The following is a 135,667-nucleotide window of genomic DNA, read 5'->3' as shown; positions in this document are numbered from 1 at the left end:
GCTGAAATCTAAATGTGACTGCAGTATTCTGTGGAACAGAGAAGGCACAGTTGTACCTCTGACAAGTTTTTAGTCTGTTGGAGATTATGAGGAACTAATGAGCCTCAAATGTGGATCAAATTAGAGAATAAAAGCTGAGAACAGAGCTGGTGATGGTGAGGTGGTCATACAGTGGATACCTGATGCACCTTAGGAAGGTTAATTTGTTTGGGGGGTTTTTGTATCTTTTGAGGGTTTTTTCTCTAGCTTTCTGGCTCCTTTGAGTATCACAAACAAGACTCTTGCTGTAGGGGTAATCTCACAGCACAGTTTACTGGTGACAGCAAGAAACCAAGCATGGACATGGTGGTGGCCTGGCCAAAACAAGAAGGGTCAGTCCTCAATGGCAGCAGCAAAGAGGAAAGGTAGGAACAATTATGGAAGGCCTTGCATGACAATCTTTGTGCTGTGGTGAATCTGGAAGCCAGTAAATGGTCTGAAGGAAGGAGAGGGTGCTGGGATGAGAAGAAGGAACAGAAGTGTCAAACCATCTCCAGGTGAAATCCTGTGCCCTCCCCTGGGGAGGCAGTTTGCACAGCTGTCAGTGGCCACTGGCTGCAATGGTGGCTTAAGATCATGAACAGCATCTTCTGCTGGGTGTTCATAGTTTTTTGCAGCTGAGAGGGACCCTCTTTCCAACAAAAACTGACATGGTACAAAGTGAAATGCTCAAAAATTACTTTTCAGCACAAGAGAATTTTGCTTTCTGGTATCTGTTGGCTTTGATGTTCCAAGAAAACAGCTTTTTTCTGACAACAGTTCTCTCTACATGAGTATTAGCACCTGCTTTCAGTCCAAGTAGGGGATTTTAAATAGCTCAACAGCCATCCCAGTGATCTCCTCAAATCATACTTTGTGTCAGTCTTCAGAAAACTTTTTATAAATAACTAATGACATAATTGAAAATAAAGCAATTAAGAACAACATTCAGGTTGTATTTAGTGGAACAAATGCTTGAAATAGTGAAACATTGATGAGATACTTTTCTTGCTTCTGTAAAAGGATTATCAGAAATATTAAACACTTTCCTTGCATTTTTCTTTGCAAACTTAATGTTTTATGCTGAAAGCAGCAGGGTTTGTGTGTCTAACTAGCTGCCTTGCAGACAGATGGTCTTCAGGCTCTGGATGCACATGCTTCACATCCTACTGATGTTCACAGTTAATGCCAGTTGAGGATCCCCCAGCAGTTCATTCTCAGCCATGACAATAACTTGGTATTATCCAACTTTAGCACCAGTCTGCTTCCCTCCTTCCCAGGTTGTTTGAGTACAGAGAACAGCATCAGTCCTGGTGTGGGCTGGTATGAAGTGCCCTTTGAAATAATAATTACACTGTATCAATATAACCTTTCAGGTTTTGACAAGCTTATTTGGTTTTTATTAAGAAGGAAGGTCCTATTTTCTGTAATGCCACGCTGATTGACATCCATTTTGTATTCTGTTTGAATCTTCACTGCTGATAGGTTTTCCAGTCTTGTAGGACTTATATGCCAGAGCACCAGAGCTCTGAGTGGAAGCTCAGAGCTTCTTAATCCAGTCTTGTAGATTTTGTACAGCAGTTAAATGTTTGTAGAGACTTAGTCTGGTTCTGTGATCTCCCACCAACATTACTGTTCAAATAGAAATAATTTGTCTCTAAAAATATTTTTTCCAAGTAGAGAATATTTACTGAATATTTCTGGTTCTATTTGACCTGCAGACCTAAGTTTTAAAACAAGAAGAGCACAACAGCAAAAACTTGTAAGAACATATGTAGAAATTTTAAAATGCTGCTTTTCCTGCCTTTAACTGGTATTTTTGACATGAAGAGAGCTCCTCTGGAAACAACACATCTTCAGAGTTCTTTGGCAATAATACTGGGCTGCACTTTGTGCATTTGAAGCCAGCACACTGAACCTTCTTTGGCAGACCAGGATTAATCTTTGTTTTCCTTTTTATATATTCCAAAATGTTCCTTTGTTCACAGGGTGCACATTATGGTTCTCACTGTGATACCAAAAGGCTACTTGGTGAAGATAAGAAACTAGAGCTCCAATAAGCTATTTTGCATTTCAGCACAGCAGAGATTAACGTAACATCAGTTTCTTGCTTTCCTGCTCTTCAGTCCAAATGCTGATTACTGACTGAAAGGGCAAATGGTTCCAAAATCCATGTAAGCATTAAATTGACCCTCTGCAACTGACATTTCCATGCACATTTGTTACACATTTGAAACTGCTGAGGCTTTAATGAAATCATCTAGGATGTACCAATGCGTAGCATCATTCCTATGAAAGAAACAATGTTTTATAGATGCTCTGGGTCTGCTGAATAGTAAGGTGAAAATTCTGTTCAGCTTTTAAAAGCAATTGAAATTGAAGGAAATGCCTTCCCGAATCAGATCAGGGTCTGTCTAGCCCAATATTCTGTCTTCAGAAGTAGCAACAGGGGATGCAGCTCAGAGAAACACAAGCCTAACTACTTCTGATTGCCCTTTCCCCCCTCTTAGGTCCTGCTGTGCATACTGCCTTGATGAGGGGTGTTAAAGGACACACCTTGAGCAACTCCTCTTCCTAAAAAGTTGTTTAATCCTTTTTGAACCTACAATTGCTGTCTGCTTCCACAGTCATGTAGCAGCAAGTTTCTGAAATTCACTATCTAAAGAAAGTTCCTCTTCTGTTTTAAGTTGATTTAGCTTTACTGAGTGCTCCCCAGGTTTTACCATTTTTAGGATTTGGTGAGTAATGACCTGATCTACTAACTTTGATATAGATATATATTTTTAATTATTATTTTTTATAAAAAGCTCATTTAAAAATGGAAGAGTTCTGGACTTTTAAGACTCATATGATAGTGGCACTGTTCAAACATCTTAATATGATCTAAGCTAACTGAATTGATAGACACAACACTTCATAAGCAGCAGCAGGCAGTGCATCCTAGATAATCTTCTACTGTCATACAAATTATAGAAAGTTCATGAAGCTGCACTTCTAAAGAAAAGAAAAATCACATGTTTGAACAAGGTCTGTCACATCTGAAATTTAGCAAAATACTGGATTCCCTGTTTTAATGAAAAGCCCTTGTCACTGCCTGTCTGTAATCATGGGCCCTGTTTGTGGTGTGGTGCTTATGACTTCTGGTAGTACTTGAAAATGAATGTAAGTTTTGCAGTTCCACAGCTGTTGTTCATGAGTGATACCACCACAAAAAAACCCCTCCTATCTGTGCTCCAGACTTCAGCATCCTCTGGAGTTTGAGTGGCTTCCATGAGGTCTAGCTGAAGTCAGTGCTCAGCTGGCCCAGGTTCTGGGAGCTGGGCTCTCATGCTGGGAAGCTGGACTGGCTGTTGGGACTGAGGGTTTGTGGGTCAGAGCAGCATCTGTAAGGACTTTGGCACCTGGTTCTATTCCTCTGGGAGCTCAAGCATTTCAAGGGTTACAGGCAATGGTCTTAGCATCCTATGTTAGGGTTCTTCCTCAGTAGACACCTGCCATCTTTTAGTGTGCAACCCATTTTAATTCTTTCTATTATTTTGCCTAGAATAGCGTTTTTGTTTCTTTCATTGACTGTCTGGCCTTATTCTCTTATCTCTAGGTTTTTTATGAGCTGTTTATCTTTTTCTTCCCTCCCCCCCCCCCCCCCCCCCCCCCCCCCAACAAGTGTTCAATAGCCCTGAGGGAACCAGAAAAAAAAAGCTTGTGTTTCCACTCAATGCCAGCAGAAAAACAACACAGGCTGTTGAAGGCACCATTTTCTCCATCTTACAAAATTTTTTAGCTTTCAGGCACTGGGTAGCAGTTTGTGGAGGATCTGTATGATGCAGAACAGTGCTCTGAAAACTATTTTGTGTTGTTCATTGCAGTAGTTACACACAGAATAACTTAGGGGGGAGAGGGTTGGGGTTTGTTTGTTTGTGGTTTTGTTTTCTTTTTCTTCAGTGCTGCAAAAGCATTTCTTCAGCTTGACAAAGGCAGCTTTCCCTGGGTGGCCACGAGCACCATAAGCACAGCAGCTGCAACCACAGCGTGGCTCCTAAATGGGGCTGGTTCTCACACACTCTTTTGGAGTCCTCACGTTGTTCTGTGTTTACCAGCTATGCTGAAGCTTGGGATACTTACTACAAGCTAATCCAAGCTTTGGGTGACTTTTTTTTTTACAAATGTTGCTGGGATTCTAGCATCAGTTCTATGTATAACTGATGGGTAATAAAAGCCTTGTCAGTGTAGTGTTAGTGTATCATTATTTCTCTGTGGCTCTGTACACATTTCTCCTGTAGTGTTTGTGGCTTCAGTGGCTTAGAGTGGGCTTTTCCAGGCCTTGTCAGCTCAACCTTGCTAAGACAAACGAGATGAGCAAAGGAGAAGGAGATTTAAGTAGGAACATAATCTTCAACATGTGACAGTTTCCACACTTGTGTATCATTTTCTGTCAGATTTCTTGGTCTGTTCCCTCTACTGTCCTATGATTGCAGTTCTCCAACCCTGTTCCTTGACTTTTAAAGAATCCCCAGTACTGTCATAGACTTGAGGAGGTGACCAGCTGCTCTCAGCTCCTGCTGCCCCAAGTGCTGCACTTGAGTACCTGGAGCTATGGAAGTGACTTTGGGTGCTGCTGTGCCTGGGCTCATGGACACATGGAGAAAGGTCTGCCCATGGTGTCTCTGGTGCTTCCCAGGGTGGCTCCCTGCCTGGAAGCCTCTTCACATAGAGCCAGCACACGTGCACTGTCCCACTGCTCCTGTGGGGAGCAACTGGCAGGATGCGTGTGCTCGATGCAGGAACACGGGCTGGGAGTCTGGCCTCAGCCTGCTCTGCTGCCCCAGCCTGGGCACAGGGACTGAACAGAGTCCCCACAACGTGATCCCCCTCTAGGATCTTATTTCTTCCACCAGGTGCAGATTCAGAGGAGTGAAAAACAGTGTGGAAGGAGCCTGTTAATCCTCTTTTGCCATGAGATTAATTGTTGTCATGTGCTATTGTAATTTTAATGCCATAATTCCTGCCTCCTTAGAAAACAGATGTCCCTCAGCCTGACTGGCTCTGCTCCAGGACTGTCTTGCCCCATTAACCATGGCACTGCTAGAACCTGTGCCTCCTTCCTCTGTAAGAACTGGGAATTGCTGACTGGAGGCACTCTTGTCCTTTCCTGATGTTGCTTCTTTCCTGGGGAATCTGAGATTACATGCTCTCTATTTGATACTGAGAAACTTTAGTAGGCTTTGTGCTAGAAAATCATGAATCCTGAAGTGGAGTTAACAGGGGTCATTAAGGGCTTGTGTCTAGAGGCATCTTTTTGTGAAGTACCAACTTGTTTTCACTCTACTCTGTGTAACAGAATGCCTTGCTGCTTGATTTGGAGACTTCAGGAGATTGTGTGCAAAAGCAATCAGATTATCCTGATTTCATGCTAGGATGTGCTGCTGCTGCATCCCCAGCAGATCCTTCTTCCATCTGTAATTTTTTTTACTTTTTGCTTTATCCTGCCAGCCTGTATGAAGCATAATGGAACAAATGAGTCAATTCCTGAGTTCCAGCTTTGAGAAACTAAGAGCACTGTGAAGAAAATAAACTCACTGTCTGTACAAAACACAGACAAAAATAATAATTGGTGAAGTTTTTCCTTTGTTTTCTGCATTTTATTTCCACAGAGAACTAACTTTCCAATTTCATGAGTTTCTTAGCTCCAAGCTCCTTGAGTTGAAATTAGCGCAGTCATGAATTCTCTGGCAGCTTTTCTAAAGTTAGAACCTGCACTACTAAATTATTACTCTTGCTTCTAAAACCAGACATTGTGGTTAAATGTTGTTGACCGTTCATGGAATTCAAATTCTTGAAGCGTGTGTGGAGGCAAAGAGGAGAGAATAAGTGGGGTTGTGCTGGAACAATCCTTTGCATCCGTGCTGGGCCAGTTCTGCTGTGCTGCCTTCGTACCTGAGGATTCACCTGTCAGGGTCTGTTTGAATAGACCTTGAGAGGAGATTAACCCTTTCATTTGATAGGAAAGGAAAAGAATTGGGAGGTTGTTGGGGAAGGGTTTGACTTTTTTTCAAGACACAGAGGAAAAGAAGCATATTTTGTTATTTTGTTGTCTTTAGTACTTTGTGTCCTGGTAGATGTGGGTGTTTTAATTTTTGTTTGCTTTTCAAAAGAAATACTAAGTCTACACTGGCTTGTCCGTGAAGTGGGAGCTTGGGAATAACTTGGTGATTTTGGTTTCTCAGTCCTTTGTTGAATTGATTTGGTGCCATGCGTTCTGAATCCATTTAAAACTGTTTTTTTCTCCAGTCATATTGGCCTCTATCTGTAGAACTTTCTAGGATGAGACTTATATTTCTCATGGCTTAAAAAAATAAAAAAGACTCCCCAAACAACACAACAAGACAAGACCATATTTTTCTTTCAGATTACCTCAGTAGTGTTACTTATTTTTGTAAAACGATCCTGGCTTTTGTCTGCCTTCAGTTTGACAGCAGCTGTTGGGGAATGTGGGAATGGTTATGCACAATGTTCCTTTGCCTTCAGGTAGGTGAATGGTCTGGGATTGACCTGATCCTGTCTAATCTCTGCCTCTGAAATTTTATTGAGTACAAATGATTTTGCAGGAAAATCCACACTAGACAGTTTGACTCCAATAAAGAAAATTCTCATGGGATCACTCTTCTAAAGATGGAGTTTGCTTGCATTTTTATTCCTATTTCATGAGATGAATAATTCAAAGTGGTTATTGATTTTAAAATTATTTTTTTCCTCCTCTCCATTTGTTTTTCATCTCTGGTTTCATCTGAGCTGCTTCCTTGCAAGAAGACATGTGCTGCAGTGCTGATCTCATCCTACAGGAGGGAATAGTGCCTAAAATGGACATCCTATTTGATCCATGTCTAAAGAACATTTGCTTATTTTGCATCTTTTTTCCTGTTTCTTGACTAGTAGGCCTTATAAGCAGCAAATGGCTGAGAACTGTAATATCCCAAACATACACACTATTTACTAACACTAGTTAAGAAGGACTAATATTTCATTTCTTGACATTTAAAATATGCCTGGGACAAACAGTTCCTCTTCTGTAGTCAACATCTGGTTATTTCTTGTGGTATCTTTGCTTGCAGTAGCAACTAGATCCTGTGGCTGTTAGTTTTTCTTGGAATTTTTTCTTGTCTTCAGACTTGGATTCATTGTGAGAAGTCTCCATACACTGCCAGATTAATCGGCATGAACCTGACAGGCTATGGGCCCCACAGCTTCAAGAAATGTGGCAGAGCTGTTTTGCCTTGCTAACAGACAAACGCCTGCATTTCAACATCTGTTTCCAACTTTAAATATCACACTGAGGAGAAAACTGAAGCAAGACTGGTGAGGGTTAATAAAAAGGCACCTTTTTGAAGCAACTCTTCTACAGTTTTTGACAGTCACATGAACATGGCAGTATATCCAGGGTAATGTCAACTTTTCCAAAAGTATTTTGTCTTGGAAAGTTTACCTGGTTCACTGCCAGTTCTAAATCCTACCCCACCCTCTCCCTAGCCTTCCCCTCGGTTTGTCTGCCAGCCTTAGCTCCCTGCCTTCACTTGCATCATCTGCACTGTTGCTGCTGATGCTGCCTGTCTCCTAGGATCCTGTGGTCATTTGGTCAGAACTGTTCTGCAGGTGTCCTTCCTGTGCAGCATCAGGGCACCTGTAACCTGCAAAACTGAATGGGTACCTGGGGAACTGGTGCCTCTGGACAGTCACTCTTTCATAAGGATGTGAGCAGACTTTTTGTCTCTGTTCAGGCCTTGGAGATTGAGTTAAAACAGCAAATTCAGAGGAATCTGACTCTTCTCAGGGCAGCTGGTGTCTTTTACAAGAGATAACTGGATGGTTCTGAAAAGAATGTGATCTGAGACAATCAAACACGTCTAGAAGAAAAAGATACCATCAGCAGGAAGAAGAATCTCGCACCGTATTTTGGCTCTTGTAGCTTCTCTCACACTGTCTTTGTGTTTCTTTCTTTCAGTGCTAGAAATAGCTTGTACCTTCTCCTTTGCTCTGTATGTCTGTTGAGGAACCAAGGCTGTGCCTCTGCTTGGGGCAGTCCTGTGGCTGCTAATCAGGTTCTAGTGCTGGCAAAGGCTGCTGCTTCCAACTCCAACGTGGAGTAGGCTTGGGTTCTTCTTTGGGTAGATGTGTGCTGCTTATTGGAAGCACTCTTGGAGAAGTCTTTCCTTGAACTCAGTGTTACTAGGAAAACATGAGGGTTTGATGCCAGTGTCACTAAGACATCACTAGGATTTGATCCTAGTCCCCCCTTCCTCTCTGCCACAGTAAGACACCCTTTGGGGACCCTGCAGGGGACACACAGCTGTTCTGATTGGGCCCCAGTATTTGCCTCAATCCTTCTTTTCATATTCCTTCTGGTCTCTCTTAGTGCTGCTCATGTTTGCTCCAGTTTCGCAGCCTTAATTTATAAACCTCTTTATCCTTTCCACTGAGAGTTCTAGACAGGTCATCTGTCGTTTTCCCAAAAGCTTTTGAGTTGCTGAGTTAAATTAGGATCACCATTTTTAAAACCTTATTTTCTGGGGCAAGAGAGACCAGAATGTTGCCACAGAAAACTCACAGGGTTCGTGAATTTGTTTAAAATGCAAATTGGAAGAGAGGCTGGTAACAGGTGCTGACAGAGTCTCGGGTCCTGTGCTGGGGATGCTGTTAACACAAAAGTAAAACCTTACTTGGTGAAGAAAATGATGAAGAAATTAATGGAATGGATGACTTGGGTAACCACTTCTACCCTTGTCAAATACCACAGCAAGTTTAGAGAAGCTAATTCTCAATAGCTCAGTTAATCACTCCTTATGTCCTGAAGTATCAGAAAGATGAAAAGATTGTTCTTAAGGAAGAGAAGCCTAAATGTGTAACTGTATTGGATGTGCAAAGAATAAAGTACTTAAGGGATCAAAGGTTCCTTGAAATACAAATATACAGGCAACTAATTAGGTGTTGCTTTGTTTCAGAAATGGTTATTAAGAAATATAAGGAAACTTTATTAAAGGGGGAAACAAAACTTCAGTCAGAATGTATCTACCATACAGAACAAAAGGTACAAATAATCTGTAAATAAGAAAGGAGACATGAAGTAGGGAAGACTAGTTAAATAGCTGCACAGAAAGATACAGAAGTATTCAGCAAAAACAAGTGTCCTTTAAAAACACCCTAGTAAAGTCTGCAGAAGAGAGTAAAAATTGCTGCATCTCAGCAGAAATGAGGATAGAGAAGAGAATGTTAGAGGTGATTTGCTAAAGACTTAAACAAGCAATGGGTTCATTGATGGACTGACAGCAGGATAGCCTGTGAGTCAGCAACTGGACAGTCAAGGAAAAGCAAAACCTTCCAAGATGATGGATGTGAACAAATCCTTGGCACTTCTCTGCAGTCTCCTCTGCATGGCATGCTGAGGTGATAGGCTCAGCTCTTGGAATTACTTGGGCAATCTTGTGTAATGAGCCTGGGATGCAGTGGCAGAGGGCTAGAGTTCTGTGCAGTGGGAGCTGCATGCTTTTCATGCAGAGGTAGGGAGAAAAAAAATCCTTCCTAATAAAAGCATAAAATTCAAATTAATATCAGGGCTCAGGCTGGGTAAGGCCATGGTTATTCTCTGTCCCAACACTTTTCAGAAGCTAGTATACTGTTCATTAGAATCTCGGTTCTCACTAAAGCCTTTGGCCTGTACTGGTGAAGGAATCAGTTCTTAACATCACCCACTTAAGTATAAGTTGGACATTAAGAAGCCTAGTTCATCTGCAGCAGTAGTGGCAAATCCATCCTGTTGCTTTGTCCTCAGCACTGCTGCAAAGCAGCACCTTACAGATGATACCTTTTGCTCATTTTGTGCATCTTTACGCTGAAAAGGGGTCCTGCATGGTTGTTTTGCAGTCATTCTGTAACTGCACCTGTTTACTGTCTTCTTTACTTCTGACTCCTTATTCACCTTGACTGTGCAAACCTCTCTGGCTCATGCTGCAGTAGGATGAGAAGCATAATAGGTGGTTGTAACCATCTCCCCTAAGAGTGCCTGTTGTGGTGCACAGGGGATGAGAAAATGAGCCTGAAGGGATGATCAGCAGAGGACGCTGAGAGCATAGACAGCGAGTGTAGTATGTTCATGTTTGGGGGATAGGAGGGAACTAAATGTAGCCTGTAGACATAAGCACAAAGAAAACCCACGACCTTAAAAAGCACCCTCAGGGTGGAGCCAGCCCACTGCTGTCTTGTGCAGGGGCAGTAGTGTACTGGGAGTGCACTGCAACAGATCCTCTTCTAGGATTTCATGGAAATAAGTAAGCTTTTGCTCACTGGTAGCTAAAACATTTTCTAAAGCTAGAATGAATGTGCTATTCTCTAGTTATTATATAAAGAATCAATATAAATGTCTTCAGGATACCAAAATAAAAAACCTGGAACATGGGACACTTTTTAAAAGGTGTTGGAAGGACCTGGGGATGACTAATATTAGTGTTATACTGGTGTTCTCAGTGAATAGATGGATACTGGCAGATGTCATCCTGGTACTGCTCTTTATCATAATGAGGGAGGCTCTTTCCAGCCTCACTGTCACAAGGAACATGCCCTAGCTCTGTGCTGTTCAACATATTCATAAATGGTTTGGAGTGTAGTGTCAATGCTGAAAGAACTCAGCTGGCTGCTGACTTGAAGTTGCTGGTGGTCACTGCATGGAGGGCTTGCTCTGAAGAGCGGCAGCGATCTCAAAGCTTTGCTGTAGCCACATGATGGACTGTCTGGTGGGAAGCTGAGCCTTTCTGCAGCCAAAGGTGGGATGCTCCCACTCCCATCTATGCAGTGATTTGCTTTTCCACAACTCTCTGATCATTTATTTCACAGTCTTGGCTACTGTCAGAATCCGTGAATTCCATGATGACAAGACTTGAAGTCACATGTAGTGCTCAACCTTTCACTTTCCAGCAAAACAGCAAAAAGATCAGCTCTACTCAGTTAGTTCAGCTCTCTGTTCTCTTTAAAAGAAGACAGCAGGGACTTATACTCCTTTATAGAACTCAGGCTTTTTCACCCAAAAAAACTGGCTTCAGACTGAACCCTCATTTTCTTTCCAAAGATGAATCCTTTAAGTATCTCAGTTGAGAACTGTGCTTGAAAGTGTTGACTATTACCTGTGTTTGTTTGTATTGGTGACTAGATCCTCACTGCAGGGAAGTGATCGAGTGCTTCTGTTTAATAGATGCCTTTGGATTGTTAAACCCTGGGACAGTGTGCCTTGCTGCAGGTCTTTTAGAACAACTTTGTCCCTCCTGTGGCTGGGAGGTTATGCTGTCCTGATGCTTCTGGTGGCTGGAAGGGAGCTGTGTCCCTTGGCATCTGTCAGTCTGATTGGACTGTCAGGTGAGTGCTTGGGTGCAGATCTGCTCCCTGCAGTGTCTCTTGTGTTGGAGGTGACAGCAGAGGCCAGAAGGCTCTGTTCTGTTCTCTCCCAGTGCTCTCCGCAGGGGCTCCAGCCACTGGGAGTGGTTCCCAGCCATCGCAGCAGACTAGGGCATTTCCTGCTTGTGTTTGGAACTGCTGAGCAGAAGACTGGGGTACGATGGGTGTAACGGAGCAGTTCAGCAGCTCCCTTAGCATGCAACTTTTTTTTTTTTTTCAATGCTTAGCACTTCAGAATTTTAAAATGTTTGGCCTTTTTAAAAAGGGTGTTAAAATGAGGATGTTACCTGTTCAAAACATACAGAAATCAAAGATGTTTGACTCTGGTGTGCTTATTTTTCCTAAGGTTCACAGATATTTGCTGTTCATTGGCATTATGTGAAAGCTACAGAAGATAAGGTTCTAATTTTTTTAAAAACTCATCAAAATTCGGTGATATTTTTATTCTTGAGCATTTGTTTGTCTCTAACTGCCCTTGGAAGAGCACTGAGAGGGAGACTTGTAGGGCAGGCAGGACATCTCCAGCTTTCACAGTTAATTCTGGAACCTAAAAGTAAGCTGGGATCTTGGGTAAGGCAAGAAGGGCATCAGTAGTGGTTTCAGTGCTTTATATGAAAACAGGTCACGATTGACAACTAGGATGTTATGGAGTAATCTGTATATTCCAGCATTGATGGGCCTAAGCCTAGCAAAGCAGGAACAAGGAAGCATAGTGCTCTGTCCAGTGTCTTGGAGATTAAATGAGCCAGACATTGATACTGGTCATGAGATGAGTTGCAAGGGTCTTAGAAAACGATTTAAACATTTATCTGAAACAGTGCTGGGAACAGGTCTTCAGAGGTCAGGTTGCTGGTGTTCTTGCATCGCTCTCAGGTCCTGTTTGGTGGGATGTCAGGTCCCCTTTGACACGTCCCTGCTCGCTGGCAGGCGGGCACGGGCTGTGCTGCTGAGGCACCGCTGTCCCCAGGAGGCTCCGGGTGCTGTGCCTGGTGTCTCATCTTGCATCGCTTCAGTCGGAGGAGCTGCTCTGCACTCGGAGCCAGGCATGAGTTCCAGTTTAGAAGCAAGTTAAACCAAAGCCCCGCGCAGATGATATGGGAGTGCCCCTCGGGCAGAGGAGCAGCCAGTGTGCGGTGTTGGGGTGCGGGGGCTGTTCTGGCAGTACGGGAGCCCCTACGTTTGCAGGAGTCTGCCCGGTTTCCCGTGTTGTGGAGCCGCCCTGAGTCCTGCCGTTCGCAGTCGCCCGGACGCTGCGTCTAAACCAGCCTTCCCGCCGCGGGCCCCGCAGCCCCGCAGCCCGGGCGCTCCGCAGCCCGCAGAGGGTTAAGGCGCGGCCCCGCGCACGGGGGCGGCGGCTCCTCCCCCGCCGCTGCAGCCCGGGCGGTGCCTGCGCACCGGGCCCGCCGCGGCCGCTGCTCCGCCGGCGCTGCCGCCTGCCATGGTAGGTGCACGGGCCGGGGGCGCGGGGGGCGGCAGCCTCGGGCACCACGAGCCGCTCGTACCGCGCGGGGCGGGGGATGCGGGACTGCGCCAGCGCTGGCTTTGTTCTTGCGGTGATGCTCGTTGGTGCTCTGAGAAACGCCGGGCGGCCGCGGGAGGACGCGCTGTTCTGGGGAGGTGACCGTGCCCCGCGGTACCTGCGAGCGCGCGTTGCCCCGGCCGGGCTCTCTCGCTGTCCTCTTGCCTCGCCTCGAGGGGGGAGTTGCTGGGTCGGCTCTGCCCTTGCAGAGGAGCAGGTGAGGAAATCTGTGCGGAGCAGCCTATAGCAGATGCGTTTTTCTTTTCTTGGAATTTGATTCTGTTGGAGCTGGGGGGGTGACTGGAGCTTGAGGGGGAAAGGACCAGTGACAAGGGGAAGGGTGGCTGCAAATGGAGCGTAGTTTTTTTATGCTCTGAGGACCTCGCCCCTTCTCAGCTGCTCATGTCCTGAGTGTGGGAACAGAAACGAATTCCCTGGCTGCTCAGCTGTTTACAGCACTTGTGTCATTAGCTCAAACACAGAAGGATGTGTGAAGATGGGTGTAGAGAAGAATCTGGAGAAGATACTCTGCATGTCAGGGACTTTGGGGTCCTGCAGCATGATGTTTTATCCCAGTATAGTCTTTCCTGAAGATGGTGTGCTGCTGGAGCAGGGCGGAGGTGGCACAGGGCCTCACAGACCCTCCCTTTGGGCAAGGCTTGGTGAAAGCCAGTATTAATGTCTGTATCACTGTGCAGCTCAGTGCTGATGCTGGAATAAGGCTAATGCCAGTCAGGAGGGGGAGGGTTGTTAAGGTGGACTGCCATCCTGTTGATGAGATGGAAGAGAGATAGAGGTCCCTTTTTGTGATTTCTTTCCCCTGGTTCTGCGCACCCACACATGAGTAGTCTTGAAGTAGCTGAAGTCTGGCTTTGAGCTGCTCAGCACAACATTCTTCCACTACAGGAAGCCAAAATCCAAATGTGTCCAGTTAGTGGGGGAGGAAACAGGGAAGGTTCTCTTACAATGTGAGTGATTCAGCCTTTCTAGGGCAGCAGAGGAGACATGGCCAGGCTTGAAGCTGATTTTCATCATAGTAGGCTCTAGGGAGGGGTTTTGTGCTTTAGAAATGAGAATAGCAAAGTGTTTTTATTTTTCCTAGCAGTGATCCTTGGTCATCCCTCACCCTGCTGTATTCCCCAGGTAGCACAGATGTATAAGGGCTAGCTTCTCCCTTTGATTTGCTCTTCTGCATCACCAGTGGTATAGCGTGATGATGACACCTTAGTAGTTCACAGACACATGGTGTCCTATTTTAATAGGGTATCTTTGGCCTCCTTTATTCTTGCCACCAGCAAACATGTTGTTAAAAGTGTTAAATCATCTGTATGCTAATGCTAAAATGTGTTGAAGTATTTCAGAATAGGGCCTTTTATCTCCAGGGTTCAGAGCTAGAGGAGCTAGAGCAGGGTTTGGCATGTGGCACAGACCAGGGGATGTGACCATGAATATCTGTCAGGCTCTGCTGTTTTGGGCAAGAGGGAGGAGAGGCAAATCTCACTGAGCAGGGAGGGAGCAGAGAAAAGCAGTCAGCAGTGAGGCCAACAAAAGCTCTCTTAATAGAGAAGAGAGGCGGCTGAGAGCATTCATACTGGGACTGTCAGTGATGTAGGGAAGGGAAAAAGGAGGGAGCTGGACACATTTATCACAGTGAGCTGGGAGGGGAGGAGCGTGGCTGCTGCACACTCGCACACGCAGGAACACACGCGCACACACACACTGCGGCAAATTCTGCAGCTGGTGCCTGCTGGCTTATGACTGCAGAAAAACAGGCTCCGGTTTAAACTCTCTGATCTCAGAGACGAGGCTGTTTCTATTCCAAGTAGCTCTGGTTCCACTGTGAAAGCCCTGCAGGCTGGGCACTGTTCCAGAATGACAGGGATTCCTCTTTCTCCTGATGGAGCAGCGGGCCCTTTGCTGGATAAGGTCAGTACCCTCCCTGTCTTCCCGATGGCTCCGTCCTGGTTTCCTGCATCCAGATTGCATGTCTGTCCTTGCACTTTTCTCCAGCAAGTGGCTCTCGTACTCAGGCCAGCACCCTTTTTTCCTGCCCTCCTTTCCTTTCTCTGTGGTCTGACCAGGCCAGGCTGTCAGATCCTCTGTCTTGCTCACATTCTGCAGAGAGATGTCTAGCTTTGCAGTAGTTTCTCTCCTAGCAAAACAATCTGTCCTGTTAGGTTTTTTTGCCACTCTTCCTCATGTGTGTGTTGTTGGCATCCCTGAGTCATCCTCAGCAGACATGCAGGTGAATGGGTGGTGGACTGGAGCACTGGAGTATGGTGAGCAGTAGGCAGCACAGACTGCCTTTGGTTTAAGCAAGGAAGCTGTTTGCACATGAGCAAGAGTTGCAGCGTGTCTCGTTCAAAGGAGTATGGGTGTACTCCAGAGCAAGGGTGGAAGAGGGGTTCCTCAGCATGAGCTTCTATGGTACGTGGCCTGGTGCTCTTTGTACGTGTTCATACAGACCAGCCTGGATAACTCCTGGAATGGCTGCATCTCACAAAAGAGGAAACTGGGAGCCTATTAAGGATCCAGCAATATATCTTTGTGATCAGTGTCTGTAGAGATCCTGGTGGGGGCTACTTCTGGCCACTTGGCCAGCACAGTCAAGTGTGCTGTGTTCTTTTCACAGGCTTTTACTACTAACTGGTTGGTAGAAGGGAGACGCTTCTAGGCCCTTGAAAGGGAATGCTATGGGAGGCTGAAGTAGTTGAGATTGGTTAGCATACAGAGACCTGGCCTTAGTAGCTCGCTCAAAATGCAGGGTGTATCTGCTGGCCTGTGAAGGTTCATTAGGCAAAAGTACCTGGGGAAGAAAGGGAAGTTCTGATGGGAGATTACCCATCAGCCCAGTAACTATGGGAGGAAAGAGAGTAAATTACAGGTAAATGAATGCTTAGAAATTATTCTGGGGGGAATTTATCAAGGTGGAAAAAGAGGATTTATTTTTCTCTTCACTCAAAAATCCTGGATTAGCTACAGCACTATGTCTTTCTGAACTCCAGCACAAGCCTTGTTGCTGTTGACAAGAAAGACTAGAGAAAGTATTGAGCTACTTTGTTTCTAACTTCTCACTTTGTACTAGTTTTTTTTCTCCATCCTGTTAGAGGTGCTTGGTTGAGCAGTACGAATTCCTCTTACAAACACAAATGCTTTGTGTTTGTCTGGAGTCAATACTTCTCCTTCTGCTAAAGCATGTGAAGTAATAGGTTTCTACCTGTTCTGTGCAAATGGGTGGGGCAGTAGAGGAGGGTCATCCAGATGGGTGTCCTCACTAGGACAGCACACACAGTTTGGTCTGGGCAGCTCCAGCCCTGACCCTGCCCTCCTGCCCCTCCAGCAGTAGTTGTGAGCCATGAGAGCAGTGGAGGGACTACAGGGAAGATGGAGGGAGCTGGGATTATTGCAGTGGGGCAGTGCAGGGTGGACACACAAAAAGCCTTCACTAATTCCGTGCCTTGCTGGGCCTCAGCTGTGTGGCTTATTTCTGCCTTTGCTTCACACTAAAGAAATGGAAATATGTTTCTACATGTGCTGACTGGTGACTACAGATCCGTTCTCCTCTTGCACTCTCCTGTCCAGGATCTCAGAAGTTAGTACTAATGGGACAGTTAGTGGTGTATCCAGCTCTTCAGGAAATCTATGCCGTTCTGAGGCTTTTTTCACAGATGAACTTGAGCACTGGTGTCCTTGGACAGGTTCTTAGTTCTTTTGAGATACATCTTTAAGTCTTACTGGACTCATGTCTCAGATATATAAAATAGTACTGGCTTGTGGTTTTTGTTTTGTTTTTATGAGGAATGCAATTTTGGTTCACTTCTACCTTTCTGAAAAGCATCATCCAATTTGTGTTTTGGAAGAAATGAGTGAGCCCTTTCTTTGCTTTTGAAAACAAAGGCTGGGATATTTCCTCTAAGAGAAAGAAGGTTGAGAATCCCAAATGGAAGGAAGCATGTAAGCCACAGGGTAGGAATTAATATGCATGTCTGTCATCAGTATTTCCTACTGAACAACGTGTGTGTCTCTCTGCACACATGATTGTTGTTCATGAGTCTTCCTATGAAGCACCACAGTCTCTGGCAATTTAATAGAACCTACCTCAGAGCCCTGGGTTCACAGTTCTACCAGGTGTGTAAGGTTCCTTGTGTCCCTGGCATTCTGCAAAACAAGAAATCTTTTGTAAATTTGTACTAACTTTTGGGATCCTGGAGAAGAAGGCACAACAAGAGGAGAACTCATCTATAGTCACCAGTCAGGCCCATGAAAACTTACATCCTTGTCTTTAGAATGAAGCAAAGGTGGAAACAAATCACAGGGCTTAGGCTCAGCAAGACAGTTTCAGACCCCTCCTACGTGAAAAGCTGAGCCTCTTCTGACTCCCCTGGGAGGCAGCTAAATGCCTTAAGCTTAATAAACTGTTGTTATTAAGTATGTTCACAAATAGATTGTGCTAAAAAAGCATGGCAGCATAACGGGCAAGTCTGGATTGTTGTTTTCTCTATTGACTTTCAAGTTAAGAGATTAAGTTAATTGCTTTTCTGCTTGCTATAGCTAACCTTGATTTCACTAGGATCCAAACATCTCACCTGTGCCACTGACTATTAAGTTCCAGTGCCAAATTCTTAAATAATTAAGGAGAAAACTGGAAGGAGAAGGCCATTAGTATCTCTCTCTTGAATGCTGCCTGAGGAATGTCAGTCTGTCATCAGGCACTCAAGGAGAAGTGGGCAAGAAGCCAGCTATTTACTTTCTGGTTGACTAGATTTATGTTCCAAAAGGCTTTCTGAGATGGTTTAAGAGGGGTAAATTGCAGTACTTGGACACAAATACCAATATTGCTCAGGCCATTTAAAAAGTAAATGGCTTCAAACAAATATGACTCCTTTCCATGGTAGAAAAACATTGGATAGGGTGATTCTCTGTGGCTTTGATCTGTGTGGCATCTTTTTTAAGAACCAGCTTGCAGGCTGGTAGGTATGAGCACAACATGTGTTTTGGCCTAGTTCCTGGTTGCTAGATTTGTATGGAAGTTTTAATTGTTGTGGGGTTTCTTTCTTGCTGTTGGTCCGTAAGACAAAGACAGTTGTCAAGGAAGAGGGAGGCATGGGAGTGTGGAAGGGTTCTGTGCCTGCATGGCTCTGAGGGAGCTGAACAGGTGAGAAGCCCTGAAGCAAAAGTGCTCATGATAGTGGAGGCCTTTTTTAGTCCTATTTCTCTGAAGTCAGTAAGTTCAGTCCCTGATTTTACTGTGTCATCTGCAAGTGGAGAGAGACCTGGCCAGACTAGGTAGCATTCAGAAGTAGAGGCTGCTGTGATGATGTGAGACCTCAGTGAGCTCCGTGCACGGCTGGCAGATGAGTGGTGGTCGTCCAGTTGACTTGTCACCAGTAGTGAGAAAGGATGTCCCTACTCTGCTGGAAACCTCCTTGGCTTCTCCCAAATGCCTCTCTCTTCAACACTGAACAGACAAGGCCTGTATTTGCTAGCAGAAGGGACAGGAGGCCTGGAAGCTCTGCGGTTTGAAATAACTTTCTATATCCCATTCATTGGGATATGTTGTAAATCAAATCCCAGGAATCCAGACCATGGAGAGAATCTATCAAGTGGCAGCTAGATCTGAGAGTGCAAAGTCAAAATACAGCAAGGAAAGGTGTTGGCAGAGAACAGCTGCTTTTCCCCAAGGGCTGGCAGACTACAGTGCTTTACCACCCTAACCACATGGAGTCCACAGCTGGTTTAATATCTGTATCTTAAACAGAGATGACATTCAGCAGGTCATATTCAAAACAAGCAAGTGAGAGGGAAGAAAAGCTGCTTGGAATGAGACTGTTAACAGCAGAGAACAGGAAAGAGGCTTAAGTAGTCTAAACAGATTCTAGAAATCAGAGGCAAGAGCCTCTTGACAGAAGTTTGGCATCTCAACAGGCAAACAGGAGAAATTCTCAGAATTACTTACTTGTTTGTAGCAGCCATCCCCTCCTTGATACAACTGAGTTCTTTCCGCCTCAGGCAGCTTGCTTACATATTTCATATTGATCAGTTCTCAAAAAAAAAAAAAAAAAGGAGGAAAAATAGGACAGATGACAAGCTGTGCCTCTAAGTCAGTCAAATCAGCATAACGCAGATACTTCAAAACTAGGAGAAATGTGCAGTTTTCTTGAATCTGTTCTGTGTTCTGGTTGGAAGAACATGTATCCTGTGGTGCATATTCTTACTAAGATTAAGAAATCAAACTGCCCAGCTCTGCAACTTGCAGGAGTCTTCAGCCCTGGAATCTGGAGCAGGACATCTTGCCTCTATGCCAACAGGAACAGGTTTGTGGGAGCCTCTGTTCAGGGACTGGCAGCAAAGCACAGCTGGAGTCCCACTGACAAGGAAAACATGAAACATTAATCTGGTTTCCAAAGGGATCATCTCCAAGTCTGTCAGAAGCTGGCAGAATGGGGGCACCAGATAAGTCTATTTGTTTCCTTTTGTGGGTTTAAGAAGTCACAGCTTCACCTCCTCCCAGCTGCAAGTGCCCAGTGCAGAGCTGTGCTCCTGGCTCACCTGGATGCCCTGCCCATGCAAGGCTGGCTCGAGTCAGCAGAGCTGCTGAGGGAACAGAGTCTCTGTGACTGATTCTGCACCTGGCAAACCAGACAGAAGTGCTCATCTTAGCGACTGGTGTAGCTCAGTGGTGGCTCAACTTACAGTTGAGGGGCATCTAATGAGCAGTTAGGAACAGTAACTTCTGGAAATAGATACAGCTGTTTCCAAAGTGAACATCTGTGTCTTCAATTAGTGGTTTTAAAATGGCTGAGCTATCCAATTGCTCTTTAGCATAAAAGTGAGACAGTATGTGCAATTAGGAGGCAATGAGATGGTTGCTATGGTTGGCACAGTATAGAAATAGAAGTTGCCTGGGAGAGGAGCTGTAGATGGCATGATAATATCACAGGGAGGAGGGAAGATAGGAAGACACAGGCAAATGGTTAGGAGGAGTATCTCCTGGGATGTGTTATTTGCCCACAATTTCCCATACCTTAAAGAATATTTCTTCTCCTCCTCTTGCCCTCCTGCTCCTTCAGCTTTGTAGTAAATTCCCACAAGGCTGTCCTCACCCATGGAAACAAAACAAAGACTTGGATATGCCCAGAATTGCTGGGGTTGGTGCATCTGTCCAGGCACCTGAATCCAACAGTCAGGCACCAGTCTGTGCTGCAGCCTTCCACCTAGCACTCAGAATATCTCAGCCATTTCTGGGCAGTTTACAGCAAGCTCCTGCTGTAGTTCTCACCTGGTGTTTCTTCACTTATGTTGCCCAAAAGTCTCATCTGACACATACTACCAGCAGAATGGAAAATGTCCTGTTGTTCTGGTAAACACATCTGAGTGCGTCCACTGAGTGTTAGAGATTGTGTTTGAACTGCTGAGCTGGAGCCAACACTCCGATCTAGGCCTGCAAAGATGCCTCCCTCATCACAGGGCCCTGCCAGTCTGAGGCGTTCCTCCTGTCCCCTGTTGAGATAGCTGTGGCTTGGATAATGAATTGATTATTCCCTGGAGTTGGTGGGGGAGGGAGCAGAGACAGGCACTCCACAGTCTGGTGTTTGGGTCGCAGATGTGTCAAAATCCCATTCACATCTCTCTGCTCGTGGGTGACAAGAGTCAAGCTGTGATGGGTTGGAGCAATCCTGCTCTGTCCTGGCAGGCAGGGAGTCAAGTCACCCGTGTCCTCAGAGAGCGTGCCAGTGAGCAGGACTCTGTGCGCTGTTCTTGCAGGTTCCGTGTCGTCCTCTGACCGGAGCAGGCCTCCCGCCTTCCACCCAGGGTCTCTGCTCTTTGGAGCTCAGAAGTGAGCGGTGCCACCCACCGTGTTGGGGCCTGGGTTTTGTTTCTTGGTGGTTTCTCTGCCCCTGTGGCTGCTCAGCTGGTGTGGTGCCTCTGGTGTGCCCAGCAGGGCTGGTGGCCCCGGCTCGGGGCCTCGGGGCCCGGTGGGCAGCGGCTCGGGGGCCGCGGGCTGTGCACAGCGCCTGCTGCTCGGGGCGCTGGCACCAGCTGGAAGGTGTTTCACACAGACACGGCGAATGAAAAGTGGCTGTGGCAAGAAAGAACAAAGATTTAAACTGGGGAAGTGCAGTGACAGAACACGTTGAAACCAACGCAGCTGCTGTTGTCTGAAAAAAACAAAAACAAAACAAAGAGCTGGGAGCCTGGGATTCTGTGTATGTAAATAAATAAGTACCCTGACAAGAATTCTCTCTGAGTTTGTAGGGAAAAGAAAGAGAAGTGAAAATAACTGATGGATCACTGCAAGTTTAAGAAAAAAATCTTTAATTGCTTTTGTCAATAATTTCAGCTGTTATTTCACTCTAACAAAGATGTTCTGTTATAATCTAAAAACTTTAATATTTTGCTTTGAAATAGAAAGAAATGTTTTTCAAGGACAGTTCAAGAGTAAAACAATTTACTGTGGCAGACAACACAATCTTTGGACTCTGATTTGCAGCTGCGGAAACTCGTGGAGCGGTGGCCCTGCCAGGCTGTGGTGGCAGCTCCATGGAGCGCAGGCAGCCTGCTGCCCCCGCCGGGGCTGAGGCTCATCCTGGCCCGTTCTAGACTCCCATCCGTCCCCTAAGGCTTGAGCCAGAGCCAGACGTGGCTGTTTGTTCGTGGCAGCAGCAGCTCCTGCGGTTTGCTCCGGCCGGCCCGGGTGGCTGCTCTGCCAGAGGCACCTGCCTCCCCCTGCCAAGAGCGGGAAGCAACAGTTTTCTTTGACTGCCCAGAATCTTTTGTTTCTAGAACCCACCACAAATGCCCATACACTGTTCAGAACCTCTTCAGCCCACCCTTCTGGAGGTGTTTCTTTTTAAATACGTTGCAGACTCTGCTGCTGAGGGGTTTGAGCACAAGGCTCCGTACGAGCTTTGCTCTGGCTGCTCTGCAGGACGTTCTGGTGCACGCTGCGGGCGCGTGGTTGCTCAGACTGCCCACACCTGCCCACGGCTGTGAGGTGGCTGAAGCGTCTCGAGGGCTGGTGCCTCCCTGTGACCCTGTCACAGGCCAGGGCTGTTCTGTGGGACTGCACGGGTGCCCTCGCACAGAGAGGTGCCCAGATGCACAAGTCTGTAGGGAAGGAGGAGCTGAATGGTGAACTGGCAGTTGCTGGCCTGTGCAATGGCTGCCAAAGCAATCTTTGTGTTTATTTTTTAATTCCTGAGCCCATCTGACTAGCTGGCAGAGCTTCCAAATCTCCACCTGCCAGAGCTGGTCCCACCAGCTGTGTGCTGTTGGATTTGCATGCTGGAGGAAGGAGCTCAGCAGCTGCGTGCCCTTCAGGTGCTGGGAGGAGGACACTGGTACCAGCAAGAGTACAGTCACCCCTCTCCCTTGCTGCTAAACCACACGGGGCTTCCTTGGTCTTGAGGAAGGTTGGGGCTGTGCTGCAGTAGGAGGTAGAAGATGTATTTATACAGATAGGATAACAGGCAGGACCCTGCTCAGAATTCTGTGTAGGACCTTTCCTCCCTTTTGTCTGGTGTTTATAATCTGTCTCCCAAGGAACGGTTGCTTGCTGTACTCAGTACCATCCTGGAGTGTTTGTGAATAAATGTGTTGTTTCCTTTTCTCTGAATGGACACCATTTGGGGCTGGATCCTTTTTCTCCCATTGGCACTGAAGAATCTGCAGTTAGAGAATTCACAGCCACAGAATGAAAGGGGCAGTTACTATCTCAGCTTCATGATGTCATTTCAGAATGAAGGAAATGGTAGGCTTTCAGTTTGCACTAGCTCATGTTAATTATGCAAGTATATGCGCTCTGAGAACCCTCATGCATGGTTTTACTATCTTCAGAAGTTGACTTTTTTTCAATAGAGCATCAGGAAGACCATATAATACAGGTCTCAGCTCGTTGCTGAAGTGTAGCAAAATGTACTGAACCATAGTGGTTATCTAGGGTATTTTTGTTCATGATTTTTTTCTCCCTCAAAAGATGACTCTATTGCTGTGGCCTAGGTGGTCATTTCACAAAGATGAGCACCTGAGTCCCACTGCCCTGACACCTGGTCTCTGATTTCAGCACAGTGAGTTGTAACTGTAGTTCTTCCAGTTCTGTTCAACGGAGTAATAAGACTTCTGAGGTTTGTTGGTCTGAAAGATTAAAACAAGTGACAAGCAGCAGCTCTTGCAGCTCTACCCTTGCCAGCCCTTCAGAAAATCCCAGAATTTATTATCCAGCTACAGGGTTTTTGGGTGCTTTTGGTTAGAGCAGCAAAACATGCTGTGTCCAAGGAGCTGTGCTGGCAGTGACCTCCCTTTCTGCCTCCACCTGTCAGCTTCTGGGATCATCCTCATTTGGGCATCCTGTCTGTCACAGTTACCCTAGAGTACTGTCCTTTGGTTTGGCCTGCACTGACCTCCCCACATTGTCCTCTTTGCTTGACTGCTGATCACTGAAACCAGTGTCTGGCCCTTTGTTCTCGTGCTCTCTATCTCTTGGCACATGTAGACAGCTCTGGGGGGTTAATTCACATCCACTCCAAAATCTGTGTGGTTTTGCTCATCACTTGCTGTCCTCCACCATAACCAAATTAATTCTATGCTCACTGGGCCACATAATCATAGAGTATCTCAAGTTGGAAGAGACCCACAAGGGTCATCGAGTCCAACTCCCTGCTCCTCACAGGACTACCTAAAACTAAACCCATGACTAAGAGCGCGTCATCCAGATGCTTCTTGAACTCTGACAGGCTTGGTGCCATGACCGCTTCGCTACGGACCCTGTTCCAGTGACCAACCAACTTCTCAGTGAAGAACCTTTTCCTAACATCCAACCTGAACTTCCCCTGACACAATTTCATTCCATTTCCTTGTGTCCTGTCACTGGTCACCAGAGAGAGGAGGTCAGCACCTCCCCTCTGCTTCCTCCCTTGAGGAAGCTGCAGGCTGTGCTGAGGGCACCCCTCAGCCTTTCTAGTCTGTAAGCAGACATACTCTTAACAAAAATAGTAAATTAAGAGTCCCCAAACCAGAATTTTCCTCCCTCCCCACTAATGATCTGTGTGTGCAGCCTGCACATCCTTGAATGCCTGGGAATTCCTCTAGTATTGCTTAGAGAAGCACAGGACATTTTAATGTAATGCCTCCATGGTCAATTCCTGCTGCTCCTGCTGCCTGACATCCTGGAGGTGGCTGCCCTGTAGACAGAGAGCTCCATGTGTGCCCTCTGTGGACCTTCAGGATGAAGGTGACACTGCTTGTGCACAGCAGTGGATAATGTGATCTGTGTGGAGAAGGAGAATGCCCCTGTCTGGCTTGTGAAATCTCAGTGAGGTAATGAATTAAGTGCATTTGTGTATTAAATCTTCACATATGCTAGCAGCAAACACTTTGTGTGGGTAAAAAGCAGCTGATGCCATGAGTCAAAACTACCTGAGACAGAAAACAAAGTAGAAAACAAATATATGGTCAAGTTTTGCAGCATCCAGAGGTAAAATACAAGGGCTTCATGATTTCCTATGAAAAAAAAAAAATCAATATAGTAATTATGAGAAAAGGGATTGGAATGAACATGGAGGTGGCTAAATTCATAGATGAGTCAGTTACTCATAGCTATAAAAGACTGTGAGGAACTTCTGCAACTAAATTGAACAGTCATCATGATGTCCCATTAAATTAATTGAAAAAAAACCCAAACACACAAAATTAAGCACACTAGGAAAATTAAACCTTCCAGATACCTTGAAAGGGCTCAATTAATAGTGTCATGGCAGGGTAAAATTTGGATGTCACTGTGTACCCCTAACTGAATATCCTTATTTGGTGCAAAGCAGTGTCAAGTTATGTTATGATGCATAAAAATAGGATGGGGAATAATACAGAAAATACGATAATGGCACCTTGCGGATCTTCTGTGTTCCTTGTCATCTTGTCTACTTCTGGTCTTAACCTAGTGGCCACAGCAGAGCTAGAAGGGTGTCAGGGACAGATGACAGTGGTTATGAGGGACTAGAGAAACTCTTCTCAAGGAACAGATGGTAAATGCTGGGACCTGCCTTGGTGGGACATGGTGGATGGAAACGTTCTCTGGAAGCGCACGTGCATGGGGAGGGCTGCAGTTATCAGAAAGTGGGGATTTGAATGGGCTGAGAAATTCCATGCTAATGTAGCTTACTTCTGCAGTTTCTGGGGCAGAGGAGATTTCATTTAATGTGGCAGCTTGTGAGCATAGTTTGAGAGGGCTGAGCAGGATCAGGGATCTGTGTCCAGAATGCACCTGGAAATCTGTGGTCAGAGAGCTGTGTCCAGATCTTTATCCAGGTAGGCTGGAGACAGAAGCCTTCAGGAGCCTGAGAAGGATATTCCTCCTACTGGTAAATGTAATTAAGGGATGTTTCCATTTGCAGTGGTGTTTCCAGGCATAGCGTTTCCCTGTGGTAGGGCTCTAGTAAGGACAAATATCTGGCATTGACCTGAGCAGTGTGCATCCAATCACCGTGTCTGCAGAGTCGGTCGTGCCGCTGCTCATTTCTGTTGCACGTAATTTTTGTTAGTGAGAAGGACACCCCAGTGAGTGTGTTTAAATCCTTTTGTCTGTGCAGCTGCTTTGCAGGCCTGCACAGAGGAAGCAGCCAGCCAAGGCTCCTTGGCCCGATGAGCACTTAGATTCAAAGGGAGGTGGTGATGACGGGTGTCCCCTCAGCTGGGCACAGCCCCCGTTGGCTCTGTCACGTACGGGGCAGCAGCCCGGGCACACACAGAGTGGGGCCCTGGGTCCCCATGCTGCTGTCTCACTTGCAGGTTGCAGGCCAGCCTGGAGTTCGTGTGCTGTTCTGCTCCAACTCTGAATTAGGTTGAAGAGCAGTTTGGGGTTTTGGTGTGCACGTGTGTGTGCAGTGCCTCGGTGCCTCTGCAAGCGGCCAGTCCTATGGCTGCGCTCCTGTATCCTTCTGAGAACCAAGTGCTGCAGCTGATAAAAGGGCCTCTGCCCAGCAGCAACCTAGGAACAAAGCTCTGGAGAACCTCACTGCTCTACAGAGTCACTGAATTGTAGGGAATATCTTGATATTGTCTAGTCCTGTCCCACCTGCTCAAGAAGGGTCAGCCAGAGCAGGTTTCCCAGGACTGTGTCCAGCTGGTTCTGAGTGTCTCTGAGGATGGACATTCCACAGCCTTTCTGCACAGCCTATTCCAGTGCTTGACCACCCTCACTGAAAAAAAACAAAAAGTGTCTTCTTGTGGATGGATGGAACTCTATGTGTTTTAATTTGTGCTTCTTGCCTCTTGTCCTGTCACTGGTCTCTTAGTAAAGAAGAGTCTGACTTCTCTTCTTCATTCCCTCCCATCAGGTATTTATACATATGGATAAGGTCCCTCCCCCACCCCAAGCCTCCTTTGTCTTTTCCAGCCTAAACAGTCTGCACGCTCTGTCTTGCCTCATATGAAAGTGCTTCAGTCCCTTTATCATCTTCACAGCTCTTGACAAGACTCAGTGCTTTGCCATTCCTACCTGCCATCTGCCAGCAGCTGCTGGCCCTGCAGCTTGAGCCCTTTCTTTCAAGCAGGAAGGGGACAGCCCCCCGGGGGCTGTGAGCTGAATGCTAACTAGCCTGGCTTTGTGTGCCAGTGACAGCTCAGCTGCTGGGCCCCAACCCCAGAGATGGCAAAAGAGCAGCAGGAGTTTCATGCCTGTTGGTGCTGCAGACAGGCCCCTCTCCCTGTCAGCTGGCATTGCCCCCCAAGCCCTGCCCAGCAGCCACCGGGCTGGCACTGTGTCCTGGTGGGACACGGATGTCCACCTGCTGGGCAGCAGGGACCACCTTGCTTCACCAGCAGACTGCTGGTGTTGGTTCTGGACACCAGGCTGTGTTCTCCAAGTGATGTGGGTAACAGTTCCAAAAAAAGTCTTGTCTGGGATGGATAGGCAGCAAGGTGGCAGAAGCTGGAGCCTGGGCAATGGCACGGGTTTCACTTTGTCCCAGACCTACTGTTGAAAAACGAGAGCAGCTTTCTTCTGTTCTGGATGCTCTGAGCAGTGTGTGAGTGGAGGTCCTGGTGTGGGGTGAGCTGTGTGAAAGCTGCACAAGGCAACCAGAGAGGAAAGGAGGTACTTGTGTTCGCTGCTGGGATCCAGGGAATGCCGAGGAGTCAGCAATGCCTGGTCTGTTCCTGCCACCCTCCCGCCCGCGCCCCGGCCTCTCCCACCCAGACTCCACATCCCATGTCAAGTGGCAGAAATTCCACTGGATTCAGAGCAAACACTTCCTTTGCACAGTGATGGCTTTGTTTTAGTCTGGAGGGGCCATTTTTAGACAAATGGAAAGAACACAAGTTCAGAAGGCAGCTAAAGATGCAGAGTATTAAATAGTTCTGCTGAGAGTTTAAAGCCACTCTCATTTTGGACTGAAAGTTGCCTTCTGGGCATATCTGTCTGGTTTATCGTGAATTGCTGGCAGCCAGAGTAAAACATCCCATTAAACTAAGTTTTATTAAAGTTATATTGAATATTGGCCTTTCCCCAATTTATTTCTCTTTGTGTCCTCTTGGTGTCTTTCTTTGAAATACCAGTTTGATCAAGCTGGTTTAGAAACATTGAGATCTGCCTAGAAAGAAAGCTGATAGAAGGATGTGGAATAGAGAGGGTGGAAAGAACAACATTGTCAGAGAGCAACCATTGTTTGGAGTATAAAAATAGAAACAGATGTCCAATTTCAGTGAAGATCTATGGCCCTCCAGTCTATATCAGGAGTTAAAGCCTATGAAAGATTTAAACCCTATAAATTATACATTCCAACAGTTAAGTTCTAAGTGCCTGGCATGTAGAGTGGATGTAATGTCCAGAGGGAGTTATTTGCAAAGACCAGAATCCAAAGCACTGTGTGCTGCCTGCAATGCCAAGGGAAGGGCTGCAGGAAGGTCCCCACAAGGTCCAGTGTCCCAGAGCTGCTGGGGCTGCAGCCCTCAGGCACCACCACAGATCTGTCTAGTGAAGCAGGAGGGCCTGGGCATTGTGTCAGTATTTTACCAGATATTGTGTCATGCTCATGACAAGCTGAGCACACAAACTGCTTTTTTTGCACTACGAGGTTCTTGGTTCCTCTTCTTTGGCTCTTCCTTTTTTTCCTAAATGTGTGTATAGAGCAGAGTCCCATCTGGGTGCCTGTGTGTGATTCCCACAGGAGGGAGACAGGAGAACAGGCATTCTTATCGTCTCAGTGGTTCCCATAGCAGCAGTTTACCTTCAGGAGTGCACATTTGGATTAAAGTAAAACACTTTGTAAGAGAACAAAATGAAGAATTATGAGAGATTCATTACTAGTGCTGCAGCACTCTGCTGAAGGGTATGTTGGCACACACGGGCTGGCTCACAAAGCCCTGTGGTGACTCAGGGCTGGACAACATCCAGAGGTACCTCTCCATGGTAGCTGAAAGGAGGCAAGACACTTCTGTCAGGAGGGTATAATTTGTGTGTGCTGGTGTTGATGGGGCACAGCTGCCTGGCACAACTGGGCAGTGTGATATGCCTGGCACTGTGGACTTCGGAACGCGTTGGACTTGAGTTGCAAATTGTACTGATTCAGAACTAGGATTTTGTCCTTGTTACTGAAGAGAGTTTGCCTTGTTCTGTGAGACCCAGGTATTAAATTGGGTCTAGAATGCAACTTGAAGCCTTGCAATCAAGCCCATGCTGAAGGCAGACACTGTCTGATCAGCTTCTCCCACCCTGTCTGATCCCTTCCCTGTCCCCAGGCCAAAGAACCCTCCATCACCGGAGTGATACCCTGGAGACAGTGATCCTGGTGAATCCCAATGTGGACAGCATCGTGGCTGAGGTAAGGACCAGATGCCAGCAGGTTTTCTTCACGTCAGCTCTCCCGCCCTTTCTTGACATAGAGGTCATGATCACCACCCTTTGCACCTTCTGGAGCATTTGAAAATGCTGCCAGTCTCTGCAGGGTGTGAAGTGCCATGGGGTTCTGGTCTTGCCAGCCAGATAGTTGGAGTAACCAGGACTCTCTGGCAGAATTTATTGCTAGATAAAGAAGTATGGTGTCTTATATGCTTGTCCTTTAGGAATGAGCTGCTTCCTGGAAGAGTTAGTGCCTTAGAATTGCCTGATTTTTAGGGAGGGCTTCTGAACCTTCCACATTCTGGTTTAATGGGAATCTAAACGTGCTGACCTCTCACATGGCAGTGTAACACCAGACATTCTCTTACCATTGGCCAACTTCCTCTATGTGGATGATGTTGTGACATGGAGCTGTGCCTGGCAGGCAGTAGCAGTGTCTTCCCTCTTCAGTAACCCACTTGTATGTGGAAAACTTATGTTTTGGCTGTTTGTGAATAATGCATAAGTATCACCTGTCCCTGTGGTTGGGTTTCTGGGTGCTGGTGAGGGGTACAGATGACTGTGTGACTGCAGCACTCTGTCTTGTGGTGACAGGTCCGCTCACTGGTGTGTGATTCTTCAGCCCACAAACTACTGATCTTCTGTGGTCGGAGCTCAGACCAGGAAGGAGACTTGATCCTGCAGACGGGGACCTTCACTTACCAGAAGTTTGCTGAGATACTGTCTGACCCAGAGGTGGGTGTGAGCAGCCAGGCAGTGTTTGCCCTCCTGCGCTGCTCCTTTGGGTGTCAGAGCTGCAGGGGGACAGACCTGAGATACAGCAACAACGGCATCTTTTAATAAGGGATGCTGTAGTCTTGGGCATTTTACTTTACCTCCCTGGCTCAAGCTTTCCAAGATGGCAGGCATGGGTGATTCCGCTCTCAAGTGCTCAGCTTAAAATAACCTTCCAGACTGGCTCTGCAGTGGGCAGACACAGTTTCTTAAAGCAGGTTTTAAAGTATCTGTGGGGAGCTTATAAAAAACAGAGGCTGTCAAAACCCTGGTGAATATGGTTATTTCTCTTCATCTCACAGTCAGTCCTGCAAGCATAAGTTGTCCACAGGGTTCAGTGTTCAATAGGGGTGTGTAAAGATGAGGGGATGACTGAAATGCTGGCTAAGTAACTACATGATGATAAAATAACTACAGATGTCATTATTTAATTGTAGAATTGCAGAACCGTTCGGATTGGGAGGGCACTTGAGAGGTCTGTAGCCCAACCTCCTGCACAGAGCAGGGTTATCACTGAATTTAGACTGCTTCTTTTGAGCCCAAGTCAGGGACTAATATGCCAGGCTAAATAGGAATAAGTAAGGGAAGAGGACAAGGTGGTTCCTGCTTTTGTTTTCTTTCCTGAGCTCTCCTCACTGTGCACTCCCAGCAGCCAGGAAGCAAAACAGCCCATCAGCATTAAGAATTTCAAAGAGAGCAGAACATGGCCCCACACATCTATTTGCAACAGGCTTTTGGACTATTTAATCTATCCCCAGTGTCTCCTGTCAGTAAAGTGCTCATGGCATCTTCAGTATTTCTGCATTAACTGACTTTTTTATTTAAGTGCTGCATTCATCTCAGAACTCTTTAGGACCTTTATTTGTCTGTGCTTGTCTCATTAGGTCACCCAGATTCTTAGCAACGCTGATTCAGATACCAAGGCCTCCCTAACTGTGTCGTGCTTGGGAGAAGGAGACTGGAGCAACCTTGGGCATCCTCGATTTCAGGAAATTATTAATCTGAAACTGAATCCTGATCCAGTTCTGCCAGAAATGGATGGGGTGTCTGAGTTTGCAGAATATGTCTCTGAGACAGTTGATGTGCCATCTCCATTTGACCTCCTAGAGCCACCCACCTCAGGGGGCTTTCTGAAACTTTCTAAACCTTGCTGCTACATATTCCCTGGAGGAAGAGGTGATTCTGCTCTCTTTGCTGTCAATGGGTTTAACATCCTTGTGGATGGTGGCTCGGACAGGAAATCTTGCTTCTGGAAGCTGGTGAGACACCTGGATAGGATTGACTCAATCCTGCTCACCCACATTGGTGCAGACAACCTGCCTGGCATCAATGGGCTGCTGCAGAGGAAAGTTGCTGAGCAAGAGGAGGAACAATCCCAGGGCTCTACCAACTACAGTGACTGGATGAAGAACCTGATTTCCCCTGAGCTAGGGGTGGTTTTTTTTAATGTTCCTGAAAAACTGAAGATGCCTGAATCATCCATGAAAGTGAAGCGGAGCATCGAGGAAGCTTGTCTGACACTGCAGTATCTCAACAGACTGGGCATCAGAGCAGAGCCTCTCTACAGGGTGGTCAGCAGCACCATTGAGCCTATCACACTCTTCCACAAAATGGGAGTGGGTAAGCTGGACATGTATATACTGAATCCTGTCAAGGACAGTAAAGAAATGCAGTTTCTCATGCAGAAATGGGCTGGTAATAGTAAAGCAAAGACTGGCATCATTCTTGCAAATGGGAAAGAAGGTGAAATTTCTGTTCCCTATCTCACATCCATCACAGCCCTAGTGGTGTGGCTGCCAGCTAGCCCAACAGAGAAAATTGTAAGGGTTTTGTTTCCTGGAAATGCTCCTCAAAATAAGATACTGGAAGGTCTTGAGAAACTCAAGCACCTGGATTTTCTGAGGTACCCAGTGGCTACTCAGAAGGATATCACTTCTGGAATAGCTCCACCTGTGCTGAAGCAGACCAAAATTAAACAAAGAACTGACAGTAAAGAGAGTCTTAAGTCTTCCCCCAAGCCATCTGTGACAAAGCAAGCAAAGAAAGAAGAGGCAGTTGAGGAGGGGGTTAAGGAGGTAAAACCGGAAGTCATAAAGGATGCTAAAATTGAAAAAAAAGTTAAAGAACATTCAGAGAAAATTCCTGAGAAACCAGTTAAACATGAAAAGATAAAGACAGAAACAAGTGATACTCTCAAAGCTGAGAAAAGAAAATTGGCAAAAGACAAGGCTGGAAAAAAGCATCTCAAAGAGAAAGTATCCAAACTGGAAGAGAAGAAAGACAAAGAAAAGAAGGAGATTAAGAAGGAGAAAAAGGACCTTAAAAAAGATGATGGAAAGAAAGAGGAAAAAAAAGATTCAAAGAAAGAGGATAAAAAGAAAGAAACCAAACCAGAGCCCAAAAAAATTTCTAAACCAGACTTAAAACCATTTACCCCAGAAGTAAGAAAAACATTATACAAGGCAAAAGTTCCAGGCAGACTCAAAACCGAGAAGATCAAAGTCAAACCTGAAAAGGAAGTTCCTGCTGACCTGAAGGCATCCCCAGTGGAGAAGGCACCTGTACATGTGGAGCCAGGAGAGACTTCCATAACTGAGCAGAGGTTAGTCCTGTCTTCACCAGAAGACCTTACAAAGGACTTTGAGGAACTGAAGCACGAGGAGAAAGAGGCCTTGCAGGTGACTCAAGAAATATCTGATTTTGATGTTAGTGATAAGATTATGGGGGTACCTGAAACAGAGATAAAAGACTCTGCTGACACGATTCCTCAGAGTTGCCTTGAAATGGACCTGATTTTGAAAACAAACATTCCTGATCAGGGAATAACTACTATTGATATGGAAAAAGAACCCCCAGCAAAGGAAAAGGCAGTCCACCAGTTAGAACTGAGAGCAGGTCATGCTGAAAAAATAGAAGATGAAAAAAGAACAATAGATGAAAAGGGTGACATGGGATATTGTGAGGGAAAAGCTGAGCAGGAGAAGGAAGTTCAGCTGTTTCCAGACAAAGAACGGGTCCCATCACAGACAAGCCTCTTAGCAAAGGGTGCTGGGTCATCAGCATTTGGAGAGGAAGAAAAGGAGGAAGAGGAGAAAATCTCTTTGGACAGAAAACAGAGGGAAGCAGAAACAAAGACTTGTGAAAAGTACCTTGAGGGGACAGAAGCACAGGAAGAGGGTGAGAAGGAAAAGAGGGAAGATGTGATAGAAAAGGCAGAACTGGAAGAAAAGGAGGAACAGCACATGAAGGCAGAGCAAAAGGTGGACAAGAATAGAGACATCTATGAGCTGAATCAGGATGAGAGGAAGGAGAAAATATTTACCACTACAGAAAAGGAAAAAGAAGTTAGTGACATGGGTGAGAAAAACAAATTACTTGGAAAGGATGTAACAAAGGAGGAGTCGTATCTGAGCAGTCTGCCAGTCCCACCAGGAGCAGCAGCAGAACATGTTTCATATATCCAAGATGAAACTATCCCAGGCTACTCAGAAACAGAGCAGACCATTTCTGATGAAGAAATACATGATGAGCAGGAAGAGAGGATCCCACACCTGAAGTACGATGTCAATGCCTATGCCATCTCTGTTCCTGACCAGCCAGGCTCTTTTGAAGCAGTACATGGAATACAGGCTGTGCCTAGTGCTGACCTTTCAGCCAAGGGCTACGCTGCCCAGGAGGCTGAAATCCTGGCATATCCTACAAACATTGTGGCAGCACCTCTGGCTGAGGAGGAACATATATCCTCTGCTACCTCCATTACAGAATGTGATAAGCTTTCATCTTTTGCAACTTCAGTAGCAGAGGATCAGTCTGTTGCATCTCTAACAGCACCTCAGACAGAAGAGACTGGGAAGAGCTCTCTGCTCCTCGACACAGCGAACAGCATGCCCTCCTCTCGGACTGAGGCAACGCAAGGTCTTGACTATGTCCCCTCTGCTGGCACAATCTCTCCCACATCATCCTTGGAGGAAGACAAATGTTTTAAATCTCCACCCCCTGAAGATTTCCATGCATTAGCAGAAGGAGAGAGAAAACTCGAAGCTCAAAAAAAGGATCTTCATGAAGAGGAAGAAGATGAAGAGGAAGAAGAAGATGGGACTCCGAATATTGAAATGCCTCAGAAACTCAGAGGTCATTACAGTGCCCCCATGTTTACTCATCAAGGGTGTCCTGGTAATGTGTTAATCAGTGTTTCCACAGAAGTGATTCCAACTTCTGGCCTGCCTTTGTCCACTGAAGAACCACCATTCTCCCAGGCTGACTCTGCAGAGGCTGAGGAGCGATGCACGAGTCCTGATGACAGCACGGTCAAAATGGCCTCTCCCACCCCATCTGGCCCCACTAGTGCAGGACACACACCTTTCCACCAGTCTCCAGTGGAGGAAAAACTAGAAACAGTAGACTCAGAGCTATTTGAAAAACAAACAGATGCTGCTGCCAAGAAACTGGAAGTTCAAACTTCTGCTGTGGTGAAGGCAGCCAAGGGTGAACCTCTCCGTGAAGGCACGTCTGCAGCTAAATACAGACATGAAAAAGAAGTGCCTGGATCTGTGCAGCACAAACTGGACTTGAGCAGTGATGTTCCAGTGTCTCCTGAGGAAGAGGTGCAGGCAGAACCAGTGAGGAAGGAGGAGCTGCCCTGGCTCTCCTACCACAAGCAGGACACAGTGGTGATAGGGGAGGAGGAGGAGCAGCCCGTGCTGCCCCATCCCAGCATGGATGTGTTTCTGAAGCCAGAAAAAGATCAAGGAACTAAAACCATGTCAGAAAGTTTAATGGGATTTTCCAAACACTTGTCCTTTGAGCCATTCTCTGCCACAGAAACATCTCTAGGAGATGTGCATCCTGCACAGTTCAGAAGCCAAAGCAAATCTGAAAGTGACAAATCTTCAAAATTGTCACCAGCTGACACCAAATCACTTTCTTTTACAGAGGAAAGTATTGGTAAAGAAAAATCCTCAGATGTTTCTGTTAAGGGAGTGACTGCTGAAGAAGGAAAACTGCCGTATTTAACAGGGGACACCTTAGAAGAAGAAAAGTCTTTGCATGTTTCAATTAAAGACATTTCTCCAGAAGAGAGCAAATCCATTTCTCTCACTGAGAGTCCCAGCAAGGAAACATCTTCAGACATTTTTGTTAAAGGAATTTCTCCAGAAGACATCAAATCTCTTAGTTTCACAGAAGAGATATCTGCAAAAGAAAAAACTGTGTCTGACTTCACTGACAAACTCCCTTCAGAAGCTGTGAAATCCATAGGTTTCACAGAGCACAGCCCAGTGACATATGAAAAATCACTGAAAATTTCTGCCAAAGAACTGACTAAAGAAGTGTCAAAATCTTTTCCTTGCCCAGAAAGTAGCTCAGTTAAAGACATGCCACCCAGAGATACTTCAACTGAAGAAATGTCTCCAGATGACAGTTTATTTTCAGCAGCAGAAAAGGGCCCATTCAGGGGAAGAACTGCAGGCTTGGACTCTCAGGAAGTATCTCCAGATGCAGAGAGCTTACGCTCTACAGAATCCAGCCCAACTGAGGACAAAACATCTTCACACATTTCTGGTGAAGGTGTAAAATCTTGCAGATTCATGGAAGCTCAAGAAGAAAAATCACCAGAAATGGAAGACTTTTACATGAAGGATTTAAGTTATGAGAAGAAAGTGTGGTTTCCAGAAGAGGTGGAGGAGATCCCTCTTCAGGGAAGGCGGCAGAGATATGATAAAGAGCGAGAGAGCACATTCTTGGACGAGGCACCTGAATATGAATCAAAATCCCTTTCTAAAATGGGAGAGGAGGAGATCCTGTCTCCTGCAGTGCCCAGCAGTCACACATGGAGAAAAGCAGAAGATGAAACATGGGGCTCCGCATATGGGCATCTTCAGGAAGGGCGAGAGACTGGAAGAGGAGGGCAGTTCCCCACTGAGGAGGATGAGAATCTCCATCATGCGGAAGACAAACTTGTGCTACTGCAACCAGAAGCAGAATTTTCAAAGATGGAAGTGTATGAGTCCAAAGAAGACACACAGAAGAGTGCCAAACCTACATCAGAAACAAAGAGAGTGGAAGTAGTTCCTGCTGACATTAATTTCCCAGAAAGAACACAAATGAAAAGTTCTCTTCTGTCTTCTCAGTATGCCTCTGGAGAGGAAATCCAGGCCAAAGCATTAACTGGAAACAAAGAAAGGCAAGAATTGTTGGCATCTAAACAAGATTACTCCTACTTAGATGATGAGGAGAAAGCTGTCCTAGATATCTATGCAAAGTCACTAGACCAAGCACTGACAGCATCCTCCCTCTCTGGAACAGCTGCCACTCTGGAGAAGGAGGCTGACACCACACCAGAAGCAGACAGGCCTCACCAGTTAGACCAGTACAAACCACCTCTAGGGGTAGAAATGCCCTTGAAGGACACAGAGCAGAAGTCAGACATGAGTGGTTTGTATCAGGAAATGGACTGTAAATACAAGTCAGATAGAAAGCAAGAGGATGACTACAAATCCACTGAGCTTCTTTATGATTCTACAGGAAGAGAAGAGCAGAGAGGAGCAGCATCTGCTCTGTTGCAGGCTGCAAGACCAGCAGAATACGAGTACATGGCAGCCTCCCCAGGGGAAAGAGCCGCAGCGTCAGGGCAGCCCCCCTGTGGACAGGGCCCGTGTCAGGAGAGCAGCACTGCCCTGGGCCAGGCTGAGCCCACGGGTTCTGACAGCCCCGTGGCTTATCCTCCAGAGGCCTATTCCAGGAGCTCCCCTGAGCCTTATGCCTGTGAGGAAGGGATCTGCAGACCCAGAGGTGATGACAGTTCTACAAGACAAGAGCAAGAAGAAAGGGAACCAACTCCCTACCCTGATGAAAGAAGCTTTAAGTATGCTGACATCTATGAGAAGATAATTGTGTCTGGGGTTGGACCCTCCCTCTTCACACCCAAGGGTGCAGACAGCCCAGGTCACCCTGACAAGGGGCCAGCAACAGCATTCATCTCCCAAAAAGGTCAAAGTTTTCATATTTCTGCAAAGGAAGAAGAGTCCTGCCTTTATACCTCTGCTGAGAAGGAGCTGTCATCTCCAGTATCCCCTAGAGACAGAGCAGATTCAGCATTTGACTATGCAGACATCCATGAAAGATACTTGCCCTTGTCTGAAAGAGATAAGCCCAGGATGTCTGGAGGACAGGAAGAACGGCAGGTGTCTTCTGCTTTGCTGGGAGGGCTGGACTCTGACCTGCACCCGTCACCCGCAGGCGCCACCGACACCTTCTGTCGAGGCAAATCCACTGCCTACATTGATGCTGCTCATCCAGATGAGAACATCATTTTGTCTAGCCAGGAGCAGACACCTTTGTCCCTGAAATCTGGAAGCCCAAATCTCAAAGATACATATTATGAGAAAGCAGGACGAGGGGAAGAAATCACCAGTGACTCAGAGTTAGAAAAAGGCGCCAAGGAGAAATCTGAGAAGGAGTCTAAACTGTACAGCCCTGAGGAAGCTGCAGGCTCAGTCTATGCACACATCTCAGCAATGGGCAAGCTTCAGGTGTCAGAACCCCTTCTGCAAAGCAAGTGTCTGGAGTCCACGTCACCCAGTTCTACTGCCTCTTCACCCTCTGATCCAGGGTGGAGAGAGGAATACGGAGGTGGGAAAACTGCATCAGCCACTGCTGTGGGGGCACGTGTTGCTGGTTACAGTGACCTGCCAGACACAGGCAGAGATGAGCAGGCTTCAGAAATATGCCATTTAAGGCAAGATTCCTCACAGAAGAGAGAGGTTGCTGAGAAGTCCGCAAAGGAATCCCATTTCTGTGTAACAGATTATCCAAGTGCAGTGCTGGCCTCAGAGAGCCAAGAGCAAGGCACATACCTGACATCTGCCCCGGGAGGACAAGAGCAGGCACACAGACAGGGCAGGGGGATGGACAGCCCAGCTAGACTTGAGTGTTCCCTGCTAGGGAAGAGTGAAACATCCACTGTGTTCAGACATGAGCAAACCTCAGTGAGCCATTTAGGGGATATCTCTCTTCCATTGAAGGTTCCTTGTGCTTTGATCTCAGACCAGGGGAAGAAAGATGAGTACTTGGAGGTTTCTGAGAAAATCACCAGCCTTGACTCATCTTTTACTAAATTCTCATCTCTGAGTCCGTATGAAGAAGATAAATTGTTCTCCAAAGCTGTGGAAAGAGAGTCTGTGTCCCAACAGCAGCTGAAGGATGACTCTTCCAGTTTGTCAGAAGAACCTTCCTCTGAAGCTACCACTCCTGTGATACCCACTACAGCAGAAAGTTTCTACTCCCATATGCTTTCCACATACACGGGTGCAGGAGCAGAACCAGGTACCAGGAGTCTTTGGGATGTGTCTCCACAGGTTCCAGATAACGCTGTGAAAACACATGCAGCTGAAACCAAGGGCTTTGTGTTTGCTGAAGAACGTGTCTCTCCATTCACAAGTGGCATGGGGGACAGCATTTTGCCATGCAAGGAGGAGTGCCAGAGTTCACAGCCCATGTCATTCTCTGCAGAGAAGCACCCACCACCCTGTGTGAGCAGTCTGGAGCAGAAGGCACCATTTGCAGAGCAGCTGATGACACTGACATCTCTCCCTGATGTGTTGGCATCATTTCCTCATCATCAGCACGAAGATGAAACCACTGCCAATGGTCCAACAGAGGTGAGCACCAGTCTGCAAGCTTTCCAAAGTACGTACCATGCAGCAGAGGCAAAAGATGAAAAGACATGTCCTGATTCTGACAGCAGTTTTTCTCCATGCGCAGGCAAAGAGGACACAGAGAGGCAGAGCCGTCCTTCCTCTCTAATGTCCCCTGAACACAGTTTCCAGCCCTTTTTCCCAGATACACAAAGGCATGGAAAAAGAGAGGACCATGGAGATGCTTCCCATGAGATGGAGCCACGTGTAGGAGGCAGTTTTGATAGTGGACAGAAATTCTCCTCGTATGAGTACAAGCACAGGAAGGGAGAGCTCTCTCCCTCATTCATCAACCCAAGCCCTCATGAGCTCTCTGAAGACAGTGACCTCTCCCAGGAGGACGGTCATCCCTCAGTGCAAGGAAGACCACCCCACACTGGTAGTAGCCCCATGCAAAGTGCCACAGTGGAGGAAACCCCTCCAACATCAGTGAGTGACTCTGGAACCTCACAGTCAGACTCGGATGTCCCACCTGAGACAGAAGAATGTCCATCCATCACAGCAGATGCCAACATGGACTCAGATGAAGATGCTGATTTCCTCCCAGTGGACAAAGCTGTTGGGAATGCTCATCATGCCAGTTCTAGGTCCAGTCATGATCCTCAGCCTGTTCCAATGGTAGATCCCCATCCCCATCCTCCTCACCCTGATGTCTGCATGGTAGACCCTGATATGCTGGTAAATGAGCAAAGCATGAGCAGAACTGATAAAATTTCCAAGAAAGACATAAAAGAAAAGAACAAAGGTGTGAGGAAGCCTTTGAGCAAACCCAAATCTTCCTCACCTGCCCGGAAATTGGATGTGAAAGGGAAACGATCACCCACTCCTGTCAAACAGCCATCGGACAAATCTCCAAAGTCTGCCACTGCCAAAAAAGAAAGAGATGGAGGAGAGAAGCCCAAACCTCGAAGTGCTCTGACGCAGCCTCCTCACACAGAGGAAGAGTTATCCCGGGGTAGCCACAGCAACCCTGGCAAGAGCCTTGTGAATGGCCTCAAAACAAACCCTGGTAAGAGGCTCTTCCCTAAACCTTCATTTTCTCTTTAGGTCCAACAGGGAGAAAAAGTGCTGGGTTAGAAGTAGCAGTATAGAGAACAGGACTGGCCAGTCAGGCACTTTGTAGGCACAGAGCAAACGCTGATCCTGTGCTCCAGATCCCAGATGCTGAGTGTCAGGCAGGAGCAGGGGGAGGAGACTGAAGCTGGAGCGCAGGGGATGCGCTTGGGTCTGCAGAGGCCTGGAAAAGAGAGCGTGTGGGAGAAGAAATGGGGGAGGATTTGCAGGGGGCTACAGTGAGCTCCTGAGCCTGAGCAGCTTGAGGGGAAGACCTGAAAAGACCCCCAGTGTGTGCGGGGGGGGGGCTGAGCTGCGGCGGGCAGGCGGGTACAGCCGGGAGAGCCTCCTCCAGGATCAGCAGGTCTGTGTGTTCAGCCAGGAGGCCTGCACAGGAAGGACTGGCAGGATGCAGGGCCTGAATATGTGAGTCTGAAGGGAGGGGTGAGACTAAGACATGGGTGTAGAGGCTGTGCATGGAGCAGAGCTGTGAGCTGGGATGAGGACTGGAGTGGCTGAGACAGGCAGAGAATTTCTGTTTGTGTAGCAGCCAGGCAGCACGAGTTGTCTGTGCCAGTAGTTGGTGGCTTTTTGGTTACAGAAGAGACCACCCAGAGATAGTATATGAAGGGAAAAAGGGGACAGAATCCTCAGTGATTCACACAGAGAGCAGGACAGGATGGAGAGAAGGGACCGTCATTCTGTGGACTGTGCCGAGTATAACAACTCTTGCTTGACCATCTCTCATTTTGTAAATGTAAGCAGCAGCAAATGAAGGAGGTACAAAAGGTTGATAGGAAAGAGCAATAGAGTCATTGGAATAGCAGCAAGTCACAGGGATGGCAGAAAGCCAGGATGGATCTCCCAGAAAGACTACAACAATACCCTGGGGTAGCACATAAAGGCCATTAGAACAGGTTTCTTTAGCAAATACAGGTTGTTTAACAACAAAAATCAAGACTAAATACTGACTGGGATGACAACTCTGCAAAAGCTAATAATGGAGACTTTTTATGCCCTTCCCCAGGAAAGGCCTGTGAGCCTAAAGCCTTCCAGTCCCTCCCTAAAGAACACCAAAACTCCCTTTCCCTCCCAAGAGCTGTGACAGCACAGGCCCAGAAATGCACCCAAGTCACCTCTGAGCAGCAGGGCCTGGATAAATCTTAACTTTGTTGCTGCAGCTGCAGGGAAAAACCTTTCTGGAATTCAAGTTCTTCAGTGTTAATTTGAGTGTTGGTCTTTCCAGAAGGGTTTTAATGGCCTCTGTTTTCTTTTTTCCTAAGCTTCCAATAGTCCTAAGAGCAGTTTGCCTGTGCCCATGGGTCCACCTGTCTATGTGGACTTGGCATACATCCCCAACCATTGCAGTGGAAAGAACACGGATCCAGAGTTCTTCAAGCGGGTTCGGGCATCATATTACGTTGTGAGTGGGAATGATGCAGCCAATGGAGAACCAAGCCGTGCAGTGTTGGATGCTCTTCTGGAAGGGAAGTCTCACTGGGGGGAGAACCTGCAGGTAGGTCATGGAAATGCCAAGGAGTGTGTCTGGTGCTCCTTGTGTCACAAGTGCTGGGGAGAAGGTGTGTGTCACAAACACACCCAGAGGGTGTATGCTAAGAGGAAGCAAAGGGTGCTGGGCATGTCCTGCTCTGCAGTCTTAGAAGAGTAACTGTTTGTACCCAAGAGGAGAAGGAGGAGGGCACCCACAAAGTGGTGTGAGTGGTAGCAGGTATGTCCTCCTTTCCACACCCTTCTGAGGGGAGGAAGCTTTCAGAAATCATTCACTCCTCCCTGTCTGCTGCAGGACTGCCCTCTTGGCGCAAGGAAACAAGCAGTGAGTTTTCATCCCTTCTGTCCCACACCCAGTGGATTTGTTGTTAGTCTAGCTTGCTGAAGATCTCTCTGATGGCAGCGTTTTATTAGTGCTTTTAAACCAGAGTGTTCTTACAGATAGTTCTTGCTTAGTTGGGTTTTCAGGACAGCCTAGCCAGAGGTGGGCATGCTTTCAGAAGACTGGTAGAAGAAAGTGTGTCTGTTTCAGATAAAGCAGCCTCAGATTTCAAGGTCTCTGAGTTGCACACTGGGTCAATAGACACAGTCTAAAATCAGGCCCTTAACAGTGACACTGTCAGCATTGTTCCTTCTCACACTGAGGGATCTTTTTAAGGCTGTTTCTGGAGCTTTACAGAGAGCTGCTCTCCCCTGCACTGCAGCCGTTTTCATCTCTGTGGTGTTAGTGCTGCCAGTGTGCAGCCAGCTCAGAGCTCTATTGTGCTGGTACTGCATAAAATAAAGCACCAGCTCTGCCTTAGAGAACCTGACATCTGAAAGACATTAAGTAGAACAAGCAGTACCAAGGGTACAGTGTGCCAAAAATAATGGGAAATTTTAGCCTCTGCTCCTGTGGGCTTTGTTTGTCACTGTGGTTGTTCTCAGACAATCATCCCTGCTGCTTTCTTTTCCCAGGTGACATTGATCCCAACGCATGATACTGAGGTGACACGAGAATGGTACCAACAGACCCATGAGAAACAGCAGGAGCTAAACATCATGGTACTGGCGAGCAGCAGCACTGTAGTGATGCAGGATGAATCTTTTCCAGCCTGTAAGATTGAATTCTAAGCTTCCCACACTTTGTGTTCATCCATTGACTCTCCAATCACCGATGCAGCATCAGAGACACCATCTAATCACAGCCCAGTTCTTCTCTGGTTTAGTCCTCTACATGGTTCCCATTTGTCAGGCAATCAGGTATCCATCCAGCTCAGCACTGGATGCCATGAGAATGAAGTGCAGTGCTCTGTAATATTCTGGACTGAGCTAAGAGTTTGTGCAAGAGCAGTTGCAGGCCAGGGGCACTTTTACTTTCCCTGCTTTATTCTGCTGCCTGTACAGTTTCTGTAGACTATCTTTGCTGCCTTGCTGCTGTGAGAGCTTCTTCTACTCTCTTCCTGGCTGCCTTGCCGTTTAACTTGTAGCACCATGAACCTCATCTTTCTGGTGAGGGCTGAAGTGCTGCTGCTGCATGTAGACAGCGCAAGGGGGGGCAGAGGAGAAAACGAATTTACAAAGAAAATGCGCCTGGGAGATGAGGGAAGGCAAAAACCTCCAGCTGTAACATGACAGTGAAGGTCATTCTTCCATCTCCCATCCTGAACATACAGGTGGTGTTCTGAGTAAGGGGACCTGCACTCCATTTAGGCAGGACCACCGTTTGCCAGCTCTGCAGGTTTCTGTCCCAGGTGTTTGGTTGTGCCATCCTGCAACTCCTGCTCACCGTGCTTAAGGAGCTGGGATGAAGGACACGATTGTGTGGGGGCAGCGGTGGGAGGGGAGGGTTCAGCCTGTTCTGTGCTGCAAAGAGCACACTGCCTAACCTGCTAACTTGAGCTTTGCACACACAGAGCGGCCAGCTTGCTCCTGCACATCAGCAGTGTGGCAGCAGGTGGCAGAGGGGCTGCTGCCTGAACAGTCACACAAAGAGTATCCAAACGCACAACTACAGCCCCCTCTGGAGCAGAAGGGCTGAAACAACCCCGGCCGCTGTCGGCCTAAGACGTACGAGAAACCTCCCTCTCCTTGCAAACCAAAGGCTTTTTGAGGAGTGTGGTGAGGCAGCCGAGCAGCCCCCGCGGCGAGGGGCAGGGTCTGGCCGGGGCAGCCGATGCGTGCCCGCTCTGCCGGCAGCAGCAGCTCCCCCTGTGCCAGCTGCACGGGCCTCTGAGCTCTAGTCAAGCTTTTTGCTGTCCCCGAGTGTCCAGGATGTGGGGAATAGAACCTGTGGTGTGAGGAAGGAGAACCTCCTTCCAAACACGCTTGGGGAAAAGTAGTTTAGTCAGTGTGGTTGCTCTTGGTTCCTCCCCAGGCGCGGCAGGACACGCAGCCCCGCGTTGGCAGCGCCTGCCGCGCTGAGCACACCCCGCGCTCCGGCCGCGCAGCAGCAGCGTGCCTGTGTGCCCAGGGCATGGCTGCTGCTGGGCAGCCTCCCAGAGCCCCCCAGAAGGCCAGCCCTTCCCGGGGGGCTCCCAGCCCTTCCCGGGGGGCTCCCAGCCCCTGCAGGAGAGCAGCTCCGGGTGCCCTGAGCCTGCAGCCCCCACGAGCCTCTGCCACAGCCGGAGCGCTGCAGGAGGGTCTTCTCACAAAGATGGCTTTTATCTGTCTGTGGAACAAAGAGTGGCAGGAAGGTGTTCTCTGGGGAAGGAGAGATGAGACAGAAAGCAATGCTGCAAGGCTTGACTGCAACTCAGAGGTATTTCCATCTGCTGTCACCCCTGTACCCGGCCCTGTGCCGAGCTCTGACTCCATAATCAGCATCCTAGGGCCCCGTGTTGTGCAGTCTCAGTGCTAGTTTTCTGGCAGCTGACATAAAGAAAATGCTGCTTAGAAACCTGCTCCTAGGAGTAAAATGGAGTTTCTAGGGAAATGGTTTATTTTGCATTTAATTTATATATTTATTTTTTTGATGTTAAGTTGCATTTTGTGTGGATTTAATATTTTAATTTATACTTGTTAACATGACACCGTGTGCTCTTAGCGTCAGTTCAGAGGTTTCTCAGACAAATACTTAGATGCTGCAATTTAAACAACATTTTGACCACAGAGAACTGGCTGGCAGCAAAAGGGATCTTGCAGCCTGCAGGGCTGGCTCTCAGGGCCGGGACGAGGCCCGTGGCCCCCGGGAGCCCCCAGCCCGCTTGATGCCCTGGTGAGGAGCACGAGCGCGGGCTCGGGGGTCTGCAGATCCCTGCGCTGTGTTCATTTTAACCATGGAACTGCGGTGTCTGCCAGAAGAATAAATGTCATTCTCTGTAACCTGGTGGGGTCAGCGTCCGTGAGTGTTGGTTCCAAGCAGTTGCTGGCGGAGCAGCCGTGCCCTGCCCGGCTCCCTCAGCCTGGCCAGGGGTACAAGCTAATGCACTAACTTTAGATAGACCCACACGTGAATGTTTTCTCAATTTTAAACTTGAAGCAATTCTGACTGAGCAGCAGTAATAGTGAGGCTTTGCAAGGTGCCTGCATCCTCCAGGCAGGTGCGTGGCCGCTGGACGTGTTGGGTGCCAGCCCTGCCCTGCCTGCTGTGCTCTGCACTCCAAGCTGTGCTGCTTGGACAGCTTTCTCCTACACCACTTTGCTTCCCTGTCCTCAAGGCTCCACACTTCATTTCTTTTTTTCTTTTTAGTTTTTATGTGGCAGTCTCTTCTGTCTTCCTCCCCTCATCCTCCCTTCCCCTCCCTCTCCTTAACCTCCCAAGTCTTAAAAAACTATGGGGAAAAAGACTTGTAAAAAAATACAAATTTGTAAAGAGTCTGACCCTGCTTACCCTGCAGGAGCCAGCAGAACCCATCCAGAGCCAGAGGTAAGACAACACTATAGAGAGAAACAGTTAAACTCTGCTTTTGCTTGTTTCTGCATGTGGGCAACAACGCATAATCTTCCTGTATGTAATAGGTAAAAAATACTATTTTAAACCGATAATTAAAAAAGTGAACGTCTTAACTGTATTGAAATGGCAACTTGTGCTCCTAGCTTCTTCTGTGCTAAATGTTTTAAGAACAGAGCCCTGATTCTTTTCTTCAGCATCATGTTTGTTTCAATTTAGTTCCTTGAGTTCTGTCCTTTTCCCCATTTCCATGTGAAACACTCTGTAACTGCTGTCAAGAGAGGAGCCCAACACATCAGTAATAAAGCCACATTAATTGCGAACAAGAACACTCCCAGCTGTTTCAAACTGTTCTTTGGGTGAGGCTGTGGGCAGCAGGCACAGAGACTCTGCCAGACCTGCCCTCCAGCCACCGCATCCAGGCGAGCTCCAGCTTCTCCACTCACACCAAACCTGCACTCGGAGCTGCTCCATGTCCCGTGGCCCCTGGGCAGCGACACGTGCGTGAGGGGCCCGGAGCCTGCCCGGGACACCCGCTCCCCGCAGCCTGAGCCCCTGGAGGGTCTTCAGGCCCTTGCAGGGCCCAGGCAGGGACACAGCCCCGGGCAGGGCCTGTCCTGCCGCTGCTGCGGCTCCTCACGGCCCCTGGCGCCTGCTCTCCACCGTGGCCCTCTGCCTCGCCCCGCGCTTCTTGGGCTCGGCAGCTCTGGCCAGCACGGCTGGCAGTCCTTGAGCTGGCAGGTGTGGCCCGGGGGGCGGCAGAGCCCTGCAGCGCTCGGCCAGCGCCGCTGCCGAGGGACGCGCCGGGGCCCGGGCCTGCCTGTCCCTGTTGTGCCCCTGCACAACTCCAGCCCACCCTGACGGGGAAGTCAGTTTGTTTCAGCTGCTCAGCAGCAAACAACAGGGACGGGCCTGGGCCAGGGGAGCAAGTGGGAGCTGGCGGTCGTGGGCAGGGTGGCTGCAGGCCCGCAGCCTCGGCCTGCAGGCTGCCCGGGCGGCCAGGAAAGCAGGGAACAGCTGGCACGGGAGGCAGGTCCCTGTCCCAGACCCTGGCACACGTCCCCATCCCAGCTCGCTGGCACAGCCCCGTGGGACACGGGCCAGGTTTCCTCCCAGCACAGCGCTGTGCTCGAGCCAGCTGCATGGCAGCTGCCTTTCCACAGAAACACCTTTCCCGAGTACCCAAACAGGCAGCTGGGGATACTCAGGCATGAGGAAGGGAACACGGTACGCAGGATGTGCCTGGAACTGACGAGAAGCTGTGGACCAAGTGAAAGAAGCCAAACATGCTGCCCCAGCAACTTCCTTCTACCACAAACCGCCCTGGGATGCCAGGACCTCTTTCCCAGTATGACCAGTTCTCTGTGGTGGTGCAGTGTCTGGCCTTCGTAAAAGTCCCACGCCTGTGGTCTCACTTCAGTTGTGGCTTCAGCCACCATTCCTCTTCCAAGACAGTGGGATCCAGCAGGGCTTGCTGCCCCAGGCACCTGAGCCTGGCACACACACACCCCGCTGCAGGAGGCAGCATCAGAGACAGACACTGGACCCACAGCATGGATTTACTGTGAAAACACATGGTCACAACACAGCGCAGAGATCTTTGGGCACAGCTTCACAAGAACACAGATCCTAGCTACAGACGAGCACACAGACTTGTCCATAAATACAGGAGGCACAGCCCTGGCTGGCCCTCAGGATGCTGCAGGGACACCTGTGTCAGTCTTGCCCTCAGGCTTGTGCTCACAAGTCACTTACATAAATATGTATTAAATACTTTTCATTTTATATATAATATTTATCCTTATTGGCTTCTAATAATCCTGATTTGTTCAAAGAGCAGTTTCTTTTAATTTCTGTCACCAAGACTTCAGAGCTGTATCCTGCCTGACCCTTGGAGACTAGAAAAAAACAAACCCGTGTGTGTATCCTCCTTGCCCACCTCCCTCAGGCTGGATCCACAGGCTCCTGCCTGCCTGTCCCAGCCTAGCAGGAAAACACTGAAGTCCATGCCAATGAGATGTTTTCTTGCAAGTGGCAGTCTTGAACCTGAGCCCCTCATTACTCTCCTTCCCACACACATTCAGAATGTGCTTCTCTTAATCTTCTGCCATGGACTCTCTGGACCTGTTTTTGATGGCCAGTGGTGGGAACTGAGAGAGGAAGAAGGAAGGAAGAGAGGAGGTTGGTGATTATCATAGATCCCACTCCTTTGGGCCCAGAAAGCCTTTCTCTGACGGCTATGGGCCAAAAAATCTCAAGGGAGCATCTCTCCCCTTTGGACTTATCACCCCAAAAACCTTGGCTGTACCGATCCTCCGTGCTGCCCCAGTGAGCATCCAGCCCTTGGGACACCAGTGCAGCCCCACGTCCTGCTCCACGGAGGTGCTGTGCCAGTGCCAAGACTGCATTAGTTGTTCATTTAACAAGGCAGATGGGGCGTTGGGTCTTGCTGAATGGCAAAGAGCTGCCTTGTGAAGGAGACTCTTCCACACCCCAGAGTCCTGTGGCCTGGAGACACAGCTTGTGCTGTGGAAACCAGCTGCAGGAGGCTGGGCTGGCTCCAGGCTCGGAGCACTCAGTGTGCTGGCCAGAGAGCTGCTAATTCTGCTGATCCTCCTGACACAGTGGCTGCAGCTCCTCCACGCTTGTCTCAGGAGGCAGTGGCTGCCCCTGGCATGGGTGACCAGACAGAAGCTGGCCTGACAGAGCACTGTCTCCCAGAAGCTCCTTGCCCACATGCTCTGGGTCCAACACCTCTCCCAGCAGCTCTTCTTCATGGGGCACCAAGATCTCCTTCGACATTCCTGACTGATTCAGGCCAGTCGTTTCCCCTGTACACCCCTCACCTGGCTTCTCTCCCTCCCTAGCCAGCCTCATATCAGACCCAGCTCTACACTTTGGGTTCTCCTTGTTACTTGGCTTTAACATGGCCCCAGCCGATCCTTCTTCATCCAGCTCCACCATGCTCTTCTCCCCTGGGTTAGAGCCCTCCTCTGCCAGCTCCTTCTTGCACAGCTCCAGGACTCTGCCTGGCTCGGGGTCCATATTCCAAGGCAGGGACTCCAGGGCACTTGGCTCCACCACCGACAACCCAGACACCCCCACCTCCATGTTGAGCCCCCTGCCTGGAGGCTGCTTCTCTCCTTGCTCAGGGAACTGGCTGGTCAGCTGCTCCTCACTTTTTGGGGGACTGGTGGAAAGTTTCTCAGTGAAGCTGAAATGAGCACAATTGTCCACAGAGGTGGGGGAGGACGGGCCTGCACTGGAGACCGTACTGGAGGGGCCACTGCTGTCTGCAAAGAGGACAAAAAAATCTTAAAGGTTTAGCTGATATTTTACCAGCCCAAAGCCCAGGCAGACCCAAGCTGTCCCAGTCCCCCAGTTACACCAATGGGTGAGGGTCACCTACATGCCACGCAACCCAGCAGGGGCTTCCAGCTACTCTTTGGGTGTGTTTCTGGCAGCTCAGCTGATGAAAACCCAAGCACAAACCCCACACTTCCATGTTGTCATACGGTGCCAGGCTGGCATATAGCCAAGTGTGGATTCTGCTGTCATTATAGAGCAAAATGTGACATGTGGTGTTGGACTTTGAGCTGAAAAGCAGCGTCTTTCATTCCTTCATTATTACAGAACACAGGGCTTCACATTTGCTCCTCCTGGTCACACACAGTCCCTGACTGCTGAGCTAGAGCCAACTCTGGAAGAAGAAATACTGCCTGTCCCTGATGCTTATTCTTGCCTTATATTGTACAATGAGCAAAACAAGAGAAGAGCTAGATTACAGCTAATCCAATAAAGGGGGGAGATCAAACAACTGTTTTCAGTCAGATTGGTTCCCTGATGGTGCTGCCTGCACAAACACACACTACTCCTGGCACAAGGAGGGTACAGCCAGAAGAGCAGGACTGCTCTGTCAGTGGCAACCTTGACATGTGTTCCTAGGGCCCTTGCTGTGCAACTGCTGGCCAACCCTTTTCCCTCAGAGTGCCAGTCAGATCTGTAAAGGGAACTAACAGTCACCAGCTCTGCAGACTGTGACAAGTGAGGCCCAGGACCTGCAGAAAAGCCAGTGAGGGAAGAGCCAAACAGCGGAGGGTCCTACAGGGAGCTCTGCATGAGGCATGTACTGCTTAGGACAGAGGGCATTGCCACATGCCAACACTGGGCTGGTCATCTCTCACTGAGACACAGAACCTGAGATGCATTCAGGCCCTCCATGTCCTAGTGCACCAGGCAGAGGATGTCTGGAGAGACAGCATCCACCCATCAGTAGATGCCCCATGACTACAGAGAGTCCCTTTTTGCATCTTTCTTTGGAAGCTTTTCCACAGGGCATATGACTGAGTTCCTTTTTACCTATTTTTCCCCTTCCTGCTTCTGTTCCTTCAAAAGCAGAGCACAGAAACCCAGAGCAGCAATACTTGGCTCCCACCACTTGGCACCCTCCACTCCCCTCTCTCACCACCACAGCCAGGAGGGAGCACTCACACCACGGGGGCTTATCCGAACGCTGGCGCAACGGCAAAGAGGAGGAGGACAGGATTCGCTGGGACATGAAGGGGTCTCCTGGCATCTGGCTGCCAATCATCGAATCAAACAAATCTTCTAGGAAAAAAAACACACAGATCAGTAGTATTTAGACAGATGTAAAGGAACGGCTCATAGCCCAGCTGCCAGAAGCAGGCACTCTGGGAAGAGCTCAGAAGCAGAGCAAATTCAGAGCCATGCATGTCCTGCAGTTCCTGGGAACCTGAGGCTAAGATTTCCCAAGCTGGAGTTTGTATCCATGTCACTGTGCTTATCAGCCACAGGCAGAGCTGATTGGTTCCTTGTCTCTCCAGACAGTGGCCCAGGCTCAGATCTGGGTCCCATAGCGAGCGCCCGGGCTAGAACACCCTGGAACAGGTTTCAGAGACTGAGCTGCCTGCCAGTCCTCCCAGGCTGATCTCTCCTCATACTGTGAAAGACCAGAGAGTCTCCTTGCCTCAGCTCTGCTCTGGCTTGCCCACGGACAAGGCCACCCCAGCAGTACCTGCAGTGGACGGGACATGGGGGTCGCTGCAGCTCCTGCACACAGACGTCAGGAACTCGTTGACCTGTCGCAAAGAGAGGGAGTTGTGCAGGGTCTCCAGAGGATAAATAGTGGGAACCATGGAGCAGCCTTCAAAACCTGGAAAGGAACCCAAACAGAAAATGAATAGAGCAAACAGCAACCTAAATCCATGTAGGACCACTCAGGGCTGAAGGAGCTGGGCACTCTGTGAATCAAACAACAGGCACGCTCAGGCCTAAGGTCACCTCTTCTAGGCCAAGGAAATCACCACTAGGCAACCACATGCATAACAGACCTGAAAGCAAGAGTCCAGGCACAAGTAGAAGGAGGGGAAGAGGGGGAAACATCTCTGGCAGCAGCTGTGGTTGCTGCAAAGCCTGTGACTCTTCTGCTAAAATACAGGGTTCTGATGGAGAACTTGGCACAGTGCCCCACACTTTACAGAAGCTAAACAGAATTTGAGTGAGGTGAACAGGATTTCCATGAAAGGACTCCCACCACTAGTGACACCCAGCCTGGGACACAGTCCCCCCTCCCCAGCAGCAAGGCAGGACATGGGGCTACAGGCACAGAGAGCAGCAGGGCCTGCCCAGGGTGCCTGGCTCAGAAGGGCTGGGAAACAGCTTCAATTATTTGTCCTCTTAACAGGAGCTCACTGCCAGCAAACCCAGAATTAGTAGAAGTAGGTATCTCAACATTTCACAGACATTTGCTCAGAGCTAAGCTGCATCACAACCATTTGCAATAAATCCTTTGCTCAGGCCAGCAGGGTATTATGGCAAAGCACCTTCCTCTTCATCCAGGTTTCCTGGCAAGGCCTTGGCCACCAAGCCAACCTGGAACTGTCACACGAGCAAAGAAGAAACAAATTAGTCTGGGGGCATATGGGCATGAGGCCTCCTCCTGCTCTGCACCTCTTGAGTTTAAAAGCCTCTAAACTTCTTAAGCTTAGGCTGCCCTTTCTGTGACTCCCTAGTTCCCTTAAGGAGCTCAAAAAGACCTTGGAAAGGAATTGGGTTTGTTCCTACAGAGGAGCAAAATTACTCTGAAATCCAAGAAGTACAACAGCTCTGGGTGCACTCCTGTGTCAGGACTGCTGCCCAGCACACTGACAAGCTAAAGCTGATCCCTGCTGCTTGACAGCACCTGAGACCTAAAACATCTGCTAAATGTAGTCACTGTTCAATCACCTCCAGGACAGTCCCTGCTCCAATCTGCTCACCTAACCCAATTCTGCAAGATGTGAGGAGCATGAGCCAGCAGATGGTATTTAGAGTGAATCCACATGCAGCATGAGGGGGCTGCAGACCAGATCCCCCTGGGTTGCAGTGCTGTGCAGACATTCCCTGCTGCCCGAGAGAAAACCCTCCTGACAGTCCAGAGAGGCTGCCAATGCCACAAGGGGCCTGCAAGCATCAACCCAAGACACGAAGGATAACAAGTCCTTGGCCAGGACAAAGGCATATGAGACACCAGAAGAATACCACACTCCTCTGGAATTAGCTTGAATACAACATAGGGCAAACAAGGTAGTTACAAGATACAATGGAGGCACTGATGGGGATCTGAGTGCTTGAGCACTCCTCTAATAGAGGAAATGAAAGGTCCAGTGTTAAAGGGCACACAGAAAACTGGCAGTGCTGCTGAGGGGAAATGATCCCCCTAAGCCCACCCGCCTGCCCAGCACCACTCCCGGATGGGCAGAGAACAAGGCAGAGGCTTCCTTGCTCAAGGTGAAGCACTGCTGTGTTCAGGGGACCCCTCTCATTCATATGTGGCAGCCCACCTCCCTCCACACCTCCCTTGTCCTGCTTGGCTGCTGGGGAGGCCAACACCAGCCCCTTTGTGCTCCCATAGCAGAGCAGAGCAGCAGTTACCCCTCACGTGCACTGCTGCAGCAGCCCGTGCCACTTCTGCAGCACACAGTTAGCAAAGACCTGTCTTGAACAAAAACAAAGCATGAGTGCAGACCACAGGAACCTTCCCAGCCTGACTGCCACCCAGGGCTGACCTCTCAGCCTCTGCTGGCCCTGAAGCTCCTTTCCTGGGGCCTGCAGGGCAGGAGGCTGTGATGCACAAAAAGGCATGAGAAATTAAGACAGATTTGTGTCTATTTTGCACCAAACAAAAGCCCAGAGGAAAAAGTTTAATTTTTCATTTCTTTCAGGTTTGTCTACACTGGCTGCATTAAGGGTGCAGAGGGCAACCTGTCTCCTCCACAGTGAGACGTGCCCTGCAGAGAGAGGCACGTGGTGGGGGCAGACAAAAGTCAGCTGTCATCTTCTCCAGGCCAGGGGTGCAGCATGGTTGTGTCTCCTGCATTTGTGTTCAGTAAAATAGGAATAAACCATTTGTTAGAGTAAAGAAAACAAGATTTGGTTATGGGGAAAACCTTAAGATACATAAGGCAGAGGCGTCTGCAGAGTTATGTATCACTTTGAATGTCCAAGGAGACTGTGTGTGATGTGGGGGAGCAGCCACAGGGGAACCCCCACCCTGACCCGACAGTGCAGCCGCCTCCTGACACCGCAGGGAGCGGCGCTGCCTGAAGAGCCACTCGCAGGCAAGACCACCCAGCTAGAGGGTTACAAGCCCTGTTCTGACTCTCCCAGGCACACTGATCCCACAGCTGAAGGTCCATCCCCCTTACAGAAAGGAAATCAATACAGTTTCATTAAGAGGAAGGATCTAATTTAAATTAAAGTAACACAAAGTTTCCTAAATTCTATGTACGTCCCAGAGAGACAAGAAGAAAGTTTCCTGCGCAGTATGAGTTGGGGTAGGTGAGTTTACAGGCAAAACATGTACCCCCTGGCATGAACCAGTGCTGGGTAATTATCCCTCAGACTCAGCAGATCACCTGAGACCAGCAGACTTCCCAGTGGCATGTTCCTCAGCTTGATTAAGGCTGAGCTGAGGCCCCACATCAGGCTTCTCCACCAGCAGGGCAGGCTCGTTAAAAGGGAGCACACACCTGCTGCTGCAGCAGGCTGGCAAGCAGAAAGCAGCCAAACTGCTGCCAGCCAGCAAAGACAGAGGCCAAGAAAGACTCAGGTGTGAAGTCTTTCTGGTCCAAAGGAATCCTTTTTGAGGATTCTATTTTTGCCCGAGTTCTGAACGTTACTACACACCATTTGATTGGCAGATGTTGCCAAGTTACTACCCAGCTCTCCAGCTGTGATCTCTGCATTGGAGAGGAAAGGGTGCCTGAGCCTTTCTAATGGAGACCCTGAAACCAACAGCACCTGGCACATCCCCAAAATGCCTGTACTCCAGAGGTCTGCATGCCAGCTCTTCTGGAGTAAAGAAGCACCTGCCCAGTTTCAGCACAGACACTGAAAATCATGGAGAGAAAGCTCACTCAGCAGGTTCCTCTCCCACATGCTTGGTCAGTCCAGCCTTGTGCTGTGGGGAGAACTCCAATGTCACATGTGTGTTTGGTACGTGTTTAGACACACATACACGATATGTACATGAACCAGGATTTTTACTAACCAGCCTTTTAAGTTTAAGCCTGTACAGTCAGCCTGAAGGTCCTGCCCTGGTTCAGCACCTCTCTACCCACAGTGCCAGAAGTGGCTGAGACTAGACAGCAGGTAGTGATTTTTTCCCCCAAGTAATTCCCCAAACTCCAGCAACCTGCAGCTCACAACTGCTCTGAACCTGATACTCTGTACTGTTCAGTCTCCCCCTGAGCTCAGTTCAGCTCCATACACCCCCATGTACCATGCTGAGGAGTTTCACTGCATGGAAAAGATCTCTTCTGTCTGAAGCTGCTTCTGCTCACTCCACTGAATCCCTCCTGGCTCCTGCACAGGAACAGGCACTGAACTGCAGATCCCTGCCAGCCCTCTCCAGGTCATCCAACTCCTATCACAAACATCTTTCCCAGGCTGCAAATTTCTCCCTTTTCCACATCATCCCAAGTGGTGATGGCCAGATCAGAGCCCAGTATTTTATATATGAATGTGGGGCTGTGTCCCCTTGTAATTTAAATTAATTTGCACTGAACATGACCTGCTGCTTCACTGCCCACTTGTTACCTACCACAGGCTCAATCCCTGTTTCTTCACAGCTGACCTCTGGCTTCAGAACCACTCTAATTCATTAACACCACAAACTTGTTTCACACGCTTCTTTTTCCCAGCTGTGACTACACAGATAAGCACAGGTTCCCACATAAATTGCTTTGGGGCTTCACCATTGATCTTTCCAGCTCTGCCGAGTGCACACTTTCAGTCTCCCTGATTCTATATTTTAATTCATGTTTTCTTTGTGTGGACAGAAGTACAGCTGAAAGCCGAGGCAGTGAGGATAGGAGTATGGAGGTTTGACAAGGGGGCAAGTTGGGCTGTCAGCTATGAAGACCTGAGAAGAACTCCAGCAGGAATCCCAAACTAGCTAATTACCTTTGGGCTTGATGGACTGAGAAAACAGCAACAAAGAACTCCCTGACTGCAGAGATCTGATTTCCACCCGGGAAGGCTATGCTGAGGTACGTAACCCCCGGGCTGGCTGCAGAGCCCAGCACCACCTGCAGTGTTTGGCTGCCCAAAGCCCTGAGCTCATTTCCTCTCCCTGCCTGAGCTCGCAGGAGATGGCCCAGAGCTGCAGTGGGAAAGCTCAGCTCTGGCTGGAGCAGTCTGCTGTGTTCCAGCATCTCTTCCCTCAAAGCAATTTTTCTCCTCTTTAGTATTTGTTCCTAGGAGACCAAGGTTTGTCCTAATTATATATGAAAAGTAACTGCCATCTCCAAATTGCCTACTTGACAGAAAGGCCCATATCAAGAAAAAACAGACTGTGCAAGAAAAATTCTCTTCTCCAGGCTCCAAAAATGCTTGATCCTGTTGCTTCGCTACATGAGAAGCTGTGCTGCCTCTGCCCCTGCCACCTCGGGGCTCCATGCACCACACAGCCCAGCAAGACACAAGCAGCCAGCAGGTGTTCTGGTGCCAACAGCAGCAGCAGCCCCAGCCAGCTGCCCCTCAGCTCCTTTCCACTGCTCCCAGCAGCTCTGGGACCTCAATGCACCAGACCTCCCATCTGTGCCAGAGGTGGGCAGACACCAGAGAGCAGCAAGGTTTGATTCACAACATCCAGGTGCAGCAGTGCAGTGGATGCCCCTTCCCAGCACAGGTGCCATGCAGCGCAGCCACAGAAGCTCAGGCTCTGCCCTGTCTTCACCCGGGCTCTGGGAACAGCACATTCCCACAAGCACTCACTTCCCCAGAATTTCCACAGCAAGTTCACTCTGCATGTGATAGCTGCTGCAACTCCTTGATCTGCTTTCTTCCCTTACTCTCACTATTCACCGTGGTTCCTCTCTGAGCAGTGGGGACACCCCACCACGACCTGAGAGGGCTGTGGGGTCAGCAGAGCATCACCCCGGCAGGAGCTCAGCACCTGACCAAGAGGAAGCCTAAGGGCTCGTCCTGGCTAGAGGAGGGAGGCAACGAACAACTGCCAAGGATGGAAGGAGCACGGTTAGAGGCACACAGAGAGCACCAGCTCCACGTGGAAAGGCGACGCCTCCGGCTCCACGAGCACAGGTTCCACAGCCCACACACTTGCTGCAGCAGCCCGAGCTCCTGGGGATGCAGGGGAGGCTTTTCCTGCAGGAGCAAAGCACACTGTGCATTCTCAAGCAGACTGTGGTCACTGCTCAGCTACAAGAGCAGGGCCCCAAGGCAGCTGCAGCGTGCAGTACCGTAAAGACACTCCAAGTCATCCTGCCCTGAGATCAGCCAGCTCCTGAAGAGGCGCAGGTGGTAGGAGCAGTGCTGGAGGTGATGGGCTAGGGTGGCATCCAGGGAGATGTTCCGGCTGGTGGCGCGGTCACAGGAAAAACGGCGCAGCAACTGGGCAACGTGGTGGTGCTCAAACACATCTGGAGGAGAGGGGGCCAGAGAGTGAGAGGAGAGGGGCAGAGCAGCTGGGGACAGAAACTGGAGCTGTGGGGATGGCGCTGGCTGGGAGAGACCCTCAGCAGAGGCTGCAGCCCACCCCTCCCAGGCAAGCAGGGCAGGACCACCCTGACCTACAGAGCCCGGTGCCCGGCAGGCGGGAGCAGCTGCAGCGCAGGGGCAGCCCCAGAGCCACCTCTCATCTTCATAAGCAGAAGCCTGACAAGCACGTAAGCCTCAGGACACATTCCAAGTCCAGCACAGTTCAGGTTGGGCTTGATAAGGTCAGGCCCACCACAGAGACAAGAAATCCAGACTGCCCACAGAGCATTGAGGTCCTGCATCCAAAGCAGCCACCTCAGCACACGGGACACAGCAAACGACCCGGCATCTAATGAGCAGCAGCTGAAAGGGACACTGGGTACAGCAGGGTTTGCCTGAGAGCACAGTGCCTGGAGTGTGGAAGAGCAGAGGGGACACAGGAGTGCTGGCCTCCCCTCTATAGACTCTCAGAACAGCCCTGTGCAGTCTTCTGTAGCATCCTTGTGTGGCAGACATGACACCAGCACGCAGGCATGTCTTCTCCTCCATGAATACAGCCTTGGGACTTGTGTGATGCTCCCAAGACTCAAAGGAGATCAGGGCCTAGAGCATCTGTGCTTGGCCACCGCTCTGGTTCACCCATCCCATTGTCACCACACAGCTCTTCAGAAACAAAATCCAGACTCAAAGCTGTGAAGAGCTTGTGCATCCTCAGGTGACTGGTTCATGTGGCTAAACATCATTCCTGCTAAAACCAGTGCCAAGCCTACACCAAACGTGCCTAACTTCAAGCTCACACCTGCTGGACCCCTGTCTTTGTTTTCTTGATAAAGGGGCATTTTCCTATTAGAAATATTAATTGGGTTATTGGAAAAATCTGATGCCCTGTTTCATTTTATTGTAATTTGGGGCAGGGGCAGTTGCTTTACGGTGTGACCCTGGAAAGACTGATGCTTGGTACAAGTTTTGCTGGCAAGATAGAACAACACATCCTGCTGACATACACCACGGGAGCTCAAATGGTTTCCAGACATACAAATTGAGCAGCTGGCCACTCTGGGAAAAACAAAACCAAGCAAACACAGCAAATAGGTTCCCTTCAGATATATGAAACAATAAAGCCCCGTTTAGCTGCCCCTTCCCATTTCATCTTTCCCAAGTCTTTGGTCTTTGTAACAGCCTTCTGGACTTCTGTCATCTTACAGATCACAAAGCAGAATTTCTTCACATTTACTAAGCAACAAGACAGAAGAACCAGCCTTAATCACAGAGATATGCAGCCCGACACCTTTCAGGAATCTGCTCTGGTTCTAACTTGTCTCAACAAAGAGCCATGAGGTAGGAGTGGTGCTGTGAAACAAACTTTTTCAGAAGTTTCTGTGTAAGACTCGGATAATAATCACTATTTCAAGGCATCTGCTACCACAGAGCCAAGGTCTGTGACCTGGAAAGGCCTGCTGGAGTCAGGTTAGCAGCAGTACAAGCAGAAAGAGTCAAGAGAAGCCCTTCTGTTCCACGCCTCTTCACAGCCACCAGCAGCACGAGGAGTGCAGCAGGGGACACCTCCTGGGTGACATGGTGCCATCCCCTCCTGCCTCAAGAAGGCAGCAGGTCCAAGCCAGCATTGTCCACCACAGCAGATGAGTGAGAGTTCTGGGGAAAACACCTGCAGGAAAGGTGAGCCTACTCCCACCAACGTTACCAGGCTTGGAGTAACCAACCCTAGCAGACAAGTTTGCAGATAGGAACCATGAGGTTACCAGTACTCCTAAGACACCTGTGCTGAGGAACATCACGTGCAGAGGGAATCCTGGTAGCACCTCCTTCTCTCCAACCATGGACTGTGCTCTCCCAGGGGACACACAGGTATCCTCAGCCTATCCTTATGGTGGTCCTGCACATCTGCAACGTAGAGCTGAGGACCCCAGCTGCTGATGCTCTTACAGAATATGTCATGGACATCCTCCTCCCCCACATCCGATGGCATCCTGCCCCCCGACCCCCACCCCCGAAAAGGGAGTGTGAAAGAAGGCCTTAAATGTTAGCAGTGCAATTAAAGGCTGCTTTAGGAGTCCATTCACAGAGCCACTGCTCTTGCTTTTTCACCTGGGACACAAATGCCTTGGGGGACAGCAGAGGAACCACTGAGCAGTAACAGGATGAATGAACCAGTTAGTCACGAGGAGACAATGGGGGAAGGTGAAGCGTGTTTGGACACCAGATACACAGACACAAAAAAAACCACGGGAAGGCTGAGAGAAGAGTATGTGCAGAGAGAACTGAAGGTGAGCATGGGGTTAGAGTGTGAGGGAACGTCAAATCAAGGAAGCAAACGTACCATTAGTCGGATGCTTTGCAAACGACACAGAAAATCGTTTTACGGCTGGCATAGACAAGAGCTCTGAGGAAATAAAAACAGATCATCTCAGTTAACAGCCTGCTCCTAAGGATCCCCAGACCTTCATTTGCTTGCAGCTGCCCTTCCAGGTTCACCTTCCTCTCAACCCCACAGGACGAGCTCCCGCTGGCGCTGCTGCAGCTCCAGGCTCTCCCTGCCTGTGGGTCCCACTGGACCTCCAGGCTCCCCAGCAGCTACGGCTCCCCAGGTCCCTGCACTGCCTGCCACTGCCTGTCACTGTCCCTGCACTGCCTGCCCGTGTCTGCCCGACCTGCAGAGGCCTGGGCTGCGCTCCCTCAGTCCCAGGAGCTGCTGGTTCCTGCCCTGCAGCCTCCAGCCCTCCCCAGGCAGCCACGCTGCGCACGGCCCAGCACACAGGAACCACAGAGCAGAGCTCTCGGGGCTCCCTCTGCCCAAGGAAAACCACAAGCATTCTGCAGAGGAGCTGACAAGCCCTGGCACAGGCAAGTGCAGCTGAAAGCATCCTCTTAATGCAAGCTAATCACAGCTATTTATAAGTATAAAGCTAAATCAACTAACTAATTAGGGAACACACAGCAGACCCATGAAGACACACTCTACAGCTCTGATGCTCAGAGCATTTCAGTACAGAAGAGGTTCTGGGATACACCTGTCAGACTGGGACACCTGGGGCTGCCTCTCCTGGCTGTGCCCCAGCCCAGGCCAAGTTCCCCTGTAGAAATCACACACTGGAAAGACAGTGCAAGGACAGACTCTAAGCATCTCATGTGGTGCAAACAGATGAGCTTTAAGAGACATGGATTAGTCTCCATATGCTTAAAAAAGAAAGAGGCTGAAAGCTTCAGTTTATTCCCACTCTGGAAATTCCTCAGCTGTCACAGGAAAGAAAAGCCTAGATCAGACCATCTGTAAGAAGGATTTGACGCAAGGCCCCAGCCAATCACATCTTTTGCTGCTATTTAGGAACTTCTAGGAAACACTAGAAAAATGTTTTTATTTCCCTTCCATGCTTCATGCATCCTTTCTACCCAGGCAGCAGGGTCTGTAGACCCCTCCCTGTACAGCAAGGTTAGCAGATGCACCTAATGACTTGGCCACATAATATATTTAAATCAACTCTCAAACATGCTGCCATTTCCTTCAGCAGCAAAACAGCCCTAAAAACAGTGTCTCTTCCCTTAAACTCAACAAGCAAAGCATGACAAGCTTCCCTATGCATGCAGTCCCACAGAAGTGTCCAAGTCCTGGAGCTGCAGTCAGTGAGCTGGTACCCACCTTCCCCACCTCCCCCTTGCCTTCACAGCACATCTGCTCAGTTCAGTCCTGCTGCAACACAGCTCGCTGGTCCCTGCCTTCAGACAAGCCAGCTTCAAACCACCACCAGCAGCAGATCTACCCTCAACCTGAGGCTGGGACACAACCTTCCCCTGAAGTGTTCCTTAGCCCTCTTCCAGCCCCAGGAAGAGAAGACTTCAGAAATAAGTGCCATTTTAGCTCCACTTGAGCAGGTCCTGGATGAAGTGCTGTAAGCCATGCACCAAACTTTGAAGCATCACAGCCATGAAAAAAGATCAGAGTTCATGCAAAGATGTGCTCCAGAATCTGAAGGTTTTAAACACTATCAGCCTGATGACCAAGAAGGCCTTGATATAAATGGACACCAGTCTGCTGCAGCTGCTGTGTCACTGTCCTCAGCTCTGCTGATGGGCGGTTCAAATGACACTGCTCAGCATTTCACTGGTGCTCATTTAAGCAGGAACACGCATATCAAGGACTTATTTTACATTCCAAACTCCCTTCCCCAGAAGCTGAACACCTTCCTCCTCACTTTCCCAAGCCCCTCACCGCTTCCTCACGCACAGCACGCCAGGAAACACGGAAAAACAAGAGCAACTCCAAGACGAACAACTCCGGGCTGTAGTCACACACCGGTTGAAGAAGCCTGCCTCAGGCATCTGAGGGTGCAGCTGCATCTGGGCCGGCAGGGACCTGCAGCAGGGCTCAGGGGCCCGGCTGGGAGCGGCTGCAGCCTGTGGCGCTGCCCGCAGAGCTGCGGAAGGAGCAGCCGGAGCCCCCGCTGGCCTCTCCAGGGGCTCCCCTGGCTCTGACAGCCCGTCCTGCAGCAAACAGCCCGAGCTCACCCGGGTCCCAGGAGCAGCTCAGCCTGGTGCAGCAGGGTCTGGGCTCTGCTGGGCTCCATCTCGGCCCTCACAGCCTGCTGTGGGAAAGGGGAGGTGGGGAGCAACACACGTTCCCCGTAACACCAGGAACAGCAGCAGGGAGCCAGTGTGCTGATCTCGTTCAGCAGCACTCATCAGGTCCCAACAGGTCTGAGGACTGGAGGGCATCTTCCCTCCTGGGCTTCCTAGGCCTAAAAACTGGACAAAAACCCAAACAAACTAACCTCCTGTTTTCCCCAAAGGCCCCAAATTACTGCCTTAGTCATGCCCCCACCTGGCAATCCACCAGTGCTAGGGTTCATTATGATTTAATATTCAGACCAGTAACTCCTCCTCCACGACAGCAAGTAGTGTTAGAATGTCAGCACAAAACCAGACCCCAGACCAGACCGCACGCCAGCACCAAACTCCTCGCACAACATCAGCTCCTGCCCTGCCCCAGCAAGGCCCACGACTTCCTGGGATGTCATGAAATGCATGACTGCAGATGTGATGAACATGCACATTTAACTGTCACCCTGCTCAGCAGTCTGAGTCTTTGTCTCAGTGCACGCTGAGACACCAACGGCCACCTGCTGCACAGGGAACACACATACCGTCTTTGTGCGTCAGGCTGCTGGCAAACTTTTTGCCATGGCTGCGAGCGTAGTCCTGGAGGTTGGGGGCACTGGAGGAGCCTCCCAGCACAGTGGTGCTAAACAGGCCGGTGCATTGTGACCCTGGAAAGGCATGGAAGGTGTTAGTATCACATCTCCACCGCAAGCAGCGCAGAAAAGCAGGGTTAGTCAAAGGGTGAGGAATGAGCTGGCCACGCCGCAGGCAACCTCGGGAAAAAGTGATGCTAGGGAGCACGGGGAGGCAGAACTGCCCATCCTAAATGTGGTAGTGCCAAATGCACAGCAGGGAGCCCAGAACTCAACACCAGGAAAGCTCCTAACTCCATCCAGGGGGTTACTTCCACTTGGATTTCTTGCCCTGACCTAGGATAAGCACTTTGACACCCCTCAGTCAGCAAATCTCCGTACTTGTGTCAGGAAAGCCAGGATGCCAAATCACTGATGTTCATGGCATAGGGCTTCACTTCTCTGCTCTTCTGCCCTTTGTCTTTGGAAAGCTCCTTTTTCTGTAGGACACCAAGAAGAAGAAAGGACTGCCTGGTCAGTGCATGGGGATTCATCACTCTGCCAAGGGGTAAGAAAAGCAATGTGACAAGAGAGCTCTTTCCTAAGCTACTGCTCAGATGGGATTTCACACCCACTGGGTCAGAGCAGGTCCAGCCATTCCATGAACCACCTCTCAAAGCACCACATGCCCGGACAGCAGGAAGGGTGAGGAACATGGCACAGACACAGCCTCATGCACAGGGGACAACCCAGTGCTGTGGCTTTGGCAGCTGCTGGTGTTTGCTGCTCCAAGGCACAGTGTTCTGCTGAGTGGTCTGACTTCGTGTGGTATTTAGGGAACATGGGGCACTTGAAACAAGATTCTTTTGACTGAGGAAAGCAATTGCAAGTGAGGCAAAACCTTATTATGGTCTAGACAAAGCAGCACTGACTGGCTATAAATTCTCTGCTAAAGCACCTTGATGCAGCATTCTGTCCTGAGAATACCAACTGCTAAACCCAACATCACTCCCATACACAAAAGGCTTCCAGAAACCAGCAGGTTGATCTTGTCCTACCTTGTCTGCCAAGGCAAAAAACGTGACATACTGCCTATTAGTATTTAACTGGAGCAGTGCAACTGTTACTACTGTTAACGAGATCCTGCCTGTATTGCAGGCAGCTCTGGATTCTGAAAGGCAGCACCAGCACCATAGCATGATTTTGGCCCAAAGGAACCTCTGGAGGCTTCTTTCCCAACACACCAGCAGGGCCAGCTCAGATCAGCTTGTTCAGGTTTGTCCAGTCAAGAGTTCAGTACCTCCAAGAAAGGAGATTTCATCACCTCTCTGCCCCCCACTCCAACATCTGGCAGAGTTAAGGTGAAAAACATGATCCTCCTCCTGACCTGGAGCTTCCCCTGCTGCAGCTCGGGTCGGTGGGTTCATGTCCTGCCACTGCTCACCTTGGCAGACAGTCTGTCTCCATCTCTCTGTACCCTCCCACTCCCTCAGCTTCTCCTCCCAGGGGGTGTGCTCCAGCCCTCCCAGCTCGGCTGCCCCTGCAATGCTCACACGCACCAGATCCAGCCTGGGGGGCTCAGGACCCCTCAGACCCACGGGGTGAGTGAGGGGAGGGGCTGTGCCCCTGCTCAGCCAGCACAGCCTGCCCTGGGCCCTGGGGCAAGGACACTGCTGCCCGTGGCCACTTGTGCTCCTCTGCAATGCTCCTTTGCAGCCAGAGCTGCTTTGCAGAACAGACCCTGAGTTTTGAGCTATTCACAGGTAAGTTCACTCTGAGGTGATGAAGGTCCTGGGAGCAGAGGGGATGACCGAAAGAGTTCTCACATGCACTGATCCTAAGCTGCTCCCCACAGTGACACTGCTGGTAGCTTTCCAGAGGACATGGCACGTATGTGTCCTTGGGCAAATAGGCAAAGGACTCCTGCCTGCAGAGCAATGGACACATGGGCCTCAGCAAATTTCCTCCCAGTGCCTTAAACCAAAGCTCAGTGCTGACTTGGCATGAACTGGAATCTGCCAGAATTAAAAGAAAATGTTGTCAAGCAGCAGCCAGGATGATGCTTTTAATTGTCCCTCCATGGCTTAAAAAACAAACCAACAAACCACAAAAAAGTCATTTATGGGCAGATAAAAATGGAACAGAAGATACTTATTACTTTCTATCTTGAGCAACCTCATGGCACTATCCCTTACTCCCAGTGTTTCTGCTATCCCACAGGAGACACAGGCATTTTGTTGGCACCCTTCAGACAGGAGAGAATTTACAAAGGTGACTCTGTGGACAACAGCAGGTGTCTACAGTGAACTCTAGGAGATCACTGCACCAAACACACACACATCCTACAGAACACCATGGTACACTAGTCATTTGGATTTAAGATGTACCAACATTTGCTAGAAAATACTGTATGTGCTGGATCTTTTTTGTGTATTTAATTTTCAGATGTACATTCAATATTTGGTATGTTTAAAAACTGGACATCCCTTGTTCTTATGGGAGTCTCAGCACAAAGCTTCATGCCACCAGCAGTGCACCACCTGTACTGCTCAAACAGCAGAAGTGATTTTACCCCCTTTTGAAGTGTCCTTGCAAGCCAAGAAGGGCCCTGAAGTTCCTCCAGGCTTCTCAGGCTAGAAGCACTAACCCTGGAGCAGAAATCCACAACGATGCACTTGCTCCTGCCCAGAAAGAAGGGGCACACTCCAAAGCACCACTTGCATGGACAAGGCAAGCTGCAGCCTGCCCCTTCTCCAAACACATATTTCAAGGCATTTTAAAATTACAGTAGAGACACAGTTCAGGCAGGTATGGCAGCAGGGTTCCTCCAGGAGCCCCCCATCCCTGCAGGGCTAAACATCTGAGGTGACAGCTGAGCAGACACTGCCCCAGAGACAACGACTGTGAGCAGGTCAGGCAACAGGACCTATGCTCAACTTCAGAACAGCTCAGAAAGAGCAGGCAGTATCTGAATGAAGCCCCTCAAAGCACAGCTGCTGAGACAAGTGCTACAGCTGAAGTTCAAGCTCCCGTGAGTTCTGTGCCACCGCTCAGAGAGCACACATTGCAGAACCTGAAGGGGGGAGGAACGAGATTTCTACACAACAAGCAGGAAAGAAATCAGGAAGATTGCCTTAAGAGCTTGATTTTTACAGGCAGAGGCATCATTCCTCTTAGCAGTTCTCAGGTTAAGAGAAATTCACAGAAACAGACATCCTAGTAACCAGGGATTGTGCAAGCTGGTGTTGCACCACAGGCCTCTCCTACTCAGCTCTTCTGTGCCTGCAGCTGCAAGACTCTCCAGAGAAGAACGGTGGCTGGACTGAAGATCCAGGTAGAGGTCCAGTGTCACAGATCAGGTCTATCAGTTCCCACTCCAAGTTTTGTCTCTTCAGATCTTCACAGTCAGGAGAGTGACCAGGACAAGCTGCCCAGCAAGGCGAGTCAGGCAAGAGCCTGAAACCAAACCTGCTGCAATCATGTGCCAAATTCCATTGCCAAGGAAAGGCAGCACTGCACAGGGTCCAGCAGAGCAGTAGCCTTCAAACAGACATACGTCAGAAACCTAGGGAAGGCTGGAGTAAATCAGCTGCAATATCTGCTCTCCAGAGCACATGCCTTTTGGTCCTGAGACATTCAACAGTACAGACAGTTTGTGTGAAGCCTCGATGCACTCAGTACTTCTCCAAGCAGATGCACTTCCTTGTCTGTGCCAGCTCAGGAATTCTCATATTGCCCCACGGGATTCACAGAATAACCACAGGTTTCTTCAGGCCTCAGCAGGGCAATCTGTTAGAGCCAAGTCCTGCAGGTGGGCTGTGAAAGGCAGAAGGAAGTAGATGCACCACAAGAAACAGCACATTGAAAAACCACTGTGGCCGAAGCTATTGTGCCTGTATGAAAACAAGATGCATCAGTCATTCCTTCTCAGGCTTTTCCACTGGCTGGGAGCACAGCTAGCAGACTCCAGGGATGCTTCCTAACCACTCTGAAGAAAATTCCCTTTACTTGGTATGAATTAGCTTCCAATGCAGCAGCTCATTCAAAAGTGACAAAAAAGTGATCAGATCTTTCAGAAGTCTCTTGGCTGCAGGATGTCCACACAACAGAGTAGAGAACTGATGAGTCAGAACTGCTGCAAGTCTACAGCTGTGCCATGATGCAAAAAGGCTTTTAAAGAAAAAGAAAGTGGGCATAACTTGGGCACTTCCACCTCCTGGTGTTAATTAGTCATCTGCATGATCCAGGTTTCACAGCTATCTTTGAACCTCCTGACAACAAAGACAGCTTTTCAGTTTCCAAATAGAACTTGCTTTAGCAAAAATATTTCAGGAAGACTTTCAACTATTAATACATAGTTTAGGTTAGGATGACAGGGAATGGTTCTCTCAAGGACAGGCCAAGAACACCAAGCACCCCAGAATACTCTCTTCTGCAGGCTACCATGCAAAGAATGGCTAACCAGGGGTGCCAGCTCATTAGAGCTGCCAAACACTGCTGCAGATCCACTCCAGACAAGAGATCCTTATGAAGCAAAGGTGGAAACAGAATAGTTGTTCATGAAGAGCAGCTTTGCATGTAAACTACTGTTCTGCAGGACAGAAAGCAGACTAGTTCTCGTGTAAAGTCATCTCTTCCTACAAGTTCAGAAATGGTATAATGAATGATAGCAACATGGAACCAGAAGGCCAACCTGCAAGTGTGCAGCTTGCTCTGTTGCTCCCATACTAGGGACAAAAAGTGCATCTTCTGTTGCTACGAGTTGAAGGAGAAGATTGTACACAAAAGGAAATACAGCAAGATAGTCTCTGCAGTGGTCTAAGCAGTGACACTAAAAGAAGACATGACAGACACAGAGACACATACAAGGAACTTAAGCCAGATGTGTATGTGGAGAGACAGACAGACGCCCACAGAAATGCAGAGGTGCAGGTGAGCAGGCTGGTTGCAGGTCAGTACAGTACCTAAGCCACTCTGCTTCATCTCAGAAGACTGCCTGGAATAAGTGCTGAAGAGGCGATAACCTCCTGATTTGGAAGAAGATTCAGAGAGCACCTGCAAAGACAGACAGCATAATCAGTGCCCTGCTCTGAGGTACACACTGGTCTTAAAAGCCTTTATACATCAATTGAAGGTAAAGACAAGTATGTCTGCTCCTTTTAAGAAGCATAAAGGGACTCATATACTAATACTGTAACAGTGCATGCTCAATTTTAATTTCAAGTTTGTGTTGGGTTGTGGAACAGTGGAGACTGCAAAAGCATGAAAGGACTCATGTGCTGAGATCCTTGTCTCCCAAGGCTCTCACTGGGATCCCTGGGACACAGACTTCTCTCTTCAGCAGCAGAAGTGCATCCCCTTTATCTTGCTATGTGCCTGTTACAAAGAGCCCCATGTGCCACATGCATCATGAGTGACACACAGATGGAAACCAGCTAACAAAGACCTTGAGCCCCAACCCTCTGCTTTCACTGGTTCAGAGAACAGAGAGCAAAAATGCCCATGAAACTCCTCCAGATGGAGGGGTAGTTGCTAGAGGTGCCAGCTACATGCAGGCTTTGAAGCCTTGTGACACGTAACAGCCCTGAAGGAGAGAAGCAGGAACAGTAAAATCTACCTTTGTTACTTCAGCAGAGCAGTGGATGGGACAGCTCTAAACCCTGACAGTTTAAACACTCTGTAATAAACCCACTGGTTAGCAGGGACAAGATCTGAGATGGGAGACAGGAACAAGAGATGTGGAGCTGAACTGTGACAGGGAGAGGCTGGGGTCTAAGGGAAGGCAAAGATGTCACTGTGGCTGGGTGAGGTCACATGCCATCTCATAGCTGTTACACTGATGCCTCTACAGAGCTTGTAATCCATGTAATTCTTCTGCTTCTCCAGCATTTCCTTACTTGCTCTTCCTTATCGGCTCCTCTGACCTGTGTTCCCCCTGTCCTTCCTTTGGGAGATCTGCCTTCCAAAATATCCCTCTAACTTCTGCAGATGCTTTCCCAGAATCAACTGAAACTCTGGCACGTAAAAAGGAAAGCCATGACACCCAAACCAAGCAAGAGACCTTCACGAGAACAACCGAGGGTGCCCACAGCCTTGTTACCTCCATGGACCCCGTTTTCCGGTTCCTGATGAGTGGGGATCTCCGCTGGATGCTGACGGGCTCGGAAGGCTGCGGAGACCTGGGCTGCACACGGTCTGGCTCATCCATGCCCTTCGCTTTGGAGAGGTCCTCCAGGCTGCCTTGGTCTGCTTTCTTGTCCTCATTCTGCAGCGAGGAAACATTGACACCTACAGGCATGTGGCCCTGGCCAGCAGTGCCCAGGCACTGACTCCAGCTCAGGACACTGCTGCTCCCACAGACTGCCCTGGCACACCCTGGAGTTAGGCAGGGAACGTGACCTGCTGCCAGCCCATGGGCATGGGAGAAAGGTCAGAGGAAAATCTGCTGCTGGGGACTGGAGGGCAGCAGAGCCATGAGGAGAGGCTGAGAAAACTGGGTTTGTTCAGCCTGGAGAACAGAAGGCTTCGGGGAGACATCACCATGTGCCAGTACTTAAAAGGCTGGCTACCAAGAAGATGGAGACTCCCTATTTACAAGGAGTCACATGGAAAAGACAAGGGGTCATGGGCACAAATTGCTCCTCGGGAGATTCCAGTTGGATACAAGAGGTAAATTTTTCACCATGAGGACAGTCACACATTGGAATCGTCTCCCAAGGGAAGTGGTGGATTCCCCCAGGCTGGACAGTTTTCAGTCTCAGCTGGGGGAGCCGCAAGGTGCCTGCAGAGCCCAGGCTGACCCCAGCCCCAGCCCCTGCAGCCCCTGCAGCTGAGGGCAGCTCAGCTCACCTCTGCCGAGGCAGGACGGAAGCCAAAGCCCGTGGGCACGTTCCGGTCCTCCTCGCAGCCCTTCACACCAGGGCTGAAATGCAGCTCCACGTGGAAACGCTCTTCTGAAGATGGGTCCTGTGAACATGAGGGCAGGGAATAAGTAAAGACATAAAAAACAGTCTCACTCTCAGCACAGCCACGGTCTGGACCTGGGCCTCCCAGCCATGCGGGTGCAGCAAGCATCCCAAGCACATCCTTCTGGAAGGAAAGAACAAGCAACAAGGAACCATGAACATGATGGTTCTAGGTTTGTCCCATCCAAAACGACAGTCTTCATGAGCACAAAGCTGGGACATTAAAATTGTTGTTATTTTGTGACAACAGCCACCAGAAGACCAAAACACAATGGGGCCAGATGTATGTATGTGCACAGACCTAAACACAGCCCTTCCCAACCCACTCCCACATGCTGGGGCAGGGAGAGGCTGGTTCCCCCCTGGACCTTTAGTTGGGTTGTTCCGAGATTTAAGGTACTGTCTCCAATATTAATTTTTAGTATTTTTTTTAAAGGAGGACAGAGCTTTTACAGTGTCTGGCACTAATGATGTAAATGCAAAATTTCACCATCCCTACTAACAGATTTACCACTCCCAAGAGCTCTATTCAGATTATTTTGACAAACTAGGAAATATTTCACTTCTACCACCATAATCCCATATCAGCTCTGTGAATATGTGTCCTGCTTAATAGTGCATGGAGGAAAGGACTACAACCCCCTGCAGCACAGGACCAGAGTGACAGGACCTGGGGTCCAGCACATGCAACTTGGTGACAAACCTACTGATGGGCATCACCATCAGCTCCCACAGCCCAGATGGTTTTTTAATGGCTCTCTTTGGTTCCTGAAGATATCAGTATATAATTTCCTAACTACATCAGTATATTTTTTAAATAATAAAAGTTTATGAATGTGGAACTTGTGGATGTTTTCTAGAAATATTTGGGAAAAGCTGCATAATACAATTTGGGTGTGGTTTTTTTTACTACAGTTAATTTGTAATTAAGAAACAGCAAATTATTTTGCACTAGGAAATGCTTTAAAATACATAGTATTAATTACTTCAGTTTGGTATTACTGCTCGGGGTGGCATTCTGCTGACATGAACAAGCATTAACTGGGTCACTGCCTCCCTCCTAAAAATAAAAACTAGCAGTTGTGTTCCTGCTCTGTGCCTCTGCTCCCAGAGAGCTCAGGTTACAGACTTCCTAGCTGAACTCATCTCTTGGGAGTGCCCTGCACCGTGGCAGGAAGGGTTTATCCTACAGCTCTATCCCTCACCTTGTTGTTGTCCTCGTAGAGCATGATAACAATCTGGGTCATGTAGTTCAGCTCTGAGATAGCACTCAAATAGTCCATGGCTCTCTTCCACTGCTGATCTTTGTTCTCCTGATGCATACACACAAACAGTCCATGGGATAAGCAACAGCAGACACCTGGCAGCTCCAGTGACACGTGTCTGAGAGAGTTTGTCTCTCCACAAGATAACAACATTGTCAGGACAAAAACCACCCTGCTGAACTCGCGTGAAGACACGACCTTGCGAGGGGGCAGGTGCTGACAGTGAGGAGCAGCTGCAGGGGGAGGCGCAGCCCCCAGCCCCCAGCCCACAGCCCTGCACGGCAGGCCCCAGACACTGCCATCCTCACACAGTGGCCTAGAGAATGGAGTTGTTTAGAGAAATCTCAAAAGAAGCACAAGGAAGAGCATGCTCCTTGCACAAGCAAGGCAGCAGCAGCAGGACAGAGGAGGAGCAGCCCCCATGTCCTGGAAGCTGCAGAGCAAACACAGCAGGGAAGGGGCTGGCCAGAGGCTGCTGCTGCACCTCCTTACTGGGGCAGCTGGCTGGAGGAGCAACCTGCAAACACACACTGCCCACCGTGGAAAGGGCCACTGAACAACAGCAGGGCAGCTTACTGTGTGAGCACTGCTGGGACACTTACATCCAGGAGGCCCCCGTAGCGGAAGATGCTGAGCAGGGAGTGCACGTGGCTCTCGCTGGTGAAGTAGAGCCGCGTCCGAACGTGGCGACCTGGAGACAGAACTCCTCTGGAGTACCTAAACCAAAACCAGCCCAGTGTTACCCTGAGCCTGCCTGAGGATGGCCCCTACCACACAGCAGCATTTCTGCACGCTCAGCAGAACACGGTAACCCCCACGGGGAACTGCCAGAGAGCAGCAGGAACAGAACAAACAGCGAGAGCACTGGACAGAAAAGCAGCAAGTTCTGTGTTACCCTAATGGAGACACATGGTGGGGCAGAGGTGGCATCCTCATCCCAGCCCTTGTCCCTTGCAGAGACAGGGATCAAGGTACCACCATCCAGCTACAATGGGCTTAAGCTTCTGTGGCACTGTGGTCCCACTCAGCAGTCTCAATGTGCCTTTCCACTGCCCTTCCAGTTCCAGGAGCACCAACGTGTCTCCCTCTTGGTGTGTCCTTCGCTGTATGTTCACTGTGTCCTTCCACACCACCACACTCTTCTGGCATGGCTCCCACACACTGCTCCAAAGCTGCCCTCCCCACCCACAGCAGCATGCAGCACAACCCTTACAAGGGATGTAGTTTGTTGACAGACTCGTCTTCATGGGTTCTCTGTAGGTCCAGCTGGATCTTTTTAATGAGAGGAAGACAGAAGCCAATAGCAATCTCCAGTTTCTCCTCTTTATTGATCCCATATTCCTGCAGGAACAAAACAACAAATAACCTTGAGCCCTGGATTTTTGCCACATCCTCACAAAAAAGGAGGCTGGACTTAACAGTCTTGTCCACAAGCACCACAACAGCTGAGCAAGGACAGAAAAGGAAACATCACTCAGCACCTTTTTCTTTTTTTTTTCCCCTCCATATATTGCAGAAGGTAACAGAGGACAGAGACTCCTCCAAGCTGTCTAGACATGACTGTCAGTGTTCTCCTAGCAGCTGAGAGACACAAATTCCACCAAGGAACCTCCTCTCATGACACACAAACTTATACCCTGACCTGGCATGAGCATTAATTCAAGAACTGCTGCTTGACTAGATAAAACCTGACATTTTATCCAAACTGTTTCTGGTCAGGAACACTGTGAAGTGCCAGTGCAATTGGACCTTGCTGGCAGAAGCTCAAAACATTTCTGCCAGGCTGGGACAGAACAAAGGTGAATCCAGGGATCTTGTGCATGTGCCTCTCCTTTCCCCTCCTGTGTTCATGGGCAGAAACTTGGTGAGAAGCAAGACAGCTTTGCAGACTGAACAAGTTCTTGTTTGACAATGACAAACCTGCCAGCACAAGCCTTCACATTAACACAGGAATCTCTCTTTCCCTGCACAACCTTGCATGTGGAGAAGGGGCTGCAGACACAGCACAGACCCTCAGCTCCCAGCTGGGCTGTGACACCCAATGGCCAACAAGGAAGAGCCTGCCTCAGCTGCCCATTGTTCTGACACTGCAGAATCCTCATCCAGGAAGCAAGCCCTGCCACATCTTAAGTCATAACTGGTTTTGGACCCACACAAACACTAAGAGATACATCCAAGGAACACCTGTGGTACTCTGCCTTGAAGGTTAATGTGCAGGGGAATCGAGAAAGCACCCAGGGCAAGGGACAGAAACCGAGACCACAGACACGGTCACACAGGCAGGACAGGCTATACCTGGGGTATGATCACATCTGCCAGGGCTTTGGAGAGTTTGAAGAGCTCAGCTGTGCCTTCCAGCTTCAGGGCACAGTTGTGCTGTACATCATACTTGATGCAGTCATAGATGTCAGGGATCTTGCTGATGTCGTAGCGCCCGCTCTTCATGCGGAAATCCCGCTCCAGTTTGCTCCAGCGCTGCAGCATCAGCTCCAGAGTCTCGCTGTGGTACAGCTGCAGGTCTGGGCAGCAGGGAACACCAAACCAGTCACACCCTGACTACTTCTGTGTAGACTTCAAGTAGACTGACCTCTCCCTGCACAAAGGGGCTCTGATTATTATGTCACCCTCAGGAATCCTATGCTGGAAATGCACAGGTTTCTGTAGCACAGAGGTTTAACCTGCAGCAATAACCTGCTTCTGAAATACTTGGGAAAAGTGAAACTGCTGGCCTGTTGGCTTATGGCTGCCATAAATCAGGTGAGATGTCCCATGGGAGCCCTTTTAAAACCTCTGCGCTGATGTTGGGAAAGTTCTCTAGAGATGAGCAACTTGTGACTGAAAATCTTGCTGTTTATAATCTTGAGCTTCTCTCCAGGAGATGCTTGAAAAAATCAGGCACCCCTTGCAGGCCCTACCCCTGCTGGTGACACTCCCCTACATCAAGATGCACACACCATTTCCTTCACATTACAGCTCCTTTAACAGTAGTTGAAAGTGGAATGGAAGCCCTTCTACATCAATAGCAGATACAGAATTCAACTTCAGCATTTCTTTGCTACAGACATAAACATAAACCACAATGGTGTTTAGGAGCTTTGAAGATGTTACAATAAATGAATCTGCTCCAGACCTTTTCCACTTCTGATGCTCACCTGCAGATTTTGGGTCTTCCAGACGCTTTTGTATCTGGGAGGTGAGATTCTCAATCAGGGTGAACACCTGGTTACAGACCTCCACTGGGTTCTGGATAAATGTCATGGAGTTGAGCAGAGAGGCACTGCCTGTAGGTGCTAGCTGAGAGAAGATACCAGCAGAGATTAGACAGTATCTTTACAAACTGGGAACACAAAATGCCTGCCTTCTGCAGCTGTGCTGCTTTGTGGTGAGGCACAGAAGCTGTGCTCCCAGCCCAGCACACTGAGCTGGCCCCTTCCCAATGGTGCGTAGGCACCAAACTCAGAGGGAGCAAACAACTGCCCCCATCAGATCAGACCTCCCTCCACCTACAATATTCACTGCTGTCCCACTTTGCTTCTGTGCTTGAGCAGAAGGGATTCACACAGGTTTTAAGTAGTTCTTCGAAGCAATAAATCTGCTCCTTAACAGTAATGGATTTCAGTCCCGTAATCAGACCTCAGAGTCTGGGAAAAATAGTGGTTTGGGTACTTGTCAGAGAAGCAGCTATAGAAGCAGCTGCTGTGCTGGATGTAACCCATGCTGCCTGACCTGCAGTTACCAGACATGGATGGGACCACAAAGGATTTGTACCCAGAAGATGTGTTCACACATGCACAGAGCACGGACCTAGAACCTGGCAGGCTGTGCTCCCTGAACACCTCTACCTTCTCGTAATCCTCTTGGCAGAACTGGGCATCCTTCTGCATGATCTCATGCAGTCTGGCCTTCACCCTCTGCTGGCAGCTGCTCAGGGAATCACTGTCACTGTCCAGAAGACCATTCATATTGGCACTTTTCACCATCTGCACCAGAATGGGGGTCAGTTCTCCTTCCAGGGCCAGCAGACCCTAAAGCAACACAGGATGAGACTTCAGTTTTGTGCAACCCAAGCAACAAACCTTGCTGGCAGTTCCACAGCCAGCCTTCAGCCAGCTTGAGTGACACATCAGCTGTTCCTGAGAGCATTTTCACAGCAGCAGTATCTGCAGTCACCAGTGGCTCTGGCATGATTCTAGAGCTGTTGGAGACAAAAGGCCTGCAGTAGCCCCACGTTTGTCTACGCAACCGTTGAGCAGCCAGCTCAGTTTGCTGGAAAAGGATGATACAGCAGAGGCTCTGAAGAACAGCCAAGGTCACCATGGGATTCCCCCTGGCTCAAGCTATAAATGCAGATGAACTTGTCTTTTCCCCAACCCTCACCCCACACTGCACCAAAGACATTTCATTCCCCCTTTAAATGCAGTAGTCAGGGAAAAAACCCTCTGGCTCAGTATTCATCCAAGAAACTCTCATTTTGTAGGCAATTTATAGCCAGCAGCAGATGCTCTAACACCAAACACCAGTAAAACCCCATAAATAACTCCTTCTCTGGTCAGAGTCCTGTCCTGGACAGGATACCAAAGGTCACACAGACTTGCAGCCATGCTGCATTTCTACTGAGCTCGGACAGCTCCTTCCTCATCACCTTTAGAACTGGTGAATTCTAAGACTAATGTAGCAGAACTAACAGATGCCCAAAAGAGGAAGGACCTTTGCAAAAGCTGCTGCTGTCATCTGCACTCGTCCCTCATCTGAGGCGTAGATCCTGAGGTCATGACGGTAGGTGCTGTGCAGCCTGAGCAAACCACAGCCAGGGAAACCAGCATAATCACCTGGAATAGAGAACAACTCAAAACTCTGACATCTGCAACAGCTGAATATACTGCTGTAGGCAAGGAATGTTTTTGTAGTAACAAAGTTATGTAGAGAATTATCTGTATTCCAAGATAGATTTCCTCTGTTCTCTACATCTGACCTACATTTCCTGTCAATCATACACACAGTTTGAGCTGCATTTGCTGCATCAGGATGCATCTTACTAGAATGGCTTCCCTTTGTTGCATACTGGCACATTAACTGGAAGCATGTTATTGTGCTCCAAGACATACTGAAGTTTCACACTGCAGCAGACACCTCCAGCCAGCTTAGGGATCTTCAGGTGCAAAACCCACATGAGTTATTTATCCTTACCAGGTCAACTCCAAAGAACAAAACCAGTGACCTGAGCAGAGGCTGCACAGATCCCAGAGATGCTGGAGCATCCCTCACGCTGGGGATGAGTCCCCTGGGCTGGGCAGCCTGGCAGAGTGACAGGACAGGGTGCAGATGGACCAAGCCTACCTTGGCCTCCAGGGTACATGCAGCGGAAAGCTCGGCCCAGCTCCTCTGCTTGGACTCTCCCCGCTGGGGTCAGCTCCCCACCCCACTTCAGCACCAGCAGAAGGGATGGGGAAGATTCTCGACGAGCTTCTAAGAGACAAACAGGCACTCACTACACCAGATTTCAAAGCTGAGCTTGCAAGGGAGAGGAGGGGAAGATGAATAGGTTGTCACCAGCGCCTTGCGGTGCATTCTCAACACAAGGCTGAGCCAAAATCCCCAGGAAACACAGCACATACAAAATTAAGAGTCAGCCACTGCTTTTTGAAGGTATAGGCTGACATCCATCAGATTGGAAGCACAGATTGGGGCACCATGCAGGGTACATTGTCACACTACATTATGCATCACTCCAACCCCTCACAGGTGTGAGCAAAGACAGGATATGGGGCACTACTCCTGCTTGCACGTCCAGAGGTCTGTGCTGGGTAGGACACCTGCACATGCTCTGGAACACCAGGCTTTAAGAACAGGGCACCAACAGCAGGTTCATTACCTTCATCTTCACTTGCAGCTTTTGGATGTCCATGAGGCAGATAGGTCAACTGCACCTTACGATTAATGCCAGAAAAATGTCCATACCTGTCACAAGGAGGGGGGGAAATGTAAACAGATCAACTCCACTCACCCTCTGCCCAGAGGTCCCTGGGCAGCACACAGCAAAAATTCAGCACAGGCAGGAGACTTCCTGCTGCAACACCCACTGCCAAGGGACATGGACATTTTTTGCCATCTACCTGTGACCTGGCACACGCCCCCAGAAGAAGCCAAACAACCCCCCAAACAAAAACTAAAGATCCATTTACTTGCCTGCTCTTCAGTTGAGAGCTCTCTGTGCTCCCATACCCCACTGGGGATTTAATCAATCTTAGTTCATTTCTATCTGCATCTTTAACAAGTGAATTAAAAAAAAACCAAAACAACAATCTGCCAGCTGCTCTGAGGATAACCACATCTCCAATGAGCAGAAGGACCTGGGGAAGCTCATGGCAAAAGTTCATCCTCTGCACAGGCAGGGCCTGACCACAGACACTGCCTGTGGATGCCACAGCAAGCTGTGGCTCTGGGAGAAACCCTCCTTTGGTCTCCAAGTGCCAGCACCACCTTATTGTCTTTTATTTCTGCTGTAAAAAACACAAGAGGACACAAACATCCTGTCACGTTTCCCAAGCTCCATTTTGCTGAACTTTCAGCACCAGGACAGCCTCACTTAACACAAGGTTTTGTTCCAGATCTATCAAAATTATTCATACCCATCTGGTCCCTACAGGACACCAGTTCCTCTCCCACAGCAAAGGAAGCTGTTTAGCCAAAAACCAGACACATTTGGAACAAGAATCAGCAGTGATTTGATGCCTAGGAGAAAACATTTAGAGCATGGCACCTCTCATGAGCAGCTGCTAACGGGATGGAGGAGACCCTGCCCCTGAGGACCCTGGTGCTCAGGGCACTTGCAGCACAGCTGGTTCATGCAGCACCCACTGACCACGGTGCTGAGACAGACCCACAGTGCCCTGAGGTAGGGATCCTTACATCTCCAAGACACTCTTCAGCTGTTCCAGTTTGGATTTCCTCTCCTCAATCTCACAGTCGCTGTGGGTTCCCAGTTCCACCACAAGCTCCCGTGCAATGTCCAGCACTTCCTGTTGGAGAGCAGAGACAGTGTCAAGCACCCAACAAGTCTGTCTCAGACTCACCCCTGTACTCTTGCCATGCCTCCAGATGGCTTCACCAACATCAGGTCCACACACACACTCGTCAGGGACACACCATTTCACAAGACAACTAAGGCAGGACAAACTTTCAGACTGCCATTTGTGCCACCCCATCCTGTGCTCCAGCCCCATTCAGAACCAAGCAGGTGCCTCCAACTGCCCCATCCCTTAGCCTGGACCCATCTTTGACCCGGGACAACCACAACAGATGGGCAAGCTGCACCAGGTCATCCTCATCTCACAGTCTTCACGTGAGCCAGGAACAACTTCCACTCTGCTCCCATGGTGACATCCTGCTGAGTGTGCTCAGTGGGGAACCAGGCAGGGAGCACTGGTGGGACAGGCTGCTCCCTTTCAGGGCTTCCACCTTCCCAAAGAATCACCTTGTGCTGGGATCTGTATTACCCGCATCTCCCCATCAGTAACCCTGGAGAGGACTCCCCTCACCTGTAGCTGCTCTGGTTTCTTCAGCTTCAACTTCCCTGTCTTGTAGCCATCATATTTCTCAAATAATTCAAAGAATCTAAACAGAGAGCAAAGAACCCTGAATTATTTTCTGCTATTTTGGTGCTCCAAGGATTGTCATCCCTACATCTGCATCCATGCTTTGTTTTTCAGGGAGAATCAGCAGGGAGAACCCACTGGCTCCTTCTGGGCTTCAGAAATTTTGAACAAAAACAGCGTTTCCAGCCACAGACAGGACAACAAAGGAGCCACTAACTTCCCACTTGGAGGGACACTTCCCTTTGCAGCACCCAGCAGATCTCCACTCCCTCTTCCAGTGTTTGCACAGAAGGTGCCAGGATCCTTACAGGGAAAGGGTGCTCCCTCAACTGGGCTGAAGGCACTTGCTTGAAGGACCAGGGAAAAGCTCTGCCTCCCATGCACTCAGCCCCTCTGCTCCTCCTCTGGAGCAGGACACGGGCCCTCCTCCCTTCCCAGGAGCACAGCACCCTCCTGCCTTCACTCTTACCGGGGATGCTTGACTTCCATCTTCATCTTCTGCTTCGGGGTGCGGTCTCCGTGCCGGATGACTGCAATCACACAGCGAAGCTCCATCCTGGGGAAACAGGAGATACACATGACAAATGTCCCCCCACCCTCCACCAGAAAGTAGTTTCCCATTGTTCTTTCAGTTCCATCCTTTTGCCAGCTGCTTTCCTCGTCAGTGGCAGAACTTCTCCCAGAATAAAGCAGACACAAGTGCCAAGGCTGCAAAAGCAGTTGAGTGCTGCAGACACCACAGGTCACCTGGTTCCCAGTCAGGGAAAGCACCACGGTACCTCAGTCTGACAGCAGGACCCACCTGCAGCAGAAAGGGCCAGGATGGATGCTACAGAATCTACGGAAACAGCATTTTGGATCATGCCAAGCTTGTTTTCATACCCAACTTGTGCAGTGCTCACAGGACCCCTTAGGAAGACTCAGGATGGTTCAGGAGAAGGGTTATACAGCTGGGGTCCTGTCTTCAAGCAACCAGCAAGAGCTGGAGGTAGAAAGATCCCACAGCGATTGGCCCCCTGCAGCCTTATGTGGTGGAAGACTAGCAAGGCCAACAGCACCAAATGAGGGTCTGCCAAGCACACAGGTAACATGAATACTGAGCTGATTGTTTTCCACCCACTTCAGTGGCAGCTCCACACACACTGTCTCCAGCAGCAGCTGACTGACCCAAGCTGCAGAGATACCCTATGGTTTCCTGTGCTGATCCAGAACTTGGGCCTCCTGAGAGCCATGTCAGCAGTGTCTGTAATTCCTTCAAGAACTGTTCGTCTGCTTTCATCAAACCATCTGCCACCCCTTCTGTGTCCATGGCTAAAGCCTTTCCACAGGCATTTCAGGGTTGCAACCAACACAGCAGCTGGAGAAGACCATGCTGCTGGGTGGTGTCTGTCCCTTGGATGGGGTCTGCACTTTGCCCCTCATGTAGCCCTCACCAGCACTATTTTGAGAAGATGGCAGGTACTCACATGGTGCCTGAAGTTGTGGGGACAATGGGAATATCTTCTGCCTCAGTTGGGATGGACCAGGGAATATGGAACTGGGGAGCCAATTCCCGCATGATTATATTTCTGGAAGAAACCAGAATACAAAACTCACAAGAAATTTAATTCCCTTGATTTTCACCTCCTCCTTAGTGGTCCAGCTTAAAGAACCGGATGAAGCCACAGAACTTCTCCTCCCTTCCCCACAGAGACATCTATCACACCAGGGGATAGTTAGGGCACCCCAGAGGGACATCAGTCTCCCTCCTGTCACCAGTACTGCAGCTGGGCTTAGCATCCAGTGAAAAGTCCTGCAAGATACACAAGCTGTAGACACAGGCAGCTGATGCCAATGCAGCCAGGAGCTCCAGGGGCTACAAATAATTAACCCATTCCTCCCAGAGCCAGGCTTTCTGAAAGCCTTTTCAGGCTTGCTGAAAAAACGTCCCCATGTGAACCACCTGCAGACTCCCCCGACACACCGCCCAGGACACCACATTCATTTTGCCTTGCTATGAGCTACCTCACCCACCATCAAAACTCCCACTGCACGTACCCGAGGATTTTGGCACAGTCATCGTAGTATTTCATGGAGTTCTTCACGAAGCTGAAGCCATTCACGTCGCAGACAAAGGAGTGTCCGTTGGCCCGCAGGAGGTCGAACCCACACACGGTTTGCTGTGGGAGAAGCAGAGGACAGGGCTCAGGGGACAGCTGTGGGGACAGATCTGCCCGGCAGGCAGGAGCCCCCCAACCCCCGGCGGCCGCCCCCGTGCTGCCCCAGCCCCAAGAGCCAGGAGGACGTGAGGAAACACATCCAGCAGGAGCAGCAGCAGGAACAGCCCTGTGAGAGGCACCTCCACACCCTCACAGCTACACCAGAGGCCCAACCCACCAGCACAGGATGAAGCCAACAGGACCTCTTGTGCCTCCCAAAGCTCTAATGGCTCAAGGCAGAGCAGCACCTGCTCTTGCCTCTAAATCCAACCAGACAGGACCAGACAATAAGTGGTGCAGGTAAAGACACCCCTCACTGAGTGGAAAAGGCTACAGGGCAGAGCAAGCCCACAGCTGGATCAGCACAGCTGCAGGGGCTGCAGCAGGGCAGGAATGAGCAGCCAACTGCTGCTTCTGCTGACACTGCTGAACATGTGTGATCACCCCGAGACCCACATCCTCACTCACCCCCCTGTCAAAGAGAATACAAATGTGCATGAAAGCCCCAGCAAAAATTGAAAAGAAAAAGGCAGGAGGAGTGCAGGTTGGCTGCACAGCAGTACATTCTGGTGTCAGTAGAAGCTGAGGTGTACACTGGACACCTGCCAGCACAGGGGGTGTTTGCTGCAGGCCCTCCTGCCTTCCCAGGCCCCAGCACTGGCACCAGGCACGGGAGGCTGGGACAGCAGAGACACATGGGGGACAGCTCAGGTGGCAACACTGACCAAGCTAAGGGTCAGACACTGGTGGAGCATCCTGCTCACACAGGAGGGAAACACAGACCTTAAAGGCTACACAGACTTTCCGGGCAACCAGCTTCTCCATGGCAGTCAGCATGACGGGGTAGCGGATCTCCTTCCCCTCGCTGTCCCGTTCCACCTTCCCGTCCAGCGCCGGGGACTTGCGAGCCTCCGCGTGGGCATAGTCTGGCCCCACGGTGTACACCTGGGGGAGAAGGGCACACCTGGCACCACCACTAACCAGCTCCCAGCAGGTCCTCCTGCTGCAGGCACAGAGACCAGGAGGTCTCTTCTCACCCTGCACAACACCAGCTCCCCACCCTGGGACCTGAACTGCCCAGTCAGCACCTCACAGCTTAAACAGACTCCAGAGCAGTGTGGGACTGCCCAGCCTTCAGCTGGCCCAGGCCTGCAGAAGGAGGGAGCTGTTCCAGGCTTTCCCTCACCTTCACATCCGTGCCATCTGTAGGCATGAACTCCTCATAAATGTAGGAGCCTGTCTTCCTCACACTGCTCTCTGGGGAGTACACGCTGCTGCGGCTGCCGATCTGCAAGCACAGAACAAACCTCAGGGGAGAGCAGGGGGCTCCTCTCCTTGGGTGGAAGAACAAAAAGCATAATTTGCAGAGAATGAGCTGAACACCCCTCAGAACCCCCAGCTATTACAGCACAATTATTTATGGAGGACAAAAGCGACTCCGAAGCACAGACAGTAGATAAATCCTTTTACAGGCTTTAAAGAGGAGAAAAATTATTATAGACCATTAGGCTGACTCCAGTCACTACAAAGGATATGGAACAAAAAAGTGGATAAAGATACCAGCCTACCTAATCAGCAAATTAAAATAAATGATGACAGATGATAATCAGACCAATTTGACTTCCTTCTAGGACAGCTGACTGATCTCATGGACAGGGGATGATTTTGTTCTCATTTTTGTAAGGCTTTGGATACAACCTCAAGTGCTGTATGTTAGCTAAGGAAACTATTATTTTAAGATTATTAATGGCAGATGTATAACTGCTTGGAAAAGAGATGTATCACAGCTATTAACTGTTCACTGGCAAAGTGGAGGAAATGAGTAAGGGCAGATTCCCTGTGGAATCTAGGAATAAACACTGCATTTATTCCATTTGCAGGCTACATTAAGCTGAGAAGGACAACAATTATGTTAGAGGACAGGAACATAAGGTTTTCTAAAAAAAAAATCATCTTGATAAACTGAGGAAGTGATCTGAAAAAGCAGCATGCAGTTCAGCAGGGGACACAGTCCTCCATGACTGGTGGGGAAGGCAACACGAGCACCACAACTAACATGTCCTGCAATTCCCAGGTAGATGGGGTTGAACTGAAAGTTCTAAGGCCTAGATTTTCCCAGCACAAACCTTCCCTTCCTGTTCCCCTGCCCCAACACTCCCTCCTGACACTCAGAGCCACAGATCTGTTGCTTCCAGACCCAGAGTTCCCCTCCTCACCTTCCTGAAGAGCCGCTGGCTGCCCCCACCCGCAGACGTGGGGTAGTAGATATACACATTGTGGTCCTCAGCACTGACTGGCTTCTCTACAAATGGCTTTGGGAAGACAGCTCCATTCACCTCCACGTGGTCCTCTCCTTCCACCAAGTTGCACTCTGGAGACAAAGCACAGCAGCAGTGTGTTGGGAAGCAGTGAGAGCCCCAGGGCAGAGCCAAAGCCCTTCAGCCCTGGCCAGTCAGCCAGTTTTGCAGCTGGGACCTTTGTCCATAAGAAACAACCAACATGTGAATCAAGCCTCTTCAAGCTAATTATCTGTACTTGTTCTCTGCAGAATATCCTAAATAATGCAGTGTGTGAAAATGGCTTTCAGCAGAGCCTGGGCACTGACCTTCTGGTCTATCAGGGTCTCGATTGAGCACAGCATAACGAGGCAAGTCTATTCCCTCTTCTTGAAGGATCCGATACACCTCACGCCTGCAGAGGACAGAAGCAGTGTCAGAACAGTCTAGAAAAAACATGCCAAAAGAAAGGCTTCACTCCCACTGCTGAAGAACAAAGTCAGATGGACACAAAAAAGCCTCAAGACCAAGTCCAAATGCTTCTCAGCTCACACTCTCCAGGTAAGACGTACAGGCTATGGGGCACAACTCAGTCCTGCTCTGGGCAGATGTCCCAGAGTAAATGTCTACTTGGCCTAAACATGGATCCTCATTTATTAGCACATGCTCCATCCACAGCAACACACCCAGCACATGCCACCCACCCCCTGCCCTCTCAGGAGGTGCCCCTGTCACACTAAGCTGCCCGACCTCCAGGCCAGGCAGATGCAGCAGAGCCTCTTTTCATCCTGTGCCAGTGGGAAACCATGATGTTTCCTCTAGAGCTACACCTGGGGCTGCCTGTCAGCACCCACAGGAGCACTGCTCACAACCCAGAGATGTGGTGGGAGGCCTGGGATCTGCCAAAAGTCCTGCCCGGAGGCGGCCAGAGCAGCCTGGCTGCACGCACTGCAGGACTCGACTGCTGGTGGTCTCTACCAGGACGTGACTGAGCAGCCTCTTCAAGTGTCTGACCAACATACCCTCCTCAGCTCTGACCTGGCCTTGCTCCCAGTTTCAGCCCCAGAACCCCAGCCCACTACTTGGCTCTCCTGCCCACAGACTAGTCTCAGTGGTGACAGTCCCATTCTGGGAGACCTCTTCCACTTCCTACTTCATCTAGCCATTCCTTACAAGACATCTGCACCAGAAAACAAAACATGCCAAACCTCAATGGTTTTACCCCCAATTCTATTCCCCTCCATGTCTTGGGGGGAGCAACCCCTAAAAGCCACTGCTAAGGCCCCCCTCCTCCCCAGCTGACTCCTTGGCTTGTGGCTAAGAAGACAAAGCTTGCACAGCTAAGGAGGGGAATGGGGCTAAGGAAGAGGGAAGGAGCTCTATGGGATCACAGACACCTACCTGTCCTGGATGTAATACTGCATATCAAGGTCGTTAATCAGAAAGGGCTTGCACAGCTTGGCATAAGCAACTGCTTTATCCAGGGGGAATCCTGCAACCCAGGGAGCAGGGGAAGAATGAGTAGAAGCTCCCTGGCCCAAATCTCATGCAGGCTCAGGTCTGCCACAGGCTTTTTTACCTTTGGAGTGGAAGGATATCAGGCAGTCACAGGAGGGCCAGTTCTCCACTGGTTCATTCAGAATAACATCTTCCCCCATAATCACCACTGTGATGTACTCAAACTTGCACAGACGCTCCAGAATCTGTGTCATGGGCTTTGACTTGGACTTTTTAGTCATGGCACAAATTCCAACCACAATCTGCCGTTCAGGTGGCTGAGGGAAGACAGAGCTCAGCTGAGCACAGAGTCCAGTACTTCACTGAATTTAAACTGTAACAGTGTAGGAAGGCAGAACAAACAATCTGATGCACTGACAGCTCCTGCTAGATTCAAACCCATACACACTTCCAGCTCCCACTCAGAGTCTGCTAGGGGACATCATGAAGGAGCAGCCCAAAACAACCACTTCTTTGCCAGGCAGCATGTACCTTGTCCTTCTACTGGGCAATAATGCCAAGGTCAGAAATAAATATCTGGCACCTGAAAAAGCAGCAGGGACTGGAATCCCATGTCATGTTCTCAAGCCCGTAACTCACCAAGACAGTTGATGGAATTAGGCAGGCTCAGAGAAGAGCTGCAAATGATTTATAGCAAAAAAAAAAAAAAAAAAGAAAAAAGCCCAGGAGCTCAGTCTATTTGTCTTATCTGAGAGAAAATGAAGGGGAAGATTACAATAGTAAGTAGCTATGAGTAGAAGAGAAACAGTACCAAGTGTTCTTCTATATATCTGATAAAAGCGTAACAAGATTCAGTGGGACACAGTTCAGTTGAGGAGCTCAAGAGAGAAGGTGAATGTTCAAAAAGCACTGGTAACTGTACCAGAGGAAGTGGTGAAGGTCTGTGGTGGACTTCCCACCACCATATAGAAACCCCAGATTGGATGTTTTCCTGAGAGATTAATTCTGGCCCAAGCAAGATTAAATGCAGTGAGATCACCTGAAGTGATACACACAGGACTGTGGGTTATCCAGCACAGACAGTTGTGGCTTCAAACAAAAATGCCTCCTTTAGGCAGACACACCTTTGCCCTTTTCACAGTTCCCAGTTTTCCCCAAAAATTTCCCTGGTTAAACAGGAAAGTTCACAGCAGTGTCAGGGTTAAGCTGCTAGGACAGAGATCTGCTGTTGTACCTGGAGAAGCCCAGCAAGCTGGGATTTACTGCAGCACAAGGCAGCGAGCGTGGCAGCGTGACAATGGTACACGTCCTGTCAGAGATGACACTGTTGTCCCCGTGGCTGTGCCACACAGCCTGGTGCCACGTCCCCTCAAGTCCTGACTGCCTGCAGCCTCAGCAGCAACCACACACACCCTGGCTGAGACCCAGGAATTCTGCAGAGATGTTCCCAGCCAGAACACCCCGCCTCCTTACCGACTCCTCCTCTTCGTCATCTTCAAAGAAATCGGTTTCATCTGTCTTCATGTTTGATTCCAGAATGTCTGTCTCATCATCCCTGGAACCGACAACAAACCTGGGAGTGGAGTTCTCTCCCTCACTGGAAGTCGTCAGGGACGACATTGCAGCTTCGGTGGGCGACCATCCCGCTCTGGAACCACAGCATGCAAAGAGGGACAGAGAGGGTCAGGCACAGGGGAGGAGGTGACACTGGGGAGGGCAGGGACTGGTCTGGCAGGAGGGAGCCCAGGGACGTGCTGCCCAGCAGGGAAAGACCCTCGGGCTGGGAGGGGATCGAGATTCAGGGTCATTTTAGAGAGGCAGCTCCATTGTGCAATGAACCCCTTTGCATGGACTGGGAAAGGGACAGTGTCCCCATCTACAGCCATCTGCAGCTTACAGTGACACATGCTCCAAGCTGCTGTCTAAATCATGGGAGGGGACAGTGGACACTGCTGCAGGCTCCCAAAGGCATCAGCTGGGACTCCAGAAGTTAGGATGAAGCTTAGGACAGTGACAGCGACTTTCCAGTTGCAAATTTTCATCCTTTCATCTTAAGAAGACCTGCAGTAACAGAGAGACCAGTTTGAGAGGAGAAGGGAAAAACAAGTGACAACTCTTTGCCAGGGAAAAAGGTGACAGAGGAAGCACCAGCAAGAGTTCAGGCTGCAGGTCAGGGCTCCTGGGTTTGCAAGCTGGCTCTGATTTACCCTGTGACCATGGAAGCTGATCACCAGGACAGAAGCTCTGCTTTATAAATGCCAGGAGAGTCTCCCACTGGCACCCACGATAGCCCTGTCTGCCACAGAGGTGACAGAGTCTGAGTACCCAGAACGCATGACCTGCCCACCCCAAGGACACAGCTGCTCCCTCGGACCACACTGCACACAGGCGTGTCAGGTGGGTGCCCTTTGCCGTGCTCTCCCCAGCTATAACGTGGTGAAAAGCATTCCTTCCGTGTAAGTAACCTTGAGAAGAGGACATCAACACCTCCTGTTAAGTGCTTCCTAAAAATGGACATGAGACACTCTCTGCTGCTGCTTCCCACGCTCCCACACGATCCCCAGCTCTCCCAGGCTGAGTTACTTTATTTCCTCCTCTTTTGAGCACGTTTTCCCTTACAGCCAGTGCACCACAGCAGACTACACGGCCACATCCAGGGCCAGCCCCCCGTCCTCCCGCAGCCCGTCCCCGCAGAGCTGGGCACGCCCGGGCACCACCAGCCCCGCTCCGCCAGCGACACCCTCCCCTCCGGGGCACAGGAGGGAGGGAGACTGCCTGGATCCATCCCAGCAGGGTGGGAACAGGCAAAGGAACAAACGCACAGAGCAATGCAGCTGCCTGTGAGAACCCCTCGGGAAAGGGGAGCACAGCAGCCAGGGCAGGCAGCGCCCGCAGAGCAGCAGCGCCGCTCGGGCAGAGCGCAGCGGGTCCCGCCCCCGGGGCTGGCTCGGGCCCTGGGGAACACGCGGGTTCCCGCTCAGCAGGCACCAGAGGTGACACGGCAAGGCCGGGCTCTCACCTGCCCCACCGAGGGCCCGTCTCCCGGCTGCTCCGCCCGGCTCGCAGCTCCAGCCGGCGCTGCCCGCGTCCCGGGAGCAGAGCTGGGCTGTGATCCTGCTCCCTGCCGGCGGCAGCAACCAGGCTACACTGGCATGCTACTTGTGCTCCGCATATCCCTGCTATTTCCAAAGGAGGACAAGAGTAGGATTCCCAACATGCTCAGGAATCATTTTCATTCCTGTGCCCTGCTGCCTCAGCACTCCAGAGCAGAAGGAGAGCCGAGCAGGCACACTGTCAGCCTGATGGCTCAGGGTTTAATCAAGTAAACCATGCAAGAAGAGGAGGAGAGTTGTTTTCTCCAATCCCTTACTCTCCCCTCCCTCCTGGAAAAACAGATCAAGCAGTAGGAAAACCTTTGCCCTAAGAACTACAAAAGCAGTGGTTTCTCTACCTTCCTTCTCCCAGCCCAGAACAAAGCTTTGCTCTGTAGCCATTCCCAGAGGCCGTGACATGCCACACTCAAGCCAGGTAAAAACCTGGAGCCCCCTGAAGCCAACAGCCACTGATGGATCAGGCATCCCCTGGAGAGACTCATCATCTCATGTTGTTTCTGGTGTAGGGAGAAGGTACAACCAAAACCTTCTCTAAGTTCTTCTTTAAAGTAGATGCCTTATCTGACTACATTTATCCCAAGAGAGGCTACAGACTCTTGTTCAAACACAACTTTAGCTACATGCATAACTGAGGCATCTACAACTCAGACTGTTGCTTTCAAAGGGAAACAGGCAAGGGGAGCTCTATTCTGGTGCCAAAAACTAGTAACTGGAGGTTTTGCCACCATGCCTGAACCAGCTCTAGTGCTGGGCTATCAAAGAGCTCATAGGCCAGGAGGTGGCAACATCCCTCACAGAAAGGGTCCCAGCAAGGTTCCTGCACGGTGCCACCACACACCCCTGCACCCTTACTTCTTGTCTTCAAACCTAGAGCTGAGAGCAGCACTGACAGTACGTGATGCAGATGGTTCTGCACCATTCTTACTGCTTCCTGAGCTTACTGCTCTCAGAAGTCATTCAGACGAATCCCCACTTGCTGAAAGTGCTACGGGTCTCACCTTTCACTAATCACAGCAAGAAAATTAAGTGTTGAGTTAATGCTGCTGAGTGTGTTGCTCAAGAGAGACAAAAGCATTAGCACGGCTCTGGCACACACACAGAAACGGAAAAGATTGTTCTGGGAATATTGATGGTTTGAGTAGGGAATATTCCAGCCTCCTAGCCCCACCACAGAAACACAAGGAAGTACACAGCAGCCACTGCAGCTCCAGACACTCCTGCACCCTCTTCCCAGCAGGGCAGTGATGATCTGGTACACAGTCACACCAAAGGTTACCACACTCACCTAACAACAGCCAGGACCTGAACCTGAGATGTAGACCTTGCCTCTAAGTGTCCCGGGACTAATTCAGCTCCCCAGACTACCCTGCATTAGTGATAAGAAATGAGATAGTAAGCTGTTTTCCAGCTCCCCATCAGATCATTCTGACACTGTTCAGATAAAGACGTTCACAGAGTGAAGAGACTCATTATTTGTGCCCCACCTCTGAGGTACCAGAAATGTGAGAAGAAGGCACGATCAGGTCATGTACTAACTTTGTACTCAGAGTGGCATTAGCCACCAAGAGTGGGCTTGGGTGTTGCCTTTAGTTTCATTTTTTTTAATCCAGTGCACAACTGGGTTTAAAACATATGCACAATTTGTAAGCCCAGTCCCTGCAGCAGAGGGCTGAAGGAAAAGCACTGCAGCAATGATCACACTGCTGGTGGCAGCAGCTGCTGAAGAGGCAGCTCTGGGAATGCAGAGCACCCCGGGGAGCACCCGAGGGGAAGAGGGCACCCACAGGCTGCAAGGACTTCCACTGCCTGATCTAAGCCAGGTCACGCATCTGCAGGATCATAACCCTTTAGAATACACATAGCTGGCGTTTTAAAATACCAGTGCTAGCAATGTGTTGTTGAATTACCTGAAACTGCTGTGGGTACTGAAAACAAAAAAATAAAACCCAACCCTGAAAGTTCAGGCCTTGCTCAGGGAACTACCTTTGCCCAAAGAGTTACTCCATTGTCACAAGGGCTGTTTGTATTGAGGTTAATTACATACTTACATTCAGAAGGTGAAAGTTGTACTCTTATCTTAGACACTTAATTGCTTCAGAAGAAAAACAACGCCTATTCCAGAGTTAATAATTAAAAGCTATTTGGACTTGGAGAACCCGAGAAGGCTCTGCACGTTCTACTAACACAGAAGTTCAATGTGTTCACAAGCAGGAAGCTGAAGCCAAGCGTTTAAACACAGAGCCCTGCCTGCTCAGGCAGCACTGCTGGCAATTCCGAAACTACCAACATCTCCAAACCCAGACTGAGATTGGCAACGCTGGAAACACCCCGTGTTTCCTGACCAGGAGCTCCTTCTGCTTGGTTTACCACCTCCGTATCTGGGCAAGTGTCCTGCTGCTCGCTGAGCAGCTGCAGCAGGAGGATCAATTCTGGCCTTAGAGACGGTTTTTATGAGGTTTTTAAACGAGATTTACGAGACCGTTAAGTATGAAACTTCAGAGCCTCAGTCTGTCTCCGAGGCTGTAGCTGTTGCTGCAGGTTTATTAACCCGCTCCGCCCGCCCGCCCCGGGCCGCAGACCCACCAGCTGCTCCCCCGGGGCCGCCGCGGGGCGCGGCCGGGCCGGTGAGACGGCGGGGCCGGTGAGACGGCGGGGCCGAACCGCGGCAGCCCGGCGGGCCGCCCGACCCCCGCCAGACCCCGGGCGGCCGCGAGGGGCTGCCCGGCCGCTCCGCCGGGGCTAAGCCGGGCCAAGGCCCCGCCCTCCCGGGCAGAGCCCGCCGCAGTGCCCGGCCCGGCCCGGCCCGGCCCGCTGCGCCCCGGGCTCCCGCGCCGGGCAGGGTGGGCGCCGCGGGCCCTAGAGCCGCGGGCGGGGGCGGCAGGCTTCGGGATCGGCCTCGCCAGGGGCCGCCGCTGCCACCCGCCCGGCGATCCCCGACAGGCGCCGACGAGTCGGGCCCGGTGGCGGCGCGGCCGCCCCCCTCTCCCGGCTTCCCCTCCTTTCCCCGGCAGGACGCCTGCCGCGGCCCCGGGCCCGCCCTCGCCCCCCGGGCCGGCGGCAGCAGCAGGGGGCGCCACCCCGGGCGCCGCCATTTCCCTCCGCTCACCTGCGGCCTCCGAGCGCACCCTGCGCTGCCGGCGCTGCCGCCAGCCAATCAGGACCCGCTGGTGGCGCAGCCAGCCAATCGGCGGGGAGAGGGGCGGGCCCCGGGGGGCGCGGCGCGGCGGGCGCGGGCGGCGGCGGCAGGGGGCGCTGCGGAGCAGGCGCGGCGCGCACGTGGGGCGCGGGCCCGGAGCCCGGCACCGGCAGCGCCGCCGGGCCCCGCGTTACCACGGCAACGGCGCCGCCGGGCCCCGCGGGCCCCCGGGCAGGCCAGAGGGGCCGGGCAGCGCGTCTCGGCAGGGCCCGCTCCGGCCCCGGGGCTGTGCGGCGGAGGAACGCGGCGCGCTCCCTGTCCCAGCGCTGCAGCCTCGCCGGTGCCGCGGGCACGGGATTCGCCGACCGACCGCCCTGTTTTGGAGCGTGGGCTGCGCGGAGCTTGTGCCGCGCGCTGCGGAGGGCCCATGGCCAGCGCCCTGCCTTGGTTGGGCCGCCCGGAACCGGTCGCCGGCTCTGCGCCCCATCCCGGGCCGCCGGGAAGCCGCGTCCGCCGCTCCCGGGTGCAGGTGCGCGGATTTTGCCACGTCCGCGTCCTCGTCGCCGCGGGCTGTGCCGTGCTGTGCTGTGCCCGCCCGCACCGGCCGGGGCTCCGGGGAGGGTGCGGAGCCCGTTGAGGAGGCCCGGGGGCGGCCCGGGGTCCGGCCCGGCGCTGTCCGCCGGACGGTGCTGAAGGCGGCGTTCCCGGGGCGGGGCGGCCGAGCAGGTGGCGGTGCAACCGCCCCCCTCCCATGCCCCGTCGGTTCCCCGCCCCCCGCCCCCCTCCCGCCGCCGCCGTTCCCATTCCCATTATTACGTCCGCCCGCCCGCCCGCCGGCCCCGCCGCACTCGCTCCGCCGCTCCGCGATGGCTAGCACCTTCCGTCGCGCCCTCTCCGCCCGCCGCTCCGCCGGCCTCCTGGCCATGGTGGGCGCCGGCTCCCTCGCCGCCGGTTGCCTGCTCTCCCGGGACTCGGTCAGCGCGGGTGACCGGCAGCGGCGGCGCTACCCGCCCAGGTACCAGGCGCGGGCGCACGTACGAGGGGCGGCGGGCGGGGGCTGGTCCCCGCGGAACCGGGGAGGGCGCGGGGCTGCCCCCGAGCCCCGGCCGGGGCGGGGGTCCTGGCCTGTGGTGGGCGGTGGAGCGGCTGCTGCCCCTCCGCGGGCAGGCGGGACCGGGACGCCCAGGAATCGAGCCCGCACCGGCCCCAGGACCCGGGCAGCGGCGGCGGGGTCGGCCCCGTTGGACGGAGCCGTCCCGCCACGGGCCACAGGCCCCAGGGGACCCGCCATCCCCGCGCCCAAGGGCAGCGGCGCCCCGCGGCGGGACCCCCGCCCTGCCCGTGCTCCCCCAGGGCTTGGCGGCCCCCGCGGCCGCGCGGGGCCCTGCTCCGCGGGTTGGGCGCGTCCGCACCGGCCGGGCTGCCCCGGGGTCCCGCCCCGGGAGCCCCGCTGAGCCGGGGCCGTGAGGGCTGCGGGGGCGTCCTCGGGTGCATCCCGGCGGCGGCGGTCCGGGCTGGGGGCCGTGGGGCCGCCGGTGGCCCTGGGCTATCGCGGAGCACCAGGACAAGCCCCTGTGCCATCAATCCGGGGCAGGCAGGAGCGGGAGGGGGGCGAGTGCTGGGGCCTGGGGGTCTGCTGGGCAGGACAGGGCTGGGGGCTGCCATGGAGGTGGGGCAGCCGGCAGGGCTGCAGGGCCAGGGCAGGTGAGGACACAGCCCAGGCTCGGCCCCGTTGTCGGAGGAGTCAGGGAAGATTTGCCAGTGTCCTGGTGGGAATAGCAGAAGGTTCCTTTTCGCCTCCGGGTGAAACCCCCGGGAGCTCGTCAGCGAGAGCCAGTGTCAGAGCCGAGACAGAGGCTCCTGGTCAGCCCGGGGCTGGCGGCAGCTCCTGGCCCGACCCCATCTGGCTGTACCAGCCTTCCCACGCGGCTGCCTCTGAGACAGGGACTTCTCTATCTAAAAGAAAAGGTTTCCTGGCAGGTCCTCGCTCTTGCATCTCGGGGGCAGTTTTTAAAGGGAGAAGTGGAGGGGCCACAGGCGCTGAGCAGGCAGCCCCAGCCTGCGGGCAAGTTCTGGATGGAGATGATCCCTGAGATGTGCAGTCAGGACTCCTGGGAAGTTGTAGCTGGGCCTGGCCAAGCCTGGGCTTGGCACAGCCATGGCCTGGCTTAGGGGTGCTTCTGGGGTAACGCTGGCATTGTGGGAGCTGCTGGCTCTGTTTACACAGCCTGTGCCTGATCCCTTAAGCCAGATAAGTGCCAGAGCTGCAGAGCAGTGCTAAGGTTCAAGCTGCAGCCCTGGTCTCGTGTCACTCCTGCTTTGAACCGCTCCTTGCCAAGGGCTGCCCAGGGAGTCTGGCTGGGCCCCAGCAGGGCCTGAGGCCACAAGAGCTGGTCCTGCCCACAATGCCTGGCCCCCTAGGCACAAGATGGGGACTGGAGACAGGAGCTACATATGTCTCTCAGGAACTGGGCTGGGAGGGGAGAGGGATGTGGTGGCCCACCAGTCGGCTGCCTTGCACTGGCACCAGCTGCTCAGCCTGGCACAGCTCAGAGGCAGGTCAGGAAAGCAAGGAGTGGGTATTCCCACCCATCCTGATGCTGGCAGAGGCTGCACGCAGTGATGGAGAGGAGTGGGGAAGGAGGCAGCACGTTACTCCTCCAAGCACATGCGGCTGCTGTGATCCCTGCACCAAACAGCGCGCAGGGAGAGCAGCGCGGCGCTGCATTGCAGGCAGAGCCCTGCTCGTGCAGCACTCAGTGCTGGGGGCTCAGGCGTCGGGCCACGGAAACCAGGGGACAGAAATGAAGCCAGTTCAAAGAGTGGTGAAGGCTGGAGGTCACTGTTTATGCACCTTGCAAGAAGGATCTATTTTCAAGCTTTCTGAAGAACTGCAGGGCCACAGACATCAGGTCTTCACTGACAGAGGATGGTGAGGGAAAAGCACCACTACCTGAGAGACCTGCTGGCTGGCGTGGCAAAGACAGGCATTCTGCCCATGCCCTGCTCCCGCAGGCAAGGGCACTGGGGCTGGGGAGAGCTGGCCTGTCCCCACTAAACCTGGGCACACAAGTGTCCCCTTGCATGCACAAAGCACCAGCTGTGTCCCTGTTGTGGCTAGGCGCAGGGGCCAGGCTGGCCGTGCTGCAAAGGCATATTGCAGGATCAGTGGCAGAAGCAGCAGGTTGGAATGCTGATGGTAAAAACAAGGAGAGGTCTGGGGGAACAGCCAGGCACCGCCTGGGGAAGGAGGGGGCTGAGGTGAGTCTGGAGGAGGGGATGAGATCAAGGTAGGGTATGTGGCTGAGAAGCTCTAAGTTCAATTTCCTGGGAGGGTCTGTTTGGCAGGGAATGGGTGTGTGACAGTGCTGAGACTTGGGAAGAGCCTGGACAGAGCTCCAGGGCGGAGCCACCGCATCCTGCTCTGTGGGGGTGAGCCAACCACCGGGAGATTTTTCTCCTCTAGACTTTAAGTTAAATAAGAGACACTGGCGTTAGCCTGGAGGGATCTGAGCGGTGCTCCCTGCGCCAGTCGGAACCACGGTGCAAATGGCCGCACTGGGACGGGTGGGGGGTCGTGGGCACCCTGCCAGAGGGGACATGGGCAGGGATGTGTCTGCTGGCAGGTGGGCATGGTGCCACGTTTGGGCAGTCATGCTGGGACTCTGGTGCCTGTAGCACCCTGCCAGCACCTCACCAGCACCCAGGTCCTGCCACCGCTGCTGGAGGGCTGGTGGTTCAGGGAAGGGGGCCGGAGGCTGATGGATTAGCCGTGTAGAGCTGCGGGGAAATGCAGAACCTGCCGCTCCAGGAAGGGCTGTCCAGTAGTTGGACTAATAATACCTGCTGGGTGCTTAGCAGGTCTCATCTGCATGAAGCACCTCCGGGCAAAGGGCAGAGAGGGCAGCCGCTGCCTGCAGGGTCACAGACAGGACAGCAGTGCTGGGCACCCATGCAGGGCTGTGCTGGTGGCAGCGAGGGGCTCATGCCAAGTCACCCTCCTGGCAGATGTCTACCACCCACTGAAGATGCTTGCAGCCTTTGCGGCCAGCAGCCAGGGGGGAGCCCACCCCATTGCTCAGCCACGTGGCACCGTGAACAAAAGATCACAGAATCAGAGAGTATCTTGAGTGGGAAGGGACCTTAAAGCTTGTCCAGTCCCACCCTCTGTCATGGGCAGGGACACCTCCCACCAGCCCACACTGCTCCAAGCCCCATCCAACCTGCCCTTCAACACTGCCAGGGATGGGGCAGCCACAGCTTTCCTGGGCAACCTGGGCCAGGGTCTCACCACCCTCACAAAAAGATGGTGCTGAAAGGGTCATAATTTACAAACCAGCTTTGAGGAGAAAACCCAAGAACGAAGGTAGCCCGGTAAGGCCAAGTGCAGTGCCACCTTCATGTCAGTGGCAGAGAACCCGGAGCACAGTGCCATGACACAGCTGGCTGCAGGGACGGGCGGTGTCCCCAGCGGGGCTGCTCTGGCTTCGCGGGCTTCACTTGTGAGCACAGCCCTGAGCCTGCAGCTCCTCCGTCCCTGCATTGCCCTGCTGCTCCTGGCACTGTCCAGCCTTGTTCGGGTGCTCTAGAAAGGCTGAAGAGAGATTTCCCGGCTTTACTGGCTGTGGTTCAGGGCTGTGCTGGGGGAGGGTACGTTTGGAGTAGGAGATAAACTAGCACTGCAGCAGGTACAGACCCTGCAGGCAGGGGCTGGAGTCTCAGGGGTTTGGGCTCTCTGAACACCTTACTGAGGGTACAGACTGACCGTAGCTGGCAGCATGCTTAAACCTACTGCAATCTTCTGCTTATTGGGAGTAAGCTTGCTTCCCTGAGCAACTTGTGCTGGCTCCCTGGCTGCAGTCCTCTGCCCCCAGAGTGGAAAGCATAGCGGGCTGTGGTCCTGGCACGCCTGGCAGCACTGGCTGTGCTGGGGGCTGGGGTGAACTTGTCCAAGTGTCCCATTCTGATCAGCAAATGTTTGTTACTAAGTTGTCTTTCCCTGGGGAGGCATAGGTCAGCAGCCAACTGATGGCAGGGCAGGATCAGTGAGGGAAGGCTGGGGCAGGCTGCGCCCCGTGTACGAGTCAGCCTCTGAACTGGAGCATCTCAACACGGCAGAGATGTGTGTGTGCTGGGGGAGCAGCCCTCAGCCTGCACGACCTGGGGCGAGATCTTGCCTGGAGCAAACGCCTCCTGGCACTGCCCCAGGCTGGAGCCGCCAGCACGTCCCCGTGCAGAGCAGACAATGGCAGCCCTAGCTCCATTTCTGCAAAGTGCAGGAAGCCACGAGCTGTAGCCAAGCTGTAGGCGAAGGGCCAACGCACATTCCTTGTCCTGCAGACGCGAGAGGAGGCGGTGGCAGCTCCTGCATTGCAGCAGGGCCGGGCGCTGCAGCCAGAGCCGCTGCCCCGTGCGGGTGCTCGGCCCCGCAGCAGGACCCGAGCGCCGGGAGGGTGCCCGGGCTCTCTGCTGGGGACGCTGCTGCCTGCTGCTCCCACCGGCCAGGACCTGCACGAGCCCCAGCTCCTCTTCTCCCACGTGGACATCCCCCCCGCAACAAGAAAGCACCTCCCCAGGCTGTGGGATCCCCTCCAGCCACCAGCCCGGTTGCCTGGGCTGACAGGTCCAGTCCAGTCCCACTGAGGCAAGTGGTGGCACCACTTCCTAGAAGGAGGGATTTGGCCGAGAGCACTCTTACAGCCCTGCCCTTCCAATCCCTCCATGAGTGCAGAACAAGCACAAAGCCTGGGTAAAGTGGGAATGAGGTCAGGAGACAGCCTCTCACTAAGCTGATTAGGGGAAAGCATCCCCCTAATACAATAAACTCGCCGGAGCAGGGCGGTTCCCACCGGCTGCAGATCGGGGTCAACCGATCTGCTGCCCTGAGGCGTCCAGGGGCCCGGTGGGGGGCCCCGCAGGCTGTGTGCCCTGCCTGCCCCACTGGCTGCACGGGCAGAAAGGGCAGCAGGGCAGCGTCAGGGCAGCCCCAGGGAGGAGAAGGGGTGTGAGAGCCCCCCATGGCCGGGCTGCCCTGGCAGCTCAGCTCCCGAGAGCCGCGGGGGCCCCAGCGCGGGGCTGTGGCTGCGGCTGACGTGGCCCCGCTGCTCGGCACCCAGCTCGCCGCCCCGGTAACCACCTGATAAGGAGCCACACCCCAACAACCCGTCCTGATTTCCCCGTGAACTCTTGTCCTTGTGGCAGTGTCGGCCCTCAGCCCAGGCTGTGCTCTGCTCTCGATGAGGGTTGTTGGTGGCTGCCTTCCTGCTGTCCTGGGGAGGAGAATAGCTTGACTTTCCCAGAGCTCCCTGCCCACACCTGCCCTGAGGGTCTCTGTGGGGCACGGCCACAAGCTCTGTGCTGCCCTGGTCCCAGGGGACTCATCAGTCTCTCCTCCCGCAGTGCTGAGTACCCCGACCTGCGGAAACACAACAACTGCATGGCCAGCAGCCTGACGCCAGCCCTCTATGCCAAGCTCTGTGACAAAGCAACCCCGAACGGCTGGACCTTGGACCAGTGCATCCAGACGGGTGTTGACAACCCTGGCCACCCCTTCATCAAGACAGTGGGCATAGTGGCTGGTGATGAGGAAACCTATGAGGTGAGTGGTGGCTGGAGCCCTGCCATGCTCCAGGCTCCTGAGGATGCCAGAGCAGTCCCAGTACCTGTGGCACATCAGCAGCCTGGGGTGTTACTGGCCACCTTCTCCTGCCCAGCCCTTGGCCAGCCTCAGCGTGTCCCTGGGGTACACAGAGCTTCTTCAGAGCAGCTGTTCCTAGAGCCCTGCCACCTCCTCCTCCTCCCTGCTCCTGAGCCCCACTTGCCTGGGCAGCCTTGGCCCCTTGGATTGCCATTGTGTTGCAGGACATGCTGTCACCCCCAGCCACCCTTGGTGCCCTGCTGCCATGTGCCCCACACTGGCAGCAGGACTGCCCCGAGCTCATGGCTGGGCTTTGTGCCATGCTGGGTCTGCAGTGCTGCACATCATCCCACTTGCTTCCAGGTGTTTGCAGACCTGTTTGACCCTGTGATTCAGGATCGGCACAACGGGTACAACCCCCGCACCATGAAGCACCCCACAGACCTGGATGCCAGCAAGGTGTGTGAGCTCGGGGACCTTCTCTGAGCCTCGGGGGACAGGGCCCCTGCCAGCACCAGTGCCACCCTGAGCACCCCACGGCACGTCTCTGTTGCAGATCAAGTCTGGCCAGTTTGATGAGCGCTACGTGCTCTCGTCCCGGGTCCGGACCGGGCGCAGCATCCGCGGGCTGAGCCTGCCACCCGCCTGCACCCGCGCCGAGCGGCGGGAGGTGGAGAAGGTGACGGTGGAGGCGCTGAACGGCCTGACTGGAGACCTGGCCGGCCGGTACTACCGCCTCAGTGAGATGACGGAGAAGGAGCAGCAGCAGCTCATTGACGTGAGTGGGTGCAGCTCCTGGCCAGCCACCCTGGAAGCCATGGAGCAGGACCCCTTCCCCAGCATTCCCTCTCCAGGAGGCTGTATCCTCCCTTCCTAGCCTCCCTTCCTGCAGTACCAGGACCCCCTTCCCCAGTGACGCTGCCCCATGGTGCAGAGGGTGCTCACAGTGCTGCTCAGCTTTCCCAAGCCAGGGGAGGAAGGAGCTCACTGGACACAGCCCCAGCAGCTCAGTCCTCTTGGCTCTTGCCCCATGTCCCTGCCCGTGCCCAGGGGAAGGCAGGCCGTGGCACACAGCTGGTGCCCCACCAGCCACTGGCATGGGGTGGGCTGTACACCAGCAGCCTTCTGCCTCCCTGGCCAGGAAGGCAGGATCCAGCTCATAGGTGGGGACAGCAGGGAAGCTTGCCCTGCCTGGGACAGCCACAGTGCATCACCTGTATGGCAGGCTGGGATGGGTGAGACAGGGTGTCCTGGCACCAGCTGTGCAGTCCTTGTGAGCACACACTCTCTGCCTTCCTCCAGGACCACTTCCTCTTCGACAAGCCCGTGTCCCCACTCCTGACGGCAGCAGGAATGGCCCGGGACTGGCCTGACGCCCGAGGGATCTGGTGAGGATCTGCCCCAGCATCAGGCAGTCAGCAGGGCAGAAAGGCAGGGGACACTGCTGCACCACCCAGCTGCCCCAGCAGCCCCTCATGCTCTCCACACCACAGACCCTAGCACATGTGGCACCAGTGCCCCTGGGCCACCCTCACCCCTGGCTCTGTGGCCACACAGAGCTGGGCTCTCCCTGCTCATGCCTATCCTGGGAGCCCCTTGTTCACTGCAGCCCTGGCCAGAGGTGCCCCACACAAGCCACAGCATCCTCCCAACAAGTGAGAGATGGGAGCCAGCCCCAGCTGTCAGTTCTGCCCCTGCTGTCAGTTCTGCCCCAGCTGTCAGTTCTGCTCCAGCTGTCAGTCCTGTTCACTCTCACCATCCTGCAGCACCTTGCACTCTGGGCTGCCCTGTAACTGCCTGCTGCTCTCCAGGCCATCCCCAGCACTGCTCCCAGTTCTCTGCACACTCTACCGCCCCCAAACTTACCTTGCCACAAACACATCTTGCTGCTCCCCCAGCATCTCTGCACAGCCACGCTGCAGCCCCCGCGGAGCAGCAGCCGGCACACGCAGTCGCCCACGCTGCCCTCGCTGGCACAGAGCCTTGATGGCAGCCTCATGGGAAACGCCTCCACGGCACACACGGTCCCCATGGGTGGCTCCAGCCACCCCCTAAGCCGGCATCCCGATGTGCACCCCACGCTTCACAGCCCCCTCCTGCTGCCTGCATGGTGCAGGAGCCATGCTGCTGTCCCCACTCCAATCAGGGTTGTCACTGTGCTGGCACCAGCAGTGCCCCTGTTGCCTGCAGCAGCACACCTGGATGGACACTGGCCCATCTCCAGGAACATCTCCTGCCTGTCTTACCTGCTGCTGGGCTGTGCCCTGCAGCGCTCTCCAAGCCACGGGCGGAGGCAGAGCCTCCAGACCACAGGGCAGCACTGACACCGTGGTCATAGGGGCAGAAGAGGCATGGCCAGAGCTGGCACGGGTGGCTGGGTAGGCACAGGGGCTCTGCGGGATGCCAGTGCAGCCAAGCACTGCCCTGTCCCTAGGCACAACAACCAGAAGACCTTCCTGATCTGGATCAACGAGGAGGACCACACGCGCGTCATCTCCATGGAGAAGGGGGGCAACATGAAGCGCGTCTTCGAGCGGTTCTGTCGGGGCCTGAAGGAGGTGAGCTCCCACCAGCCCCGCTGCGCCAGCCCCGTGGACAGACAAAGAGATGGACGCGGGCACGCTGGGCAGCTGCGGGGCTGCCCCCCTGCGCTCAGCCAGGGCTGGGCAGCACCCGAGGGCCGGTGTGCTCTGCCCAGCGGCTGAGCGGCTGCTGCTGCCTCTGCCCCAGGTGGAGCGGCTAATCCAGGAGCGAGGCTGGGAGTTCATGTGGAACGAGCGGCTGGGATACATCCTGACCTGCCCCTCCAACCTGGGCACCGGGCTGCGAGCGGGCGTCCACATCAGGCTGCCACGGCTCAGCAAGGTACTAATTGTGGTGCTGCAGGGAGCCCAGCCAGGGCTTCGGGGAGCCCCGGCTGCCGGGGTCAGGGAGCCCAGCCACGTGGGAGATGCAGGATTTCGTGGGACCCCGACCTGGACCTCTCTCAGGTTCCCCAGGAAGTGTATAGTCCAGCCCCTGCCTGCATCTGCGGCTGGAGGCGCTGGGGACTCGTGTCACCCTGGGTCTGCCCGCGGCAGGGCTCCCTGCAGGGATTCCAAGCCCGCTGAAGGGTCCCATGGGTGGTGGGGGGGCTGCCCCAGGGATCAGTCAGCTGCAAAGCCCCATCGCTTGCTGATGGCCCCTTTGAGCACTGACACCTTCTCTGGGCACCAGGATAACCGCTTCCCTAAGATCCTGGAGAACCTTCGGCTACAGAAGCGTGGGACAGGCGGTGTGGACACTGAGGCTACTGGTGGTGTCTTCGACATCTCCAACCTGGACCGGCTGGGGAAGTCGGAGGTGGGTGCTGGGCGGAGCTGCTCTTGGGGAAGGGAGGGTTTGGAGCGCGTGTGTGTGACAGGTCTGGGGCACCTAAACCACTCCGGGGTTGTGGGCTGGGGCAACAAGTGTGGCCTCACTGGCGTGGCTGGCACCCCGAGTCAGGAGCTGTGTGTTGCTGGTGCAGGTGGAGCTGGTGCAGCTGGTGATAGACGGCGTGAACTACCTGATTGACTGCGAGCGGCGGCTGGAGAGGGGGCAGGACATCCGCATCCCCTCCCCGCTGCCGCAGTTCCGGCGCTGAGCTGGACCACGGCAGCACCAGCCCCGCAGGACCCAGCTCCCCTCGTAGCTTATGTGATCTCTGTGCCCAGTATGTCGCTGTGTCCTGTTCCCCCAGCGTGCCAGGCCAGACTCCATAAACGTGTCCTGCTGTAGCCGTGGCTCGGTGTCCTCCTTACCCCGGCACCCGCCGAGCTCCCCGTGCCCCTGCAGAGCTGGGCTTCCTGAGCTGCTGTCCCGGAGCCGCTGCTGCCCCAGGGAGGGGGCCGGGGGGCACCGGGGGCCCGGGGCACCGGGGGCCGGGGACGCCGCGCGGCCCGAGGTCGGGCTGCCCGGAGCGGGTCGGTTCCGGCCCCGGCGGTCCCGGAGCGGGCAGCAGCGCTCCCTGCCGGCCCCGGGCAGCACCGGGCGGGCGGGGTCCGTTCAACGGGGCACGGGGGCGGGGGGGGCTCCTGGTTGTTGGGATCTTCTCAACTCCACCTCCCTCTAGCTTGTGTTTTAAATAAATCCGCTTGCTCCAGGGCTTCCCTCTGCTGCGATGTTTCAGCCCGGTTAGTCCGGCTGCTTTGGGAATTGCTCCGGGGCTGGTGGTGAGTGCTGGGAAGAGGGTCCAGGCACCTTGGGGTGAATGGGACCTGGGGGTCTGTGCCCGTCCCCAGGCTGCCCTGCCTGCACTGCTTCGGGCAGGGCTGTCCCGCAGCGCTGCCGTGTGCCCCGAGTCCTTCTCACCATCGTCACAAGCAGAGGTTCCTGGCGCAGCGACCAGAGCGGGGTGACCGGCCCTCCCGAGCAGAGGCAGCTGGGGGAGCCCTGCACCTCCCACCCGATCTGGGCCGGGGAGGAACGGGCAGGTGGGTGCGGTGCTGGCAACGCCGGTGCTCTGCTCCACGGGCCCAGCTACACCCAGGGATCTGATCTGCAGCAGTATTTGCCTATGAAGCTGCTTCATGCGACCAGGCCAACGATGGCTACATCCCAGTGGGCACCTGCAGCCCCCCAGGTCTTTGCCTTCATGCCAGACACCAGCTCCCCAGAGCTCCCACACTGTTCCCCCCCACAGCCTGGTGCCTGGGCCAGGGTGCCGTGGGTCTTTCAGTCCTGATGTTCTTGATGCTACGTTGCTGAATTCCAACTGGGAATTCCTGCTTCCCCTGGCAGTAAGGGGGCCGTTCCCAATCCCCTGGCAGACGAGCATGCCCAGGCTCTGAGCCGTGGTACAGACGGTGCTGCCAGCCCCGCTGGGTGTGGGGCTGATTGCCTGATGGACACCCCTCCCACCCCGCCAGCCTGGCTCTGCCCTGCAGCGCTGCTGGAACCTGGAGGCAGGGCTCTGCTGGGCATCTCCTAGGGGCCTGGCAGTTTCCCACCCACTGCCAGTGTCCCATCAGCTCCATCACCACTGCCATGCATCCCTGCAGTGCTGGGCACTTGGCACCACTGTCCCCTAATTTCCTGACCTTTGTTCCTAGATCACCCTCTGTGCTGCTCAGGCCACCAGGATCTCATGAAATATTTCCTCCTTGGTTCTTCTTTGCTTCACTTTCCTAGACATTTGCTAGTCTGGTCTGGTTCTGGATTCTTTAGTAGCAAAATATTTTTTTCTTATTATTATTTTGTTTCTACAACCGGGAAGATCAGGTTTGTTCAGCCCTGCAGTTTGAAGCACCATCTCTAGAGCCTCCCCTCATTCCCGGGGGTGTTCGGGGAGCTCTAATTCCTCCTCTGCTCTTGGAGGAAGCGCGTGGTAGCAGGGGTTTGTGATTGCGGTGTGGAGAGCGTCCCGCAACGGGCGTCGTTACCAGCGCGGGGCCGCGCTGCCGAGGGAGCAGGGTGTGCCCGGTACTCCCGGGGGTGAAGGGGCCGCTTCTGGCCGGGCAGCACGAGCTGCACACGCGGCTGGCGTGACCCGGCCCCGGCTGGGCGAGGAGCCGGCGAAGGGCCGGTCCCGCCGGTGCTCCGGGCTGGCACAACGCCCTTCGTGTCACGGGTGGCTGTCACCGGCAGGCGGGCGGGGGCTGCGCCCGCCACGCTGGGGTTTTAACAAACGCACGACGAGTAAATGAATGAACCCCCGGGACCGGGACCGGACGCCGTGCGGGGGCGGCGCGCCTGGGCCAGCAGCCGAGCCCGCGGCGCGGCCCAGCGCGGGGGAGCAGGGGCGGGCCGTCCCGGGAGCGGCCGGGCCCGAGCAGCCCGGTCCCGGTCCCGGTGCCGGTCCCGGTGCCGGTGCCGGTGCCGGTGCCGGCCCGAGCTGCGCCCAGACCCGGCGCTCAGGGCGGGGGCGGGGCCAGCGGCGGCCCCGCCCTCAGCGCTCGGCAGCCCATTGGCCGGGGCTGGCGTGACTCGCTGCGCGGCGCCCAATGGGGAGCTGCCACACGGCAGATCCGGCTGGGGAGGCGGGACTTCCGGCCTGCGGCCCCCGGCGCCTGTTCAGCCGCCGCCGCCGAGGGAGCCGCGCGCCGCCATGTCCGGGCCGCGGCCGCTGCCCGCCGCGCTGCTGCTGCCGCTGCTCGCCCTCGCCTCCCGCGCCTCGGACGTGGTGGAGCTCAGCGATGCCGACTTCGAGAGCGGCCTGGCCGAGCGCCCGGGGCTGGTGCTGGTGGAGTTCTTCGCGCCCTGGTGAGGGTCGCCGGGGGCGGGGCAGCGGGCCCGGCGGGTGGGGAAGGGGCGCCCCGGGCTGGCCTCACGTCTCCGCTCCCACCCCAGGTGCGGGCACTGCAAGCGGCTGGCGCCGGAGTACGAGTCGGCGGCTACCAGGCTGAAGGGGATCGTGCCGCTGGTGAAGGTGAGGACGGGCCGCGCCGGCGCTCCCGGGGCTGGGCCCGCCGGGAGCCGGCCCGGGCGGAAGCTCCCCCGCCGCAGCCCGCCCCGGGCCGGCCGGTTGTGACCGTCGGACGCTTCCCAGGCCTTTGGAGCTCTGACGGGACTTGTCTTTGTGAAACTTGGGAAGGGTCTGGAGCACAAGCTTTATGAGGAGTAGCTGGGGAAGCTGGGGGTGTTCAGCTGGGAGGAAATCCTGCTCTCTGCAGCTCCCCGAAAGGAGGTTGGTTGCTTCCCCTGGGTAACAAGCAATAAAACAAGAGAAAATGGCCTCAAGTTGCCCAGAGGAGTTTTAGATAGGATATTAGGAGCAATTTCTCCCCTAAAGGGCTGTCAGGCCCTGGCCCAGGCTGCCCAGGGCAGGGGTGGAGTCCCCATCCCTGGAGGGGTTTCAAAGCCCTGGAGATGTGGTGCTGAGGGACACGGGGCAGGGGTGGCCTTGGCAGTGCTGGGATAACAGTTGGACTGGAGGCTTTTACAGGTCTTTTCCAACCAAAACAGTTCCATGATTTTAAGGATTAGGTGCCAGGGAACAATCTGGAAGCCCTGCAGGGGCTGCTGGCCCACAGCAGGTGGGCAGAGCACGTGGGGGTGCTGTGTGGAGGGGCTTGCCCTGACTGAGGAGGGAGCCTCCCCCCAGCTGTGTAACCCCTCTGAGAACCAGCACAGTGCTGTGCCTCATGTTGCTGTCCCTTGACTTACAACATAAGAGTTGGTGTCCCAGAGCTTTTTTCCACCAGAAAACGTGTACAATTTTCTCAAATCAGGGTTGTCCTCTTCCCTGTGGGAAGTGCTGTGCCCTCCCTGCAGTTGAGGTCATCCTGCAGGAGCTCTGGGATGGATGGAGGTGCTGAGAGCAGTTGATTCTTGTTAAGCCTGTCATGGAGTACAAGAGTTGACCCTTTCCTCTGTTTTTTTTTGTGTGTAGTCTGGCCAAACCCACAACTGCTGCTCACCCTTCCCCACTGGTGATTCTCCAGTTTTGTCTTTGCTGCCGCTTTGCGGCTCCACGCGGGGTGTGTGAGGGGAACCCAGCCTTGGTTAAGGAGCTTTCAGACCCTCCAGACCCCACAGGAGGTCACGGGGGCAGCTGGAGAGCTGCCTCCTTGGTGTGCTCAGGGGGCTGGGTCACTAGGAGCTGCGTTTCTCTTCCTTTAGGTTGACTGTACAGCCAACTCCAACACCTGCAATAAGTACGGAGTCAGTGGATATCCCACCTTAAAGATTTTCCGTGATGGAGAAGAGGCAGGAACCTATGATGGGCCCAGGACAGCAGGTAAGAGCTTGTTGGCAAGCTCTTGGCTTGCTGGAGGGCAGGTCTGGGGACAGCAGATGGTGTCAGGGATGCTGGTGTGTACAAAGGAGGCTCCCACCTACACACACACACCCTGCCCTTGCCCTTTCCAGAACTCTTTGTGCTGGCAGAGCCCTGGGTGTTGTTATCCCTTAAAGCTCTCCTTTAAAGGTGAAGGTCTCTCCATTATCTTTAATTCCCTTGTTGCGCAGTATCTGGCAAATGCTGGGAAGGTCACTGTGAAGTTGGTGGTAGCAGTCCCTTCAGTTCATGTCCACTATCCTTTGGGAGAGTCATGTGGATTCTGCAGAAATGGCTTTAGTGTTAAAAAGATTGAAAAATGTCCCATGGAACTTGATACTGATCCCTTTGATCACTTTTCTTGAAGATGGGATTGTCAGTCACCTCAAGAAACAGGCAGGACCTGCGTCGGTGGCACTCGGTTCTGTGGCTGATTTTGAGAAATTCATTGGTGATAAAGATGCTTCTGTCGTGGGTGAGTAGACACAGCACTGAGATGAGGGGACACCTGGCTCTGGGAGGGGTCTGGGGAACCCACTGTGATGGAGCAAGAGACAAAATGACAGGCTGAGTGAGAGAAATTCCAGATGGACGTGAGCAAAGAAGTCTGATGATGAGAACGATAAAGCTCTGGAATGTGTCCAGAGGGGTTTCGAAATGTCCAGTGGGGTTTTCAAAACTGGGCTGGACAAAGCTCAGAGCAACCTGATCTGGCTGTGAAGCTGGTGCTGCTCTGAGCAGGAGGCTGCACTCTGTGACATATGGGGACTCCTTCCAACCTTTCTTCTTTTTCTCCTTTTTTTTTTGTCTTTCTGTGATCCTTTGTTTGTCTGTCAGACCTCCTGGCACCACAGCCTGTATTTCTTCAAAATTTGTTGCTCTTTTGACTGGCTGGAAGCAGGTATCTTTGGGTTGCTAGAGAGGACAATGGGTGCTGTCTGGTGACACTGGTGGGCTGTCCCCATCCTATGATGTGGCTGTGGCTTACAAGTGACAATAGCAGCTTTCCTTGTGCAGGTCAGGTCCCATCTTACCAGTGCAGCCAGATGAGTGTTGATGAGCCCCCAAGCTGGTCTGTGTGAAGCAGCAGTGGCAGCTGCTGTCCCAGGTGGTGTCACATAGTCACAAAGGGACATCTTGGTGCTCAGGGGACAGCTGCCTTTTGGGGCAGGCTCTGGAGTAACTTTCTGCTGGTGGGAGGGAAGGGTTCCAGTAAAAACGGGAGAGAAGCTGCAGAAGATGGAGGCCATGACATGATCTGTGACTCAGTTCAGGGTGATCTTGGGCACAGTGTGGGTGCTGGGGCAGCTGGGGTCACCTCTGTGTCTCTGCAGGCTTCTTTGGAGACCTGTCTGGGGATGCTTACTTAGAATTCATGAAAGCTGCCAACAACCTCCGAGATAACTACCGTTTTGCACACACCAGTGAGGAGCAGCTGGTGCAGAAGTATGAGGAGGATGGAGAGTAAGTTGTTTAACGTGAGGATTTCTTTTTTCTGAGACATTTGAGGCAGATTCACAGATTCTGGTTGTCAACTCGGTTCCCTTTCTGAATGGACCTTAAGGTCTTGTTCCTCCTCCAGTGGCATGTCTTGTTTTAGCTCTTTGGAATGGAGATGGAAAGGTACAAATGGCTGCAGCTCTGGAGGGCTGGTGCCTACCCCTGGGGAGGTGTCTCAGCAGGGGTGCTCAGTTTCCCCCTTGCTGGCTGTGGCCTGAGTAACAGAGCAGGGTCTGGCAGGAAGATCTAACACAGCACTGCCTCCAAAAAACCAGGCAGCCCTGTTGAGGCTACAAACTGTGCGTGGGGTGGTCACTGGAGATGGGCTCCTTACCTCATCAAGCTCCTGTCCTTGGAATCCTAGGGATGGTGTAAACTAATTCAGGGCACCTGGTTTCCTGCAGGGGCATCATCTTATTCCGTCCTCCACGCCTGACAAACAAGTTTGAGGACAGCTCTATCAAGTACACAGAAGACAAAATCACCAGTGGGAAGATCAAGAAATTTATCCAGGAGAACATGTGGGTTCCTCAGGGCTCCTGGTGACGGGCACTGAGTTCTTGGGTGGGCAGCCTGTGCGGTGCCAGCCCCTTTGGGAGGGCATGGGTCTGACAGTGGAGCTGACGCTGTTGACGTCTGTCTTGTTGATAGCTTTGGCATCTGCCCACACATGACTGAGGACAACAAAGACTTGATCCAGGGGAAGGACTTGTTGGTGGCCTATTACGATGTGGACTACGAGAAGAACGCGAAGGGATCCAACTACTGGCGCAACAGGTACGGGCGGTGGGGCCTGTGTGCCTGGGCTGGGTGCTGGTCCCTGGCTCAGCTGGTGGAGCTTCTCCTGTTCTTCACAGCTGGATCCGTGTCTCCTACAAAGCTTCCAGCTGAGTTTCTGACTCAAGCTGTTGGGGTGCAATAAGTGTCCTTTGAAACCCACCTGCTTGTTTGGGGATCCTGAGTCCTTAGACCTGAAGCACGAGCCTCCTTAGGGCTGCTGAGTGGGGCTCTGTCCCTTCCCCAGTGCCTGGGGCCCTGATGGTTGTGCTGGTGGCTGGAGGATGAACACACACCATGGTTCACAGGTCTCCTTCACAGCAGAGACAGACTCACTCCTCTGCTGCTCAGCACCATTTCTGTAGGACTTGCCTGTGCAGAACACGTCCCACCACTGCCTTCCTCCTCCAGTGCACTCTTCAACTTGAGGGGTGTTAACGTCATGCAGAAGATAATGTTCCAGGGAGTCATGCTTTGTGTTTTTTGTTTTGGTTTGTTGTTTTTGTTTTTTTCCCCTCAGAGTTATGATGGTTGCAAAGAAGTTCTTGGATGCTGGCCAGAAACTGTATTTTGCTGTTGCTAGTCGGAAAACCTTTGGCCATGAGCTTTCAGAGTTTGGTCTGGACAGCAGCACAGGGGAGGCCCCAGTTGTTGCCATCAGAACCACCAAGGGAGAGAAATACGTCATGCAGGAGGAGTTCTCGTAAGTTGCTGAACTTGGCAGCCTTGCCTCTCACTTGGTGGACTTTGGTCTGGGGGTCTCTGGCCAGATTATACTCAGTTAGCTTGGAGGAAACAGGAAAGCTGGATGTTCCAGCTGGAAGAAACGATTGCTGGGTCAAAATGGCTCCTGCTTGTGTGTCTTCCTGCCCTCCAGGGAGGCTGCAGCCCCTCCTGTTACACAAAGGCAGAGAGTTGCTAACCAGACACATATTCTAAGTGTCTGGTTAGCAACTAAGATGTGTTGAAGGGCACAGGAAACAGTTGTGCCTTGGGGAAAAAAAGGCATTGTAGAGTGCTGGGAGGCCTAAAACAGACTGGGCTCTGCATCCAGCCTCCCATCAGAACTCCAGGGAATCTTTCCACTGGTTCTGGAGCCTTCCAAGCCAGCCACAGACTGGCGCTCTGGGACGTGCAGGTGGCATCTGTTCTGTGGGTGGAGGGAGCTGAAATCAGCCTGGGGAGGTTTCCCTGCACATCCTGCATGTGGTGATGGCTGTGCGTCGCTTCCAGCCGCGACGGGAAGGCTCTGGAGAGGTTCCTGCAGGATTACTTCGATGGGAACCTGAAAAAGTACCTGAAGTCAGAGCCTGTCCCTGAGAGCAACGACGGCCCCGTGAAGGTGAGTGTCCTGTTCTCTGCTGGGGTGTCTGGAGAAGCTTCTGCTGGGATGGATGGAAGGAGAATTCCCTCCCCTGTTGTGTTGCAGTTTTCTGAGCCGGGGAGAAGCGCAGCTTGCAGTTCTTACCCCGGTTTGTTCCCTCAGCCCAGTAACTGCTGCTTCATCACTCCAGGGACATGCTGGACCAGTGGATGCTCTGGGAGGTGGGAGGGCCCACAGGCTGTCCTGGCTGGTCCTCCCTCTCAGCCTGGCTTTCCAGTGTGTCACTGCACTGTTTCTAAGGAGTCAGGTGTTGATCTCATCTCCGGGGGTGGTGTAACTCCTGCTTTTTGTCCTTCACAGTGAATTCTGCCCTGAAGGAAAGCACTCAGGGCCTGGCTTTACAATGAGGCCTCATGAGGGAGGGGAAGGTTGAGGGTGGGTGGGGGTGACCTCAGCCAGCCTGGCTGGGCTGATCCCTCAGCCTGGAACTTGCTGGGGTTAAAAATAAATTATTTTGCCCTCCTCCTGTGAGGACACCAGATGCACACCTCACTTGCAGGTAGTGCTGGCACCTTCTGACAGGTTTTTACCTGCAATTCGAGGACGTTGCAGCTCGGTGGAGAGTGGTGTTTGGTGCCGTTGGTGCTTCCCGTGCAATTCCTGCCGCGGCCACGGGAGGGCCGGGCTGTCCTGGGCAGAGCGCGGCGCGAGGGGTGAAGCAGCCCCGCTCTGCTGGCAAAACTGACCTGCGTGATCAAATATTATCAGGTGGTGGTTGCTGAGAACTTCGATGAAATTGTTAATGCAGAAGACAAAGATGTTCTGATAGAGTTCTATGCACCCTGGTGTGGCCACTGCAAGAATCTGGAGCCCAAATACAAGGAACTGGGGGAGAAGGTAGGTCTGGGACACAGCTCTATGCACACTAGAATTGTGCAGCACTAAACAGTCCTGCAGGTTCTGTCTGCCCAGCCTTTATGATACTGGGGCATGACTGCCTCCTGAGGACTATGAGTTTTGGCATCTCCTGTGAATTCAGAAGTACATTAGCAGGATCTGGAGCATGGCAGCAACTACTCTTGTAGGTTTTCCCTGTGCCCTTCGCTGTAGAACATAAATAGTCCCTGATTCAGTGACTGGCCTCAACTGGCAAAGCTCCTTTCTGGATCTTTTACCTCTGCATGATGATAGTTTCCCATCTGGTGAAGGATAACACTGCCCTGCACACTTCCTTGAGTGGAGTAAAGAAATCTGCTCTCCCAGATCTGACCAGCCTCACTGTGCAGGGCCGCGGGTGCTCTGGCTGCAGCAGGACAGCTCAGGCACCCTGGGAGGTGGGTGCATGCAGCTGGCTGGGGGGCGTTGATCCCTCTGCCCCAGGTAGGCAGAAGAAAACAGCTCAGAAGAAATTTGCTCCCCTGTAGCATACTGTGTGTGCTGTCTGCTGACATCGGTCTCTTGGATGGTGTCAAAAGGTGATTTCCTGGTGGGAATGACTGTGGATTAACAAGCTCTTTCTACCAACAGCTCAGTAAAGACCCCAATATCGTCATTGCCAAAATGGATGCCACAGCCAATGATGTGCCTTCTCCATATGAAGTCAGAGGGTAGGTCCTGCTGTTGTCACACCACTGTGTGCCCAGCAACCAGAGCTGAAGGAGTCTCTCTGGGGGGGTGGGTGGGGGACACTGACGTTCCCATTGCTAGGCATCTGCTCAGAGTACAGAAATGGGGAGTGGAAAGGGGGTGTTCAGCTGCCTTGCTTCTCTGGGGTCCTGGCTGTGTCTGGGGCCTGTCCTGCTCAGCCCCTTCTGCTGTGGTTCTGTTCCTGGCCCTGCAGAAGTGGGCTGGGCTGGTTTTCCTGAGGACAGCTCAGTTAGCAAGCTGGGACACAGCTGAGCTTGGTCAGCTCTGCAGGCACGGCCAGGCTTTTGAAGGCCACAGCTGCTCGGCTCAAAGCTGCTGGAGCTGTTCCCACCTTAACCCAAAGGCACGTGGGGTGCAAGTCCCTTTGGTGAGAGGCTGAAAGAAAGCAGAGCACGTTAGGAGCTCAGGTGTCTCTTCTCTCTCTCCAGCTTCCCCACCATCTATTTTGCTCCTGCTGGGAAGAAGCAGAATCCAAAGAAGTACGAGGTGAGTCTCTTCCTGCTTTGTACAGAGGTGAGGTAGGATCCAGGTGTCCAAACACTGCTGAGCCTCCCCAGGGATGGGGGCAGCACTGCCCCAGCAGTTACCCTGGGAACGCAGCTTTGGTGCCTGCTGGGATGTTCTGCCTCCTGCAGCCCCATGGGGACAGCTCTGCCCGCAGCCACCCCGGTCTCCTCCCTGGCACCTGAGCCCCCCTGAGTGCCAGGGGTTCCGGGGGGAGCACGAGCTCTACCTCATTGTCCTGTGCTTCCTGCAGGGTGGCAGAGAAGTGAGTGACTTCATCAGCTACTTGAAGCGGGAGGCAACCAGCACTCCTGTGCTGCAGGAGGAAGATAAACCCAAGAAATCCAAGAAGAAGGTGAAGGAGGATTTGTAAAGTACCCACTTGCCATCCTGTCAGGATGAGCTCTGTGTGAATTGGGGAAGCACTGGGCAGGCTGGGGCCAGTTCTGGGTTGTGGAGAGCCAGTGACCCTGTGGGTTGAGGGGACCCAGCTGCTGTATCTAGTTCTATTTCATTTTCTGCCGTCTCTTAGCTGCACTGCTGTGGGGCGCCCCAGGCTGATTTGTTTTGCAGTTTGGGAGGGGGTGGGGGGTAGGGTTATTTTCTAATTTTTTTTGTACATTTGGAGAAGTGAAACAATAAAACAACCCCCTTACAAACAAGTGTCCCTGTCAGACCCAACACCAGGATCGTGCTCTTCATAGGCAGCAACTTTGTGTGATGCCAGTTTTCATTCAGAAAGGATTAGGCACACATCCTCATTGTGCCTGAAGGCTCAGCCTTTAGCCTACTCTTACTCAGCTACCAGAAGTCCTTTCAGAATGTAGCAGCTGCCCCTGTCCCAGTGTGCTATGCTTCAGATGCTGTATTTATGCAGATTTTGGGCTTAGGGACTCTGTTCGCAAGTGCTTTTGCTGTCTGCATGCTGCCTGAGGGCAGTGCTGCCCTGGCAGGTTTACAAGTACTGACCACTTGACCTGACTGGCATGTTGACCAGCACAGGCACACACAGCTGTCTGGTCTAGGGCTTGCTCAGCAGCAAACAAGCAGTAGCAATAAATTAGGTTTTAAGCTGGTACAAATGTAGCCAAGCGCAGGGGACGGGTGCTGCTGGCTGGGTGCTCTGCCCAGCCACGGGCAGGGCCCAGGCTGAGGGTGTTTCTCACAGCCTGTAGGCATGTGTGTGGTTGGGGCAGCTTGGGCCAGTTAATTCTAAGATCATTCCAGGTCTTGGTAAGAAAGCGGCCTGGTAGTGGCTTTCTGCTCAAGAGGGAGAGGAATAGGCTCCTCTGCTGCAGTCAAGGGTGGGGACTGGGGACTGTCACTGCCCTCCTCAGGGTAGGGGCAGCCCCACTTCCCTTCAGCCTAGACTGTGCTGAGGAGGAGGGTGAAGAGAGGGTAGGTGAACAGTGAGGAGCTGCTGCTGGCTGGGGGGTTCCTCGGGCTGCCTGAGCTGGAGGGAGGAGCAGCAGCCCCGAGGCACTGCTGTTGCAGCAGTTACCATGGTAAGAGCCAGTCTTGCTTTCTCTGTGGATTTCTCCCCCACAGCTCCAAAGGCTGTGTACCAATTATTTATTGCTGCTGGAATTCTCCAGGTACAGTAGATCATACAACACTCAGCACAGGCTTCTGTCTACAGCAACTATGCAGTACAAGAATTTCTTCCCTAGATACATGGTGGCTGCCCAGGTGTCCCTGTGTGCTGCAATTAAACAGAAGCTAATGAAACACACATCTGAGGAAGGACTCATTGATGGCAGCAGGACCTTCCTCAACCTCTCCCTTAATCTAGCACACCCTCAGGGATCTGCTTCCTCCACCACTTCAGGGGCAGATCCTGATAAGCAGGAAAAAAAGCACTGCAGCAGCAGTTTGCCTAGGAGCTCCCGCTTCCTTCAAACTGCAGGATCAGGTTTTTGATGTGGGACAGCTTCTGGTGGAGATATTCACAGCGCTGCTTCTCCTGCTGGTAGCTGGGGTAAGTCTGAAGGGGAAAAAATAAAACCTACAGATCAGCTCTGGGAGGGAGCCCAGTCCCTGCCCTGCATCCAGCCTCACCTCCTTGAAGTGCCTGTACTCCTGCAAGATCGTGGCTTCAAGGGCCTGAACGCAAAAGAGGGGGGTGAGCAGAGCTGGAGCCTGACTGACCGTGCCATCAGGCCCCGGCTCTCCTGCTTGCCTTGCGTTCCTCTGTTCCTCGTTTCAGCCTCTTCATCCTGGCTCCCAGCTGCAGGAACCTGCGGCTGGCGCTGCCCACGCGCCCGTGCAGGCACCGATACTCCGCGTAGTCGGCGCCGAACGCGGCCTCGTACGCCCTGCGCTGCTCTGCCGAGCAGATGGGCTGGTAGGTCCTGCTGCGACCAGGAGAAGCTCGTTCCCCAGACCCGCAGACCCTGGCTCCCGGGGCTGGCAGTGCCCAGGCCCTCGGGCAGGGAGCAGGCAGGGCCGTGCCCAGCTTGCAGCCCTGCCCTCGGCCTGCCCGGTGCTTTGGGGCTGCAGCGGGGCAGGGAGCCCAGCTCTTACCGCAAGTAATCCGGGATCTCTGCTAAGGAGGAGCCGCTCGCCTGGGGCCGGGCATCTGGCAAGGAGCAGATCACCAGGGTTAAAGCTCCTCTGGAAAACCTCAGCCAGAACCTGTCCTGTCCCTGGGCTTGCTGAAACAGCCCCTTCCCCAAAACAGAGCTTGCAACTGCACAGCTCTGGTGGGCATGGAGCCCACCCAGGAGCCCCTGGGGAGCCTGGCAACAAGGGTGTGCAGGGTCTGTCCTGCTTGGGACAGGATGCAGCTGCAGCAGAGATGGTCCCAGGTCATGAGGCTGTGCAATTCACCCAGGCTTGCACTGCCCCTGTGTTAGGCTTTGGTGTAGGGACCAAGGCACTTTGCTTGCCAGGAGCCCTGTTTTGGGCCACCCTCCTCCTCCCGGGGCACCCTGGGGTCTGGTCCAGCTTCTGCTGTGACAGCTGGCAGGGCTGAGTCCCCCGGGGCTGTGTCCTGGCCTGCTCCCCAGGCAGACCCTCACCTCCGGGGGCACAGAGGTGCTGCACCGGGTGCGGGACACTCTCCTCCCAGTCCTCGCCTGCCTCCTCCTGGTTCTCGGGGCTCCCTGGCTGTGCAGGGTGGCTGCTGGGGGGCAGAGGCCCGGCCCCCTGCTGGCCCCGAGCTCCCGGCTGCCGTGTGACAAGTGTCTGCAGGCAGCTCTGGTGCTGCTCCCGCCAGCCAGGGCCAGATGCTGGTACCTGGCATCTCTTGTTGGCTCTTGGATCTGAGAAATCCAGCAGTGCCAGGCGCTTCTGAAAAAGAAACTAGCTCTGCCGCAGGCCTGTGCTGGACCCCAATGCTGGGGCCTGGTGCTGCAGGTCCCTCAACAGCTTCAGCCTGCTCAGGGCCACTGCATCCCTCCATCTGTGTCAGTGCTCAGGCATGTCCCTTTGGGATGCAGTTCCACTGAGCTGGGCTCTCCCCATGCACCTGAACATGGGGATTTCTGCAGCACTTACCACCCCCGGGAGGTTTTGGCCAGGGGCCTGAGGGGAGCTGTGCTCCAGAGCCTGCTGCAGAGGCACCAGAAAGGATGGAGCTGAGGGTGCACAGTCCTGGTTCCTGGGGTACAAGAGACAGCAGAGACCAAGGCTGGGGAATATGTTTCCAAACACCGAGTACCCGGGACTGAAAGCAGCCCACGGACAGACCCCAGCAGTGATCAAGCACCCCCAGACCCCACTGCCCTTGCTGCTGCCCACCCCAGGGCACTGCTCTACCTGCTCTGCAGCAGGGCAGTCGGCTCCAGGGCTGCTTTCCCTGGCCAGTACGGCTCCCGGCGCGCTCGCGTCCCCACCACGGGGTAGCAGCAGGCAGCGGGATCCAGCTCCGCAGCCTGGAGGGAGCAGGGCAGGATGCGCACCCCAGCAGCCGCCGCAGCCGGCTCCCTCACCTCCGCCAGCCGCCGCGCCCCGCCGGGCCCCGCCGCCGCTGTCCCCTCCGGCCGCCGCAGGAACTGGTGCTTGTGGCGGGGCCGCGGGGCCCGGGGCTGAACCAGGCGCTGAGCAGAAGCCCCGGGACTGGCTGTCGAAGGGACACGGACACGGCGGGCAGGGCCCTTCCCAGGCAGGCTGGTCACGCCGACCGCCTCAAGAGCTGTGACGCCTTTGCCTGCAGAGCCGTCAGGACAGAACAGTGAGCCCCAGGGAGAATCACACCAGGTTCTGCTTTCCTCCCCCACCAGTCCCAGCACATGCCCCCAAGCCCCTGTGCCCTCAGCCCACCGTGGCTGCACCCATGGGTGATGGGACACGGTCACTCTATAGCTCTCCCAGTGCCACCGGGGTCTCCTGCTCACTGGTGCAGCCTGAGACCCCCCAGGAATGGACCTGCTGCTTGGCCATTGTGAGCAGCAGCCTCTGCATCCCAAGGCCAGCCGGTCCGGGTGGAGGCAGCACAGTCATCCCAGGGGTACAGCAGGGCCTCTGCAGCCATCAAACCCCAGCCTGGCAGGGACCTCAAGCTCAGCACCCACTGTCACCGGGCCAGTGCCACCCGTGGTGCCCTACTAACCGTAGCCAAGTGCAGCTGCATCAGGCTCAAGGGCTGCTCTGCCACAGGGCTCCTTCGCTGGTGCCACGCGCTCCTGCAGCCGTGGGCAGGTGCCCTCCCAGGCACAGACTGTGATTTTCTCCCGTATGCTGCCCAGGGTGTCCAGCCAGCTCTGACCCAGCCTGGGAGAAGACAACACCTCCCACCAGCCCAGCCCACTCCCCCTGGGCCCATGACATGCCTGGAGAAGGCCCTGCAAGGGCACTGCAAGCAAGCAAGGGAAGAGGGAGCCTGCCCCCCGACTGTCCCCAAAGGCCCCATTCCCAGTGCCGTAACAGTCTGGATGCCTCTATGGGCACCAAGAGCTCAGGATGCCATGAGGAGGAGGAGGAGCAGGAGCAGGTTTGGGGCTGGCCCCGAGCATGGAAGGGCTGGGATGACTGGGAGGGGACTGAGGGGCTCACCGGGGCACGGCCAGCCGTGCGCACTCAAAGCTGCCCCATGGCTCGTTCCAGCTGCAGTGGGAGAGGGAGAAGGCGAAGACCTGCGGAGGGTCTCCAGGGCCTCCCGGCAGGGTCAGGCTCTGCTGGTGGAACGGGCCATCAGGGCCATGGCCCCCCAAGCTTCCGCGTCCCCCGCAGATCCACTCCCCTGCTCCCACCGGCGGGACCAGCGGCACTACGGCCCAGCCCGTGGGGACCCGGCCCGGCCCTCCTATCTCTCTGGTGCCCTAACTCACGCATCCCCACCCCACCCGGTCCCCCCGTCCTCGGTTGACCCGGTCCTCCCGGTTCCCCTGGACCTCCCACTCACCCCTTGGCTGCCCTGGAAGGCGATCACGGGCCCCGGCGCCCCCTGCAACAACAGCGGGGGGCAATGAGTCCCGCCTGCACCCGTTCGCCCCGGCTCCCGCCGCCCGGTCCGGTCCCACCTGCCGCCGCCCGCAGCCGCTCAGCGCCCGTGCCGCCGCCGCCGAGAGCCGCACGTGCAGGAGGCTGAGCCGGGGGCCCGGCCCGCAGCCCCGGTACCGGAGACACCCGCGCAGCTCCGCCCGCGGCCGCGGCATGGTCTGGAGTGCGGACTAGGGCGGGCGGGGCAGCCTGTCCCGGGGGGCAGCGGCGGGGCGGGGCGGTGGCGGCGGGTGCTCCGCGGCGAGGCTCGGCCTGAGCCGGCTATTTTTGCCGCCGGTCCGGACTAATCCCCTGAGCGGCTTCCTGGTGTTAGGTAACGGCCCGGAGGGATGCGCTCGGCGGCGGCCCCGGCCCGGGCGGCCCCGGGCAGTCGCGGCGCGGCTGGTGCGGGCTGGGGTCTGCGGGGTCCCGCCACCGAGCCCCGGAGGAGCCCGGACCGAGGCCGGCTGATAGCGGCGGGCCGGGGGCGGACATGCCGGGACCCTCGCCCGACGGCTCCCCGGAGCGGGAGTCGGAGAACGAGGGGCAGCCGCGGGATCCCGGCGGGGGCAGGCGGGTGCGATTCCACCTGCCCCACATCGCCATCCCGCTGCCGTCGGAGCGCGACGAGGAGCAGCTTTTCTACCAGCGGCTGGAGGCACTGGCGGCCCCGGGCCCTGGCAGCTTCGGGCCGCTCTTCGCGGCCGACGGCTGGAGCGACTTGACGGGTGAGCGCCCGCGGGTGGCCCCGTGGAAAGCCGGGGCGGGGGGTGGTGGCCCCGGGTTGAGCCGGGCCAGGGGTCCCGGGGAAAGCCGGGTCCCTGTAGTTCCGAGGCGGCTCTCAGGGCCGACCCCGCCCGCAGAGGATCGGCTTCTGCGGAAGCGCGTGGTGCGGGACGGGCAGGGCGGTCCGCGGCCGCAGCCGGGCCAGGAGGTGTCGGTGAAGGTGCTGGGCGCCCTGGAGGACGGCGAGCTGGTGGAGCGGGACCAGCAGCTCACCTTCGTGCCGGGACACGGCGACGTCGTGCAGGTCAGCCCCGGCCAGTGGCGCGGTGCGGGCTGGGGGATGCTCGGTACCGCACCCGGACAGCCCCGCCGTGCCCGCCTCCGCAGGCCCTGGAGCTGGGCGTCCCCACCATGCAGCCCGGGGAGGTCTCCTTCTTCCTCGCCGCCTTCCCTTACGGCTACGGCCGCCAGGGCAGGTAGGGTGGGCAGGCAGGGGGACAGGGTGGGCCGGAGCAGGGGGGCGGACAGGGGCAGGAGTGGGGATCGGAAGGGCAGGGCCCGGGCAGAGCCGGGGCAGGGGGGCCGGAAGGGCAGGGGCAGCGGGGTGGGAAGGGGCAGGCGGCGCTGTGCCCACAGGGAGCCCGACGTGCCGCCCGAGGCGCCGCTGCTGTTCGAGGTGACGCTGCTGGATGTGCGGGACGACCCCGACCCGCAGCCGCTGCCGCCGGGCGTCCGCCTGTGCCTGGGCTCTCAGCGGAGGGAACGGGGCAACTTCCACTTCGCGCGGGGCGACTTCGAGGCGGCCCTGCGCTCGTACCGCCTGGCCCTGCGCGCCCTGGACGGCCCCGCCGCCGGTGAGAGCGGGCGGGGAGGGGAACGGGGGGGCTGCGGGGGATCCGGGCTCTGAGACCGCCCTCGCCCCGCAGCCCCGCCAGGGCCGCAGGAGGAAGAGGAGCTGCGGGAGCAGCGCGTCAAGTGCCTCAACAACTGCGCGGCCGCCGCGCTGAAGCTGGAGCGGGAGGATGAGGCGCTGGCGGCCTGCGACGCAGCGCTGGGCATCAGCCCGGACAACGGCCGGGCGCTGCTTCGGCGGGGGCAGGTGGGCCCCGCGCCCCCCGCCGCGCCCCGCGCCTCCCGGCCGGGCCGCCCGTTACCGCCCGCTTCTCTCCCCGCAGCTCCTGGCGCAGCAGGGCCGGGACGCGGAGGCCGCCATCGACCTGAAGAGGTCCCTGGAGCTGGACCCGGCCAGCAAGGTCCGGCCCTGCGGGGCGCGGCGGGGGCGGGGGCCGCCGGAGCGGGCGGGGGGGGCTACAGGAGCCCGGCACCGGGAGCAGCGGGACCGCCAGCGGGTCGCGCTGCAGCCGCCCCTCCGCCCGCAGGTGATCCACGCCGAGCTGTCGCGGCTGGTGAAGCGCCAGGGCCGCCCGGACCACGCCGCCGCCGAGCCCCGCCGCGGCCCGATGCCGCCGCCCTGCCCCGGGTGCGTAGCCCCGGCCCTGGGGACGGGCCGTCGAGCGGGATGTGCCCGTCCCGGCCCGCTTGCCCGGAGGCGCGGCTGGTGCTGAGGGCGGCCCCTCCCCGCAGAGCCCCGGCACCGCCCGCCGCAGGGGGAGCGGCCTGAGCGGCCCGCGGAGCCCCGCGCCCCCGGAGGAGCCGCCCCGCCGGGGACGGAAGAGGAGGCGGGGCGAGGGGCGGGGAAGGAGCCCGCACCGGGTCCCGCACCGGGTCCCGCCCCGCCCTCCGGTGCCGCCCCTGCCCGGTCCCCGAGGCCCCGCCCCCTTACGTCACAGCAGGGCGTGGCTCCCGCCCCGCCCCCGCGCGCGGGCGCGGCTCCGCAGCTCCTGCGCCTGCGCTCCGCCTTCCGGGTTTTCGCCCCCGCCGGCACCGCGGCACTCGTAGCCCGCGGCCAATCAGGCGGGGCAGCGGCGCGCGAGATGCACCAATAGGAGGGCGGCGGGGGCGGGCTCAGCGCGGCGATTGGCTGTGCCCGGCCCTTAAAGCGCGGCGCGGGGCGGAGCGCGGGGGGGCAGTGCGGGACGTGGCGGCGGAGCGGAGGGGGGAGGCAGCGGCGCCATGACCCGTGAGTGCGGGACGGGGCGGGCAGGGCGGGCTGGGGCGGGACGAGGGGAGCGCGGCGCGGGCGGCGCCGGGGCCCGTGGGCGCGGGCCTGGGCCTGGCGCAGCGCTCGGCCGGGATCCCGGGGCCGAGGCACCGGGCTGGGCCGTGCTGAGGCGGCCGCGCCGTCGCAGGCGGGAACCAGCGCGAGCTGGCACGGCAGAAGAACCTGAAGAAGCAAAGCGACTCGGGCAAGGGCAAGCGGCGGGACGACGGGCTCTCGGCCGCCGCTCGCAAGCAGAGGTGAGTGCCGGGCCGGCCCCGCCGCCCCCCGCCCGGCCCCCGGGCCCGCCCTGCTGGCGGAGACGGTGCCGGTACCGCTGCCAGCCCGGCGCCGCGCTCTCCCGCAGGGACTCGGAGATCATGCAGCAGAAGCAGAAGAAGGCTGATGAGAAGAAGGAGGGCGCCAAGTAGCCCGCGGCCGGGCCGTCGCCGCAGCCCCGGGGCCGGGCCGCCCGCCGGCAGGATGCCCAGCGCAGCCCCGGGGCCGGGCCGCCCCGCCGGGGACCCCGGCAGTGCCCCACGCCCACCTCGGGACCGACTCCTATTAAAGTAGCTTGTGGAGCCCTGCAGGCCCTGTCTCCTCCCTCCGTGCGCCCGGGCGGGGGGCTCTGCTGCCGTGCCCTCGGTCGGGGTGGAGCCAGCCCGGCTGCTGCGGCGGGGAGCTCCTGCATCTTCGTGGTGAGGAACAAAGATGGGGCCTGGCCTGCGGGGCTGCTGCCGGCATCACCTGAGGGCAGAGTGCCCCTGGGGCCCCCAGCGCTGCTGCAGGCTGTGGGGGGCGAGGTGGCGGTAGGGGGAGCAGGTTGCTGCATCCTGCAAGAATTGCACCAGGAGAGGTTTGTGCTGGAGATGGATGGGCTGTAGTGAGGGTGGGAGGGAGCTGGGGTTGGGGAGACAGCAGCTGGGCTGCTCCTGCAGCCAGGGAGACAAGCTGGAGTGGGATGAGCTGTCTGCTCCACAGCACCTCTGGGGCACTGGGAATTGTTCCTCAAGGGAACATGAAACCAGGAGACAGCCAGATCCTGCTCTAGGTCCAGCAGCAGCGTGGAGCTGCCCTCGGGGGGATGCTGAGGTCCAGTCTGGTGCTGTGGTCTTCACTCTGGCCCACAGTCCTCTTCACTTCCCTGCAGGGCCAGAGGCAGCAGTGTCAGCTGGCTGTGGGGGCCAGCAGCCACAGGCCCCGCGCAGCCCGGAGCAGAGCCCCTCACCGGGCCAGGTGCAGCACGGCCTCCACCACGTTGGTGCCATCCTTGGCGCTGGTCTCGCAGAACAGAGAGCCGTGGGCCTGGGGGTGCAGCGGGTATCAGAGAGGTCCCTGCTGCCCCCGGGGGCTGCGGTGCTGTGGCTCACCATGGCCAGCTGCTGCCCCTGGGTGCTGCTGACCCCCGCCGCCAGCGGCAGCCCGGCCCGCAGGTCTGTCTTGTTGCCCACCAGGATCAGTGGCAGGGGCCTCGCGGTGGCCTGCGGGGGGAAGGGTGGCTCAGGGCTCCATGGGGCCACAGGCTGCAGCCCCGGCCTGCAGCAGCTGCTGAGCTGTGCTGTACACACCAGCTGCCTGCCCTCACGCCTGTGCCAGGCCCTGGAGCATAGCCTGGCTCCAGACCCACCACAAATAGCAGCAAAAGGAGGGGAAGCACTCACTGCTCCTGGGACTGGTTCTGCACCTTGCTTAGCAAACAGCCCCCTCCTGTCACCTCCTGCTGCCCTGGGACTGTTGGGGCACAGCACTGCCCTCCCTTAGGAAGCCCCGAGGCTCCTGCCCCTTGCCGTGGGGGCTGTCTCACCCTTCCCGCTACCTTGATGTCCTCGATCCACTGGCGGACGCTGAGGAAGCTGCTTGGGGAGCTGATGTCGTAGAGGAGCAGCACGCCGTGGGCTTTGCGGAAATAGGAGTGGGTGATACTCCGGTACCTGGGGCCAGGGGTCACTGCTGGGGGCTGCTGTGCTGCTGGGGTGGCCACTGCCGGCCCCCGGGGCTGCTGCCAGAGCAGGACACGGCCCCGTCTGGCTGCAGGAGCCCCAGCCCCTGCGCTCTCACCTCTCCTGCCCGGCCGTGTCCCAGATCTGCAATGTGGTTTGCTCTCCGTCCACCAGCAGCTGCTTTATCTGGAAATCCACCCCTGCCAGGAGGCACAGTCAGGTGCTGCTCCTGTGCCTCTGCCCTGGCTGGGTACCCCGGGGTGTTGGGGGCTGCTGGGGGTACCGAGGGTGCTGGAGATGTCTCCCCTGAACTCATTGGTGCAGAGGCGCAGCAGGAAGCTGGACTTCCCCGTGCCCCCGTCGCCAGCCAGCAGCAGCCGGTACATGGGGCAGGGGGGCACGGGTCCCTCTCTCTTCTCGTCTCCCTGGTGAGGTAAGCGGCGGTGGGGTTCGGCACAGGGTGTGGGGTGCCCCGGCTCCCCACCCCCTCCCGGCCCTTTGCACCGGATGGGGAGGTGCCGGTTACCTCCGGTGCGAAGGCAGGGAGCTTCCTCTTGCCGAGGGGTCTGACGGCGCGGCGGGGTCCCTCTGCCTCGCCGGCCGAGGGACTGGGGGCCTGCTGGGTGACAGACGCTGCGGTGAGGGGCCCAGGAGCAGCGAGCAGACCTGTGCCCCCCCTCCCCAGCCAGGGGCGGGGGCAGATCCCCCACCTCGGTGCCGCAGCGGGGGCTGGCGGGGAGCTCGTCTTCTGAGCAGGAGCTGCCGCCATCGCTGAGCGCAGGAGCCGTGTCTGTGCTGGAGCCCGAGCTCTGCTGTAGCTTCAGCCCGGCATCCCGGGGGGCTGCGGCGGGGCGGGGGGAGCTCCTGTGCCGCAGGGAGAGCAGTGCTCAGGGCCGGGGCTCCGCAGCCGGCGTTGCCCTCCATCGCTCCCCTGCTCTGGGGAGCGGGGTAGGACAGCTGAGGGGAGAAGGCGTTCAGCGGGGGGGTGTGGGGGGCGGGGGGCCTATGGCCTCAGCTGCAGAGCTCGCAGGGGTCCCATAGTGCAGCCCGTGCCCCCATGAGCTGGGGCGCAGGGAGGGCAGCTGAGGCTGCTGCCCGCGGGGGGGGCTGGTTCCGCCCCTCTTCCTTCCCCCAGGGTGCCAGCCCCGCGGTACGCAGCGGCTGTGGGGCTCCCCGGGCCCGCGAGTGGGCCGAGGCGTGGGGCTGGGTACAGGCTGCTGCTGCTCTTGGCGAGGCTCCTGTTCATCATCCTGGTGGGGGCGAGCAGCCTGTGTCTGGGGGGGGCGAGCAGGGGCAGACTCTGGGGCGGGCTGTATCCCCCCCTATCCCAGGCAAGGGCACGTCTCTGCTTCCTTCGGGGCTGCTCCCTGCCGCTGCCCGGCTCGGACGGGACGTACCACAGCGTCCTGACATACCTGGGCGACGCCAGATTCTCCGCCATCTCCGGCAGGACCCGCCGCTCCCTGCGGGGACGCGGCATCCTCACGGCAGGGCCCCACGGCTGGCTCTTCAGCCGCGCTCCCACCCCCGGGGCAGCTGAGGTGCCTGTGCAGGTGCTGGGACAGCCAGAGAGCCCCAAGGACACCCGGTGTCACCGGGCTTGCCAGCAGCGGGCCTGAAGGGACGTGCCAGCAGCTCCGGGCAGGCTTCCCAGCTGCTGGCACTTGCGATGGGGCCGAGCAGGGCTGCGTTTCCCCAGTGGGCATCCAGCCCTCCCCGCAGCAGCAGGGTCTGTGCCACCTCACCTCCCGTGGGACCGATCCTGCCTTCTACGCTGGGCTGGTGGGTGCAGGGCCCTGGCCATGGGTGTTGGTCCCTGTCCAGCACCAGCTGCCACTGCTGCGGTGTGGGGCCCAGCCGGTGCCGCGGCCCCACGGTGCTGCCGCGGCCCCACGGTGCTGCTGTGGCCCCACGGTGCTGCTGTGGCCCCACGGTGCTGCTGTGGCCCCACGGTGCTGCCATGCCCTGCTTGCTCTGTGGGTGGGGCGGGGGCCTGGGGCTGGGCCACGACAGCAGTGCCAGCACCAAACCTTTCCGGGGGGGACTGGTCTGGGCCACCAATGCCCCAGCTTGCTCTGGTACCCACACTCAGGGGTTCTTGGCTCTGGCAGGTGCCAGGGGCTCTGTCCATTCTGTCTGCCTGTCCATTTATCCTCCTTGGGGTTTTGCTCAGGTGCAGGGAGCACAAAGGGTGCAAAGTGGGCTCGGGGTGCTGTGACCACAGTGCCCAGGGAGAAGGGCATCGGCTGTGGTGGGATGGCATGGGCTGGGTTGGGGAGAACCAGCAGCATCTCCCAACCCATGTAGAGTTGTCCTGCATAAAGCTGAATGTGGGGAGTTGTTCCTTTCTGGAGTGAGGAGCAGCTGGGACTGGGCATGGGCCTGGCATTGTGTCTTGTGTCCTAGGGCAGGTCTTTGGGCCCTGCTTCCCAGGCAGGTGCTTATCTGGGGGTCCTGTCCATGTGCTGGCCCCACTGCTGGGCCAGGGTGGTGCCCTGATGGCTCACAGGGACCTTTTAGGCTGATGCACCCAGCACCACATAGTGATGAGAGTGATCTCTTTGTCCTGGGGGTGATTTGGCCCCTCCAGGGGCCCAGCTGGTGCACTGGCCACTTGCTGAATGCCCTCCTGGAGCCCAGGCCAGTGCTGCCTGCTCTGCCACCCCCACTTGTCTCCCCCTCCAGCAGAGCTGCCCCAAAGGCACCTCTGGCCGTGGCTGCTGCTCTGGTGCTGGGGCACCCCCAGGCTCAGCTCAGAGTTTTATGTAAAAATGTATTCCAGGAGCTATTTACATTGAGCAGGTCGCCACGTGGCTCCGGCCGGTCTCTCGGCCGTCTCTGACCCAGCGCAGGACCAGTGTCCCCGGGAGCAGCCACCTCCTGGGTCCCTCCTGGGCTCTCCGGTGCTGCCATCTCCTGGGACAGTGTCCAGGGCACAGGGCACGGCAGGGACATCCCCGGCGGGGCCGGGCACAGTCCGTCCCTCGGGGACTAGGTGGAGACGCTGATGCGCTGCGGGGCGCGGCGGCGCCGCAGGACGCGCAGGGCTGGGCTGCTGCGGCGGTGCCGGGGGGTGCTGCGGAGGCAGAGGGGGCTCAGCAGCAGCCACAGGTAGAGCAGGACGCAGGCCCAGCACGAGGACACCTTCACCCAGAAGGTCGACCAGCTGCCGTGCGTGAAGGTGGTCTCCAGCACCGCGTCCTCGTAGCTGGTGGGAGAAAGGCTGGCATCGGGCACCTGAGGGACGCCCGGATCAGGGTCCCAGTGCCAGGTCACCCTGTGTGCCAGCAGTTGCCGGTCCCTGGGCACGTCCCACCTGCCATGGAGCCCCCAGCCCCACAGACCCCAGTTCGTGCCTGCAGCCTTTGGCGGGGCTGCCAGTCGGAGCAGTGTGGGTCTCTGGATGCCGAGCTGCGCGCTTCCCCGAGAGGCGACAGCTCAGGGACACCAGCAGGGCCTGGAGCAGGGGGACAGAGAGGGCAGCAACACTGCAGCCTGAGGGGGGAGCGGGATGGAGCTGCGGGGTAGTGATGCTGGGGAGGTGACAGTGCTGGGGGCGTGACGATATTTGGGGGAGTGACTGTGCTGAGGAGGGTGACAGTGCTGAGGGGCAGCGATGCTGGGGAGGTGTCGGTGCTGCCGTCGCTGCTGGACAGCAGCACGAGGCCCTACCTGAACCAATTGGTGAGGGTCATCATGACATAGAGCGAGGCGAGGAAGAAGACGAAGTGGAAGGCTGAGTAGCTGTAGACTACCCGTTCCCGCTCGTCCTGGATCACGCACTGTCCCTCGTCCATCTCCTCCACTTGCCCACACATCTGCCCGGTGCCTGGGAGGATGCAGGGGCGCAGCGGCTCCTGAACTCCCTCCCCACCTGCACCCCCGGGCTGGGACACGGGCACCCCAGGGTGCGTGTTACTGCAAGCTCTGCCCAGCACCCACCTCTCAGCTCCTCCTCCATCTTGTCAGGGCAGCAGAAGCAGCAGGAGGGTTTCTGCAGAGAGAGCATGTGCTGGTCACCAGGACCCTGCCTGGCCCTGAGGGGCTGCTGCGGGGCAGGGAGGGGGTGCACTGTGGGAACCCCCTGTGCTTGACTGAGCAAACCCCCAGGGCTGGGCTGAGGGCTCAGGAGGAGGTGGTGGGTCGGGGGTGCCCCTGGGGACATGGCACATGGGGTACAGCTGGTGGGGGCAGCATCTGCACTCACTTTAAATTCAAAGCTGTAGACTTTAACCATCCAGAGGGGTCCGAAGACCTCGGCGAGGTAGGAGGCTTCATTACTGTGCCCAGGAGAGAGGCAGAAACTGTAACATGGGCACTTACTGCCCCGCGCCAGCCCCCAGCCCACCCCGTGGATCTGACATGGCCACAGGTGACCTGCTGTGCCATGCCTGGGGTCACTGCTTTGTCCCTGCCCACCACGGGTGCCCAGCCCTGCCATCCCTCAGGACATTCCCGGCTCTGCTGGCCGTGCTGCAGGCTGGGGACAGTGTCCCATAGCAGAGCTGCTGGGCTGGCCATGCCCAGAGGGACAAAGCAGCAGGTGCCCGCGCCACCGGCACACGCACCATGCGAAGAGCACGCAGGCGTACATGATGGTGGCCCCCAGGATGGCCACGGTGGTGTCCTCTGTCTGCAGCTCGTCCTGCCGGACCCCCGGGAAGCAGACGGTGAGGTTCTGTCCCTTGTAGAGCACTGCAGGGAGGTGGAGGTGAGATGGGCTCCTGCCCCAGCGGGGGGCTGCCTGTGGCACCGGGGGGCACCCACCTCTCTCCGGAGGACGGCTGGACAGCGCGGAGAAGGTGAGGTACATCACGTAGCAGCTGATGATGGAGGCCTGCAGCAGCCCCGACCGTGGCTGCTCTGCAAGAGTGGGGTCAGAGGCAGCACTGGAGCCCCTGGAGTGCCAGGAGCCAGTGGGTGGGCCCTGGGCAGCCCCCTCCCACCTCAGCACCCTGTGTGGGGGTGCAGGGGTGGACAGCAGAAGCCCTGGAGGGCTGGGTCCCCCCCTAGGTGCCAAAGGGCTTGCCTTTAGCTGGGAGCCCACAGCCAGCCCAGCATGTGGCACATCTCTCTGTGCCCTGCCATGCCGTGCCACGCTGTGCTGTGCCATGTGGTACTCACTGAGCCGCACGCAGGGTGTGATGGAGATGAAGGACATGAGGCCGCAGAGGCTGCCGTTGAGGGCCAGCAGCACCTTGTTGAGGCGACAGGCGGCCGGGTGGGTGTAGAACTTGTAGAGGAAGGAGAAGGCGGCGGAGGCGAGGGTGTAGAAGGCGGCGGTGGCCAGCAGCACAGCCAGGTACCAGCGCTTGTCCTGCGCAGCGCCCGCCAGCCTGCGGGGCAGCGGGTGAGGGCTGGCAGCAGGACGGTGCCCCCCCGGCCCCCCAGCACTCACCAGTTCTTGTTCCAGGTGTGCGCGAAGGCCGTGATCAGCACCAGCTGGACGAGGATGAAGGCAAAGCCCCCACAGACCCCTGTGTAGTGCCAGGCTGGGGGGAGAGGGCAGCGTGGGGCAACCCCGGGACATGTGGGGGCCTGGGGTGCCAAGCTGGGGCAGGACGGGGGACCCACCTTGGATGAAGCCATCCTCAGGGATGAAGAAGCTGACGGCACAGAGCCCCACCAGCACCAGCAGCTTCAGGAGCCAGAACCTGTAGAGCAGTGAGTATCAGGGAGACAGGACCCCTGGCAGCCCCCATCCCATCCCTGGGCCACCTGGCTCAGCTGTGTCCCATCCTTGTCCCTGCCCCTCTACCTGTTGTGGATCTGCGCCCGGCAGTCAGTGCTGGAGCGCACGTTGAGGAGCAGGGCAGCCTGTGCCAGGTGGAAGCAGGAGGTGCCAAAACAGACCCGGTACACAGCTGAGGAGCCCACCAGGCGCTCGCAGTCCTTGCCCCCCGGAAGGTGTTGGCACAGCACCGTGGAGAAGGGCACCTGTGGGTGTGGTGAGTGGTGGGATGGGGCTGTTGGTGGGCCCAGCACCTCTCAGCCCTGGCACCCCCAGCTCCCCCACCATCCCTGGGACCCCCAGCATCCCCTTGTGCAGGGCAATTCCTGCATCTTCTGTACTCCTGGGTCTTCTGCCCTTGGCACCTCCAGCACCCTTGGCACTCCTGGCAGCCCTGTTACTCCCAGTATTCCCAAGACTCCTGGCTCCTCTGGGAATTCCAGCAGCTCCAGTGCTTCTGTCATCCCTGAGTGCCCAGGATGTCTGAAACCCTAGAACCCCCAGCACAGCTGGGACCCCCAGCACGCCTGGAACCCCTGGCACCCTAGTGCCCCGGGACCCACAGCACTCCCAGCACCCTGGTAGTCCCAGGTCCCCCTGTCACCTTCTCCCTGAAGGCCTGTGCCACAGTGCGGGACAGCATGAGGCAGCACACGGCAGAGGCCAGGATGTGTAGGAGGGTGTAGAGGATGCGGGTGCCTGTGGAGACCCGGAGCCCACGGCAGGACCTGCAGCCACAGCCGCAGCACAGCTGGGGGGAGCACAGTCAGTACGGACCCCCCAGGCCAGAGCTGCCCCCTAGCCTGGCCTGACCTCCTCCCCCTGTCCCCATTCCTGCACCCTTCAGCCCCGGTAGTCCCGGTAGTCCCACCTGGCAGAGCAGCGAGTGCAGGAGGCGGCCCTGTGCCCGTGTGCCCGCCATGGCCCCGCTCGGCTCGATCGGCCCCGCTGCCCTGATGGGATTAGGGGGATTGTCAGCTCAGCCCGCCCCACCATCTGCTCCCTGCCACCTCTAGCAGGCGAGGCACCCAGCAAGGAGCCTGTCCAGGGCCCACTAGTGACCCCAGCCAGGGGGACACCCGCCCGGGGTGACACCCATGTGGCTGGGGACCGTGGGGTACCAAAGGCTGCAAAGGCCCCTGTGGGCACAGGGGCACCTGGGGGACACGGGTGTCTCAAGGGGCTGTGTGGGCCTGAGGATGGGGGGTGGGATCTCCTAAAAGTGGGCAAGAAGTGGGGGTAGGCAGGGGGCATGCGGGGGCCCACTGCTGCTGCAGAGCCCCATGCAGGGGGCAGCTGGGCTGGTGTCACCCTCCAGCCCCCTGGAGCTCCGGCTCAGCCTCACAGCGGGCCCTGGGCTGGGTGGGGAGGAGGCCGGGGCGGGACAGCGCGGGGACACGGGGGCCCGCTGAGCCCCGCAGCCACGGGAGGGCTGGTGACACAGCGTTGTCCCCAGCACCGAGACAGCAGGCAGGTCTGGCTCCCAGCGCGGCTGCTGCCTGGGGCGGCTGGGAGGTGATGAGCGCGGGGGTTGGTTTATTTCTCCTCTTTCCTTCACAGGTTAAAGTGTCGTTATCTCGATTAATGAGGGGGTTTTGCCTTCACTCTCCCTGTCCCGCTGCGGGGGGCGAGCGGCTGGGTGGGTGCTCAGCTGGGGTCACCCACCGCAGCCCCCGGATCCCGGGGCTCACCGCGGCTGGGCTCGTCCCCACCTACGTCCCTGCACCGGGAGCGGCAGCAGAACGGGACCGGGAGCGGGCAAAGGGCCCCGGAGGCTGCCGCAGCCGCGGGAGCGACCGGAGGAGCTGGCACGGGACCGACCGACAAGGCCCGAGTCCGGGACAAGAGGCCGCTCTCGGGCGGGCCCCCGTTTGGCACCAATCCCCTCCGGGCTCCGCCGACCCGGCCCGAGGGCGCGGCCCCCGCGGGGGGGCCGGACCCGCCCCCCAATCGCGTGTGACGGCGGCGGGAGCCAAATCGGGATCCGTAACCCTCTTACCCGGCTTAGCGCCGGCCTGGCCGCGGGCAGACCGGGGGCGGCGGCCGCGCTGCCCCTCCCCGCCCGGCCCCGAGCCCCGCCCGGCCCCGCAGGAGCCTCCGGCCCGCCCGGGCGGGACCGGCCCCGCCTCGGCCTCCCGGGGCTGGGGGGGGTCAGGGGCGTGGGGGGCGTGGCCTTAGCAACGAGGCCCCGCCCCCCGCCCCGCCCCCCGCCCCGCTCTGTCCCGGCGGCTCTCGCTGGTGCCGCCGTGGCACGTGACCGGAAGCGGGGCCCGGCGGCGCGATGGCGGCGGAGGGAGATGTGGAGCTGGAGCTGGAGACGGAGCCGAACGGCGGCGGCGGCGGCGATGGGGCGGGCGGGCGGCAAGCCGAGAAGCCGCGGAAGCACGACAGCGGGGCGGCCGACCTGGAGAGAGTCACCGACTACGCGGAGGAGAAGGAGATACAGAGCTCCAACCTGGAGACGGTGCGGCGGGACCGGGACCGGGACCGGGCCGGGGAGGGAGGGAGGGAGGGGGCTGCCTGCCAGGGGCTGCCTGCACCGGCCCGGGGGGCCCCTCCGCCGCCCCGGTGCTGCGCGGGCCTGCCCGGTGCTGCGCGGGCCTGCCCGGTGCCGGCAGCGCAGTGACTGCGCTTGTCCCGGCAGGCCATGTCGGTGATCGGAGACCGGAGGTCCCGGGAGCAGAAGGCGAAGCAGGAAAGGTAACGGCGGGGGAGGCTGCCCGGCGCCGGAGGGAGGGGCTGTCGGTCACGGGGGTTTGTCCGTCTCTGCCCGCAGGGAGAAGGAACTGGCCAAAGTGACCATCAAGAAGGAGGACCTGGAGCTGATCGTGAGTGGGGGACACCGGGCGGGGGTGGCGCGTCCCCAGCCGCGGGTGCCCCCAGCGCCGCCGTGCCGGGGCTGCGCGGCTGAACGGCCCCCGCTGTCCCCTGCAGATGACAGAGATGGAGATCTCCCGGGCGGCCGCCGAGCGGAGCCTGCGGGAGCACATGGGGAACGTGGTGGAGGCTCTCGTCGCCCTCACCAACTGAGCGCCGGCCCCGCCCTCGGACACGGAGCACCGGGCCCAGCACCGGGCCCGGCGCCGCCCCCGGCAGCTCCGGCACCGCCCGCACTAACCGAGCGCCGGGCCTGGGCCTGGCGGTGCCGCGGTGGGGACAGGGTGGCTGGGTTCGGAGTGATCCCCAATCCAATAAAGGCAGCGGTGGGAGCAGGTGTCACTGTGCCCTGTGCCAGGCGGGGGGGGCTGCGGGAGGGCGGGGGGCAGCACCGGGGCACCCCCGGGTGGGACAGACCCGAGCTTCGGGCCCGGGTGCGGTGACACCGCCCCCCCCGCGCCACAAACACAGCCAGAACATGTAAGAAAACAACTGATTTAATCAAAACTACTACCCCCACCCCCTCCTCCCCACCCCACAGGTAGAAACGCCGAGCCCTGCAGTACCGGGGAGGAGACAGGGTCTCCACTGCCCCACAGCAACTGGGGCCCAACTGGCAGGGAGGTGCCCGCAGTGCGGAGGCACCACGGACCAGGCAGGTATCAAAGTCTGTGAATTCCTCCCAAATCGGGTGTGCTGGGGCCGGGGCTGGCACCACGTGCCCACACGGCCCCATCAGGCGCTGCCACGGCTGTTGGTGGGACGGGGGCGGTGAGCACAGACAGGGCAGCACCCCCCTGGCACCCGGGCAGGAGGCCACCAGGTGACAGCAGCACGGGGAGCAGAGCACGGCGGGGACACCACGGGCTGGTGACCACAGCAGTCCTGGCACTGCCCTGTCCCTCTGTCCCTGGGCACCCCCGCCCTTAGGTGGTTTTCCGCTTCTTGGCCGAGGGTCTCTCGAAGACGTCCCGCACGCCCGCCGCCTTCTGCTTGAAGAACTTGGTGTTCTGGGCGCTCTCCTGGCCCCAGGCCGAGTCGAAGGAGGTGGTGTCCTGGTCCACCAGGTGCGTGTACTTGGTCCGCCCCGAGCGCCCAAAGTTCTTGACCTGAGGAGCAGAGCTCATCAGCAGCCCCTCGGGAAGGACATGGAGACCCCCCCCAAGGCAGCCTGAGCCCGCCATAGGCCCCTGGCCCAACACCCACCTGCATGACTTTGGGCAGGATGGTCTTGTTGAAGTGGTCCTCGAGGGTTGGGGCGCTGAAGTCCCTCTTGTACACCTCCTCGTCCTCATCCTGTGGGAGAGGGACGTGCCGGCTCAGCCCGCAGCGGTCAGCAAGCTTCCCCGGGGCATCTTGTGTCCTGGGGCACCCCCCGCACCAGGGCCCCCCGCCTGGCAGCACTCACCATGAAGAAGGCCCCGCGGTGGTAGTACTTCTGCAGGAACTTGTACTTGCCCTTCACGGCCTTGTTGGTGATGACCTTGCCGTTGGCCCGCAGCTCGGCGCGCCGCTCCTCCTCCGTCAGGTTCCGCATGCGCTCGATCTCTGCCTTCTCCTTCTCCATGCTGGGCAGGAGAGACCCCTGAGACCCCGTCCCCTGCACCTCCGGGGTGGTGCCCGATGCCATGGGGAACACAGGCCCCCCCAAGGTGGGCAGGAGGGGCCGAGGGAGGACACTCACGCTTCCCGTTCCTCGCGGTCCCGCTTGATGCGCTTCAGCTCCCGCACCTTCCAGGCCTCGTACTCCTCCTCGTCATTCTCATCGTCCGTGTCCAGCGCGTCCAGCGCCGCCAGCGACCGCTTGTTCTCCTCCAGCTCCTTCTTTGCCTCCTCCTCCACGATCTGCAGTGGGGCTAGGCTCAGCTCACTGTGCCCACAGCCCCGCCCGCCACCCCCTGCCCACCCCCGGCACCTTCAGCGTGTACTTGCGCCTCTCCTCCGCCATCCTCTTGGCCTCCTGCTCCAGCTCTTTCTGCTTCAGGGCTTCTGCTTCTCGCTCCTGCACTGTGATCCGGTCCTTCCTGCCGGCAGGGACCATGGCAGCCCTCAGCCCCCCACCAGCCAGTGCAGACCCGCCTCCTGCACTGCAGCCCTTTCCAAGGACAGGCTGTGTCCCAGGACTTCCCCCTTCCCGGTGTTGCCCAGGCCAGAGCTGCTGCACTGCTCCCGTGGAGCTGCATGTGGGCAATGTGGGATCTGGGCATGCCCTCCCCTCACCCTTTGCAGAGCTGGCCATGGCCCTGGCCCACAGCTGGATCCTGCAGCCACTGCCGAGGAGCTGTGCCCTGCCCCGCAGCTGCCATCCCTCCCCAGAGGACAACTGCCTCACCCAGCGAGCAGGAGGGTCTGCTCAGCCCCCCTGTGCCCTCTCCAAGTGCTGCCCCCACACCCACTTGCGGATGAAGACGGGCTTGAGACGTGGCTCCATTTCGTCCTCACTGTCCGTGTACTCCTCGTACTCGGACTCCGACTCGGACTCCTCCCCAGAGCGACCCTCATCCTCCAGCTCCATCACCTCCATCTCCTCGGTTTTCCTCTCCTGCGCCCGCTGGCGCATCATCCCGCGCCGGCGCTCGATCTCCTGCGGGAGACACGGGTGGAGCAGTCAGAGCAGCCCCACTTGCTCTTGGAGCTCCAGGACCAGGCGCCTGTCCCTGGACACAGGCTGGCCTCTCCCAGCCTCCCGCCCCACACACGAGGACGGTGACCCACGAGCTGTGTCGCCTCCAGCTGTGCCGCACGTCCCGTGTCCGTGCCAAGGGCAGTCTGTGCTGCCCGGGGGCTGCCCTGGGCTGTGAGCACACCTCATCATCGATCTCCTCCTCCTCCTCCTCGCTGGTGTCCTCCCGCTCCAGGCGCCACGCCTCCCCCTCCACCTCCGAGTCGCTTTCTCCGACCACCTCGGGCTCCACGATCTTGCGGTGTCTCGCCAGCCTGGAACAGACCCCGGTAAACAAGGGCAGCCGAGGGGCTGCAGGAGGCTCCTGTCCATGAGCCGTTCCCAGCGGCCCGGGTCAGGGCAGACCCCCCCCGCGTTATTCCCGGGAGGCTGGAGTGCCCTGGCAGCTCCTGCCTGTCCGTGCTCCCAGCAGGAAGCCACCGCTCCCTGTCAGCGAGACTGAAGGCAGCAGCAGCTCCACGGGAGGTGGCAGACACCCATGGTCACTGCCTGCTCTGTGTCACTGACCCTCCCCACCACCTCAGCACCTGCCTGTGCTTGTGTTTTGGAACCTCTTGTCACCTGCACAGCAGGGATGAGAGAGGGGCCAAGAGCAGCTCCTGTGCTGCCTGGAGCCCGTTCCCAGCCCTGCTCGGCGCGGGGGCAGGCCGGGCTCCAGGCTCCCTGTCCCGCCAGGAAGGCAAACCCCCCGGGGAACTTCAGCGGGACACGGCCCTTGGCTGCCCCGGCACTCACCGCTCCTCCACATCCTCGGCGATGCGGTTCTGCAGGCGGCGGAGCCGGGGGTCGTTGGCCAACTCCTCCTCCTGCTCCTCGGGCTCCACCTCCTGCTCCTTCGCCTTCTTGATGAACTGGAACTCCTCGTCCTCCTCCTCCGAGGACTCCATGGGTGCATAGTCGGGCCGCTTCCCCGACACGTACCGCTTCACCTTCACCTTCTCCATGGACAGCTCCCCTGCGGGCGCCCGGGCCGTCACCGAGTGCCCGCCGCCCGCCTGGCCCCGCCGCCCGCCCCGCCCCGGGCCCCCTCTCACCCTTCTCGTTGCGGACGGGCACGGCGCCCGCCGTGGACTGGATGGGCGGCTGCTTCATCAGGGCGCTGGGGACCGCCATGGCGGCGGCGGCCGGGCCGAGCGCTCCTGGACCGCCGCTCCGCGCAGCCGCTCGCCCGGAGCTGCAACAGCGGAACTTCCGCCGGAACCGGATCCAGCCGCCGCGGGGCGGGCAGCGGGGCTGGGGCGCGGGGGTCACTTCCGCGGGGCGCGGCCGGTGGCGGCGCTGCCGGGGCCCGAGCGCGGGGAGCTCCCGGCGAGTGGCCCGGGCCCTGCGGGCGGGGGGGCCCGGCCGGTGCCCCCGCTCCCCCGGGCTCCCCCCGGTTCCTTTCCCCGCGGTTCCCGCGCAGATGCGCGGTTTTCCGGGGAGAAAAACAAAGGCAAATCCGCGCGGTGCCGCGCGGGGCTGAGGCGCGGCGGCGGCCCCTGCCGCCCGGTCCCCGCCGGCGGACTTCCCGGAAGACGAAACCTCTTCCCCTGCCGGGGCGGCCGCACAGGAGGGCAGGGGCGGCTGCGGCGGCCCGTGACACAGTTTTGCCCAGTTTCAAGAGCAGCCTCCTCTCCTGCGGCTGATGCCCTGGGGCAGCCCTGCCCTCCGCTTCCTGTGACCCCGCGGCAGCAGCGGCTGCTGCGGGAAACCCCTCGGGGCTGCCCCAGAGCAGCCCCGCTCCTCCGGTGCCCGGGGCTGCCGCGCCGGGGGGTCCTGCCGCGCAGTGTGAGCAGCTGGGAACACCTGAGCTGCCGGTGATGCCAGCAGAAGCATTGCCCCGAGCACCAGCCTGACGGCCCGGTGCTCAGCTTCAGCAGCTGCTGGGAACACACTCATTGTCTTAAATTACTGTCTAATTACCAGTTTTCTTACTCCTTGCTCCCTTCCAAAAATCTCTAAACTCAGGAGGGAGCTTGGGATTATGGAATCAGGGTGAGGTGGCTGAGGGAAACAGGGATGAGCTCTGGCTGTGTGTCCCAGAGCTGGAAAAGGCCCCGGGAGATCCGAAGGGGACAGATGGAGCTGCCGGCTCCGGGGGGACGTGGCTGCCCAGTGTGGCCGCGGTGCCCTGCCCACCTGCCAGAAACAGCCGCAGGGCTCCAGATGGGAAAGGAAAGGGACGCTCCTGTCTGTTATCTCTACAGGTGGAGACGAAGGACAATTGGACACAAAACTAACTCTGCTCTTTGTGTGTGAGGAGCAGAGCAGAGCTGACCCCTCGGGCTGTGCTGCAGAGCCTGTGGGGCTCAGCAACACGAAGGCATGCACAGTTCCCCTCCAGTGGGGTCTGTGGCAGACCGTGATCCCAAAGGATTGGGGGGGATTCTTTTCCTCCTGAGAGGACATAGTTCAGCCTGGCCTTACAATAGGCTGGAGCTGGCTGGGGTTTTTCTGGCCTTTATGCCCAGGTAATAATTGGTCTGTTGAATCATCTGGTGAGATGCTGTTCTCCTGGGTGCTCACAGTGTGTCCCACCTGTGTCCCGTGGTGAGGAGCGAGCGCTGGAGTGGGAAGGAGGAGGCTGGGCAGAGGAACAGAGTGTGTCCTGTCCCAGGCTGGTGGAGCAGAAATGAAAACCTGGGCAAACAGGGAAATGCTGTCATGGTTCTGGCACCACAGGTGCTGGAGGAGCAGCCCTGCCTGCCACGTGTCCCCACCCCGTGTCCCCTGGGGGGCCTGGCAAGGCCAAATGCCAGCATTGTCTGTACCCGTCCATACCCCCCACCATTCCCGCTCCCAGCCCACCACAGCCCATGGGCAAACAGGGTTGCAGGGGGCTCTGCAGCCTGTGCTGGGGCTCCGGGGTGGTCACCCTGGGTGGGTCACCCCCCCAGCACTGCCAGCACCTCGCGGTGCCTGGGCCAGGATGTCCCTGCAGGGCAGAGCGGCAGTGGTGGGGGACAGAACGTGGCAGGGTCAGCACCGGCAGCCGGGGCAGGTGCTGGTGCCAGTGGGAGGCTGATAACGCCAGGGAAGCGTCTGGAGCTGCCACTGGTTGTGTCTGCTCCGCGGGGCAAGGCCGGGGCACGGGGGCCGGGCCGGCATTCCCGGGCTGGCATTCCCGGGCTGGCATTCCTGGTGTGGAGCTGCAGCCGGTGTGTCTGGGAGCGCGGCGGGGCCGGAGGGACCCTGCAGAGCCCGCTCCTGCTGGCACTGAGGCCTTCCCAAGAGCCTGGCAGTGTCCAAGGGTGAGGGGACACTCCGGGGAAGGGGCACTGTGGGGGGATGGTTGGGAGGGGGAGTGGGGGGCTGGGGAAGGGCAGAGGGGTGGCAGGCTTGTCCCACACTGGCACAGGCAGGGGACAGCAGCTCGCTGTGCTCCAGGTACACTTTGTTATCACTTTGATCCCTCAGGTGTCCTCTGCCTGTCACCTGCTTTTTCCTCCTGTTTGTGAGCACCCTCGGCCCTTCCTCTGCTGGCTCCTGCTCTCAGCTCTGCTGCTGGGCAGTGGCTTTGTCCCCAGCCCCCCGGGCTGGGGGTGCAGCCCCCTCGCTGCTCTGCCTCCCAGCGAGTGCGGGCTGTGGGCAGTTCCATCAGTGTTGGGGTTGTGCAATCCCTGCCATCCTTAAGCCCAAAGTTGACCCGATTTTTCTGTGAAGGCAGGATGGTGTTGGTTGCTGCGTGCTGCTGGGCCGGGCCGCAGCGTGCGTGGTGCGGAGGAGCTGCAGGGTCTGCCCCGGCCCAGGGGGCTGCACGGGGCAGGGCTCCCGGGGAGCCTCTGGAGGTAGGAGACTCCTGCTCCCAGCTGGAGTGTGCCGATGCCTCCGAGCAATGCCTCCCAGGTCAGCTCAGTGCCCAAGAGGAGGGCGCACAGTCCTGGCAGAGGAGGGAGATTCTGAGCACTTTGGATCCAGCCTGGCCCTGCTCAGTGCTCCATCTGATGCCGGCCCTGGCCCGGGGGTTGCTGCTGAGACAGCTGGTCCCATTCACCTCCCTGGCCTCATCCCAGTGCTCCCAGTGCCAAGTGTTGTCTTTGGCAGGGGTGCAAGGTCAGCACAGGGCCAACACCAACAGTTTATGTAAGGGGGAAGTCCCTCCTGCCCACGGCCCCCAGGTGAGCTGCAGGGACAAGGGCCCTTTGTCAGCTCCTCTCTGGGTGACATGTCACCAGGACCAGGTGCTACTCTCATCCCCAGCCCAGGCACAGTGCCTGAATGGGGGCGGCCTGGCTGGGCAGAGGATGGCTCAGGACCTGCCCCCAGCACACGGATCCCCTATATATCTGTGTGAGCGTTCCCAGCTTGGCCATACATCCCGGGGCACCAGAGGCCAGGCATAGCTCCTGGCCACGCTGTGGAGGCACTGGGGTAAGTGCCATGTGTCCGTGGGGTGCTGGGGATCCCCCAGGACCGTGGCCCCAGAGGGTGGTCCCGGGGTCCCCGGTGGCTCTTGGGCTGGGTGCCAGGGTCTCTGCCCAGCTGGTGGAGGCACCGTCCCTGGAGGTGTTCAACAGAGGGGTAGACGTGGTGCTTCGGAACGTGGTTTAGTGGTCACGGGGGTGTAAGGCTGACAGTTGCACTTGATGATCTTAAAGGTGTTTTCCAACCTGAATTACTCTGTGACGATTCTACACCCTGGGCGAGGCAGCGGCCGGACGTGCACCCTGCAGAACTAACCCACTTTCGCAGAAATCTGCCCCGTGCCAGATTTTCTGGGCTGTTTTCAGCATCCCAGTTACCAAGGTGACTGCTTCCTGTGCGATTGCTAATGCTGCACGATCTGATCATTGATAAGTGCACCGATCTGTGAGATCCGAGTGCCTGCCTTCCCCCTGCCTTTCCCCTGCCGGGAGCGCTGGGACGCGGGGCAGCCCAGACCCACCGCAGGAGCGGAGCGTCCAGGTCAGTTTGGTTCTGCTGCTTTGGCTCTTTGCCCCCAGCTGTCACCTCACTCCCAACGTGCTCCCGTGAGCCGGGACAGGAGCACGCTGCACCTCCCGGAGCCACAGCTCAGCCCTCACCTCTCCCCTTGGTGGAAGGCTCTCTGCGAGGTGCTCCTGGTGTTCCTGCTTCCCAGACTGATCCGTCAGGGGTGCAGCCCCCACAGTATGGAAAGGCCAGTGCTGTTTCTGTTGGCCTGGTTGAGAGACCCCATCCCTGCCAGGGCTGGAACAGGATGGTCTGGGTGGG

At 55.0% G+C, this 135,667-nt stretch overlaps 10 protein-coding genes across 25 annotated transcripts in view; 6 read left to right on the top strand and 4 right to left on the bottom strand.

The window, feature by feature from the left end:
- Positions 1–45,031, top strand: part of MAP1A (microtubule associated protein 1A) — a 53,035-nt gene extending 8,004 nt beyond the window's left edge. Inside the window, exons 1-6 of one of the 4 annotated variants that reach the window (XM_051629032.1) lie at positions 12,863–12,892; positions 28,703–28,785; positions 29,397–29,537; positions 30,461–39,278; positions 40,606–40,838; positions 41,789–45,031. In XM_051629032.1, coding sequence (XP_051484992.1) covers positions 30,611–39,278; positions 40,606–40,838; positions 41,789–41,944 — 9,057 coding nt within the window. In that variant the 5' untranslated portion in view covers positions 12,863–12,892; positions 28,703–28,785; positions 29,397–29,537; positions 30,461–30,610 and the 3' untranslated portion in view covers positions 41,945–45,031. Of the gene's footprint in view, positions 1–12,858; positions 12,893–28,702; positions 28,786–29,396; positions 29,538–30,460; positions 39,279–40,605; positions 40,839–41,788 lie in introns of those variants that run through there. The other 3 variants (XM_051629029.1, XM_051629030.1, XM_051629031.1) reach the window with 3 other exon arrangements.
- A 1,212-nt stretch (positions 45,032–46,243) lies between these two features.
- On the bottom strand, positions 46,244–88,890 carry PPIP5K1 (diphosphoinositol pentakisphosphate kinase 1). 12 transcript variants are annotated; one of them, XM_051629045.1, is made up of 32 exons: positions 85,663–85,895; positions 84,541–84,704; positions 84,117–84,291; positions 82,765–82,960; positions 82,587–82,677; positions 81,515–81,600; positions 81,126–81,280; positions 80,096–80,197; positions 79,693–79,854; positions 78,749–78,870; positions 78,178–78,279; positions 77,181–77,267; positions 76,655–76,730; positions 76,026–76,135; positions 74,989–75,074; positions 74,454–74,582; positions 73,824–73,945; positions 72,959–73,141; positions 72,269–72,410; positions 71,412–71,635; positions 70,330–70,457; positions 69,719–69,833; positions 69,057–69,164; positions 67,736–67,852; positions 66,987–67,151; positions 65,851–65,941; positions 60,860–60,982; positions 58,042–58,104; positions 55,466–55,645; positions 49,738–49,875; positions 49,194–49,307; positions 46,244–47,995 (listed from the first exon to the last, which is right to left on the bottom strand). In XM_051629045.1, exons 3-32 carry the CDS (start codon positions 84,261–84,263, stop codon positions 47,301–47,303), a joined length of 4,359 nt encoding a protein of 1,452 aa, XP_051485005.1. In that variant the 5' UTR covers positions 84,264–84,291; positions 84,541–84,704; positions 85,663–85,895; the 3' UTR covers positions 46,244–47,300. The 12 variants fall into 12 exon arrangements, with proteins under 12 accessions (XP_051485005.1, XP_051484994.1, XP_051484993.1 ...); XM_051629034.1 differs by lacking the exons at positions 55,466–55,645; positions 85,663–85,895 and adding an exon at positions 88,863–88,890 and having other exon boundaries at positions 49,194–49,310; XM_051629033.1 differs by lacking the exon at positions 55,466–55,645 and having other exon boundaries at positions 49,194–49,310.
- Positions 88,891–89,682: 792 nt separating this feature from the next.
- On the top strand, positions 89,683–99,287 carry CKMT1A (creatine kinase, mitochondrial 1A). The gene is made up of 9 exons (XM_051628219.1): positions 89,683–89,907; positions 95,292–95,490; positions 95,893–95,988; positions 96,086–96,307; positions 96,832–96,917; positions 97,964–98,087; positions 98,260–98,394; positions 98,746–98,871; positions 99,038–99,287. Exons 1-9 carry the CDS (start codon positions 89,759–89,761, stop codon positions 99,152–99,154), a joined length of 1,254 nt encoding a protein of 417 aa, XP_051484179.1. The 5' UTR covers positions 89,683–89,758; the 3' UTR covers positions 99,155–99,287.
- Positions 99,288–101,535: 2,248 nt separating this feature from the next.
- PDIA3 (protein disulfide isomerase family A member 3) lies at positions 101,536–109,681 on the top strand. Its single transcript, XM_051628443.1, has 13 exons — positions 101,536–101,751; positions 101,839–101,917; positions 103,111–103,228; positions 103,635–103,742; positions 104,602–104,731; positions 105,172–105,288; positions 105,419–105,544; positions 106,065–106,247; positions 106,778–106,886; positions 107,637–107,765; positions 108,396–108,475; positions 108,944–109,001; positions 109,273–109,681. Exons 1-13 carry the CDS (start codon positions 101,597–101,599, stop codon positions 109,390–109,392), a joined length of 1,512 nt encoding a protein of 503 aa, XP_051484403.1. The 5' UTR covers positions 101,536–101,596; the 3' UTR covers positions 109,393–109,681.
- Positions 109,682–114,933: 5,252 nt separating this feature from the next.
- On the top strand, positions 114,934–117,008 carry LOC127388588 (peptidyl-prolyl cis-trans isomerase FKBP8-like). Its single transcript, XM_051628271.1, is given in 8 exon segments — positions 114,934–115,168; positions 115,304–115,545; positions 115,548–115,642; positions 115,803–116,020; positions 116,093–116,265; positions 116,342–116,419; positions 116,546–116,646; positions 116,751–117,008. Coding segments are annotated over 8 exon segments (1,179 nt in total). The 3' UTR covers positions 116,788–117,008.
- A 157-nt stretch (positions 117,009–117,165) lies between these two features.
- SERF2 (small EDRK-rich factor 2) lies at positions 117,166–117,853 on the top strand. Its single transcript, XM_051628272.1, has 3 exons — positions 117,166–117,246; positions 117,416–117,524; positions 117,632–117,853. Exons 1-3 carry the CDS (start codon positions 117,240–117,242, stop codon positions 117,693–117,695), a joined length of 180 nt encoding a protein of 59 aa, XP_051484232.1. The 5' UTR covers positions 117,166–117,239; the 3' UTR covers positions 117,696–117,853.
- A 294-nt stretch (positions 117,854–118,147) lies between these two features.
- Positions 118,148–119,753, bottom strand: LOC127388611 (ras and EF-hand domain-containing protein-like). 2 transcript variants are annotated; one of them, XM_051628309.1, is made up of 6 exons: positions 119,488–119,753; positions 119,323–119,404; positions 119,069–119,195; positions 118,635–118,745; positions 118,493–118,569; positions 118,148–118,408 (listed from the first exon to the last, which is right to left on the bottom strand). In XM_051628309.1, the coding sequence occupies exons 1-6, from the start codon at positions 119,588–119,590 to the stop codon at positions 118,312–118,314; spliced, it is 597 nt and encodes a 198-aa protein (XP_051484269.1). In that variant the 5' UTR covers positions 119,591–119,753; the 3' UTR covers positions 118,148–118,311. The 2 variants fall into 2 exon arrangements, with proteins under 2 accessions (XP_051484269.1, XP_051484270.1); XM_051628310.1 differs by having other exon boundaries at positions 119,081–119,195.
- Positions 119,754–122,195: 2,442 nt separating this feature from the next.
- Positions 122,196–127,394, bottom strand: SERINC4 (serine incorporator 4). Its single transcript, XM_051628548.1, is given in 12 exon segments — positions 122,196–122,412; positions 122,877–123,138; positions 123,141–123,198; positions 123,412–123,484; positions 123,773–123,899; positions 123,972–124,067; positions 124,329–124,540; positions 124,603–124,696; positions 124,779–124,858; positions 124,963–125,141; positions 125,540–125,686; positions 126,935–127,394. Coding segments are annotated over 11 exon segments (1,437 nt in total). The 5' UTR covers positions 125,579–125,686; positions 126,935–127,394.
- HYPK (huntingtin interacting protein K) lies at positions 127,192–128,144 on the top strand. The gene is made up of 4 exons (XM_051628550.1): positions 127,192–127,399; positions 127,580–127,635; positions 127,712–127,763; positions 127,870–128,144. The coding sequence occupies exons 1-4, from the start codon at positions 127,217–127,219 to the stop codon at positions 127,963–127,965; spliced, it is 387 nt and encodes a 128-aa protein (XP_051484510.1). The 5' UTR covers positions 127,192–127,216; the 3' UTR covers positions 127,966–128,144.
- A 149-nt stretch (positions 128,145–128,293) lies between these two features.
- Positions 128,294–131,694, bottom strand: MFAP1 (microfibril associated protein 1). The gene is made up of 9 exons (XM_051628549.1): positions 131,530–131,694; positions 131,231–131,450; positions 130,620–130,749; positions 130,209–130,396; positions 129,728–129,836; positions 129,497–129,657; positions 129,221–129,380; positions 129,019–129,108; positions 128,294–128,921 (listed from the first exon to the last, which is right to left on the bottom strand). Exons 1-9 carry the CDS (start codon positions 131,606–131,608, stop codon positions 128,739–128,741), a joined length of 1,320 nt encoding a protein of 439 aa, XP_051484509.1. The 5' UTR covers positions 131,609–131,694; the 3' UTR covers positions 128,294–128,738.
- Positions 131,695–135,667: the final 3,973 nt, after the last annotated feature.

Source organism: Apus apus, chromosome 10 (genome assembly GCF_020740795.1).
Source record: "Apus apus isolate bApuApu2 chromosome 10, bApuApu2.pri.cur, whole genome shotgun sequence".
In the NCBI taxonomy this organism is placed as follows: domain Eukaryota; kingdom Metazoa; phylum Chordata; class Aves; order Apodiformes; family Apodidae; genus Apus; species Apus apus.
The sequence above is the reverse complement of the archived record's forward strand: the minus strand, read 5'-3'. Positions and strand labels throughout refer to the sequence as shown.

Coding starts and splice junctions, on each gene's coding strand:
- SERF2 (XM_051628272.1), top strand. Junction 117,525..117,631: donor GCCGCCGCTCGCAAGCAGAG/GTGAGTGCCGGG, acceptor GCTCTCCCGCAG/GGACTCGGAGATCATGCAGC.
- PPIP5K1 (XM_051629045.1), bottom strand. CDS start 84,263: ATGTCGTCCCTGACGACTTCCAGTGAGGGAGAGAACTCCACTCCCAGG. Junction 73,142..73,823: donor CAGCAGCAGCTTTTGCAAAG/GTCCTTCCTCTT, acceptor GTGTTGCTTTAG/GGTCTGCTGGCCCTGGAAGG. Junction 49,308..49,737: donor CCATGTCCCGTCCACTGCAG/GTACTGCTGGGG, acceptor TTTTCCTAGAAG/ATTTGTTTGATTCGATGATT.
- MFAP1 (XM_051628549.1), bottom strand. CDS start 131,608: ATGGCGGTCCCCAGCGCCCTGATGAAGCAGCCGCCCATCCAGTCCACG. Junction 130,750..131,230: donor GCCGAGGATGTGGAGGAGCG/GTGAGTGCCGGG, acceptor GGTCTGTTCCAG/GCTGGCGAGACACCGCAAGA. Junction 129,109..129,220: donor ACCGCGGGGCCTTCTTCATG/GTGAGTGCTGCC, acceptor CCTCTCCCACAG/GATGAGGACGAGGAGGTGTA.
- HYPK (XM_051628550.1), top strand. CDS start 127,217: ATGGCGGCGGAGGGAGATGTGGAGCTGGAGCTGGAGACGGAGCCGAAC. Junction 127,636..127,711: donor CAGAAGGCGAAGCAGGAAAG/GTAACGGCGGGG, acceptor CTCTGCCCGCAG/GGAGAAGGAACTGGCCAAAG. Junction 127,764..127,869: donor AGGAGGACCTGGAGCTGATC/GTGAGTGGGGGA, acceptor TGTCCCCTGCAG/ATGACAGAGATGGAGATCTC.
- LOC127388611 (XM_051628309.1), bottom strand. CDS start 119,590: ATGTACCGGCTGCTGCTGGCTGGCGACGGGGGCACGGGGAAGTCCAGC. Junction 119,405..119,487: donor AGACATCTCCAGCACCCTCG/GTACCCCCAGCA, acceptor GCCTCCTGGCAG/GGGTGGATTTCCAGATAAAG. Junction 118,746..119,068: donor ACATCAAGGTAGCGGGAAGG/GTGAGACAGCCC, acceptor TTCCCCCCGCAG/GCCACCGCGAGGCCCCTGCC.
- PDIA3 (XM_051628443.1), top strand. CDS start 101,597: ATGTCCGGGCCGCGGCCGCTGCCCGCCGCGCTGCTGCTGCCGCTGCTC. Junction 104,732..105,171: donor AAGTATGAGGAGGATGGAGA/GTAAGTTGTTTA, acceptor GGTTTCCTGCAG/GGGCATCATCTTATTCCGTC. Junction 106,887..107,636: donor GCAACGACGGCCCCGTGAAG/GTGAGTGTCCTG, acceptor AAATATTATCAG/GTGGTGGTTGCTGAGAACTT.
- CKMT1A (XM_051628219.1), top strand. CDS start 89,759: ATGGCTAGCACCTTCCGTCGCGCCCTCTCCGCCCGCCGCTCCGCCGGC. Junction 96,308..96,831: donor AGCAGCAGCAGCTCATTGAC/GTGAGTGGGTGC, acceptor GCCTTCCTCCAG/GACCACTTCCTCTTCGACAA. Junction 98,088..98,259: donor TCTGTCGGGGCCTGAAGGAG/GTGAGCTCCCAC, acceptor CCTCTGCCCCAG/GTGGAGCGGCTAATCCAGGA.